At 46.1% G+C, this 144,179-nt stretch overlaps 2 protein-coding genes across 4 annotated transcripts; one reads left to right on the plus strand and one right to left on the minus strand.

Annotated features, from left to right (window-relative positions):
• Window positions 1–11,449: 11,449 nt before the first annotated feature.
• CASQ2 (calsequestrin 2) lies at window positions 11,450–73,869 on the plus strand (the record flags this gene model as incomplete). Its single annotated transcript, XM_082832360.1, has 11 exons — window positions 11,450–11,984; window positions 32,855–32,939; window positions 36,394–36,494; window positions 37,946–38,057; window positions 45,242–45,315; window positions 51,437–51,567; window positions 52,967–53,012; window positions 59,726–59,780; window positions 70,237–70,337; window positions 72,607–72,681; window positions 73,660–73,869. Exons 1-11 carry the CDS (start codon window positions 11,751–11,753, stop codon window positions 73,867–73,869), a joined length of 1,224 nt encoding a protein of 407 aa, XP_082688486.1. The 5' UTR covers window positions 11,450–11,750.
• A 19,755-nt stretch (window positions 73,870–93,624) lies between these two features.
• On the minus strand, window positions 93,625–131,753 carry VANGL1 (VANGL planar cell polarity protein 1; the record flags this gene model as incomplete). Of its 3 annotated transcripts, XM_082832356.1 has the most annotated exons (8): window positions 93,625–94,211; window positions 98,207–98,441; window positions 99,634–99,766; window positions 100,086–100,124; window positions 101,211–101,344; window positions 119,050–119,657; window positions 123,605–123,737; window positions 131,683–131,753. In XM_082832356.1, 8 exons carry the CDS (start codon window positions 131,751–131,753, stop codon window positions 93,951–93,953), a joined length of 1,614 nt encoding a protein of 537 aa, XP_082688482.1. In that variant the 3' UTR covers window positions 93,625–93,950. The 3 variants fall into 3 exon arrangements, with proteins under 3 accessions (XP_082688482.1, XP_082688483.1, XP_082688481.1); XM_082832357.1 differs by lacking the exon at window positions 100,086–100,124 and having other exon boundaries at window positions 123,611–123,737; XM_082832355.1 differs by lacking the exon at window positions 100,086–100,124.
• Window positions 131,754–144,179: the final 12,426 nt, after the last annotated feature.

Consider the following 144,179-nt stretch of genomic DNA (forward strand, 5'->3'; position numbering starts at 1 on the left):
TCACAAACCCAGACCACCCATTGCCAGATAGAGCAGCTATTCCTGGAACATTGCTGACATGATGGTCTAGAGGGGATCATCCCTGCTGTAAAGCCCCCATGTCTCAGGGTGTCACTGATCTGCCCCTGCCCTAGTTTGGTCGTGTGTCCATGCCTCGTTAGGCCTGAGAACTCTGCCACAGGACACAATCCCACAGGACCTTGAGTACCTCCACTCCATCAGGCTGGTCATGTGCTGAGGATGGACAATCAGGGTGTTGCAGGCAGTGGGTAGCTACCATCACAGGACTCAGCAAACAGGACGGGCAGAAAGAGTAATCAGAGGACCATATTAAAGGATAACCCCGGGAAGAGCAAAAGAATCACGTAGGCTGTGGTGACTCATCTTGGAACAGCTAAGAATAGAGTGTCCTTCCCAATCGAAACCTATCCTGTGGCCCAGGAGGCAAAGAGACAGAGCTGTGAACAGCAACAAGCTCTATAGCCGGGGCTAGAGATGCAGGCAAAGCCAGTGCCCTTGCACAAACAAAGAATGAGTGTGTCACATCCTCTTCAGATCACTGCTACACAAGTCACAAAGATCAAAACACGAGGGAGGGTCCGCAGAGGAGACTGTCAACCAGCCCATCGTGGTCTCCATGTCAGGTTCCACCCCAACACTAGTGGCATTTGGGGATCAGACAATTCCTTGCTGTGAGGAGATGTCTTGTGCATTGCAAGTTTAGTGCACCGCTGGCTTCTAGCCACTAGGTACCAGTAACACCCCAAAGCCCTCCGCCAGAGTAGCGACAACTGAAAATGTTTCCTGGCATTGCCAAATGTCTCCCGGGTCTTCAAATCATCTTTGGCTGAGAATCACTGATTGGGCCGTCTGGACTTAAGCCTCAGAAGAACTGCTAGCGCTTGCAATAATATTTCCTGAGACAAGAGCTTGGTGTGAAATACAGGGACCTCTTATGTTGGTTTACTTATAGCTGTGAAGCCAACAGCCATTATTTGTATAAAAATTTGCCCCAAGCACTTCACAGAGGCTTACAGTGTAGTGGTTAATTATACATACTCTACAGCAAGAATCCCAGCTGCTCCGATCCCAGCTTCACCACTTATTGTTGGGTGGCATTGGGCAAGGGACTTTCATCGCTTTGTGCCTCAGTTTCTTTATCTGTAAACTGTGGATAACCAGAGGAACAACCTCACAGGGTATCTGAGACTATGTATTTGCAGTTACGTGTAAAGTGCTCCCACAGTACTTGGCATGTGGTGAGCCCTAGAGGTGACCTATGCTAGCACTTCTCAGCTGGGGGCTATGACACTCTTCAAAGTGCTCGTGATATGATGGCATTAAGACTGCTTTTTCAATTTTGTTCTTTTACGTACCTAAAATACTAAATTAAAATCTTGCCACCTAAAATAAAACTGCTTGGGAGCCTCCAATTACATATCAGTGTACATGCCCCTTAGCGGGGTCAGATAAGCCAGCTCCTGACTCAGGCACTCAGAGTATCCCTCAGCTGCCACTGTGGTCTTGGCGATTGTAGAGCTTTCAGTAATCTTTAGTCTTAGTCATCGCCTTCAAATTTGTGCCTATAATGCACTATTGTACAAAGACAAGAAATACAAGGGACGTTGGTGCTGAAACACACATTAAGAGGAAGCATATAAGTATTCATTAATTCTGTGAATGCATCTGGAGGTGATCTATATATATAACTCCCCATTAATTTATCTGACCCAAATCCTAATTTACATATCCAGACATATCCAAAATTTCTAAAGTTGGAATCCAAAAAATACTATCATAATTATAATGAATTGGGGTTTTTATTTATTAGGAATAGACTACTCATACCTATGCTGTATTATTTGTTCCAGAGTACTTATAAATAACCTGCCGCCTACCCAGGTGGACACTGTGATGGCTTCCCCTCATCCCTCTGACGCTGAGTGTTGTTTGGGTATCCCACCCCTTCCTGGCAGCCCAGGGCTTTGAGGGAAGCTGACCCCACCCGTGTCCCAGTGATTCACTGTAAGCGAACCCCCTGGGCTCTAGTTTTCAGAGGTGGGCCTGTGACCTACTCTTAGCTCAGGAGGCTAGAGAAGATGGTTGCTGGTGGTTTCTGGGAAAAATACCCACACTGTCTTCCTGGAAGTGGAAGAGAAAGCATGAAGCCCAAGAGTGGTTTGCAGTCAGCAAACAACAACCAGGCACAGCCAATCATACGATGAGGATTTAAGACAAGAGAAGGCAGAGCAGAGAGATGAAACCAGAAAAGATTCCGATGACACCGTCAAGCAGATGAATCAAACCAACCCTACAGCCTTCCCTGCCTCCAGTAATACACGCTAAGCCAGCTCGCTTGGGCTTTTTGTTACTTGCATCCTAGCATAATCTCACTGCTATGCCTTTAGCTTTTATAAGTCTTTAGAAATAAACTAAAAAAATTATAAAAATGAATTTGTTGAGATAAGTGCAATCTACAAGAATGACCGACATCTTTATAATAAAAGCAGTTGTTGTCTAGTTTTGCTTGTATAATCCATAGTTAATTTTAATTTTCAAAGATTTCTGCTTCTAGCCAATACTCTCCCATCTGAAACAAGCAAAAAAAAAAAAACCTAGAAAAACATTTGAAATAACAGTTTTTAAGACACCGCACATTAGGCAGCAAAAGAGCATGATCCCTGAGAGAGAGGAAACAAAGGATTTAAGCCCTACAGTTGCCCCAGCATACTGCCTGGAGGGAGCCTCTAGGTAGTAGAACAGAAAGTGGTAACCAAGACAGAGTCCCTGTGTTGAGCAGAAGGAGCTGAGGGTCTAGGGAGACCAAAAAGCTAAAGTTCACAGGCCATAGAACCAGAGTAGAGAGCTGCACAAGGGTATTCTCTGCTCATATAGAGCCACTAAGAGGGCCTGTTTCCACCAGCTGGACTGAAAAACCTCATAATTCATGGGACACTGGGTAGACTGCTCAGAAGGGTCTTGTCTCAGCCATGGAGAATAATCAGTCTTAGACTAATTGCTGCTCTGGTCCTGCCAAAAAAAAAAAAAAAAAACAAAAACTTAAAATTAAGACCAGAATGGATTAAACTGTTTCCAAAAAATTAACTTCATCACAGAACAAAGTTGAAGAAGACTTATACGAAATTTAAAAATAAAGCACTTTATGCATAAATGAAGATTTATAAAAATTTTAAAAATAATTCACGAAGTCTGGCAGCCACTCAAATATTATCAAGCATTCAAAGAAGCAAGAAAATATAACCCATAATGACGAGAATAATAATAATTGAAACTGACCCAGAATCGACACAGATGTTAGAATTAGCAGACCAGGATCTTAAGAGAGTTATTATAATTATATTCCATATCTTCAAAAATTTAACTCAAGGAAGATATAGAAAGACCTAATCAGACTTTTAGAGATGAAAACTATCATGTCTGAGATGAAAAGTACACTGGCTGGGATTAACAGAAGATTGTATGTTGAAGAAGAAAAAACTAGTGAACCTGAAAACTTAGCCATAGAAACTATGCAAAATGAAACACAGAGAGGGAAAAAGAATGTTAGAAAATGAAAAGAGCATCAGTGAGCTGTGAGGCAACCCCAAGTGACGCATTATACGTGTAGTTGGAGTTCTTAAGAGGGAGAGGAGACAGATAAAACATTTGAAAAGATAATGGTCAGACATTTAACAAATTGAATGAAAACTATAAACCCGTAGTTCCAAGGAGCACAACAAACCCCAAGCACAAGAAACATGAAGAAAACCAAGTACTAAGCCAAGGCTAAGAATCAGACTGCTAAAAATCTATGAATGAAAAGAACATCTGTTTTATTCAACCACAGGGAAAAAGAACATTTACATACAATGCAACAAAGATAAGGATGACAGCAATTGCTTGTAAGGAACAATGCAAGCAAGATGACAGTAGAACAACGAGTTTAAGAGGAAAAAAAAAAAAAACAACTGTTAGCCTGGAACTTGTATCCAGTGAAAATATTTTTCAAAAACAAAAGCAAAATGAAAACATTTTAAGACAAACAAAAGCTACAAGAATCGTCAACAGACCTGCACCACAAGCAATGTTAAAGCAAGTCCTCTGGGTGGAAGGAAAATACCGGATGGCAATCTGGAGCTTCACAAGGCACTACAGACCAATATCTTTCATGAACAAAGGTACAAATTTTAAACAAAATTTTAGTAAATTTAATCCAAAATTTCTGAAAAGGATAACATATCATGACCAAATGGGCTTTATCTTAGAAATCCAAAGTTGAATTACCTTTCAAAAGTCAATCAGGGGCTTCCCTGGTGGCGCGGTGGTTGAGAGTCCCCCTGCCGATGCAGGGGACACGGGTTCGTGCCCTGGTCCGAGAAGATCCCACATGCCGCGGAGCGCCTAGGCCCGTGAGCCATGGCCGCTGAGCCTGCGCGTCCGGAGCCTGTGCGTCCGGAGCCTGTGCGTCCGGAGCCTGTGCTCTGCAATGGGAGAGGACACAACAGTGAGAGGACCCGCGTACCACAAAAAAAAAAGAAAAAAAAGAAAACTCAATCAGCCAATCAATCTGGTAATTCACCAAATCAACAAAGTAAAAAGAGAAACCATATGGTCATCTCAATAGATGTAGAAAAAGTATTTTCAACACCCATTCTCAAAAGTAAATTCAATACCCATTTCTGATCAAAATTCTCAGCCAACTAGGAAAGGAAGTGAACTTTCCTCAACCTCATAAAGGGCATCCATAAAAAACCTACAGCTACTATCATACCTAGTAGTGAAAGCCTGAATCCTGTCCTAAGATCAGAGACAAGGCAAGGATGTTCACCCTTCCCACGACCATCAACAATGTGCAGAAGGTCCTAGTCAGCGCAGTAAGGCAAGCGAAAGAAACGAAAGGTGTCCTAATTTCAAATGAAGAAAGAAAATCTTCGATCTTTGTTTGCAGATGACATAACTACCTATGCAGAAAATCCAGTGGAATCTCCAAAAATCTTCTAGAATAAGTGCATTTAGCAAGTTTACAGGATACAAGATCAACATATAACAATCAGTTGTATCTCTATACACTATCAACAAACAAATGGAAATCAAAAATTAAAAAACCTATCATTTTAATACCATCAAAAATATGAAATGGGGCTTCCCTGGTGGCGCAGTGGTTAAGAATCCGCCTGCCAATGCAGGGGACACGGGTTCGAGCCCTGGTCTGGGAAGATCCCACATGCCGCGGAACAACTAAGCCCGTGAGCCACAACTACTGAGCCTGCGCGTCTGGAGCCTGTGCTCCGCAGCAAGAGAGGCCGCGATAGTGAGAGGCCCGCGCACCGCAATGAGGAGTGGCCCCCGCTCGCCGCAACTGGAGAAAGTCCTCGCACAGAAACGGAGACCCAACACAGCAAAAATCAATCAATCAACCCATCAATCAATCAATTAATTAATTTTAAAAAATGAAATGCTATCAGATAAATCTGACAAAAGATATTATGAGACCTGGATACTGAAAACTACAAAAAACTGCCAGAAGAAATCAAAAAAGACATCAATCTGTGGAGAGGTATATGCCTTTTGATGTTTGAGAAAGCTCAGTGTTGTAAAGATGTCAATTCTCCCCAAATTGGTTTACATATTAAACACAACCAGAATCTCAATGGACTTTTTTTTTTTTAACTTGATGACCTGATTCTGAAGTTCACATGGAAATGTGAGGAACTGGACATCTTGGGGAGTGGATCGAGGGGGCAGTATTCTGCCCGTCACAGTCTCCATTTGGACACTGACGTAACCTCTCTAACCAGGTGATTTTGGGTTTGGGTTTTGGTTTTCTGTTCTTTTACTGCTTTCTCTGAGAAGTCTATATTTCCTTGTAGTTCCAGGACAAATAAACCGTAAGCTTTCCTTGCATCTGCTCTCATGTACATTTTTTTCTGAACTAAATTTCTCATTTTCTTTCTTCTCTTTTTTCCAATTGTTCCTCTTTTCTCTCTTGTAAAAAAAAAAAAAAGCTGGTTTCTTTTTATTTTCTTGTCCTTTAAATTTTCTCTAAGTTTTTCTATTTTTGTTTTTTCCTGAAGGAGACAGAGAAGGGTCCCCCTCCTTATGCAGAATAGCCTGGGATCATGACAAGCCAGACAGAACAGGGTCCAAATCCAGTCTCTGCTACTTATCAGCTGTATTAATTTGGTAGAGTACTTGATCTTGAATCCCAGTCTCCTCATCTGTGAAATAGAAGGAATAATACTTAGCTTGATAGAATTTTAAATGAGATGATGTATAAGGTGTAATGAGCCCAATGACCGACTCATAGCAAGCACTGAAAACATTAGTTCCCTTCTTGCTTTTCCTCTTGTACACACAAGAAAGCACAGGAGGTGACTCAGTACAGGGCCAAAACCCAGAACATGTCCACAAATGAGCAGTCTCACATTGTTCTGAAGCAATTTCTGGCTTGTCCAAGTGACTTCATGAGCCCCCCGTGAGAGGCATCTAGCTGTGGTTGCAAGTGGTAGAGAAAACAGAAACAAAGCACAAAGTCCACCTTCTGGGTTCAAACCCCAGCTCTGCTATGACTAGCCACGTGACCCTGTGCAAGTTAGTTAACCTCTCTGTACCTCTGCTTACCCATCTGGGAATACTAAAACTATCAACCTCCTGGGTTTTTAAGAATAAGTTAAATTTTGTAAAGTACTTAAAATAAGACCTGGTACAAAGTTAGTGCTTCACATTTATTTAATAAATATTTAATGAGAACTACTATTGGCAAGGCCGGTTTCAAGGAATACTTTGAACAGATGCTGTGCCGGCTCCTATAAGGCTCAGTCTAGCTGGGGAAAAAAGAATCCCCAATGGGAGGAATGTTCCCAAGGAGAAGTATGGTTGGTACCTAAGGGGAGTGAATGTCAGAGGAAGTGACATTCGTTAAGATCTGGACGGTTTTACAACCTTGCTCTTTTTTATGCGGGCCTCTCACTGTTGTGGCCTCTCCCACTGCGGAGCACAGGCTCCAGACGCGCAGGCTCAGTGGCCATGGCTCACGGGCCCAGCCACTCCGCGGCATGTGGGATCCTCCCGGACCGGGGCACGAACCCGTGTCACCTGCATCGGCAGGCGGACTCCCAACCACTGCACCACCAGGGAAGCCCCCAACCTTGCTCTTTTTAAACCTAGCATTGATCTTTCTCTGCTCGGCTCTATTTAGGAGTTTTCTGGTGCTGGGGACCAGGGAAGGCTCCTGGGGCTGCCTGATATTCAGAGTCAAGAGGAAAAGGAAGGCCCTGGGGTTGTGGACAGGACTGTTCTGATTTGACCAGAGGAAGCCTCGAGCACCTGGCTGTAGACCCAGGCATTTCTGGGACTTTCTCTTCCAGGCCAGCATGCTGACTCCCCTGGCCCGTGGCGCAGCGGAATGGGCTCAAAGAAAGAAAGTTGCCATACTCCACTTTGTCCACTGGGTGGAGTATTTTAGCCAAAGAAGGGGCTTTTGGAGGCAGTGAAGTCCTAGACCTCTGCCTTGGAGGAGAGGCAAGCTTGGACTTGTGAGAGTCACGCCCATGAAACCCCCTTCCGCGGGTAACAGTCAACGAACTTCCTCAAACCTGTGGCCTGTGCCAGGGCCTATCCTGGGAAAGAAAATATTCTATGGGCAGAACAAATTCTAGAAGTTTAGAGCCAGAAAGCGGCCATGGGAGACCAGTGAGTCTGACCCTCTTTTCCACAAATTAGAAATGTGAGGGCCGAGAGGTGAGGAGACTCACCAAGGTCACACAGCTGGGTTGAGCTGTGTCACACCAGCCCAGAATCCAGGTGTCCTGGCTTCCGGGTCACAGCTCTCTCTGAGCTGCCTCCGAGTCGTTCAGATAGGTTCCCTACCCTGTGGACCCACCCATGTAGGTGTGAGCCCATATGTCTTATAAACAGACAAAAAAGTCTGAGAGAGAAAACTGATGCTTCCATCGGAGGTGGATGCAACGCGCCCTAGTGGTGGAATCCCCGTAGGTCTCAGTGCGGAGGCACCTACCTCTTCTCCCTGGAAGCATGCTTTCTGCCTCAGCCCTGCCCTCCCTGCTGCTCCTAGGTTCCCTCCTTGAAGATGCTTTCCTTCACCCCCGGTCCAAAAGGGCCACCTCCCACCCACTGTCGCAGGCTCTCCCTTGTCCTTCTCAGCTGCTCTTTAGAGCACGTGCCTCTATTTGAAGTCCTATTTTACACGGGTGCACACACATATACCCCTTAAGTACATTGATTATTTACTGCTCATCTCCCCTCTCGGATGTAAACTCAGTGAGTTCAGATGAATAACGTGTCCAACCCCAGTACCCAGTAGAGTGTCTGGTACATAGAAGGTGCCCCATAAAAATGTATTTAATTAACAAATAAATGAAAGATCATGGCTTGAAATCCTGATTCATCTGTAAAACGAGTTATCGTGAAGATCCAGTTAAATAATATATGCAAAATGGTCCTGCCACCTGTCAAGGGTAAACAAGTGAAAGGGGGAGGTTAGAATATGGGATTCTAGGGAGTGGCCACTGGAGTGAGGGACTGGAAATTGTTAGCAAAAACAAGGGGCCTATGTCATATATTGTGACAATAGTTAACGTACATTTATACTGATTTCCTTCCTTTGTTTTATCCTTTCTTGTTTAAAAACAAAGACAAAAAATACCTGCTAATGGCACATAAAGACACACGTACAATTCAGCACAGTCACATAAACCAGGCATGTGCAGGTGACACCCTGACCTGGGTAGCTGCTAAAACTGGAATGAAAAGCTGATTTGCTAGATGCCAAATCGACTCAGACATGTCAGAAGCATCCCTTGTTTACAAAATAAATACATTGGGAGGGAGGGAGACGCAAGAGGGAAGAGATATGGGAACATATGTATATGTATAACTGATTCACTTTGTTATAAAGCAGAAACTAACACACACAAAAATAATAAAAAATAAATACATTAAGGTTGGTGGGCAAGAAAGCAAAGGAAAAAAAAACAATAAAAAGCAGTCAGAAAAAAATGGCTGGGACATAAAAAGTCGATCATGCAAACCTAACCTTCCTAAGAGGGGGACACGCATTTCACCCCCCATGTCTCGGTGTGGGTGGACAGTGGGAAACCTGATCACCACAACACGTGTGAGTAGCCATGCCATCCTCAGGGCTGGGCTTTGAGGCCCCAAATTGAGCCAGGATTTAGGGACAGGAACTTTCCACACTGGAGCTTTTTTTCTGTTAATACACAGTTGGTCATAAGCCAGACTTGAGGGCTAAACTGAATTTTTTTAAATTATCCCTTTACCCTGGTACTTTTCATCAGTTGCAAGTCAGTGGGAAATTCAAAGACTCTGACTTTAAACATCTCTCAGTTTTTTGGTAACATTAAAAAAAAGCATATATTAAGAGAAGTGGAGCAAATTCTAAATAAAGATAAGCCAGTGAGATTGAGACAACTGGGAACAGTTTTGGGAAGCTGACATTGAAAAGACAAGACATACATTGTTTCACTCAAAAATCATTTTCCCCTTAAATTTTCTAAAGAAAGCAGAGATCTTGCACACTTGCAAGTGACCTGAAAAGCTAACCACATCTTAGAACAACTATTCTTGGCTCTATCTTTTTTTTTTTTTTTTTTTTGCGTTACGTGGGCCTCTCACTGCTGTGGCCTCTCCCGTTGCGGAGCATAGGCTCCGGACGCGCAGGCTCAGTGACTATGGCTCATGGGCCCAGCCGCTCGGCGGCATGTGGGATCTTCCCGGACCAGGGCACGAACCCGTGTCCCCTGCATCAGCAGGCAGACTCTCAACCACTGCGCCACCAGGGAAGCCCTCTTGGCCCTATCTTTAAAAGCCTAGAGAATTCACCATCAGAAAGAACTGAATGCTGTCATGGGTTTCAGCGAGGGGTTCCCCAAGGTCCTGGCTTCCTGGACATGAACCTGTCCTGAAGACAACTCCCGTCAGCCTGACTGTCAGCATCAGGACCTCTGGCTGCAGTGGAGGGGCCTGCTTTCACTCATGTAGGCCACTGAACTTCTTTTCTCCTTCTGTTCCCTGCAAAGTTTGTATGGGACAGAGTCCTTGCTATTTCCAAAGCTGATTTTCCAACCAGAAGAAGAAAAAATTTTGGCCTAAATCATGAGAGCCATTAGACTACTCTAAACAGCGGAAAGACAGGGGTGGACTGTTGTTTGACCAGAAGAGGTGGAGCCACTTAAGAAGTGTCTGTGGGGGAATTGCCCCATCAGAGTGAAAGCACCCAGGAGCACCAGCCTCCAAGGCAGAGCTGAACCCTCACTCAGGCAGTTGATGACGCGATCTCTGCCAGGGTGCTGAGCTCCCCTGTGCAATGAGCCCTAATCACGTCTGCCCCAGTTGCCTGCTGGATTCAAGAAGGCAGAGAGAAAAGGTTCACAAACCATTACTATTAGAAACTGAGAAGTAATTATTACAATAACCTACGTTCCACCATCTCCAGGAAGAATGAAGTAACTATAATAGCTGCCGTGTTTGGGTAACTGTTTTGTACCATGCTTTCCCATCTCTGTGTTCCAAGCCTTACAATATAGTCGTAATTATCCCCATTTTACATGGTGGGCGTGGTGATGGGGGGGAGAGATTGAGAATCAGAGAGGGTGAGTGACCCTCCAAAGTCTATTCAGCCATTAAGAGGCAGAGCACGGCTTTGAACTTGGATCTGTCCGGCTCCTGGACTCTCTACAGCAGTCTGTCTCTCATGAAGAGGAAAAGGGCAAAAATGATACATTGGGGGTTAATGTTAAAAAAGAAAGATGACGGGGATGATAGCGAAAAACCTAAGAGGGCTTCTGAGGAAGACCGTTGAACTTTTATTTTATTTAATTTTATAATGGGGCAGGATCTCCTGGTGTCAGCAGCGTTCAGCGGTGAGCCGGGGCAGAAGGAGAGGAACTGTGACCCCGGGTGGGCTGGACTCCTGGAAAACTCCACGCTTTCTGTGGAGAAAGGGTGACCCTACATTCCTCGCCCAGTGACCGGCAGAGCCACGGGGACACGGCGCAATGGCCAGCCAGGGAAAAGGCAGGTGCAGAACATCAAGTCCACCTGGGGGTCCGGCTGGTCCCCAGGTCAGCAGTGAGTAGGTAGGGGATGAGCAGCCTGCCAGGAAGGAACAGACTGAAATAGTTCCCTGGGGTAATAGACCGATTCAACAGCGTCTGAGTGGCCCTGTGCACATCCAAGTGCCACGTCTCTCTCCTCTCCTTTTCTCCTCCTCCCTCTTGAGTGAACTTCTCTCCTCTGACCTTCCCGCCCTCCCTACTTCATGTGCACACGTTCCCCCCCGCCATCTCCCTCCCACCTCCTCCTCCACCGGCCTGACAAACTGTATCAGCGAATCCCTCAACAGTGCCATATCTAACTTTTTAATTCATTGCATGATTTATTTTTAGCCTGAAACAACTGCATCCTAAAAATGGAGTTCCTGATGAGACAGGGGCTGGGCAGAGCTATGCGAGGTATCTGGGGCTGGGCCGCCTAGCCTGGCTCTGGTTCTACACATGCATGGGTGTGAGCCTCTGCACGCTTCGTCCCAAGCCCACGATTACAGTCAGCAGCCGGAGAAGGTGAAGAGGGGGTTCTCGGGCCCAGGAAGGGCCAAGGAGAGAGACGAGATCGGCCTCTCTGCTCCCCACTGCTCCCAGCAAGTCCTCTAAGGCACCAGCCTCTTTCCTACACACGGTGTCTCTGGGAAAGAAAAACAAAACTTCGCCCAGATGAAGAGAACCCACCTGTTTGTGGTGGCGGTCTACCTGCTGTCCTCCTGCAGGGCAGAGGAGGGGCTGAACTTCCCCACCTATGACGGCAAGGACCGCGTGGTCAGTCTAACCGAGAAGAACTTCAAGCAGGTTTTGAAGAAATACGACCTGCTCTGTCTCTACTACCATGAGCCCGTGTCTTCAGATAAAGTCGCGCAGAAACAGTTCCAACTGAAAGAAATTGTGCTGGAGGTGAGTGGGGGGCCCCCAGACCACGTGGCCCAAGGGAGCGGGAGGTGGCCAGTGGTCGGCATCGGAGGACCTGAGGACGCTGAGAGTATATCCTCAAGTCTTGCCGCATTTCAGTCTCAGGCAAATCTGAAGATATTCTTGTTGCAAAGCCGGGATGTGTGAAAAACAGGGGTGGGTCCAGACTCTTAGGACGGGACAATTGAACGTGCTGCATGGTGCATAATAGTCTGTAAAGACGTAAAGTCTGTCATCTGATGGTCCTCTTGATTTCTCAAGGGCAATAGTTCCAGCTACTCTTTTTCTCAGAGAATGTTAAAGCTCCTGTTAAAAAGCCTGACTGAAATGAAATCCAGGGTTATTTGCAGGTTTCATTCAGCGTGCTCATTTCCTACTCTTTGTTCCCTTAAGTCTCCCCATGATCCTGATGAAGCAGGAGTCATTTGACCTTGCCTGTCCTCGTGGGTCAGATGGGGAATATCACTAAGCGATGAGCCTCTCCTGCGACGCGGTTTCAGTCAACATTGCACAGTGTAGATGTGGGAAGATTTAAGCTGCGCGTTCATTAATGGGAATATTTCTCTTTCTCAGAAAGTTCTTGGTGTGAGTTCAGGGAAGATGCTGAAGTCAGTTCTTATTTCATCTGCATTACATGGCCTGTCCGTAAACCTGGCGGCTGGGACCCGTTCTCTAATCCTGTGTGAGTGCCCCAGGAACTCCTCCCACAGTTCCTCCTGGGCAGTTTCAGATCGCTTACACTCAGGAACACCTGTGAGTGCCAAGAATTCTAATAGGCACCAAGATCCCTTATCAGTCCCCAGGTCGGGCTCAGCCCAGGCACAAATCTGTGAAAAGGACTCCTGGAGAACTACAGCAGTTTATTAACCGGCGCAGCCAGAAAGCTCAGCTCGATCAGATGCCTTTTTCTCTTTCTTGTTTTCCAGTGTTATTGAGACATAACTGACATACTTTATAATCAAAGACTCTGATGCACAGAAGTACCATGTAAAACCCACGTGGATTTTAACTCTCAAGAAAAAGTGGCTGTAATAAAATCCAGGAAAACCACCCCAAACACATCAAAATATCTTTGATAATTAAAAAAGTATTGCAGAATCCTGTGTGTCCCGATCATCACACACATATCTATTTTCAGAGGATTTATATACGGCAGTGTGGTCATTACAGGGAGCTCTGGTGGACAAGAAACCTCTGTGGGTTACGAGTGAGGAAAAAACAGGGACCGTTATTAGGTCTCTGTACTATATATACGGGAAAATTACAGGCTGGAAAAAACCAGGACATACAGCACAGCTGCTGCTCAGCCCATGAACTCCTCACTCACATGATTATCTCCATCTCAAACTGCCCTACTCAATTACAGAGACATATTTATGAAAAGTTAATTGAAGGCATAAGGATTCTACCATATCTGCTCGTATCTGTCCACTTAGCCTAGAACTCAAAAAGAATGCCAGTGCAAGCAGTGACCCCATTTCTGATTCCCTGTAATATTAACACACATGCACACACACACGCACACACTCACACACAAACTCCCCCAAGAATCTGTCTCTCCCAAAGATGAATTCTGTACTCCCAAGGAAAATCCTGAGAAGGAGCTTTGCCCTGGACTTACCATCCTTCCAGCCACCTTTGATCCAAGAGTGCCCAGCAGAGACTGACAAGGAGGAAGTTGAGCACAGGAGGTAGTCTGATGCCCCACGGACTCCTAAATCACTAAGGGAAAGAGATCACAGAACTTGGAGTCAGGAGTTCCTGATTTATATTCTGGCTTTGCCTCTACTGGACGCATGACTTGGGCAGGTTACTTAATTTCTCTGAGCCTCATTTTCTTATCTATAAATGAAAAAAATAACTATCATACAGGCTTATGAGATGATTAAATAATAATAATCAACATTTATTGAATGCTTCCTGCGTGCAGGGATTGTATGTGGTAGCTGGTTTGATCGTTACAGTACTTCTCTGATGTAGATACAGTTACTATCCCCCTTTTACAGATGGGGAAACTGAGGCACAGAGAGGCTAAGTTGCCCAAGATCACTCTACTCGTGCGGGTGAAGGCAGCTTTAGCCCCTATACTGCGTTACTGCTGGAATCAGATGAGACGATGTACAAGGAGTTGGTGGATACCCTGTTCAGTATTATTTCAAGAGTCTTCCTTAAATAGAGTACTCAGCCTGTGAGGCTGGGCCTGGTGATGCCAGCTGTATCATCTGTATCAGCTGAGAGGCACGGAGCCCCAGAGGCGCTGCTCATGCAAATGTCCAAACCCTGGGGGAGGTAGGGCTCCCTCCGCGGGGGTCGGGGAGGGGAGGGGTGGGCCTTTGTTGAGATACCTGTCAGGTGCCAGCTGTTCCTCAGAATCCAGGACAAGACTGGTTCCAGGAATCCCATGACTGATACGAGAGGGTAGATGTGAACCTCTAAATTATTTTTGTGGTCAGAAAAGCCTATTTTGTCCTCTTAATTCCCTGGACTCCAAACCTACACTAAGGAAAATATCCTGCCCATCCCAGAGCTGTGTCTGTTTGGGACAGAAGGAAGGGAGGAGACAGTGAAATCTCAGCCCTGGGCAGACAGCACAGGAAGGGGCGGGCTCCTTCCCTCCCAATCGTTTGGGAAGGTGGCTTTCTTTCTTCTTTTTGAATTTTATTTTATTTACTTTTTATACAGCTGGTTCTTATTAGTTATCTGTTTTATACATATTAGTGTATATATATGTCAATCCCAATCTCCCAGTTCATCCCACCACCACCCACCCGGGGAAGGTGGCTGTCCATGTTTTTTATCATAACTCACTATGACGTAATGTGTACAGACACATACACAGGTGAAACAAAAGTTTCATAGGACAACACATTATTATTTGGGGAATACTTGGAATTAAAATACTTTTGTCTTCTATTTTATTGTTATTTTCTATTCTTCTATTGTATTTCATTAAAAAAATACTAATCCCAACCTATTAAATTGATTTCCCTCTCCGGTGATGAGTTGCCATCCTCAGGTTGAAAACCCGGGGAATTTCTAAGGGTTAGAAAGTTAGGAATTAGAAGTTCAAAACTCATCACATAAAGGCCATCCCATTCTGATAAAAAAAATCCAAAGGTACTATGGTCAATGTTTTGTCTGCTGCTGTAAGGACTGACGTTGAAACACCCAGAAACAGTCCCATCCACAGGGTAAGGAGGTCACTGCCCGACTTGGGGCCTTGAAATGCGTATCATTTAGTCATACATCTGTCACTTACTCTAGGTTGGGCCTTGGGGTGCGCGCCGTGGATACCGGGAACGTGAGGCACTCAGGTGGCTCATAGCCTGATGTGGAAATTACAGTGCAATACAAATGAAAAGCCCCAGTGCAACGGGGTCACTGTAACAGTAGGGCAACATAAGGTCCTCTGGGAGTGCAGAGGAAAGAGGAAGCACCCCGCCCTCTGGGAGAGATGTGGAAGGCATGACAAGGAAGAACTGATGTGTGAAAATGAGTAGAATTTACCAGACAAATAAGCGAGGGTCGGGGAGGGAACCGCAAGAGCTAAGGTTCTGAGAGCTCCCAAATCTTTTTCTACCCCACTAGCTTTTTCCTAAAATTTGGCCACGAGGGCCTTGTTCCTTTAGGTAAAATTTTTATCCCTACTTAGTCAAGCCCCTCTGGGAGAAGCCATCTTTTAAGACATTGCTATCCATTTACACTTCCATCGGATCAAGTTTGAGTTTTATGTTGAGAGCAGGATTTGATAAGGGGAAGAGGAGAAAGGGAAGAATATGAGGCCATTAAAAGCTTAGGCAGAAAAAGGCTAAGTCAAATGGCACCGGGAGGCGTCACATTCAAACTTTGCTTTGCGTTTGGTTGGGGTCTAATTCTGGGGGACCCCAGTGTTGGTGCATTGTACGTAGCTCTATATAGATGTTCTGTAAATGCTTGTTGAATGAATGAGTGAAGTGTTAGAGCTCAGAAGAACCTTGTGAACCATCTAGATTTTTCTGAACCTCTCACGTCATACATGCGGCCTTACAGTGTTGTGACTTACACAGCTGGTAATCCTGATTCTTGGTTGGGCATTTCATCCACAAAGTAACAACACACTAGTGTAAGAATATGTTAGACTATGTGGAAAAGACAAAGCAGGCAATAAGAACTGCCACCCAGAGCTAAACATGGTTAATGTTCTGATAGAGTTCTTTCCAGTATTTTTTTCTATGCATAAAATCATGTTTTCTAATTAGGTTTATACCTTTTTTTTTTTTTTTTTTGCGGTACGCGGGCCTCTCACTGTTGTGGCCTCTCCCGCTGTGGAGCACAGGCTCCGGACGCGCAGGCTCAGCGGCCATGGCTCATGGGCCCAGCCATTCCGCGGCATGTGGGGGTCTTCCCGGACCGGGGCACGAACCCGTGTCTCCTGCATCGGCAGGCGGACTCTCAACCACCGCGCCACCAGGAAAGCCCATATACCATTTTTATAGTTTTGTTTCCTGCTTACTTCGTTTCAGTATATTGTGAGTGTTCCTATGTCACTAAATAGCTTTAAATTCTTGACAAACATAATGTTAATGCTGGCATAGTATTCCATTGTATGATCATACATATTTTTAAGATAATTTCTCTGTTTTTTTTCCTTCTAATTTTTAAAAAAAATTTTATTGGAGTATAGTTGATTTACAATGTTGTGTTAGTTTCAGGTGTACAGCATAGTGAATCAGTTATATGTATACATATATTCACTCTTTTTAAGATTCTTTTCCCATATAGGCCATTACAGAATTTCTCTCTTTTTGGACACTGACACAATTTTCAGGGTTTTAAAAACCTTTGTCTATTTATATTTTTATTGTTGTTTTAATGGACATTCTTTGATTTCTAGCTAGGCTGAATTTTTCATAAAATTATTTGCCATTTACATTTTTTCTTATTTTTCTATGTCTTTTCCCCATTTTTTCTATTGAGGTGTCAACTCAGATTTTAAAGGGAGTTGCAGTTTTGTATACTATTTCCTTCAGCTTTGGCCAAGTCAGCAAATGTAGTCATACCACAATGGCTGAATCCTGTTAGTACCGCAAGACTCAGAGACACAAGAGGAGGATACGGGCACTGAATTTGATTCTTCCTTACTCCCTTGTTGCCTGCTTCCACCTTTGCCTTGGAACTGCAGTGCAAGTGCTATGCCTATCATGTTCTATAAATATTGCCAGAGAAAGTCCTCCCACATTCGACATCACTGACCTCTCTCAGGTTGAAATGCTTGAGAGGTGGTGTGCTCTAATGTGGGCTTCCAAATCAGACAGACCTGGGTTTAATTCCCAAGGAAGTCTGTCTGTGTTCAGGTTCCTTACTTGTGATGTGAGATGCTGGAGATGGCGTGAGGATTCAGTGAGGCAGGATGGCAAGAGCTCAGCTTCTGGCACACAGAAGGTACTGGAAAAATGCTGACTCCTTTCAGCCCTCACCCCCTTTCAGTCGGGATTTTAGATACAGCCCAGCCTAACCCGTCACTTTAGAGACTGAGGACCCCAGGCCACTTTCAGAGAGCTCAGGACTGGTGATGTGATGCCATGTTGCTTATTCACAGCCAGCCACGCCCAGAAAGGTGGAGTGACTTTCCCTGATCACAGACCCTCTCCCTCTGATCGCCAAGGCTTACGGAGCCTGTGTCTAATAGATTCCACAACATCATCAGCGTCAGTTCTTAAATTAGGCCCCTTCCACATTTTCAGTCACACTGCAGCCTCCTTGCATTTAAGAAGTTCTTCCATTCCCTTCAGGCTCCTTCTAACTCACTCTTTCTCTCCTTGGAGACATATGTTGGAGTTCTCCCCCTAGATTGGAAGCTTCCTGAAGGCAACTGAATTCAAAGCAAACTTGGTGAGGGGGGAAAGTTTAAAAAAAAAAAAAGAGATGGAATCAAGTTCCTATGGACAAGGACAAAAAAACTGCTTGTGAACCAAAAACACAACTGAATGAATGACCTGGTCATGTGACAGAGGATGCCTTGATGTCAGAAGGAACCCCAGCAGTATGGTGTCCACATTGTGAGTTCCTGAGCTCGCTGGAAATGGTGTCATGGTCCTGCCAAATGCCTAGGCCAGATTTGGGGAACCATTTACTTCTTCCTCTTCCCCTCCTACCGTCACACAGATCTTATCCCCCAGTCCAAGGCCCATTTCCTTTCCTCTACACCACTCCACCTCTAGGAAACCAGCATTCCAACCTGAAAAAGAAGGAAGGAAAAGGTGAAAACTTTTCCTAGTGAGCTTCATGTGTACGGAGAAATGATTTCATGGCCACTTAAGCATCTCTAGAGGGAAAGGAGAAAGGAGGCCTCAGTGTTGGAATTGCTGGGGTCTCTGATCACATTCATCTCCAGAGCTGAGGCTGTGCACTGTGTATGTATGTCCTATGGGAGCAACTAAACACACCAACCTGTAACCAATATACATTTACAGGATTAGGAAAAACTACAGGGGATTTTTCTCAGGCAAGTTAGTGAGTGTTTCAGAACATGAAAATACGTACTGTGAATCCTTGAATAGAAACATTCATTCGTCAAATATCTTTTGCTCTTAGTGGGACTCTCAGGAATCATAGCATGAATGAATGAGTCACTGAATAGGTGGTGAACAAGCAATGCTTTCCACACTGTGAACAGTAAATATCACTTCATTTGTTTAGGGTGACTGGTCCCTGGGATTGGCAGGCAACCTGGGGTCCTGGCACAGAAATAGCCACATCACTCCGGTAGTTGCCCGCCAGGTTGACCAGCTGCACCTGTTGTTTCTCGGGAGGTCTGAGGCTGCTTCCCCTCTGCATCCCCTCTGATGCTTCCCCAGAGGATCCCCTCTGCAGGGCCTTCTGCTCTTCCTGCTTAAGGATGTCCCACTTCGCTCACCACAAAAAAGCCACTGCCATCCCCACACATGACCTGCCCAGGGGCTCTCTCCCGAGCCCTCTTGGATATCAAATGGCAAGATCACTACCTAAAAATTATTGGAAATGGCCTGTCCACCAGCAGGGAGGGTTATTGTTTTGACTGATTGTCCAGGGCTGGTAAGCAGGTTATTTCCCAATACTTTTTAGACGGTGATTCCAGAACAGATCATCCATTAGACCCTACAGGGGAGGAGGAGGCTTGTTCCATCATCTATGGCAGAACTAAGAATCTGAATCCCGTGCATTGCAGGCTTCTGGGTTCTGCTAAGTGTCCTAATGTCGCTGCTCTCAGTCTGCCAAAGCCCACAACAGACCGAGCTCCCTTCTATATTCAGGTCTCAGTTTCCTAATCAATCTATATATCAGTGAGAAATCTTTGGTGGGGTGACTGCAGCCTCTTTAGGTTCTGCCATATGCCCAGTGTCGTCGACATGACTTTTGTGCACAGCCATCCTCGTGTATCCAACTTCAGGTGAGGTCTCAGTGCTTGGGCAAAACAGACAGCTGCGGGTCAGAGAAACTGAATTTCTCTTTCATCTACTATTTGATCCTGGGCAAGTCACAAATATGCATCGCATTTTATTCATCTAAAACATCAACTGTGTGCTTTCTACCTCAGTGAATTAAGAGAATTCAGTGAAAATAGATGAATAAAAATTTCTCATACGATTATAAGAAGCTGGACAAGTGTCAGGTATTATTACTTTGTTACGTTGTTTACTACTTAGGAACTATGTAGCCTGCTGAGTGCCTGAAATACAGCTGGTGCTTATCCAATGCTAATTCCCTTCACCTGTCACTTGAAAGGTAGCCCCTGTTCTTGGCCAGTTGCAGTAGTTCTCAACCTTGGCTGCACGTGGGACTCACCTATGGAGTTTTAAAAAACATCTATGCCTGGGTCTTTCCCATCCCCCCACCCCTCACCAGCACTGATTTAACTGGTCGTAGGGGAAGGGATGAGATCCAGGTGCTACAGTTTTTCAAAGCTCCCTGGGTGATTCTAACGTGCAGCCAAGTTTGGGGACCACTTGAGGCTTGATGCTCAAAATGTGGACGGCAAACCACACCAGGGGCAACGGTATAACCAGGGTGTTTGTTCCATTTAAACAGGATCCACAGGTGATTCGTAGGCATGTTAAAGTTTGCAAAGCACTATACTGGTCTGTTGGGTTGGAGAAATTTTCCAGATGACCATAATCATGTTGCACCTGCTTGACCTTTCGTCTGTTGACTCTCCTGAATGACAATGGACCTGTCAACATTCCTCTGATTTGGAAAACTGCTGAGACGTGAAGTTGGTTTGGGGGCTGCAGGGATTCAGGTCTGCTCTAGGGACTCTGCCAGGTCTCCCAGTCTTCTCCCACGGTCCCCTCGCTCACACAGTCAGTGATGAATACTTTGGACCTCCTAAGAAAGGGAAGATCTGGGCCCATGGGAAGCCTCCCCCTCCTTGAGAGGTTTCCAGTGGAATTACAGGGGTTTCTAAGGCCAGATCAGAAGGTGCCTTAAAGAATCTTAGTTCAGGGTCCAGGATTTACCTTCAGAAAGGGAGGAAAAGCATCTATTTGGTTGCCATGGCACACTTCCCTTTTCTCCAAAAGAGATGACAAAAATCTGAGAACCCTGGGAGTATATGAATATGGGATACTAACATGTTAGCATGTTTAACAGAAAAGTACGGAGAAGCTGCGCAGAGAAAACTGGTGAGCGTTCTATACGTGGAACTAAGACTTGTGAACACCCAAATAGAAATATTCATTCTTTCATTTATTTGTCAAATATTCATGCACTGCTTACTTAGAAAATGCAGATGACATGGTCCCTGGTAGCTAAGGAGTTGGTCTTCTTTTGTTGGTGATGAGAACTCACTTCCTTTAGGTCTATGCTGAAGTGTCATCTCATGAAAGAAGTCATCTTGACCACCTATATAAATCACCCTCTCCAAGCACCCCCTTATCCCTTCAACCTTACTTTATGCTTCTCCATAGCCCTTGGCTGACGTAGTGCATATCGTGCTACACTGCTGTAGAGTGTAAAACCCACAGGGACAAGGACTTTGTTCTCTTCATTGCTGTACTCCAGCACCTAGATCAGTGTCTGATTCCCAGTGGGCTCTCAATGGTGTTTGCTGAATGAATGTTAAATGAACAGATGAGGATGGAGGGATATGGAAATGGCACTTATTATGAACTTACCATGCAACATGTCCAATATGGGTGCTTTGCATATGTCATTCTGTTGAACTCTAACAACGTAGTCTCACATTATGTACAAAGAAATGATTCCATAGAGGTGAGTAGAAATTGCCCAAAGTCACAAAGCTACAGAATGGCACAGCATGAAGCAGGATTTGAACCCACGTCCACTTGTTTCCAAACACCATGTTCCTTCCACTACACCAAGGAACTGGGATTGCTGAATTGGATCGCTTCCTGTTTGTAAGCAGGACCAACTTACAAAAGGACAAGCGTCTCTAGTTTGAATTCTGGATTTTCACCCACACTTAAGCAGTGTTTAATTTCACAACTGGACTATGTGTGGAACTGAAGTGACTGGTGTGAGTAGAGGGACTAATGCTTAGCACCACCTACTTGGTATTTAATAAATGTTGGGTGGATGGGTAGAAGGATGGATGGAGAGAAAAGAAAAAAGCATGGAATTACAGATTCATTGCCTACATTGGAAATATATTTCTCCTTGATAGCTTTTAAAAATTAAATCAGTTTTTAAAAAAGAATTGAGTGGAAATGTGAAAAATTAAACTGAATCTGTCAGATTCAGGGAACTGTTTGTCATCCCTGCTTAATCCTGCTGAAATATGGGTAAAACAGATTTTATTTTTAACCATGGGACTCTCAGTCCAAAATACATACACAGTATGGGCAGAAACCTCTGGGTTCTCTAAGGCTGATGCTGTCTTCAAACCTATTTAGCACTGGAAAATGTCCCAGTGGTTGCATTTCCAAACCTCAAGAGAGGAAGGCAAAATGAAATTTTGGGAGGCAAGTGAATCCACAGATGGGATGATGTGGGAACACTGGGCAGAGAATCGCAACACACACAGGATTCAGGTATTTCTTCCAACTGCTCACTGCCCAAAGATGGGATTCTCCAAACTCGCACCTGCTGCACTCGGAATACTCAGATGAGGTCAGGCTTATTTTGTCTTGGCTTTGAGACTAAATCCTCGCGTAGAGCCAGTGCTCTCGGATGATGAGTGCCCAGGCTCACTCTTCAGTTGCACTTCTCCTTAGAGCCCACGTGCCACTGAACTGTTGGATGCGTGTTTGCTCTGCACTTCTCAGTAATAAAACTAGAGCCTGGGGTGAGATGGTGAAAAGACAAGAAGTGCTATGGTAAGAGTGTGGATTGAGTTGATTACAGTTAAATGTTCTCTTCCATACACAGAATTAATACGGAAATAGAGATTTTACAAAATGGCAAATACAGTGTTGATTCAGAAGCTTTTAGACCATTGGAACCTTCTTTTCTCACTCCTCCCACCCGCAAAAGCCCTCGATAATATTCAAGCCCAAATAGGATATCTAGTCATCGTATCCTTGAGGCAGACCTCCTCCCAAAGTTATACATTTCTAAATGGAGATATGAGAGACCAAAAAAGTCACTGTGATAAAAGTATTATAAGGATAATTGTAGTGTAAAGTAGCAAAATAGAAACAAACAAAATCTGTTTCAGAATCACAAGATTTTTCTTTAAAAGCAGCAGCCCTATTGCAGTTTGAGCTTCACTGGTTGGTGTGGAGTATTTTTGCATAATTATCAGCTCAGCCTTAGCATCTAAAATGACTGGTTCCAAAGAATCTGAAAAAGGATATAAATACATAATATATATATGTTATATATATTATATATCATATACCTGTACAACTGAATCACTTTCCTGTACACCTGAAACTAATACAACACTGTAAATCAATTCTACTTCAATTTTAAAAAATAAAAATAGGATGTATTGCAAAAAAAAAAAAAAAAAACTTGTTCCATTAAAAAAGCCAGTCCCCACAAAGTACTGCATCTGTCCAATGGAGCCTCTGAGGTTCCCTCGTCTGTAGACTGAATGTGGTTTGATCCAGATAAGCCCTTTCTGTTTGGAAAGACATGCAGGAACATGGCCAGAGCACCATCTTGCCGTGTGATGGGCTGGGCAGGCCAGAGCCACTTCTCAGTGCCCAGGGAGCCTGTTCCAGGAGCGCCCGCCTGCTGACCGGTGCCCCAAGCCACGCAGAGCTCTCCTCACCATCTGCCGTGTGCTGGGCAGGGAGACGGGCCAGCAGATACTCCTTCACACGCTCACCTGCCTCTACCTTACACTGCCCTGGCTCAGTACCCCAAGCCATTCCTTAGCCTGGCCACACACACCCAGCTTCCCTGTGAAGGAACTCAGAGCATTTCCTGAAGCCAAAGGAAGGAGTGAATACAACCCATGAACAGCAGCCCCGCACCGTGGCCCAGCAATGCAAGAAGCGTACACTTAGGAGGGAGACCCCGTGGGTCTGAGTCCTTACACTGTCCAGACAGTTGGCAGGTCACTGAGTTGCTCAAGGCTAAGCCCCTTCCTTTGTAAAAGACAGACCACCAACCCCTTGTCCCAGGGTTCCTCTGAAGAGAAGAGAGGGGTGTGTGTAACGTGAACGGCCCACGTCTGGTGCTCAGGAAAGGACTATTCTCGAATAGTACATTGAAAACTAACTCTCAGGTTAGTTATACGTGGCATTTGTTGTCTTTAGCAGATGTTATCAAAATAAGCACTAGTCAGACATTTTTTTGAGGAAGTGCACCAACCTATGGAAAGTCTCGTTAGAAAAGGGAGAGTCTCTCTCTGGCTGCAGGAATGTGGTGGATAATGTGTGGGACTCTTCCCAGGAAGGGGGTTACCAAGGGGTGTCGGCATTTGGGCTACCAGACTGCATTTTCGCAGGCTCTCGGGAACAGAACTCTGCTGAGAAAAAATTGGAAAAGGGCATGGCCTCACCCCCATGTCAGTCAAATCCATTTCCCCCCCCCCAAATCCCATTGCAATAATATTTTTAGTATGAAAAACAGAAAACAAAAAAAAACCCTGGACTCCAGGAACAGCCTCCCTCAGTCAGTCATTTTGGACATTACAAAATGCTACCCAGGGAGATCGTGTTTATACGTTAGAGACAGTTGTAAGGCGGTGGTTCTCAGGGTGTGGACCCAGGACCCGCAGCATGAACGTCTCCTGAGACCTAGTCAGACATGCACACTCGTAGGTCCCATCCCAGGCCTGCCGAATTAGGAATTCTGGGTTGGACCCAGCAATCTGGGTTTTTACAAGGCTTCCCTCCAGGTAATGCTGACACGGGCTCAGATTCAAGAACCACCGGCTTGGGTAATGAGGTTGCCCTATAGTGAATTTCTAGGGAACAAACATTCATAAGCACTTGCATACATGTTACTCCTGCAAGAATTAGATCTCGCATTTTCAGATTAGAAAATTGAAATCAGAGAAGTTGTGACCTGCCCAGAGTCTCATACCTGATAAGTGGCAGAGCCAGGATTCGGGCCCAGGTCCCTCTGAGGCCCAGATGAAGGGAATGTAATGTAATGGATGAAAGCTTGGGCCCTGGAGCCAGAGTGTCAGGGTTGGAATCCCAGCTGTGTCACTTAACCGCTGTGTGGCTGTGTGCCCAGGCAAGTTGGTTAACCTCTCTGTGCCTCTATTTCCTCATCTCAAACTTCTACTTCATGTGGGTTTTGTGAAGATTCGATAAGATAATTCATGTAAGGTGTTGGAGCAGTATCTGGCATACAGCAAGCACTCAATAGACGCTATTTTTATTGTTGTTGTTATACTGCTTCTCAATGTGGTGGAGTGGAAAGAACACATAGCAATGACCTCTGGGTCTTTTCCTTGGCCTTGACCAAGGTGATAGCCCCAAAGTGCTAATAAAAACAATCAACAGCCTCCCTTTCCCTCAAGGCTCTTTTAGAAGCCTCCCAGTCCAGCCCCAAGAGGCCCCAATGTTCACTTGAATCTCATAAAATAGCTGTTCCATTCCCTTGCCTGCCTCTAGCATGGACACATCATGTGCCAACCCCCAGCTATACATAGCCCGGGCCTCATCTGAGGGCGGTGGAAAGTGACAGATTACGAGAGATGAACGTCAGCTCTCCGGTTTCAGGGGAGGACACAAACAGTAGTTGAATTGCTTGACGTGTGGCCAGATGGTATCAGGGACAGTGGGTGAAAAGAGCTGTTTGGCTCTTGGCGTACGTGGAAAGACCAGGGTTGCAGCCAGGGTATTTTTAATGACTGGCCTGAGGGACATTCACTTGGAGCAAAGATCTGTGACATTTTCCCCCAAATTTTTCAGCCCTTGATTTTTTTCAGATTCTTGACCCTGCAGAAAGTAACCCCCCCTCAGCTCCCTTTAATAAGTAAACACTCTCTTGTCTCTGCTACCGCGTGCCTCCCCAGCTTCCTCTGACCATGAAACAAATCAGTCTTTCTCCTCCAGGAAGACCATTCTTGGGAAGTGGTACAAATGTATCTTTCTTCCTGTCCGTCCTTGGTTTAGGGCTGAGATGTCCCACAAAGGGACTGGACTTGGAGGAACACACATAGACAGAGAGGGCATCTTTCATGTCCTGTCCTCTGAGGCCAAAGGGAACGTGTCCCCTGGCGCTGCTGTGTTAGTATCCCCTTCCCTTCGTGGCAAACTTTTTGACCAAGTGATCCACATCTGCTCTAATGTGTCCTTGCCACCCACTCGTCGGCCACACTCTCACTGCTTTGGCTTCTGTCCCAGCTCCTCGCTAAAGGTCACCCATGTCTTACTATCCTGAAAGGAGAGACCTCACAGTGGTCCCATCTCTGTGACTCCCTGCAACACTTGATCTGACCACCTGCTCGTTCTCAAGCTTCTCATGACTTTGGAGTCATGAGACTGTGTTCCTTGGTCTCCTACTTCTCCCACAGACCTCTCGGCCTCCACACAGCCTCCTTCTCTCACCTCCTACAAGGCGGCCAGTCCTGGACCCTGTGGTTTTCTCGTACACTCTCCTCACTCCTTCACCCCTCACTTGCACAGTGCCTTCAGGAGCTCTCCCCCAAGCTCCAGGTTGGCACCTCCAGCTCTCGGCTGGATTTCCATGGCTGTGAACTCATTGCATCTAAATCCAAGCTGAGAAGCTGGCTCGTGGTTCTGGCATGCCCTCCTGACATCTCTGTTTGCCCTTCACTCTGTTCCCTGGCTGGAGACCCTGGAATCATCTTGCCTCCTTCTCTCCTTGGTTCCCCGCAGCTTCTCCAAAGTCATGAAATAGTTACCAGGTCTGAATGATTCTCAACCTCTAACATTTTCTCACAAGTTACTTCATGTGCTGCCTTAGCTGGAGACCAGTCTTCTCCCACTCAGTCTCCCAACTGGTCACCTTCGATTCTACTCTCCTTTCTATCTGTCTGGTCTACGCCCTTAGATCAACCCTCTCCGAACTCAAATTAGCCATATTGTTCTTCTACTCAAACATCTCCCAAATCGGAACCGTTAGTCCTAGTATTCCAAGTCCTATGTGCTCTTTTTCTAACATGCCTTAAATACACTACGCCTTTCAGCTCCCCTGAGAAGCCCTCTGCTCGAGAACAGAAGCCTCTTCTCTTACACTCACACTGTGCATTTGCCCCTCCAAACCTTCACCTATTTCTGCTGCTTTTTCTTCCTTGGATGTCTTTGCTGCTCTCCTCTGCTTATCCAGACACTCCTCCTGTTTCAAGGTCTAGCTGGTCTCCCCTCTTTCTTCCATTCATTTATTTAATAAACTAATATTTTTGAGCTCTCCTCTGCTCAGGTACTGTACTGGGTGCTGGAGATAGTATATGGAGAAAAGCAGACAGGGACATGGAGCTTACAGGCTCGCATGTGGACAGTTGATAGACAAATGATCGTATAAGTGAACGTGTACTTACAAACTGAGAAAGGGCTGTGAAGGGAAAGCACAGGGCACTATGGACAAGTGTAGAAAGGGCACCCAATTCAGACTGGGAGTCAGGAAATGCCTTTTGAGCAACTGACATTATGTGCAGACTTCAAGGAGAAATAGGAGTTGGCAAAGAGTGGAGGGAAAGATCTTTTAGGAAGAGGGAAGGGCATGCACAGAAGCAGAGCATGTTGAGTGTCTTTGTGTGAATACAACCAGGCATCCCTGTGGGCAGCTGCGGCCCATGTCTTGGTCTAGGACATGGGAGCTGAACGAGGTGATCCTGTGCAAAGACCTCCTGATTCAGGAAAGAATTTGCTGTTTTGAGCAGCCGAAGACGAGTGTGTTTAAGTAAGAGGCAGAGTGGCCCCAAATGAGGCTGGAGAGGCAGGCAGGCCAAACCGTGCAGGGCATTGCTGGCTATGTTAGGGATTTTGGATTTCATCTTGAGTGCATAGAAATTAAATCTATACTCCTTATCATAGCTTATGAAGCTCTGTATGATTTGACCTCCCTGCCCACGAGCTCTCTTGCTCTGTCTCCATAGCCCTTATTTTCTGTCCTAGTCCTTTAACACTTACCAGCTAATTTTTCATTAGCTTCCTCCCTAATGAAATCACAAGGTCCTTGACTCTGGAATGTGTCTTACACTTTTGTTTAGCATGGAACCTTGATCACGGTAGGTCCTCAATTAATAATTACTGTTCTTTTTCCATCCCAATATGTTAGGCTTTGGTATTTCTGAATTAGTACAAGGTTCAGAACTCTATCCAGCTGTCAGAATAGTAAGAAGAAAATATAACACTTATTAAGCACTTACTGCATGCCAAAAACTGTGTCAAGAACTTTACACATTATCTCATTTAATCTTCTTCAAAACAGCCTTATGAAATAGATATTGGTATTGTCCATATGTTACAGAAGAGTGAGCACTTATGACCAAGTCAGGAATCCAGGTCTCTGATGCCAAGCTGTGTACTCTTAACCACTAGGATTCCTGGGTCATTTATTCATTTAAAGCTGAGATCTATTTCTACCACACCATTACAGAGGTAACAATGGTACAATAAATACCTATACAATGCAAAATTTAAAAAGAGAAAGGACAGGGGGCTTCCCTGGTGGCACAGTGGTTGAGAATCCACCTGCCAATGCAGGGGACACGGGTTCGAGCCCTGGTCCCGGAAGATCCCACATGCCGCGGAGCAGCTAAGCCCGGGTGCCACAACTACTGAGCCTGCACTCTACAGCCCGCGAGCCACAACTACTGAAGCCCGCATGCCTAGAGCCCGTGCTCCACAACAAGAGAAGCCACCACAATGAGAAGCCTGTGAGCCGCAGCAAAGAGTAGTCCCTGCTCGCTGCAACTAGAGAAAGCCCATGCACAACAAAGAAGACCCAACACAGCCAAAAAATAATAAATAAATAAATAAATTTATTAAAAAGAAGAGAAAGGACATACTATGAATATCCACATTTTTACTACTGAGGTATGCATATTATTTAATATAACTTTTTTATATAAAGTTATTTTTGTACTCAAAAGAATCAGCAATGGTCAAAGCAAATCCTAATGTTCTTGGAAAGAATGAGCACGGCACCAATGCCCAGCGGCTGCAGGTACCAACTGATGAGACAACCCCATTCTCTAGGATGGACAAGAAGCAAGACCATCCGAGAAGTAACCAACCAACCAACCAAACAGACAAAACCAGCAGGGGAAAGATTATAAGTCAACAGGAGAAAACTGGAGTCTGATCTGAAAAGAGTATTCCAGTTTTCTGGGAATTTAGGAAACATATTGACTCTATCTTTTCTCCTCCTCATGGTTGTAAATTTTAATCACTGTCATTGGTAACAATTTCCTCTTTGCCCTTTGGCTCAAAAGCCTCTTAAACTTTTGAAGTACTTGGGCCAGTCCATTCATTCATCCAAAGTATGCTGAGTGTCTCTAAGGAACGATATGAGATACAAAAGAAGCACAAAATGGGCTTTTTCTCCTTAGGGAGGAAAGATGCACAATACAGAACCCTAGTGATTGCAAAATAAGAGCCAGAGTGCTGTGTCCCTGTAATGGGCTATTGGAATTCACAAAAACGAGGCTGGACTCAAAGATGAGTCTGGAGCTGGGCTTTGCAACCAAGGCCAGGCTGGCAGCAACTGGAGTGAGCCCGGTGGGATTGTGGTGCAAGAGAATGGAAACTATGAGCTGGAAATCTAGGACCAGAGCAAAGGTGGAGATGAAGCCAAGGGGGAGAGGCAGACAGTGTCTGGCCAGCCCCATCAGCCCAGCAGGGGTTCTTGGTCCTGGAGAGAATGGTCATGTTAGGAGTCAGCCCAGAAGTTCCCAGTCTTTCGCCACAGCCCTTCTCCCCCATCCATCTCACTGCTCTCTCTTGGGTGGCTGCCAGCCCTGGCCACCCTTGACCTAGGCCCAAGAAGGGTGCTTGCTAGGGCTGATGGAAGTGATGACAGAGCTCAAGTGGGCAGACTTTGGGCCTAATCGCCGTGGGAGGCGAGAGTGACAGGACGCTGCAGGGATTGTGTGTAAGGGTACCAAGGAGAAGGTGGGCAGGTGTCAGCTAGCACAGGTTCCTGGGCCATCTGCGACTGCCAGCTCTGTCTATCCATCCGTGCCTAGGACGATAATTGGCTGTGCTTAAACAGAAAAGCAGAAAAACAGAACTGAGTTTGCCTGAGCTAGCACCTTCCACTCATATATCTTCAAATGTCACATATAAATACCAATAAGGTAAGAGAAGGGCATGCTTTACAAGCCTAGGAAAGGCACACATTGGCATCTACCTAAGAAACCAATAAAACATGGTGATGTATGTCTAGGAGAGGTCAGAGTTAAATTCTCTGTTTAATTCTCAGTTAATCTCTAATATTCTTACTACTATTAATATTTCTCTCCTACACTTAAGGTGAAGTGGCCAACAGGGCTAAGCATGGCCCGTGGGTCACAGCTGGAAAATATTATGCCAAGCACTTTTGGATGAACAGACAAGCATTTATAGCAGTTTTCCAGAGTGCGGTACAGGATCTGCTGCGTCAGAATCATGGGGCTTGGTAGTGTGGTTTATGAAAATGTAGATACTTGAGCTCCACCCCAGCTCTATTCTCTACTTTCCGGTGCTGAAGCCCAGGAAGCCCCATTTTAACCAGTGCTCCAGGTGATTCTTATGCACACAGAAGTTTAAGAACCACTGTTAGAGGCTCATGCTTTAGGAGTTGGGAAACTTACTAATATCACAAAGCCATCAGGTCTCATCATCATTAATTTTTAATGATAGAAAGGGAGCATTTAAGTTAATGTTTTGATAGCACTAAATAGGACAGAGTGGCTTACACTGAAAACCAGAAAACTCATTCAAAAATAACCTTGTCTAGTAAATTGAATGCAATAGACTAAAGCCAAGTGACTTCGCAGAAAGACCTGTTTAAGCATTACAGGGACGCTCAAGATGAGTCATAATCTAAACACTGATGATACGTTTCATCCTAAGCCTTTCCTAGTCTCAGTCAAAATCTAAGAAAGAAGAGAAAACCGCCTGAGGGGTGCGGGTGTCATTTGTTATCTGTGTCGTGTCCACCGCCCCCCCCCGCCCCGCCCCGCACCCCCCCCCCCCCCGCCACCCCGCCATCACCAGAGGCACTCCACAGAGCAGCTGTCTGCGCTTCCGCCCAATATCCTTAGCCTTAGAGGAACTTAAAACTCTAAAACTTTTAGGGAGTTCCCTGGAAGGCTAGTGGTTAGGACTCAGCACTTTCACTGTCATGGCCCAGGTTCAATCCCTGGTCAGGGAACTAAAATCCTGAAAGTTCTTAGTTTCTTAGTTCTTAGTTTGGGAAACAAAACAAAACAAACAAACAAACAAAAAACTCTAAAACTTTTAGGAAAAAATTAGAAAAAAATTTCAGGATACGGGATTAGGCAAAGAGTTCTTAGACTTAACACCAAAAGCACAATCCATAAATGGAAAAACTGATAAACATGACTTCATCAAAATTAAAAACTTTTGTTCTGTGAAAGACCCTATTAGGAGGGTGAAAAGATAAGCTACAGAGTCGGAGAAAATATTTGTAAACCACATATCCAACAAAGGACTAATATTTAAAGAGCTCTCAAAACTCAACTACCAAAAGTAATCTATTTGGAAAATAGACAAGAGACGTGAACAGGTATTTCATGGAAGACAGTTTACTGATGGCAAATAAGTTCATCATCATTAGCCATTAGCAAAATGCATTAAAACTGTAACGAGATATCACCACACATCTATTAGAACAGCTAAAATAAAAATTAGTGACAATACCAAATGTTGGTAAGGATGCAGAAAAACTGGATCTCTCATCACTACATTGCTGTTGGGAGTGTAAAGTGGTACAGCCACTCAGGAAAACAATCAGCAGTTTCTTTAAAAACGATGCAATTATGATACACCCCAGTAATTTCACTCCTGAGTATTTATCGTAAAAAAATTAATACTAACCTTCACACAAAAAACTGTACATGAATGTTTATAGCAGCTTTATGCATAATAGCCAAAAACTTGAAACAGCCCAGATGTCCTCCAATGGGTGAATAATTGAAGAAATCGTGGTACCTCCGTACCACGGAAATACTGCTCAGTAATACAAAAGAATGATCTATTAATAGACACAAGAATCTGGATGAATCTCCAGAGCAATATGATGAGTAAAAAAAGACCAACACAAAAGGTTACATATTATATGATTCAACTTATATAACATTCTTGAAATGAAAAGAAATGGGGAACAGATTAGTGGTTGCCAAAGGTGAGGGAAGAGATGAAGGTGTGGTTGCCAAGGGTTAGGGAAGGGATGAAGGTGGAAGCAAGTGGATGTGACTATGAAAGGACAACATGAGGGATCCTCTTGGTTACGTTCTGCATCTTTACTATATAAATGCCAATATCCAGTTTTGATATTGTATGATAGTTTTCCAAGACGTTACTTTGGAGCAAACTGGGTATAATGTACGAGGGATCTCTCTGTATTATTTCTTACAACTGCATGTTAATCTACAATTATTTTTTTTAAATTGCAAATAAAGAAATGTAATATTAGTATTACATGATCTTTTTGGTAGCTTCTTCACTCTATTCTATTTTAAGCTTCCATTCAGCCAGATGGCAGGAATTAGATCTCAGGCAACTGAGGGTCTCCCTACTTCCTTATATCTAAGTTTCAGGGAGCTTAACACGATGTCAGTCTTGTGCTTGGTGTCATCATCTAGGCTGGTGTCCACCCAGAGTAGTTTACGGCCATCTGTCCACCTGACACTGTTGTATCCTCTTCACCTTCGGGGCTATACTTCCACCCAGGTACTCTGATAGTTCTTCCTCTCAACTGGAAGCAGGAAAACTTCAGAGGCTGCCTCTGGTCTTTTTACCAGATACACTCAATGGGCATTCTTACTCCTCAAGCCCACGGGGTGGAGGGCCTTGAGGATTATCTTGGGTACTGGGGTCACAGGTCTCCTTTGTCCTAAGGTCCCTCAGCCTATCTGGCATCTTTTGAGACCCCACCGAACCCAAGGTTCATTTGGTAGCTGTGATGGGCTCCAGGCCCCATGTTAGGTATCTGTGGGTATCTAGTACTTTTTGCTTCCTTTCTGATCCTGTTGTCTCCCAATTCAAATTTTATCTACCCTGAGGGCAGAGAACGGTGTGCGACAAGGTCTTCCAAATCTTATATCTTAGATCTGGTCCTTACACTTTTCTCTCCTTCCTTCTCAGAATTCTACTGAATCATCCTTCTCCTGAGGGCATAAGCATAGAACCCCTACATTGCTGCTTGAACTGGTCACAGAGTAACAGGAAGTATGGAGGAAAATCCTCTTGTCAACATATCAACATAGTATCCCGTGGTATTTTCTACAGTCTTTCTGATCTTGATTCACTTACTCTCCTACTTGTCTCTCCCTTCAGCTTGTGGCCCAAGTCCTGGAACATAAAGATATAGGCTTTGTGATGGTGGATGCCAAGAAAGAAGCCAAGCTTGCCAAGAAACTGGGTAAGTGTGATTTTCTTTGAGATATATCATGAAGAAACAAATGTGTCTTGCAAAAAAAAAAAAGTATGGTCATTTTTTCTTGCATGATAACTAGACTATTTTTGAATAGATTTAAAAAGATCCTGCATACCTTAGTCTTGGCTTGGGGAAGAGTCTCACAAAAGTAAATACAGGTCTGAATTAAATAATTTCACATTAGTCATCTAATATATCTTTGTATCAGTACAAGGAAGAGGGTTTCTTCCTGAAGAAATGGACACTAAAGATTCAAACCTTGGGCTTCCCTGGTGGCGCAGTGCTTGAGAGTCCGCCTGCCGATGCAGGGGACACGGGTTCGTGCCCCGGTCCGGGAGGATCCCACATGCCGCGGAGCGGCTGGGCCCGCGAGCCATGGCCGCTGAGCCTGCGCGTCTGGAGCCTGTGCTCCGCAACGGGAGAGGCCACAGCAGTGAGAGACCCGCGTACCACACACAAAAAAAAAAAAGATTCAAACCTTTATTTCCAGCTTCTAGATCATGTTAAAAGGCTAGCTTCTCGATGGCGGGTGGGAAGTATAAGTTAGGAATTTGGAAGTAACATATGCACATTACTATAAATAAAATAGATAAACAACAAGAACCTACTGTATAGCACAGGGAACTATACTCAATATTCTGTAATAACCTATATGGGAAAAGAATCTAAAAAAACCAAATATATATGCATGTATAACTGAATCACTTTGCTGTACATATGAAACTAACACAACATTGTAAATCAACTATACGTCAATTAAAAAAAAAAGCCTAACCTCTCTATCTCCCTGACATGGTGATCTCTTTGAGGGAGATCAAATCTCTTTTTCCAACACCTATTATTTCCTGACCTCTTGGCTGAAGCAGCCAACAAAGAATGTCATTAATAGTAGTGACTCTAGGGTCCCAGTGGTTTCTAAATTTAAGTCCAAAGCCCAGCTGGGCATTGTCACCAAGGATGAAAGGGAGGATTTAGATGAGGTATGGTTAAGCAAGCGACTGCACAGCGCAAGTTGTAATCTCTTGTGTCAATATGTCATGGTTAAGTGCAAGTGCACTTTAAGATTCTTACACCTCTAATCCCAAGGAGAGAGAATATAGGTTACTCTGCTGGGTGGAAACACCCCCAGATGTGTATTGCCCATTTCACTTTTTCTGCATGACCAGTGAAGGATGGCTATTAAAAGAGAGCAGGAGGTTATAAAACAGGACCTTTGAAGAAAGGTTAATTGGATTTGGAGTAGTAAGCACAGGATAAAAAAGATAAGTGGTGGTTCAGTAAATACGTTCAGGCACACGAAAGTGCATTATCTTAGAGAATTTCAAACAACTGTTTTCTATTTTATGTTCAAGAATAGCTTTTTTTAAAGAAAGATTTAAATTGTAAGAAACAATATTTTAAAAAAAAGAAACAATATTTAGGGTTAGCTACAAGGAAGAACTCATGACTATAAAATAATAATGAATTATTAAGAATGCCTGGGGTATCTCTTTCCCTGGAGATAAATTAAGAAGTTTTTTTCCCTTGAGCAGGGGAACAAAGCATGTTCAACTCTTTCACTAGTCAAAAGCAAGTTGATGAGCTGTCCAGCGCCTCTTGATACCCTAGTCTTCTCCCTTCCCACTGTTTTTGTTTGTTTGTTTGTTTGTTTTTTGTGGTATGCGGGCCTCTCACTGTTGTGGCCTCTCCCGTTGCGGAGCACAGGCTCTGGACGCGCAGGCTCAGCGGCCATGGCTCACGGGCCCAGCCGCTCCGCGGCATGTGAGATCTTCCCAGACCGGGGCACGAACCCGTATCCCCTGCATCAGCAGGCGGACTCTCAAGCACTGCACCACCAGGGAAGCCCTCCCTTCCCACTGTTTTAATGAGAAGTTGAATTTGGGAGAATTTCCAGTAAATTTAGTTAGAGGAAAACGCTGGTGTTCCAGAAATCTAAAAATTCACGGAGGACAAGCAGGGTAAATATTCATAAGAATGGACTGGTGGATATCCTCCCCATGGAGGATGTGATGGGGGTTTAAATGTCTAAATGAACCTCTAAATGAAATGGGGCGGGTTCTTTCTGACTATTCGATCCTCGGAGTTTACAGGACAGTTGTATTTTGTGAACCTGCTCCGTGATCTCCATCCCCATTTCCATGTGCCTGAGTTTGGTCTCTGGACTGGTGCAACAACCTCCTAACTGGTTTCACTCAGAGAAAAATCTAACAGCGGGACACTGGCTGAGGTTCCCCATGGCACCCTTTGTGATCAGTCACTGCCTGCTTCAGGGATACCTGGCCCATTGCTCCTTTAGGTTTACAGACGGTGCTCCACGGTGTGCCACGGGTTCTTCAGAAGTGCCCTGGGACACGGTGGGCAGCCTCCCTTTCCTAGAGGTTCTGCAGAAGAGTTCGTCTGGAGAAGGCATCCTTCAGCTAATCCGAGAGTTTGAAAGCAATTAATCTAAGGAATTAAGGATGCCATGCCGTTGGACTTAAGGCCAGCCTCAGCTATTTAGCATCCCCGGGGGGAAATGCAGTTCTCCAGCAAGCATCTGTGAAAGTACACAGCATTACGCTGAGAGTGATGGAGGGTAGGAAAGAAGATGCAGAACCTGCCCTTGCAGTGTTATCAGCAGACTGGGAAAAGATGTGCAGAATTCAGTTACAATAGAAAAGCAAGCTGTTCATTCTGGCTGCAAACATCTATGGGGAGCCCAGTGTGTCCAGACTCCATTCAAGGCGCTGGGATCCCAAGACGACAGCAGCCCTACCCTTATAGAGGGCTCGCTGTTATAGCGAATACCTCTAAATGGAGCTGAGAGCAGACCCATAATGGCAAGGGAGATTGGAGCGGCCTTCTCTGGAAAAATGGGTCATAAGCTGAGACCCAAAGGAGTTGACCGAGATGGGCAAGGGGGTGGTGGTGGTGGTGAAGGTCACTCTAGGCCCAAGGAGAACATCTGTGCAGAGAATCATGCGCTGTGATTTTTCCTTCATGTCCCCTTTCACAGCAGCTCTTGGGCAAAAAGCCAAGGGAGTTGCACAGGGATGAGGAGTGCAGTTCTCAAGGGAGCACGGGTCCACCCAAGGGAGGATGTAAAGGATAGGGCTGGCACTAGGTTGTGGAAGGGCTTGAATGCCAGGCTAAAAAGCCAGGTAGGCAGTGGGCATGAAAATTTTTGATAAGAGAATGGGGTCAGCAATACTTTTGGAAAATTAAAGCAGTGATGGAGTGGAGATTAGATTTTTGGTTCTTGACTAGTTCATTTTGAGTTTCCACTCTGGGAGCCCTTCAGAGGTGTGGCTGCAAGGGAACCGATCCTAGGGTTCATGCTAGTTCCACTGAGCCTGACCCCATGTCACCCAGGGACCCTGAGCCAGACCGTGGCCAGTAGGATGGCTCTTCCTACATCGGAATGACTTTATTTGGGGAACTCTTTGTTTTTTTTTTTTAGGTTTTGATGAAGAAGGAAGTCTGTATGTTCTTAAGGGTGATCGCACAATTGAGTTCGATGGCGAGTTTGCAGCTGATGTCTTGGTGGAGTTTCTCTTGGACGTAAGCATTTATGCATAGTGGCCCTGCATGGCGCTGTTTGGGTTCAAATACAGGGGGAAGTAAAAGCCCAAAGTAAGAACAGAGAAGGTGAATAACCTGACCTGGTCTAAGAAAGATATCTCAAGCTTCACAAAAAACTAAAGCATGTCTATATCACGGCAATCCGTCTACTGGGAAGCTGGCCCTTCCATCACCTCAGAAACTATTTTATTAGCGACCAGAGGGTCACAAATCGGGACTGTGTAGTAGTAAGATGTTAATTCTCTTAGCAATTATACACAAACATCCCCAGAATCCCCTTGGCTTTGTTCCAGGGCTCCTGAAGAAAAGTGTAGGAGAGAGAGTTGGATAGTCCCTGGAAGATGGGGTAGGGAGAGGGGTAACAGTCTGCTGAGTGACCCCTCAGGCAGGATGAAAAGAGGCAGGGCTAATGAGACACCCAATATCACACTCCCTCTCAGCCATGGAGGTCCAACACCCTGGGGTCCACGTGCTCAGGCAAACAGAGCAGCAAACATTATAAAAATATTTTCCCATAGATAAACTCACACTTTCAATAACAGCTGTGAAGTCAAGTTCTTTTGAACACAGGTGCCTGTGCAGATATAGAACACCCATAATGGTGGTTCCTTATCTACCAGCTGGAATACAGTGGCCTATTGCCTTTTCCCCACTGCCTCAGAAACCCAGAGAGAGGGTCGGAAGTAAGTTGGAGGTTACTTCCTACAAAAAAGTGCTCATAGGCTCTGCTTGGCCCCCTCGCTAACCCATACCTATAAGCGCTCAAAAAGGCTGAGGGAGGCAACAGGATAACTGTGGGCCCCATGGCCCTGCTCTGGCTCTGTCAACCAGGAGGGGGCTTTTAGATGCAAGTACCTTAAAGAAGAAGCAGCGTCATTGACCCACACAAATGGAAGACCAGGGCGAGGGCAGATTTTAGGCTTGATCAGTCAGGGCTGCAGCTCCGTTTTTCTCTGTAAATCACAGATAATGCTCTTTTCGGGGTGTTGGCTTTGTCCTCAGGCTGCCTATTCTCAAGTTGGTTATAAGATAGCCAGAAGCAGGAGCTGATATATCACATTTCCTCATTCATATCCACTGAGCGGGGGAGGGAACTCCGGCCTCCCATTGCTCTCTTAAAAGGAAAGTAGAACTTTCCCCAGGCCCTGGAGAGTCATTGGCCAGGATTGGGTCACATGCCATTCCTGAATCAATAACCGGCAAGAGAAATGGAGTTGCCCCCAGACCGATCAGCCTACCCCTTGAGGTAAGGTCGGTTCCTCTAAGAAGAGAACTGTGCTCACGGGGGAAGGTGGGGTGGCGATGGAAGCACCAGGACCCTGTCCACAACTTCCCTCCGAAGCCCTCTATACATGTTCCTGATTTCCCCTCTGGGGAGGGAAAAGTTCTCTTATCTGAACAGCTTTTGTGGCGCGTGTGTGGCATTCCAGCTCATTGAAGACCCCGTGGAGATCATCAACAGCAAACTGGAAGTCCAAGCCTTTGAGCGCATTGAGGACCATATCAAACTCATCGGCTTTTTCAAGAGTGAGGACTCAGAGTGTAAGTTGTCTGTCAGCCCCAGCCTGTCACTCTAAAGGCTCTTTTCCCAACAAGGTGTGTTAGATTATCCAGAAAGAAGATGAGCCATTAGCACATCACGTGCTAGGTAGCATAGAGGGAGAATCTTCCTTGCACCCTATGGAATGGGACAAATGAGCAGAAATTATGCAAAACAGGCAGGGGAGCTGAAAGAACATTAAGGTTGGGTCTTGTTTGCTGACCTTGAAGGGGGCCGAGTATTTGACAGAAGAGAGAAAAGCCCTTCCTCCACCTTTTCCACCTGCCCACCAACCCCAGATGGGGCAGAGAGTGGGCTGTCACTCTGACATCGGCAGCTCCTGTGGTCAGCAGTTGGAGAGCTTCTCAGTTACTTGGACAGCATTAGAGGAAAATCTGGGTAGGGATGGGCTTGGGAGCTACAGCACAATGTGGAAGACTGCTGGCCAGCCCCCCTTGACCACCAAGGCTGCCTGCAACGGCACAGCCACGCCCTTTGGTACACTCCCTTTGAAAGCTTTGTGGCCAGCTTTGGGGTGGGCAGAGGAACATATCAGACATCACCACAACCCACACAGGGGTGATCGGCGTAGCGAGTGGGAGTCAGGAAGAGTCAGGAAGAGAAGGAACCAGGAAGGCCAACTACTTGGGGACACTTTTTTAAACTGCTTTGGCAACAAGGGCCCTATATGACTTAAGGCTTTTTCTGGTGTCTGAGCCTTGGAGAGAGGGACAGTGTTAGAAGGAGTGGGCATAACTATGAAAGAGAATCTGGTAGCATTCGTACGTGTGGGAGGTGCAAATAAGAGCTGCTCGTGACTATTTCTGGAAACTTCAAAATATTTTGAAATTATTTGTAAAGCCATTTCTGCACCCCATCGGCCAACTGGCATCCTTAGTCGTCTCATCAACAACCCACCTATTTTCTCTCTCTCATGACCCAGCTGTCTTCTCATTTACTTCATAAAAGCCTCTATTCACCCTCCTTAAGGGTGTGTTTGTGGGAAGGAGCCTAGCCAGGGAGTTTCAGCCAAGTTCTTTAGGTGACTTTATTTCAATGTTCACATTCCTATATAGATGCTGACTACTCCGGGGTGCTTCTCCTGACCCCTTCTACTTTCTGCTCTTTATTTCACTTCCTTCTATTTCCCTTAATCTTTTTCTGCCTTCCCCGACCCCCTCAATTGTTTCTATCCATTTCCATCCTTCTGTTTCTCTCTCTTCCTCCATTAAGCTCAGGATAGCATATAGGGAGGGAGACGAGGCCAAGATTGGGATAAGAAACACATCTTCCAGGGAATTCCCTGGTGGTTCAGTGATTAGAACTCTGCGCTCTCACTGCCGAGGGCCAGGATTCGATCCCTGGTGTGGGAACTAAGATCCCACAGGCCGCACAGTGTGGCAAAAAACAAAACAAAACACATCTTCCAGTTTATACCTTCCCCCACCCTAGATGAATAACAATAATAGCTCCATTTAACTAACATATATCCTATGCCAGGGCCCATGCAAGGAGCTTGCTGTAGACGCCTTAGTTTCATTCTCACAACTAGCCTGTAAGGCAGTTACCATCATTATCAGCATTTTAATGATGAGGAAATGAAGGAACAGAAGGGTTGAGTGAACTCACCCAGTATCACACAGCTAGCAAATAAATGGTAAAGCCAAGGTTTACACCCCAGACATCTGACTTTAATGCTCATACACTGAACCACTGGGCTGCACTTTCAAGACTTCACAGCTTTGTCGGGTCATGGCACACATGAAATGTGACCATGTTTGTAAGACACATAGTGGTAAACTGGAAGAGATTTACTTGGGCTTAGCAAAAAAAAAAAATTTACCTTCTTAATATAATAATATACAAAATAATAGGAAAGATATCAAATATTACATTGTATAAAACTTCCAAGTAAAATATTTTTAGATTTTGAATGAAAATCTTGTGCTTGTTTCTAAGAATATAGCTTTTGATATTAGGTTTTATGCTTGAAATAGCAACATACAGTTCCTGATCAAGGTGTGTTTTTTTTTTTTTTTTTTGCGGTATGCGGGCCTCTCACTGTTGTGGCCTCTCCCGTTGCGGAGCACAGGCTCCAGACGTGCAGGCTCAGCGGCCATGGCTCACGGGCCCAGCCGCTCCGCGGCATGTGGGATCTTCCCAGACCGGGGCACGAACCCGTGTCCCCTGCATCAGCAGGCGGACACTCAACCACTGTGCCACCAGGGAAACCCCTGATCAAGGTTTTAAATGATCTCTTTGAATTCTGGATAGTCACCCTTGACCAGAGACTTTGCTGGCACATGTGGATGGTGGCAAATGACAGGACAACATTCACTGCTTTTTCTTTGATTGGTGAACCATCTTTTCTTGCCATTGAACAGAATTTAGATAATCTAATCTCTAAATTGTCCTTCAGGAATGTGAGCATTCTTTCCATCTAACAGCTATTACTTTCCTTTTCAATGACAAACGTAGTGTTAATATTTCTTATGATCATTTGAATAGATTTCAAATCCAACAGAGCTCTTTTTTTTTTTTTTTGCGGTACGCGGGCCTCTCACTGTTGTGGCCTCTCCCGTTGCGGAGCACAGGCTCCGGACGCGCAGGCTCAGCGGCCATGGCTCACGGGCCCAGCTGCTCCGCGGCATGTGGGATCTTCCCGGACCGGGGCACGAACCCGTGTCCCCTGCATCGGCAGGCGGACTCTCAACCACTGCGCCACCAGGGAAGCCCGGCTCTTTCATATTATATATTTCAAAATAATAATGAAGCATTTCCTTAGGAATATGCAATTATCGCTCTACTGGTCTTACACTTTTTCTTAAGATTTAAATAATAAAATTACTAGTGAGCCATTTTAACCTCCTTTTTAAGGTTAAATTTTTGCTTTTGAATTGACAAACTTTGTCAGTACACTGTGTATTTCACACGGTCCTTGGAATTTTCAGTTAACTTCATTCAGGATCTCAGCAAGGTCCGGCATGTTTTGAAGCCAATAATTTATCCTTTGAAGAGTTTTTAACATAATTCAGTTTTTTCAATTCACCTCTTAGCTCGTAAACTCTTAGTAAAATTCCCCTGGGACAGTTAGACTGCTTTAGTGTGAAACAGCAGAGACAGGTCTTCTGAATCCATTTCTTCACCTAGAGCTAAGAAGAGAAGGGGCTATCAAGATTTGGATGTTACCAGGATCACCTGTTTAATAACAATCTTATATGTAGAATTCAGACCAACAGGTAAAGTTTATATAACAAAGAATTTCTGTGAATAAATACTGCTTGAATATCAAGATTTTCAGAATGAACTTGACAACACAGTCTTTACACCTTCTTGTCATTACAGCCTCACTATCAGTTCTGAAGCCAAAGGCCTACAGTCCTCTTTAATGAATCAATTAATTATATTATGTCCAATTATTATTTTTGAAAGAAATATTTTTAATTTACAAAGACAAACAATAATACATTATGAAAACTCCATCTAGAATTAGATTGGCTAATTGTTAATATTTACAGGCATTAGAAAAAAGAAAGAAGGCGGCTTCCCTGGTGGCGCAGTAGCTGAGAGTCCGCCTGCCGATGCAGGGGACACAGGTTCGTGCCCCGGTCTGGGAAGATCCCACATGCTGCGGAGCGGCTGGACCCGTGATGGCCCCTGAGCCTGCGCGTCTGAAGCCTGTGCTCCACAACGGGAGAGGCCACAACAGTGAGAGGCCCACGTACCGCAAAAACAAAACAAAACAAAAAAAGAAAGAAGGAAGGTAGGAAGAAAGGATGGTAGGAAGGAAGGGATAAATTGAATAATTCAGAAAATTAAGAAAATCAGTTTTGTCCTCTTTAGGAATACCTAATGCCATATTTTGTTGATAATACTGATTGCGATGATTACTAACCTAATAAACAGATAGCAATCATGCATTCCATTGGTGTTAGTAGAAAAATATGAACATTAGAGTAAATTAAATCAAAAGAAAAAAATTAAATACTTTAGAGTCTCACAAACCAAAAAACTTCACTGATGATAAACAAACTTGGACTAAAGTAACAATCACACCGAGAAGATCCAGTGGGGAAGACAGGGGAGCAGCCTCTCTCTAGCTGTGATGCTCGCTAGTCTTAGGCACAAAATAATTGTTATTGAAACAGAACATTTATAGAGGGAGCCATTGTTTTCAAATATAATATTAACTACCGTAAAGTCTGAATGGCTGTAGAAAACATCTAGAAAGATTTATCGCCAAAAAAATTTATGTCTGTCAAGCTCCTTGTAACATAGCCGTGGCCATCACACACTGGCTGAAAGCATCAGGATGTTCTACTTGGCATTCCCATCTCTCTGTCTGTTTCTTCTTGCCTTTCAAAAGAGGCCACGGTCAGTGGGTGGGGAAGCTAGGAGTGGATAAGGCACCCAGGGAAGCGGTTGTTGAGAGTCCTATACTTCTGCTGTAGTTTGAGGGTGATTGGTCAGGAAAGTTTAATGGAACGGAAGGCATTGGCTTTGCAAATGGTCCCAAGCTTTTCTATAGAACAAGAACAATGGAGGCAGTGGAGAAACTGGAAGGATTTAAAACATAAGTAGACTGGAATAGTCTTAGCAGAAAAGGATGCCTAAGAGATTTGGTACCGGATTAGAAAGGACCTGGAAGAACCGGGAGGCTACATCTTCCAGGGAGGTTGGGCATGAAAGTCCATCTCCAGCTTGAGCGTGTAGCTATGGATGCTAGCGTTGAGCGAGCGTGACAAGAACTTCCTAGGGGAACTCAGCTGATGGTGAAGAATGCCAACCTGGGGGAAATGTGGAGCTAAAGGGTCAATACCCAGTACGGAAAACCCGGAGGGATGGGCAAGAAAGGTGAGAAAATGCTAAGACACGTCTGCAATAAGCTGGAGGTTGAAGGCTGGATGTTCAGGAGCCCATTCCAGAGGGGAATGAGGAAACAAACAAACAAAAACAGGACACGAGGGCAGGAAAAATCTAGGGAATCACATGAGATCAATAGAGCAGAAGACTAGACCGGGTTTCCTGGAAGACAGCTGTTGTTCGGGCAAGGCTAAAGGCTCAACCACAGTTTGAAGCACCAACTTGGGGAATTACCTTTCTCTACCCTTCTTCATCTTGAAAGGGATGTAGATTGGCTCCTCAAGTGAAGAAGAGAGATCTCTGGACACAGATCAGGGCCATTCTTTCTATGACGATAGGGGGTCATGGAGGTGGGGAGAGGTTCACCCGGAAGAGGGGGTCTGGGAAGAGGGGACAGAGGATTCTCATGGAGCCCACTGCTGCCTTAGAGAGACGTAAATAACAGGTACGGCTATAACCACTCCACTTTCTATACTCTCCCACTGTCTCTCTATTCATTCTCCACATCTCTCACCCATCTTCTTCCCCTCCACCTAATCCTCTATCCCAACTCTCAGGTTTTGTGATATATTTTCTTTTTTTTTTTTGCGGTACGCGGGCCTCTCATTGTTGTGGCCTCTCCTGTTGCGGAGCACAGGCTCCGGACGCGCAGGCTCAGCGGCCATGGCTCACGGGCCCAGCCGCTCCGCGGCATGTGGGATCTTCCCGGACCGGGGCACGAACCCGTGTCCCCTGCATCAGCAGGCGGACTCTCAACCACTGCGCCACCAGGGAAGCCCTATGATATATTTTCTGATGACACAACTACTTTTATGAGGAATGAGTTTGTGTAAACGTGTATCAGTTTGTACAGCTGTTCTTGTAAATTTTTCAACCCCTGTCTCGCCTGTGTTTATTGTGCTTTCCTCTATTCCAGCAGCTATCACTTGCATTGTGGTTCTTTAAGGGCCCATAACCCTCCTTGGCTGTGAGCCTTTGAGATCAGTGTCCTTGTCTTACTCGTCTTGGTGTCCCCTGAGTCAGCATGACTCTTGAAATGTTTTTCATTGAATATTAGAAAATTCTGCCTGCTTCTGGGATTCTAGCTAAAGTTTATGCCTCTGATGATTAAGAGAGATGAAATTCCATGAAATGGAAAAAAGGTAATCTTGTTAAGAATGAATCGTAGGATCATTGACTCTCAGGATTATAGACTTTATGCAGAACAACCACCAACACCAACACCATTACCATCACCCTCACATATCAGACAGGAATACGAATGTCTTTACCAAACAATAACTATCTAGGTGTAGTGAGGCACAGCATGGCCACACTCATGTGGTCTCATGCTTATCTTGACCAGTTTAGATTCAAGTTTGGGGCCAGAATCAAGCAAGGGCTTGGTTAATTTTTTTTTTTTTTTTTTGTCTGCATCGTACCTTAGTTGCGGTACGCAGGATCTTTGTTGTGGCACTCGGGCTCTTCGTTGTGGTACACGGGCTTCTCTCTAGCTGTGGCGTGCAGGTTTTCTCTTCTCTAGTTGTGGCACGCAGGCTCCAGGACATGTGGGCTCTGTAGTTGCGGTGTGTGGGTTCCGGAGTGCGTGGGATCTGTAGTTTGGGGCATGAGGTCTCTAGCTGAGGTGTGCGAGCTCAGTAGTTGTGGCGAGCGAGCTTAGTTGCCCCGCGTCACGTGGGATCTTAGTCCCCTGAACAGGGATTGAACCCGTGTCCCCTACATTGCGATGTGGAGTCTTTACCACTGGACCACCAGGGAAGTCCCTGGGCTTGGTTAATTTTAAGTCATCTTCAGGAGATCAGAATGAAAAAAGAAAACTTAAAAAGAGGGAAAGAAAAACTAGGAGTTACCCAAAGAAGTACTCCTGTTAAGAAGTTTAAAATTCTTCTGTGATGTCATTTTTGATTGAGTTGCTTTGCATACTAAGTGGGTTTTCTTCTTACTCAGTGCTCACTTACACAGCAGTACTCTTTAGAGAGCACACGTAACTAGCAGTGAGTTTGAGTGAAAAAATTTCTTTTGGTTTTTCTCTCCCTTGTCCTCTCTTTGTTTCTTCTGTTTTCTCCTTTCTGTCACCCAATTTCCTAAAACACAGAAAAGTGTGATAAAGAGTTCCTCTTTTGGGTGATAGAATGCCAGTCAGTTCAAATTCCTTGGGGTTTAAAATAGTATCAAATAATTATCTCTCTAAATAATGGCTACTAAATAACTATCCAATCAGAATTAATTGGTTTCCCACTTTCTCTACGTTATTTAAAAAGAGAAATTTCTGATGCAGTGTGTATCTTGAAAATGTCTCTCCATTTTATCTTCTTCCTCTTAGATTACAAGGCTTTTGAAGAGGCAGCTGAACATTTCCAGCCGTACGTCAAATTTTTTGCTACTTTCGACAAAGGGGTAAGTACCTATGAAACCCCACTTTAACCGCTTTAAAGATTGAACTTCCCACCACTTTTCTTTTGGCCACATTAACCATCCTCTATCCATTAACACTTTCTCCAGAAGCGTTAGAAATATGACAGTAAATATGGCAGTGAATAAGAGATGAGTATGAAGATGATTAATTCAGAATCTCTATAAGCGTATTTCTGAAAGCATCCAATAAAGAGAGATGAACCACTCTTTATCACCTTCAACACTAAGAATGGGAAGTGTGTGAGCCCAGAGTGTGCCAGGACACTGGTCACTGCTTCCTTTTTGTTTAGGGCCATCCTCTGCCTTCCTGGGGTTGCATACTTCCCCCTCTACTGGGTCAGGATGGGGGATGAAGTGGAGAGGAGCGCGGACCATCTGAAGCCCTGGTGCTTCAGAAAGTTACTTTCATCCTCAGGAGAAGCTATTGATGTACTTGTCTGTAATTCAATGGATCTATATTTTCTGGATGTGGCAAGTTCTTTTTTAAGCCAAAGAACAGCAGAGATAGAGGGATCTTGAATCAATGGGTAATTTATCTGGGGTCTACTAAGGTTGCAGTACTCCATTCTGGCTCCAGTTACTACTAAAATGGCTACTTATTGAATATTTTCTGTGTGTTGGGCACAATTTGATATATTGCATCTATACTATTTCTAATCCTTTAAACAACTCCAAAACAGCTCTGAAAAGTAAAATACCCTGTTTCCCAGATAAGAAAAACGATTTAGAAAGGTTAAGTAGTATCCAAGTTCTCCAGCAAATTAGTAGTAGTGCTGAGATCACAATTTAGGACAATCTTTACCTAAAACTCATGCCATTTCTTCCGTACCACACCATTAAGCAGAAAACTCTGTATCTGCCCCTGAGATTCAGGGTGCACACCCACACACCCACATTCATACTCACATCCACACAACACACACAGAACACACAACACCCATATAACCACACACAGTACACACACTCACACAACATACAAGCATAACACATACCTCCTCACACAATCACACTCACACCCACACATATATAACACTCCCAGTGCACATACATTCAAACTTACATCCACGCCCTCCTACACATACGTACCCCAACTAAAGCCCTAAATCACAACGTTTACTAGAACAAATAAATCTAGGACAAACTAAACCCTGATCAAATCCAAGTGGTAAAAGTTGAAAGTAAAAAAGGTAAAAGTTACTCCTACTGAGGAGTAAGGCATTGAAGAACAGTGCTCATTGGCCTTGCTACTTGGAGGAGTTCAAGTTTTCTGTGAAAAATAAGAGGCAGCCTGTAGGTGCTGGAGCAGGGAAGGAGTATGGTGAAAAGAGATTGCATTAAATATATAGACATAACCACTTCTATGGGTCTGACCCCAGTCTACAAGCCTATAATCCAGAAGGGAGCTCTATAATCTAAGTAATGTAATCTAAACTTGAAGAAAGTTTACCCTAATGGTTTGGATTAGAGTTGGGAGAGAGCTTGAACAAGAATATCAAAAGGAATAATAACTATCATTTATTAAGTACCTTTTATGTGTCAGGCTGTGTGCTAAGAGCTTTACACAGGTTTTCTCATTTAATCCTCTCAACACCCCTGTATAAGAGGATTAGGATTCTCAGCCTACAGAAGCTGAAACCGAGGCACCAAGAGATGAAGTGATCTGTGATTTGCTCAGGGTCACACAGTGAGTAGGTTAGGCTGACTTCAAAGTCAACTGCTCTGTACTGCTGCACCCCAGAGAGAGAAACACTATGTGTCAAATGATTAGCTGCCTCCTGGCACGTAGTAAGCACTCAGTAAATGTTAGCCAGTACTATTGCTAAGAAGAGGCAGTCCTCTAAGCCCAGGAGGATGGAGGTTGGGAGGGGATATTAGTAGAGAAGGGGAGGTCCAGAGGAGTCTAAAGGAAATTCATCGCTGGCATTTGGTTACGCTGGGCCAGGAGTGAATAAGGTGGCTTCTGGGTAAGAACTCATCTGAGGAAAGAGAGAGTCAGGTGGGCAAGCCAGGCCAAGCAAGAAAGCCTCAGTTCTTAGAAGGCTGGTCCAATGCTGAGTTCAGGGTAGTTTCTGTTTTTAGGTGTGCCTCCTGGCCCGACCATACGGCTTCATATCTGTGGACCACGAAGAAGGTGAGGTCGGGCTATAATCAAAAACTCAGAAGGTTCTTCACTAAAAACTCTGTAAGACACTGAGTCATAAGTGCCCTTGTTCATAGAGACTTGTGGGATTTTAGAACATTTATAAAGAGAAAGATGCACTCTCTACCTCTGTAGAGAACACAGAAGGAAGAGCTGTTTCACTGAGCGGACCGGATCGTGCCCTTTGGGACTTGAGAACTTGCACTCATCAGTTGCGGGGTGGGGGAAACGGTGGTGTCCAGAAGCCATGGCTGTCCCCAGTCCAAGCCTCAGTGGTGTCCAGCAGGGGGCGCTAGAGCAGAAGCGGTGGGTGGAAGGACCTGGTTGTGAGACACATCCTAGGGAATCCCAGAGGGACCTGGGGAAGGGGAGGTGCTTTCTAGACGTTTGAAGTCAGGAGAGGCAAGGGCCCGGGAAGCCCTAATACAGTCCCAAAGATGACAAACTAACTGGCAGAGGTTGAGATGACTAGAGGACCTGGCCTCTGTTGACATGAAGGAGAGAAAGACGAGAGAAGACACACCAATAACTTAAGATCGCAAGTCTCTGCTTCAAGACAGCAAAGATTGTAAAGCTACTGAAAACATTAGGAAATCTAGGAAGAAGAATCTATATATAGGAACATAAGATGGGGTGATGAGCTCTAATCTCTACAAGCTGGGAAGACATTCAACTGGAAGGATCTTTCATTTATTGATTCATTCACTCACTTAGCAAGCATTTATTGAGTGTCTGTTATGTGCCAGGCACTCTTCCAGATGCCAGGGACACAACGTTGAGCAAAACAGATTCCTATCCTTGTAGAATTTAGAGTTTAGTCTATGGGATTGGTGGGTAAGGTCTGGGAAAGGAAAAGACGGGAAGACAGAAAGTAAGTAAACAACCCAATAAATATATGATATTAAATGTATTATATGAGTTGGAGAACTGTCAAGAGGACGAGATATCAGGGCCGCTGATGTAGATTTGGGAGTTTAGTAGTTTCCAACCACTGTCCATATTGGTGTGCCCCAAGGAGCTTTTAAAAGCAAGGATTCTTGAGTCCCATCTTGGAAATTTGGATTTTTCTAGCATTGCGGCCAGGCCCAGAAATATGCATTTTTCTAAAAGCTCCCTGAGAGATTTTACCTGACACACAGGTTTGGGACCAGCACTGATCTGTGGATCTTGATCCTACATCAAGCCACACAAGGGCCTAACCTCCCTGAAGCAAATGGAGCAACAGTGAGAGGGCTAAGGATGGTGTCCACTCTGTGGCACCTCACAGCCTGAAAAATGTCAGTTCTAATCATCTCATGCTATCTCCCACCGGCCTGTTCTTTTCTTGGAGTGAACAGTGAGAAGCAAAATCAGTTTTTGAACCATATTGGTCCAAAAGAAGCTGTGATTCTCTAAACAAAGTTGATGGGCAAGACAGAGGTTGAGAAAACCTAAATTCATTGAGTTGTTTTCATCTGCAACAACCAAAATGGCTTGCTAACTTGTAGAAAAACATCTGTTATCAAAATTCATACACATGCAAATGTCAAAAAAAATTGTACTTTGTAACTTTCTTGTCTTTGGCATACTCCATTCCAACTATTTTTTTTTAAGTACAAAAGAATTAATTATACGGACCTCTTGAGTTTTTAATAGTAAAATCCATTCTTACCATCCATGAAACAGGTCTCCTCCCAGAACAGAACCTTGGATATAGTAGACCCCACTAAATATTTATTGAAGGAATGAAAGAATCAATGCCTCAATCAATCAAATCTCCTTCAGTCTTTACCATCCAAGATACAATTAAAAGAATGGAATTCTCTGAGATTCAAAAGAAGGAAAATCTATGGTAGTGATGGGGATATAGTGAACAGGTCTCTGGAAAATTTTGCTCAGGGTTCCAAAGACTTAAACTTACAAACATCATAATCCAACTTTACATTCATGGTCTTAACACTACAGACCCTAACATACACACACATAAACACATGCACACTCAAGTGCATAGGTGCGTCTCCACTGCTTACCTCAATGGAGGGCCTGATGAGCTCCTTTTCACCTTCAGGAAGCCTTCGTTCTAGCAGACTGTGCTAGGGATGAACTGATGAGAGCATGTTACAAGAGGTAGAAGGAAACCTCTCCCTGTGACATGCGCAGTGTCAAGGCAATATTTAAAGACATAAATTCCTTTCTGTACAGTGTCAAGAAGAAGGTAATTTTCAGATGAGAGGAAAGTTGGAATGGAGGCAAATTGTTAGTTGAGAACAATTTGAGAACTCAAATTGTGCCTCAGGTCTGTCATTTGTAAAATAAGTATAATAATAGTTCTTACCTCATACAGTCAAAGTGGGGATTCATAAAGTAATCAACTGAAAACACTGCAGCGGTGCCTGGCACATGGTAAGCACTCCATATGTTTGCTATTATTAGTTTTTGCTCTTCTGCTCACTTCCTACTTCATATAAACACAGTTTCCTGGTTCCTAGAATATGTAGTATGTGAACTCAGAAAACCAGAATCCAATGTCATTTTCAAGCCCATTCTATGATGGGCCCAGCTTTGTGAAGAACTGTGCGTAAACCCAAACAGTGGTTGTAGAGTTGCTCTTTCCTCCCTTCCTCCAACCACACTCCTCACCCCCACCCCACTGAAGAGGGAAGAAAGTAAGAAAAAAAACCCACACCTTCTTGTCCTTTAAAACCAAATCAGCATGACCATTAAATCTCTTTGACTGCGGCTCTTAACACAGCTTGTTTTCGTTAGCTCTGAGTAGGGTGTTGGTATTTCTTTCCCTTAAGTCCTTAAGAAATGTCTTTTGGAATAGAGTGACCTGGATGAATAGCAATTGATGACAAAAGCCATAGGGATACCAGTGTGTGCTCAGAATGGACCTCCTTGTGTAACAGCTTATGTAATACCCAGTTCCTCCCCGTCACCAATTAGTCACGGCTGCCCTGGGCCTCCACACTGTTGGTTACCACCACAGGGCGTCAGCTCTTAGGCAATTCCTCTTTATTTTCAAGGGAACCACTGTTCATCCCTGTGCTTTCTTGGACCACAGCTTTGAACTAGAAAAGAATGGCATTTGGTTTTCTACAGAGCGTTGCACATTCCAGGCCTCTCAAATCATTTCACAAAAGGAGATGAGAGTTCAGCAGCTCTGCAGGCGAACACAGCAACCATTCTGCCCTGACCAGACCGCGTGGCCACGTTAATGAAGAGCGCAGATGGCTCCCAGGCTATGGGCTGGCTCCCCATGCTTTTTATTTGGTACAGCATGAGCAACTCATCCCAGCTTGCTGGGTACTAACCCAGTGTTAGCACTGAAAGTCTGAATCCTGGGAAACCCCTCCACTCTGGACAAACCAGGATGGTGGGTCACCTTCTGACATGTAACTAACCAGACAGTTCCCAGAGCCTGAGAAACCATAAAACAAGCCCAGGACTGAGAGACAACCCTTGGGCCAATGCTTCAACCAAAATAGCAATTAGGGTTTATGAGCTGATCGAGGACAGATTCCCGAGTTGGCCTCTGATTCTGAGTACCTGTATGATTTAAATGGTTTCTGTCAATTGCCTGTTCTATCAAAACTGATTCAATTAAATCCATACATCCCAGGACACTGAACATGATCTGTTGACATTTGCTTCCTCCTCCAGCCCCTGGCAAATACAGTAGAGTGGTGGTGATAATGGAATTAAATTTCCCACCTTTCATTCTGACTGCTCTCTGGCCCTGATTGGATCTCATTTGCCAGAGAAGTTTTTTTCTATCTGTCCTTTGATCACAAAAGTAGATCGGTCCAGCCAGGTGGACCGATGAGTTAGGTGATGAGTTCCTATCATTTCAATGTTTAAGTAAAAACCATGCATACACTTTCATGTCTTTTGCAGAGAACACACACACTTGTAGCCGGACAACCCATTGCTACTCTAGACTAGTGTTCAAGGAAACTATTGTCTTACTTCTAACTGTTACAGGTTGCAAAGAAATTGTCCTTGAAGATGAATGAGGTTGACTTCTATGAGCCATTTATGGACGAGCCCATTGCCATCCCTGACAAACCCTACACAGAAGAGGAGCTTGTGGAGTTTGTGAAGGAGCACCAAAGGTGTCCCAGATGGCATGCAGGGGTGGGGGCAGGGGGGATCCAGGGCCTGGGAGATGGAGAAAAGCCTCTCAGTCCTACCATTTCAGACCCCCAAGGGCAACAACCTGGAGTTAGTAACCGAGCAGAACTGAACTCAGTAGTGTGGCTTTGTTGGTCATTGATCAGCGGCAGGGATGTTGCTATATTTTCTGAATATGGGTCTACACTTGCAAACAAGGTTAGACCACCTCCCTGCAGTGAGGAAATCACCTCATACAGTAGGATGTAAGTAAATTCTACAATGATGATGATAGTGATTTAGTGACAGCTTCCTAAAGTACTATGTTAGGTGCTTTTGGAAACTATATTACCGACTCTTCAACATTATGGGGTAATTATTATCATCCTAATTTTACAGATCAAGGAATTGGGCTCAGGGTAGTTGAGTAACTTAGTCAAGGATGAACATTTTATGCCTAGAACTTCTGGGAGAGGAATCGTTGATACCACCAGCTCTAGCATGGATCAGCAAGCTTTTTCTACAAAGGGCCAGATAATAAATATTTCAGGCTCTATGAGCCAGATGGTCTCTGTTGCAAACACTCAATTCTGCCGTTAGAGTGTGCAAGCAGTCGCGGGCCATATGTAAACAAATGGGTGTGGCTGTGTCCCAAAGGAAATTTATTTATAAAAACAGGAGGCATTGGCTGGATTTGACCCACCAGCTGTAGTTTGCTGACCCCAGCTCTTAAGGGAGGGACAATACTGGAACATGGAATATGGTGGTGGTTCACCCTCTCACCCACCCACCCTCCCCTCCACATGCTCACATAGGTTCGTTGAACCTGGAGCATCATGATTCCATCACCCAGTCAGCTTGGTCCCTCCAGGGATGCAGCACCTGGAGGAACAAATATCAACATGTCTAACAGTATTTGTCAACATTCAAAAAGAAATGAAACCATGAGCAAAAGATAGATCCGACCTGCTCCTCCCTAAAGGGCTTTTGATGGATGACACTGGTGATAAAACAACCGTAGTTCTGGGCTGTTTCCTCTCCTGGGTCTCCTCGTTCTGGGCCTGCTCTGGGTTCTCAGGAGTGGCAGCTGTATGTGAGGAGGGAAATGGCTTCTTGGCCTGGGAGTGAGTTAACTCCGTGCCCTCTGACCTATTATTTGTAATAGATTTTATAATCCTTGGATCAAATGGGCCCATGAAAAGGTTGAGAGCTTTAGGCCCAGCTCTGTGTGTGACACAACAGGGTCAATCTGCTCTGTCTCCTTAGGGGAGACAACAGGTACGTAGACACTCTTGAAAATGGACTAACATCTCATTCTACATTTCACTGTGCTGAGGCTTTGGGTGTCAGCCAAGGTAATCCCTACTCAACAAAGCTCATCTTTTTTTTTTTTTTTTTCAGACCCACTCTACGTCGCTTGCGCCCAGAAGATATGTTTGAAACATGGGTAAGAAAGTGACAAACTCTTTCTGCTTTGTAGAGATGGGTATATTCCCCAGGAGGAATACCCCTTTGAGTTCCAAAACTCAAACCAAGTCTTATTTGCCTGGAGTGGATGTCTGGATGGTGGAGAATTTGAAATGTGGACAATATCACACTGAGTTACAACCCAGTTCTTCTGGGCTGGCCAGTAGGCAAAATTACTCTATCTCTGAGTTCATTTCCTAGAGTTTCTACTGGCTTTCATTCACTGGCCACCAGAGACCCAAGGTCACGTGGTAGAAGGAGCTCAGACCATGAGTTACGTACAGACTTGAGCTGAAGCCCACAGCCTGCCACCTAGTAGCTTTGCATCGTAGATCAAGTCACGTGGTCTTTCTGAGCTTTAATTTCTGTATCTAAAATCAGGCTTTTTGTAAGTATGAAAGGTGTGAAGAACCCAGACATAGGGGGCACTCCATTAATGCATGGTAGCTGTTTTTGTAAATATCAACTCAAGGCACTGGAAAATGCTGAGTCAGACTGTCCCCTATGTCTGTGTCACAGACAAGACGTAAGGTGGGTCAAATTGCATTAGAAAGAGGGCCTTGGAGATACACTCCCCCCACCCCACCCCCCAGCTTTATACAAAATTCTGTAAACAGTAACAACCAAAGTCTATGGAGCATTTTTCAAAGCATTTCATGCATCTTTTTACTTGGATCTCTCAACAGTTCTAGAAAGTGATATAGAACAAGTATTATTTTAGCTTCCTGGGGAAACTGACAATCATACAGATTAGATTAATTACTCACGGATACATAACTAATAAGCATTAGATCTTGGGACTTAAATTTAGACCACCTGGGGCCAAATCTCATTTCTCCAGTATACCTCCTAGAGTGGGCCATGTCCCCATAAGGCAACATTCTGGCAGGGAGGGGGCGGAAAGGGATTAACATGGAAGCATATATTTACTCTCTAACTCAGAGTCTAAAGTGACAGATGAACAGAACCGTGGAGTAACTTGACACCCTCTGTTTTACTGGCACGTAACTTCTTTGGATGTCTGAAGGTAGAACAAACATTTCACACCGAAGGCAAATGATCTGGTCCAGAGGAGAGAACTATAGAAGAGCAACACAGCACAATAGAAACATCTTTTCCTAACATTTAAACCTTTCAAAAACCTTTCAAACATTTAAACCTTTCAAAAACCTTTAGGAGGTCTCATTATTAGATTTAAAAATAACAAAAAGCATATAACAGTGCTTTGAAAATAATATTCCTTTTTAAATTATTTTTGCTTTTCACCTAAAACAATTTCAGACTTATAAAAAATAGTGCAAAGAATTCCATGATCCCTTTACCCAGATTCCCCAAATGTTAACATTTTACTCCTTTTGCTTCATCACACACTCTCTTGATAGATATACAGATTTTTTCCTGAACTGTCTGAGACTAAGTAGCAGACCCAATTCCCCTTTGCTCCTATAGACTTCAGAAGTTGTCTAAAAACAAGAACTTTCTCTTATATAATCATAGTATGCTTATCAAAATCAGGAAATTAATACTAATACAATTCCACGTTTAAATTGACCAGTTGTCACTAATATCCTTTATAGCAAGAGAAAACATTTGTTTTTTCCTGGCCCAGGATCCAATCCTGGATCACAGGCTTATGTTTGGTTGTTATGTTACTTCAGTTGCCTTTAATCTGGAAGAGGTCATTGGTTTTTGTCTCTCATGACACAAGGTACCATTTTAAATCGAGAGTGATTATTACTGTTCCGTTCTGCTATGCCTTTATCTTTACTTCTTCTTCTTACTTTGTTCAGTCTTAAGAGATAAGTCTCTAGGCTCCTGGAAGGGAGACACTGCAAAACTGTAGAGCCCTTCTCTCAGGCCTTTCCTCACTGACATAGCAGTATCCCATCCCGCACCACCACACCATAGCGGGAGAGGTCCTGTCCCCTCCTTCACAGACACCCCTAATCCTCCACACTGCCCTGAAGAAATGCTCTCTCTCCCATATCGGAGGTAGATGTTCAGAAAGAAAGTTCGCTGCCTGGCTTCCCTGGAACCCATCCTCTGCTTTCTTTTCACTTAGTAAGGTACAGCTTTTGCTATACTATAAGATAACAGTGATGGCTCACATTATTATATATTCAATTGTTTTCTAGTTGGGAAAGGGCTGTGTATTGAAGTTAACCAGTTAGAGAAAAGGGCAACCAGATTGGCTTACTCCTTTCCAACACCCCATCATGGAATACCCACGTGATTCCCCAGAAGCCCTAGCCAGACCTAGTCAGCCCCTCATCCAAGTCTCCAACTAGGGAGGGAGGGCAAGACAGGCCATCCAGGGTTATCTTCACATCCTGAAAAAGGAGGAGCAGAAATCAGTCTGTCAGAAGGCTCTTTGGGGAACCCCTCTGCCTATCCCCAAGCCATCCACATGTGCCCACCCCCAAAGCAGCATCTTCCTGGGCTACTTGGCCATAGCAACTTAAACCCCACATGTTGGGGAAAGTGACCAGCTCATGAACTTTAAAGTCTTTATCTTCAATACCCACTTCCTTAGACATTGCAAGATATTTAAATAAAATAGTAAAACTAGGTAGAGCTAAAGCAACTATTGACCTTCTTCTCTCCCAAACTCTATAGGTTTTTAAAGCAGCAAATGATAGAAAACACATAACTTATTATTCCTAAAAACATTATGCCTAGTAATATTTGCTGTGTGAAAATCAGACAGCTATTTTTTTTTTTTTTTTTGTGGTATGCGGGCCTCTCACTGCTGTGGCCTCTTCCGTTGCAGAGCACAGGCTCCGGACGCGCAGGCTCAGCGGCCATGGCTCACGGGCCCAGCCGCTCCGCGGCATGTGGGATCTTCCCGGACCGGGGCACGAACCCGTGTCCCCTGCATCGGCAGGCAGACTGTCAACCACTGCGCCACCAGGGAAGCCCCAGACAGCTATTTATTTATTTATTTAGAATATTCAAAGAATGTCGAGGTAGAGCAGGGCGGTCCAGACCCAATGCTGACCTGTCCTTCCTCTTTGAGACTCCACCTTCCCACCAGCTCTCCATCCTAGCAAGTGGCCAGCCAGAGTCCTTAGCAAAAGCCCACAGAAATGGGAGTCAGCAGTTCTTTCTAAAAGAATCTTCCCTTGGTTGCAATAGGCAAGTAATTCCCAGAGGGGGGCAGAGAGGTCCTCCAGATGAGCCCCTGCACCACTTCACTGCCCCTTAGTTAGGGAGTCTGACAGTTTTAACTGCTTCTTTTTTTCCTTTGCATCTCTTCATTCAACATGAAGCAAACATTCAACCAAGACTGGAAAGGAAGAGAGTTAAATATGAACAATGGTAATTGATTGGTGGGTAATTGATGTTTCATTTCTCCTTGGTATCTCTAATATTTGCTAATTTTCTTCAAGCGGTATGTAAGATTTTTATCACTATATTCTTTTTTTTTAAGTCAATAAACATTAAGAAGAACCTATTACATTGTGCTAAGTACGGAGGTTATAAAAATAAGCCTTGCTGTCCTGTCCTTAGGAATTCGAGGTTAAGTAGATGAAACAGTTGCAATAATGCAACACCAGCCCAGTATGCTTGCCGCTATGACAAAGGGACATACAAAGTGCTAGGGAATCTAGAGTAAGGTATTCACCAAAGTAACTCCCAAATTTCCACTTCTTTGGGGGATCTGGTGCTCAGCCACTCTGTATAAAAGCCCCTTCTTGGCCTCTTTCAACTTAAGTAAGAGCCACTGACCAGAGTTTGCAACATCTTCTGCAAAGCCCGTGGAGAGACAATAGATTTAAGGAGCCCATTCTGCTGTTGTTCATAATGTCAGGGAGGAAAATCTTTCCTCTACCCTCTTAGGTTCATTTCTTACGGCCTACAAATTAACCTGACAAAAGACAGATTGGCAAGAGAGAAAAAAAAAAAAGATTTAATTAGCTATTTATGCATGCGAGTTCACAAACGTGATTCAAGGAAGGGCTTATATACCATCTTAATGGGGAATGGGGTGGGTAGGGGCAGAGGAGCACTTCTGGGAGAACGAAATGACTTTTTGGAAAGGTAAATGGGCCCTTAGGAGAAGAGATGGCAGATATGATAGTTTTGTGATAATGTCTATCTGAGAAAAGAAAATTAGAGTGATGACAAGTTCTTTGGGGAGGCTCTACTTTTAGGCAGATAAAAGATTTCAGGAATTCAAATGCCTTCAGTCAAAATAGTTTTTATGCCACCGTGGCTTATTCTGGACCCCTTCAGTGAGAAGGAGCATGGGCTTTGGGGCCAGACAGAACTGGCTTGAATCCCAGTTATGTCACGTACCATCTCATGCCTTAAGGTAAGTCACTTAATTCTTGAAGCATTGAATAGGAATGAGACTTGATTTGAGATTTAGAAACAATGTATTTACAGAGTACTGATACAGAGGGTGGCAAATATTATTGTCTCCATTTTCATCATCATTACCATTTTAAGCCATAATGCCTTCCCTCAGAGAGCTTGCCATCTGGTTGAGAAGAGATTTGTGCAATTAAAAAGGTTATTTCTGGGCTTCCCTGGTGGCGCAGTGGTTGAGAGTCTGCCTGCCGATGCAGGGGACATGGGTTCGTGCCCCGGTCCGGGAAGATGGCCTCTGAGCCTGCGCGTTTGGAGCCTGTGCTCTACAACGGGAGAGGCCACAACAGTGAGAGGCCCGCGTATCACACACACAAAAAAAGGTTATTTCCAAGGCAAGGCGATGACTAAATGGGTGATCTGGGCAGCAAAGGCTGTGGGGTTCAGAGAAAGCCCCTGGGGTATTCTCAGGCCCGTGGGTGGTCAGCTCGGCTCTTCCTCCCCCCATGCACATTGGATTCTCATCGAGTAACCCTGACTTACTGGCTTGTCCGTGGATTCTTGCTCTGTGAGTTTATTACTGAAAATACTGAAAACACTTGGCACTGAGCAGCGCCTGCCTCGTTGCAGGTGTTCAATACAGGTCTGTGGACTGAATCTTTGAGACCCACAAAGAGAGAGGCTCTTTCTTTGGGTTACGTATGGCTCTCCATCCAGGGACCAACTCAGGCGTGGGGAGTGACAGCTGTATTATAAGCAGCCTCTTAGCAAACGAATATGGATTCTTAATTCTAAAACCAATTTCCAAATGCATTCTAGAAGGGCACACAGAAATGAACAGAATTAACACTGCTTACTTCCAACTGATGGCAGGAGACAGAGACACGGGGCAGCCTAATGAGAACTGATCAAGATATTCTGTCTGGCGATAATAGCAAATGTAAAATAGTGAAACCTCAGACTCCCCTTCTGGTTGCTGTCGGATTTGTGTAATAAACCTGCACTCATGCACACGCGCACGCACACACACACGTTCTCTGTAAAATTCAATTCCCCAGAGAGTCTGACCATGGCAGTGCCTACTCTCTTGTTTTTAATAATAATATTTTCCATTTAATCTCTCTTAGACTATTTGGAGGTTTTTGTCCATTCCAAACTCAAAGGGGAAAAATTAGCATTTAGATAGGATTGCACCAGCATTAAAATCAATTGAAATGGAAACAGAGATCATGGGAGGGTTGAGATGCCTGGAGTTTTTTTTTTCCCTAGGATGATTCTGATATGACACATTCAGGGCATCCAGTGAATCCCTCTGCTGGTGTCAGTGATAATCATATTCACTTGGGTTTGTCCCCGGTGCCTCGTTCTCACACAACTTCCTCTCCAGGTCTTCTGAGGATCACATTGCCCAAAGAGGGGTCCCTCTAAGCTCTTGCTTCTCCTTCTGCAGGAATAATCAATGCAGAGGAGACACAAGGCACATATATATGGTCCTTTCTGCCCAGGACATAGAAACATGGAATGCCACTTGCTTGTCCATGGATTTGAAATACTCTCTCTAGATTCTTTACCTCGTCCCAGCCTTCACATCCACACACGCTTTTACTGTCACACCCTCAACCTTCCCTAACTCCAAATTCCAGACTCTCCCTGTAGCCTCCCACTTTCATGACATGTTTTAGAGGCCTATCCTGCTTTGGCAAGCTTGGGTTCCAGAGCAGAAAGGACCCCAAGGAAACAGCCTGGAGGTCACAGTCAGCAAGGCGTCCCCTACTGACCACACAGGTTCTGCTTCTTCAATAAGAGGTGTCTTAACAGGGAAGCACTACACTTGCATATGATCCTCGTGTGACCAAAACAGACTCACATCCTAATTTACCGCATAGAGTCCTGTCTGCTGCCTGTTTGGGGACAGCTTCAGGATCTGTCAGCAGCATCCGGAAGTTTCCATAATCTGGTATATCGCCGATTATATTTGCTGGAGGTGAATTCTTGAGAACACAGACGGACGTGCGCACTCACTGAGCTGTGTCCAGAATGCTTGTTACCCTCAGAGCTCCTGATAAACCAGACTCACATTCTTCCTCATTTTGCCTTTTACTGCTGCTCTCCTGGACCCACCAGCCCACCGGGGTGAGGCCCCTTTAGTGCTAATGTCTGTGTGCAGTTGGTGTTTTCCTGTCTTGCAAACCCACTGATCAAACTCCACACATTCCTCCCAGGGGCTCATCAGTATTCCTGTCCTGAATGCATGCCCTGCTCGGCTCTTCTGTGCCCCTGCGTCCACCCCCCCCCACCACCTCCCATTTCCATTCCAGTCTCTGAGTCTGTCCTTGGTACCTCTCTACCCAGGAGAGTAACTTTGATTCTTTTCTCCCATAGGAAGATGATTTGAACGGGATCCACATTGTGGCCTTTGCGGAGAGGAGTGATCCAGGTAGGAAGCCCCCTGTCTGCTCCTGTACACCTTAAGCCTGACTGACCTCTCACCTTTGTCAGCCCTCATCCTCTCTTCCGTCACTTCCGGTTTTTCGCAACCGCAAGGTATCGGGCGCCCCCTGGTGGTCGCCTGTTAGGGACGACCCCACCTTCAAATGTGCACACAGCGTTGAACCTCATTCTGCCTACCTGTCCAACTAGGAAGAAGCACCAAGTACTGAGGTTGAGGATATTAAAACGGCCTAGCTTTAAGGATGTGTGTGTGTGTGTGTGTGTGTGTGAACGTCTGTTCACATTTAAAGTTCATTTACCAATGTTGTGACTTAGCCTATGTGAATCACAATCTTACCTTAAAATAACAATCATGTACCCTTTGGTCTGAAAAATATTGTCTGTGCTTAGGAGACTTCATAGAACATATTCCCCCAAATAATCAGAACCGGGCAAAACGAGCAGCTTATTTCTAAAGTACAAAATGACCCTATAAATGGATGTGTAATTTTGTTTTATTTTGGAACTTTTTCCTGGTTTCACTCTTTTTAACACCAGTGGAAGGTGAAGTGCAGGAAAAATTAATTTTGCAGGTGGTAAAATGCCGGGTCCCTTCAGCAGTGCTCTGTGAATAAAGGGTCCCCAAAGGGAGGTGTCAGTGGTGATTCTGAAGTGTGTTTTGGAAGACCTGGGGCAATCCAGAATGTAACCAGAGAAGGCAGGGAACTTCCTTTGGGATGGCTAAGCAGTCAGGCTTTGGACTATGAGGTGCCTGGGCAGGGATTCCCAACCTGATAGTGCCACAAAGCCACCTGGGGCTGACTGAAACAGGACCTTCAGACACCTGTCAGTTCACGGGGCTCTGAGGCAAGTGCTGATGCACCGTGGGGTTGGGAACCACTGTTCCAGGTAAGATACAATTGTGTCGTATTTTCCTAGGACCTCAGCCTCTTATACATTCATAGGGACAGATGAGGAAACAGAGGGTCAGAGAAGTTCAACGAACTGCCCAAGAGGGCACAATGAGCTAGAGGGAGGCCATGAAGGAGGGACAGATAGTCTCATTCATCAATATATACCTGGTTCTCGCCCATGCCTTGACACATAGAAAGTGCTCAATAAATGCCTGTGGGCAGTTGATTAGATAGGCAGATGACTGACTGAGACTGAGCCCGATTCTTCACTGTCTGACCAGTAGTTTTTTGGGTTTTGTTTTGATTTTTGATAACACACTATCAGCCTCCATAGTTTCTTACAGGCTGAAACCCAAATGTTTTATCACGCAATTTTTAAAATTGAGATATAATCCACATACCATAAGATTCACCTTTTTAAAGTGTGCAATTCAGCAGTTTCAGTATGTTCAGAAAATTGTGCAAACATCACCACTCTCTAATTCCAGAACATTTTCATCACCTCAGAAAAATCCCATACCCATTAGCAGCCTTTCCTATTCCCTTCTCCCCCACCCCCTGGCAACCACTTAATATACTTTCTGTTGCTATGGATTGGACTGTTCTAGATCTTTCATATAAATAGAACCATGTAATACGTGGCCTTTTGTGCTTGGCGTCTTTCACTCAGCATAATGTTTTCAGTATTCATCTGTATGTAGTATGTATCAATAATTCATTCCTTTTTAGGGCCAAATAATATTCCATTGTATGAAAAACAAATTTATGCTGCAAATTATCTGAAAGCTTCCTTCCCCCTTTTTTTTTCATTAATTTTTTTGAATGTCCATTGATATCCCAGTTTTCCTATCATTGACTTGCAGATTTGGAAAAACTCTTCAAGAAAATCTAGTCTGCGTCCAAAAAAAAATATGCCAGTATGCTTGCAGCTTTTTCCCACAGATTCTGGCCACCCCTCAGCCCCTGGAGAAGAAAATAGCAAAGAAAGCCAGTTGCCCAAGGTTTACAAGCTATAATCAAACAGAATGGGATCCCCTGGTGTTGTGTGAACAGAGATGAGATCGCCATCCGCAGCAGCCTTCTGGCCAGACTCCAGGGGGCTTCCTCCCCCGCCCTCTCCCCCTCCCCTCCCCCTCCCAGGATTACGGGGAGGCCTGTCTGGCTTTCGGGAACAATGGAACAAAGAGGCCTCCGAGAGGTTGCAGGAACCTGTTTGACCGAGATTGCCGCTGTAATGAATCAGGCTCCAGAAAATACTTCCACCTCCTCCCTGCACAAACACCCCTGGGCCCGAAGCTGCGTCTCGCCCCAAAGGAGCCCAAGCTGGGGCTTGTTACCGGGAAGCTGGAAGAAATGCGCTGGGGGTGGGGGGCGGGGGAGGAGCTCACAGCATCTTTCCTTGGTGGGGGGGCGGGGGCGGGGGCGGGGTGGCGGGGGGTGCCTGGCCTGCTCAGGGCTGGGAAAGGGAAAGGCTTTTCTGTGAAAGTTCCTGAGTCTGCGACAAGTCAGTCATTACTCTCAGGTCACTGATGTGTAACCGGGCCAGAGGGGCCTGGCTGCAGGACTAGGAATTTCATTCCTACCCAGACAGTACTTCCTCATATACCTTGCTTTTGCTAAGAAGCTATATGTGGCCCACCGCGCCAACCAAACCCCTCGCCAAAGAAAACGGGTCATACATCCGGAAAATAATACAGCTCTCGTTAAAGAGCTCACAGTCTGGAGGAACTGTGCTGTGAGCTTTATGGAGGTGGTCCTATTTGGTCCCTAAAGCCACCCTGTGATATATGCATAATAATTATCATCCCAGCGTCAGATGAGAAAAGAGATTCTTAAGGGTTAAATGACTCGCCCAGATCACTCGATGTATCCGAGCCAAGATTCAGATTCTATCAGGCTTTCCTGACCTCTGAATTCATTCTGAGTCTGAGGAAGAAGGTGATGATGATGGGGACTTACTGTATGCTTCGGTGACAGAGCAACCCCACGTGGGAGGTGCTACTTTTATTCCCACTTTACAACTGATGAAGCTGAGGCCCAGAGCAGCTGACTTGCTGGGAAGCAGTGGAGCGGGAATTAAGCTCAGCGCTGTCTGGCTCCCCAGCCGCACCCTGAACCACAAGGCCCCGCCTTGTGCCTGCCGGCCCTTCGGAGTTACTACCCCTGAGGACGTCTGGGTGACCATTTAGCCCGCCCTCCTTCCTCTCTGCTGTCCTTTACCACCCCCTGCACCTGCAACATTTGAAAGACCCAGAGACGTTCAACGACGCGCTTGAGATCACACGGTTAGAGGCACAGCGGACACAGAAGCTTAGATTTCTGGTTGGCTCCTCTGGTCACTGTCCATCTGACCACACTACCGTCTCCAGGACTTCCCAGCCAGCTGCAGGCTCTGGGCATGCGCAAAGCAGCTGCAAGGAATGGGGGCGGAGGGAGCCGAGAGCGCAGGAGAAAGAAGAGGGAGTGAGGAGAGCGAGCGGAGCCATCTGGAAGCTTGAGCGCCCGATCAATGAAGAAAAGTCAAACTTCCTCCCTACTGATGTTTCCAAATTTGGAATCTACGATTTTTCAGCAGCAGCAATAACAAAGGTCTGAGTGACCCGGGTCTCCCAGGGACTCTCACAGCGGTTCTGACATTCGCAGCCGAGAGCTTGTGTTCAGGGATTGCAGTGACTGCTCTCCGGCCCCGAGCGTAATCGCTAGGTCTCTTCTGCGGTGAGCTCTCATTCTCGTTGCCCCTGCAGGCAGGCCTGGCTGGGAAGGACATTTCCGGCTCTCTGGTCTTGCGCGGTGCCCTGTGGTGCGGCCCGGCTTCCTCTTTCACAGCCTCCTCTCAGCTCCTGCGCTCAGAATGCCGCCAGAGCTACTGTGTGACAGGTTTGAAAATGAACTAGTCTCCCCGGCCGCCCCCAGATGTCTCTGCATCAGGCTGACATCTTCTTTAGAACAGTCGATGAACGGTTCACAAAGCGGCGTTTCTACGTGAGCGCATGCTGGATGGATATCCTCCAAGGGCACTGGCAATATTAGCACTAACAAGCTGGAAATGCGCGAACCGGCTGCCGTCTGCGCCTGCGGAACACAACCAGTGAGGGGCCCCGAATCAAAGTCTCCAAGCCCTTGTTCCAACCGAGTTTCAACAGCCTCGGTTTCGTTTTTGACACCTGTTGCCTCAGATAGGCAACTGCTTAACTGAGCTTCTAAATTTAAATTTGATTTGTCAAATTTAAAATTTGGTTCTGCTAAATGCTAAATGTAGTTCCGGCCCTTAAATATCAACACATTTAATCTTCACAGCAGCCCTATTGTACGCAGTAGGTACCGTCGCTATCATCTTCCCCGATATGCGGATAGGGAAACAAAGGCATGGAGGAGTTAAGTAGCATCCCCAGGTCACGTGACTAATCAGCGGTAGAACTGGGATTCCAGCCCAGGCAGTCCAGCCCCAAGCCCAAGCTCTATAACTACCACCTACGCTCCTCTGTATTGCAAAGGTGTACCGCTGGACTTTTCCACCAATGCTGGGCCCCGAGAGCTAGGAGACAGAGCAGAGAAGGAGGGCTGTAGTAAGGAGTGTCAGGGTGTTCTGATGTCGCAGGTGCCATCTCGGAACCATGGGGCCCACACGATGTCCCCCGGTTCTGAGCGGATGTCTCACTCTAACAGGTGACTGGGCGACTCGCCTTGTCTGGGAGGTGCTCTCAACCTTGTCCTCCCTAGGCTCCCAAAGGGCCCAGCTTCAGATGCCCTGCCGCAGCTTTCTGAGACTTCCACACTTCCTGAGTGGGCCTTTCTGCGAGGGGACCGCTCAGGTGACTGCCCTCCACACCTGTGTGTCCCAGCACCTGGCCCTGGGTCTAATACATGTGGGCACTCAGAACATACCTGCCCGATGAAAAAATGAATCCCTCCCATTAACACTTGAAATGAATTAAATGTTGATGGAGTGGGAAAGAAAGACAGAAAATCTTTGCAGTTCCTTCTGCAAATGCCACACATGATAACAGCGGTATCATTATTATCAATGAGCCCCCAAGGTAATAAGGGAGCTGTTCTCGCCATCTTCAGACGATAAGATGGAAGCCCCAGAGAGGTTAATGACCCGTGCAGGGTCTTCAAACTCCAGACACAACCTCCAAGCTGCGTGATGCCTGCTTATCTGTGTCGTCTGCTGTAGAAGCAATAGCCACAGGATTGGGCCAAACAGCCCGGCTTCCCAAGCCTAGGCCTGTCTCCAGGGGCGAGACCCCGAGTCCCGTAACTGCACATGGTGTGGCGGCAGGGAGGGTCTTTCAGTGCCTTTATGGAATGAGCACCGCCAGTCCCCGAGGTCGGGTCCAGAGGATGGTGTGAGAGCCGGGTGGGCAGCACGCTGAGGGCCTGGGCCTGTTACTTTGGGGCCACTGCTTGGTCTGAGACACACGTGTCTCTGCCAGACAGGCCTTGGTTCCTGACATGGCTGCGACTGGCCTGGAACTGGTCCCCCAGGGCTTGTGCAGCCCCATTCCCACCAGACTCTCTCTGCCTGGAAAGGAGGAGAGCATAATCACCGGCTTCCCCTCCCACAGGATGTGATTCCCAGAGGTCTCTGGCTCGCCGTGGGAAACCTGGCCCATCCTGAGCCCTCGACCCCGGGTCGTGGGATCTCAGGGTCCAGGCCTGTGTGGCAGGGACAGAGTCACAGCTTTCACAGCACCGGGCCCCTCTTCTTTAGTTAGCGCCACCTCTGAGATTCCAGGCGCACTCAGGGAAATCGCTGAGACAGCCAACCAAACAGGCTGTAGCTGGGGAGTGTGTGGTTTAGCGGCAGGTTAGAAGGAGGGGAAGGAACCCTGATTACTCCGGGGGAGGGCAGGGGCCGGCCACCAGCCCCCCTCTCCACCCAGGTGTCTCCTCATGCCCCTGCCCTTGCTTCCCTCACATTGAAGCTTTTACACTGGGCACTGGGCTCTCAAGCACAAATTCGAGCAAGAAGATGCAGCAGTTTTGGTAGGAATGTGGAGACCACAGGTGGATTGTGGAAACGGCTCTCGACCTGCAGACCAAAGACCTAAGTTAGAATCCTGGCTCTGCCACTTGCTGGCGTGTCGTGCTGGGCAAGTCAGGTACTCTCCCTGTGTCTCAACTTCATCCTCTTTAAAATGGAGATAAAAACATCTTCCTAACCTCCATCAGGACTAGATGTGAAGATTAAATACAAAAGGACTCAGTAGCCAGTAAATGCTCAAGAAATACTCATAAAGTTAAAGTTGGGCTACATGATCGCAGACTTCCTGCATGTAAAGAACAATGTCCTGTGTTCATAAAGGAAGAAGTTGGGAGATGAACTTCTTGAGAAAAAAGGAGATTTCAGCTGGATGCAAGAAAATGACTCTTGTCTGTCTGGGTTATTGACTCTATAGTGGACCTCTAGGGAGGTCCGAGGGGCTCAGCCCTGGAAACATTCAAGAGAGAAGACAGACAAACGTTCTGGGTGGGGCTATACACCTGCCTGAATCTGTGGGATGTTTGGGAGTTCCTTCTGGCTTTGAAAATGCCTGCTTCTCTAACTAATGACCGCAGAGAATTGTCCTCTAGTTTCAATGGTGAAATAACTGCTAGCCTACAAATTTCAAAATAATATTTCCTCTTTTTTCTTAACCTACCTCTGAAAAAAAATATGGGCTACTCCTTTTGAGAGCTACATGGCCACAATCTTAAAAGGCCTCTTAGCTGGGTATATCACTGATAAAGGAAACAGTCATTAATTTCAAACTCATTCATTCATTCATATAATTGCAACTGTGAGCTGTCTTCTGCTTCACATTGAATTACAAAAGCGAAATGTGGCTTCCTACACCTGCCTTCCTGGTCAAAAAGGGAGGGTCCACAGTGGACGCGTCCCTTTTCCAGCTCACCTGTTTTACAAAGAAATAGTTACTGTCCCTAAGAGGAAACTGAACTTCTAACTTAAAATGTTAGCGACTGAATCCCTGCGAGGCCAGTGTGACTGCCTTAATTCCGCTTTCCCAGATGAATGAGAATCCATTCCAACAGGTCTATATTCAAGGCTGGGGAATAATGGTGGAAAGGTATGGGGCTTGTGAGCCTTGGATCAGGAATATCCAAATTAGCTTAATGACTTTAAAACAAAGTAATTAAACCGTGCTTTAACCACGTACTGAGGCGAGGTACTCATAGTCATACCGCCTGGTACAGCCACCCCTGCAGACTTCAGTCACTGAGTCAGCAACAGGGCCCGGAAGGAATAGCTCCATGATACACCACCTCCTGGTGTAACTGCTTGGGAGTATGTCTCCTCTGACACACGGGGCCGAGACTGTGTCTAACCGCCCCCTTGTGCCCAGATCATTGCACTTAAGACATATGCATTGAACGAACAGATGAGTGGCCAGGTTCCTTGTATTCAAGCAGAAGATTGTCAGAGCATTTCAGAAGAATAATGGCTAAACCTTACTATGTGCCAGGCACCGTCTAAGTACCACAGAGACACTAACACATTTAACTAACAGTCATTCTATGAAATAGGTACTATTATTATCATCCCCGTTTTACAGTTGAGAAACCGAGACATTAAATAACTTGCCCTAAGTCACACTCTAAATGGCAGACCCAGGATTTGGACTGTTTGCCCCAAGTGTCCTTTGTGTTGAAACATCATGCTGGGCTCCCTCCCTAAAGAACAGGTTCTGTTCTGTTCTTGGAAATATTCAGGGATGCAGAAGGATGATGCCCATTATAAAATCCATCATCCTGAACGCCAAAAAGCTGCCCTTGACTCCGGAAGAAACTTCCCCAGCTTTTGTCAACTCAATTATTAATTTATTCTGGGCATGTCTTTTGAGCTTTGCTCCTCCATAGACACAAAGAACATCCTCCTCACAAAAACTTTTTGTGTTCTTGAACATAGGCATTAAGCCACAATTTTGACTTCTCTTGTTTATGTAAAAACTCCAATCCATTTGATTTTTCTTGCAGGACCCAGTTTCTGTTCCTTCAATCTCTCTCTTTTTATCTCCAAACCTGCTCTAAAACATAGAAACGATCCCTGTATGTACATTCTTATTCATAAATCCCGTTATGTGGGTTTTTCCATCAGAAAACCACAGTGCCATCTTGTGTGTTCGGCTTCCGTTCAGATCTTCTCCCTCTGCAACGCTGTGCCTAGACAGTTTCTGCCTGCCCTTTATGTGAGTTAGTCTTTTGCCCTTCAAGTTTACTTTCTACCTGAATTCGGGTCTGTGTGGTTGAGTTTCATCCTCTTTGTGAATTTCTGATTTGTCACATGTGGTTCTCCTCTTCCAGAGTACTGGCAACATCACCTTATTTATTGCCATCCATCTCTTCTCGGCTGCTGAAAGCAGTCACTGAAGCTGTCGAGGAGAAATCCCCTGTTGCAGTCTGTGTATAATGATACTTATACATCCACAGATAACCCAGGTGGCAGCCATAGTCCCCGTCCTGTGACACGGAGACACACCCAGAGAAGGAAGATCCGTAGTGTCCAAGTAGCAGCAGCCAGTGGCACTCTGGAGGGATTTGACTTTCTCGGCCACACATCAGGCAGCAAGAAGAGTATCCCTACCTCCACCCCCATCTCCACCCCAACCCCTACAGTAATAGATAATGAGCGCTGAAACACAAGGCCCCATCCATCCCAAGTGTCTGTCATACGATCTAATTTGTCATAGAGTTCACAGCATAGATGGAAAAATCACCTCGGCCACCCGGATCTCTGCTGGAGAGGGCGGCGGGCCATAACGACCCTCTTCTCTACTAGCAGGGCAGCTCTGCCTTCCAGGTAACAAGGCCTAAGGGGGCCGAGTCGGAATCTTTAGTGTGATCTAGCTACAGTTAAAGAGACTACACCCACTCAAAGCAAAGCTCCTAAGAAGAGTGTGCATTTTGCCTAGAATATGTTAACTATGAGGAAGTGCAGAGAAAAACCTTTCCCGAGAGGCCCCAGGTAGCCAAACAAAGGCTAGGGTGCCGGAGAGAGGAGAGGTGTGTTCAACAGAGGCCACAGAGAGGGGCTTACAATGGCTGGGGCCCCCAACAGAAGAAGGAAGCTTTTACAAAGAAAGAGCAGTGGCCGTACTGAATTTCTAAGTAGTGGGTGAGTTAGTTGCTTATACAGAAGGTAAATTTCAGGCCACAAATTCATCTATGCAAGAGACACAACTTTATTTTCTAGAACTGAACCTAGATTTTACCACTGGATGGTGGAAACTGGGTCTGACAATGAATGGTCTCCCCTCCCCCCCCCCACCGTCCCTCGGGATCCGGCGTCTTGCTGGTTCTCAGGTATGATGTGTGAAGTGTGCATCTGGTCAGAGTTATCCTCATCACCTATCCATGCTGGCATCTGCAGAGAAGTCCGTCATTCTGTCTGGACCCTAGCTTTATGCCAGGGTCACCACTGGTCCCCTTCATCCCAACTGCTGGACTTCTTCAGATCTGCCCCCTCCACTAGCCTTGTCCGTGTTCCTCAAAACCACAGAGAACTCGGCGGGGCCTCCTCACACTCTTCTCTGCCCTAGTCTTCCTGCACCAGAGGATTCGCCAAGAGAATCTGAGGTCTTTCCATTTTCATGAGTTTTAGAACAAAGCACGAATCCCCTATACTCTGGGACTCCCTGAAACTGTGGCGTTTCTCTACATGGGCTTGCTTTCGCGCACGTGCACGTGTACACACAAACACATACATACAGGCACAGAGCTTATTCTCAGGGGCTTGCCAGAAGCTAAACTCTTTGCTTCTACCTGGGAGTGGGGCAGAGACGCTGAGGGTTTAGGCTGTCCTTTCTCTTACTAGACATTCTTCCAAAATTTTTGTCTATGATATAAAGTTCGTCTTTCTCATTTCTTCAAGATTTAGGCTTTCTGTGCTCTTGAAGCTATGAGTTTGTCCTTTGAGGCTTGTCTCTGCTTTTCTTATGAATCATCCCTCCCCTGGGGGGCAATGAATGCTTCAAATTGAATAAAGGGAAGGCAGAGCATGCAGGGAAATGGTGACGAGGGGAGGGAACCCTATTTACTATCTCAAAGCTTTGAAACCAACTGTCAGTCAGAAGCCCACTTAGTCTGAAGGTTGTGGGAACTCCAGGTTGTAGAAAACTAAGGATCCAGGCTAAACAGTCTTGCTCCAGAGAGCAAATGCTATGGGGAACTCTCAGGGATAGTATCAATAAATTATCAGTTTTAAGAGATGGCACAGAGCCCTGAGGACCAGACAGGAGTTTCTCTGTTCTGAGGTTGCACTTTCTGACACAAGGCTGGTCAATTTTCATATGCAATTTCGCTTTCTGTTACAACCAGACACTTCCCTGGGAAACTTTCAATTTCTTTATTCAAAATGTTTATTGTTTCCTTTGAAGAAGCTGCTTTGTGGCTGGAGTTCTCATCTGACTCATTTTATAGAATAATCCTGTAATTGAGGGTATGCACCAAATGGCCTAAGAAACACTTGTGGAGTAACGGCACTCTGCTCTCCACATTAGAAGCCATATATGCACAGGGCTTACTCACCCTCCTTGAATCCCGCTTCAGATGGCTATGAGTTCCTGGAGATCCTGAAGCAGGTTGCTCGGGACAACACGGACAACCCTGACCTGAGCATCGTGTGGATCGACCCAGACGACTTTCCTCTGGTGAGTGGCTCAGACTGGGGCCCCGTCCCTGGCCACCTTCACAGCCTCATGTTTGTGTTTAGTGTGAGACCTGGATGCACGAAGGAGGATGTGAAATAGGAGGGGCACTTGCAGAAGCTCAGTGGCTGTCCCCACCCACTGTGGGAGATCTTAGCCCCTGGGGCAACATTGAACTTAGGGCCTGGTGCCTACCCGACATGGTTATTATTATTATTGTTAATAATATTATTAATTATTAATAATTATTATTATTATCATTGTTAATATAATAATAATATTATTATTGTTATTATAATAATAATTATTATTGTTATTATTATTATTGTTCTCATCCCCTAGAGGCCAGAAGTCCTTCTGCAGGGCCCACTCAGGGGTGTTGGGTGAAATTCTTCTGCCAGCAGCTCCACAGCTGCCCTTCACCCCACCACCACACCACCCCTTACTATAACCTCTTTCATTTTCTGGCTGGAGACCATCGCTGTGAGGCAACCTGAGTTACTAAGTAATAAATGTGCAGAGATGAACATTTTGCATAGAGTTAAGAACAACCTCCGCTAGAAATTCCCTGGCAGTCCAGCGGTTAGGACTCTGCACTTCCTCTGCAGGGTGCACGAGTTCAATCCCTGGTGGGGGAACTAAGACCCCGCAAGTCTCGCAGCCAAGAAAAAAAAAAAAAAACCCTCAGGGAGGGCAGAGACCCTGCCTGTCTTGTTCAGCATGTTCTCCCAGGTCCTTAAAGCCCAAACTCTTGCTGGGTCAGTGATCAATGGCCAGAAAGCCTTGGTTATGCTTTGTTTTAAAGAGAATAAACAGAATTTGTACAATACATGAGCCCAGTGGTAATGATAGTGAGGGTGGCTAATAGACTATCTGCCTAGAACTATGGTAAATTCTTTCCATGCATCATCTCATCCAATCCTCCAAACAACCCTGTGAAGTACAGACTATTATAATGCCTATCTTTCTTTTTTTTTTTTTTTTTTTGTGGTACGTGGGCCTCTGACTGTCGTGGCCTCTCCCGTTGCGGAGCACAGGCTCCGGATGCGCAGGCTCAGCGGCCATGGCTCACGGGCCCAGCCGCTCCGCGGCATGTGGGATCTTCCCGGACCGGGGCACGAACCCGTGTCCCCTGCATCGGCAGGCAGACTCTCAACCACTGCACCACCAGGGAAGCCCTATAATCCCTATCTTACAGGTGAAAAGAATGACAGCTGGAGAGGTTAAAGCTGTAAGTGGTAGATATACCCTTCCAGTCCCCATGAGACCATATATTTGTTTGGGAGACTTTTTTTTCTTTCTTTCTTTCTTTCTTTTTTTTTTTTGGTGTGTTGGGTCTTAGTTGCAGCATGCAGGATCTACACTGAGGCATGCGGGATCTTTTCCTTGCAGTCTGTGGGCTTCTCTACAGTTGCGGCACACGGGCTTCTTCTCTAGTGGGCTTCTCTCTAGTTGTGGTGTGCAGGTTTTTCTCTCTCTAGTTGTGGCGCACGAGCTCCAGAGCGCGAGGGCTCTGCAGTTTTGTGGCACGCGGGCTCTCTCGTTGAGGCGTGAGAGCTCAGTAGTTGTGGCACGAGGGCCCAGTTGCCCTGCAGCATGTGGGATCTTAGTTCCCCGACCAGGGATTGAACCTGCGCCCTCTGCATTGGAAGGCGGATTCTTCACCACTGGACCCCCAGGGAAGTCCCATGTTTGGGAGACTTTCTACCACTGAATATCTCCATTTTCTTAGCCCCATGGCCCCTTACTTTTTTAGTCCTGCCCTAGTCAGAGATTAGTCCTCATGGAACCCAAGTCTGGCTGAATGAAGAAGCCCTCTTCTTACTCGTGTGCCCACTTACAGCACATCACTGCTTTCCCGGGCATCTCACGAACAGAGTGGTGCAAGGTAAGGGATTTTTAAGTGAGACATTGAAAGAGAGGTGGAGGGAAATGGCTCATTCACCACACATAAACTGTAAAAAAGCCACAAGTGACTTGGGAATCAGCTTTGGACTATCTCTGTAATATTCTTCCTTACAGCTGTAGAAGCTTTTATATTACATGCTTTCACAGTTTGTGTTATGACTTTTTTTTTTTTTCGTGTTTATTTAAAGTGCTGAACGCTGGGGGCAGTCTTCAATTTCCTCAGTGCCCACAGCTGTTTTGGAGACCTGTAACCAATGGTGACCTAATTACTGTGATGGGATGGCAGGTGGGTCCAGCCACAAAAAGTGGCTTTAACAGGGAATGCCTTCTGCCTGCTGTCTAATTTTATTTTTTGTGGATACAGCTTGTTGCCTATTGGGAAAAGACTTTCAAGATTGACCTATTCAAGCCACAGATTGGAGTGGTGAATGTTACAGATGTGAGTATACCTTATGAAAGTTTGCTCGGATGCCCTCAGCCTGCCCTGGTTTCTGCCATGCAGCCCAGACTATGAGATCACATATAGGAGCCTGGCCCCATGTGAAATGAGCAGGACCCTTGGCCTTGCCAAAGCTCAGGAGACTTGCCAGTGTGGCCCAATCCTAGTCTGAGCCAGTCCCAGCCTATTGTTCCATGGTTCTCTTCCATGGGCACATTTCCTTGCTTTGGGAGCCAGCCTAACCTGGTTCACTGACTATTTAGAACTTTCCACACAAGTAAACTCTCCTATATTTTCTTCCAAAGCCCAACAAGGTCTCTTTGCACAAGGGAACCCACACCGGGAGTTGTTATTGCTCAATGGGTGATGGGGAAGCTGTGGCCCAGAAGCCCGTGGAGACAATCACCATTGTGTGTGTGTGTGTGTGTGTGTGTGTATGTTCATGAATATATGGATATATATGATATATAGGATCTATATGAAACTTCTGGTAGGACAGCCATGAAACTACCACCAATGAGACTAGGGATGGGGTCAGGGCAGCCAGAAATACTTTTGCTTTTTACCTTGTATCCTACCGTTCTGTTTTAAAATGTTTTAACTTAAGCAGAATTTTAAATTATTATTATTTATTATTATTATTAATCTTAAAAGTAGTTTACAAAATAAAGAAATGTAGAATTTCCCAGGTGACTGAACATCTACCAACAGGATAAAAGGACATTGCTAACTGGCCATATATACATACAATAGAAAAAAATATATCTATATGCAATGGAATACACCTTTCCTTTTAGGTTGCACAAACAGGATACTACACACGCCATTCTGCAGCTAAGCATTTCCATTGAACAGTGTGCACATACTCCTGACAAGTGTAAGTGACCTGGAGCCCACTCAGCACAGCTGCTTGGAGGCCCCTGGCCTTGCTGACCCTTCGTGCACTCACTCGCTCACTCATTCTGTCTCTGGCTGCAGGCTGACAGTGTCTGGATGGAGATTCCAGATGGTGATGACCTGCCCACAGCTGAGGAGCTGGAAGACTGGATTGAGGATGTGCTTTCTGGGAAGATAAACACTGAGGATGATGACGGCGAAGATGAAGAGGATGAAGAGGATGACGACGACGATGAAGACAATGACAATTCTGACGAAGAGGATGATGACAGTGATGACGATGATGACTAGCCCCCAACTCCAGCTGATTTTCACGAAAACAGAAGCACAGCTACCCACCCCCATGCAGACAGCACAAGGTAGCCGCGAGCAGCCCTGGCCCACGTTCAGCCAGCTCCTTTCCCTTTTCCAACATCTCTTTTCCCACTTCCTTCTCACCAGGAGATGTGCAACTCAGCAAATGCCTTTCTAAATCCAGCAATCCCACTCAGCAAGAACAGTGGGGAATTGTTCCCTTGTCGACGGTCTTGATTGTCATGAAAAAACTCTCGTTCTTTGCCAGATCACCAGTGGCCATGGCAGTGCCCGAATCTGGCAGTCTGGGGAGAGCAATCCCCAAACACCTTGACTCAAGTTTACCTGTTGCCTTTGACTATGGCGGTAACAGAATTCACAGCTTGCTAACTCACAAGCACGGTGTGACCTTATAACCAGAGCCCGGGGAAGACACACGATCCACGTAGCCCCCATGCCTCCAACGTCAGTTAGGATCCCTCCTAAAGCCAAGAGGGTCCCTCTTAGGGAAGGCTCAGCCTTGGAAACAAGTTTATAAATCAGCTTCTCTTGCTTCTGTTAAACTTATTTTAAGTGTAGGTCAGACCATTATGAACTCACATCCAAACCTTTGGATGGCTGTTGAGAGGCAGGTCTTGAAAAACATGTGTACTGATGTCACCATCATTTCTAGTATATTAGGATACTGGGACGGGAGGTTGATTTGCTCTCTGAACTTCCCTCTAGGTGACCGTCTTGCATAAACACACAAGGGTTTGTTTTAATTCTTCCTGATGGCTTTAGGTCTCTGATTGGGTCAGCTGGCATCCTAGCCTGAGCTGGGATCCTGATAACCCCCCTCTTTTTTTTTTTTTTGTGGTACGCGGGCCTCTCACTGTTGTGGCCTCTCCCGCTGCGGAGCACAGGCTCCAGACGCGCAGGCTCAGCGGCCATGGCTCATGGGCCCAGCCGCTCCGCGGCATGTGGGATCTTCCCGGACCGGGGCACGAACCCGCGTCCCCTGCATCGGCAGGCGGACTCTCAACCACTGCGCCACCAGGGAAGCCCCCATATCCCCTCTTTTGCTCCTAGTCAGCCTTCCCATTCAGAGTCAAAGTTGGTTTAACCAGAGGGCAATTAACTCTCCATCTATCAGTGCTCCCACAGTTGAACAGAACAATAATAATTAGAGTTCATAATGATACCCTGAGGCACTGAAAAAAATCCCTCAGTGCCTTCCGAACTATCTAAAAGTTATATTGTGCTCGGTAGTTTTAGTGTTAAGTGTGCATTATAATGTTCTAATTTATTTTCTCAATCTTTTAACACACGTGTAAGACACTGCAAATTCTTTGAAAATAGGGCAATCCTTTATGGAATAGTAGCTAACTAACTCTGTCATTAAAGTTATATTTTGGAAATACTGAGACTACCTTGAACATCCTCTCCTGAGTTTTTGTTTCTGCTCATTATCTCTGGGCGCCTGTTCTTCCTCTCTATTCTTTCTTCGTTTTCCTTTCTGGCCCCTCTTCCTCTGCCTGCCCTTGAAATGTTAGTCTTCCACAGGATCACTCAGCTCTAACATTCTTCCAAGACAGTTTATCATCCATGCCCGTCAGCTAATAACTTCCAAGTCTGGGTCTCTAACCTTGACCTCTCTCCTTAGCTTTAGACTCACTCATTCAACTGCTTCTGGACATCTTGGTTGGGACGTTGCACAAGGGCTTCAGACAACATCACAAAAGCCAAACTCATTACCTTCTCCCCTAAACGTCTCCTCCTCCTCTTCTTGGAGCCCCGGTTCAAATGATTAATATCACCATCTGTCCAATTGCCTGGGTGGTCCGAAGGGGTCCCCTTCCCCTCTGCTCCCATGGCATTTTGTGTATACCCCCAATCCTGGCACTCGTCATTTAAATGGTAGCACATATTTGTGTGTCTGTCCTTTCACTAAAACACAGGCTCCTTGGAGACAAGGAATTTATTTACTGTTGTATCCCCAACACCTAGCACTTTGCTCAGCATGAAGTAGATACTCATTTATTGAACTGATCGGTGAATAATTGTTTGATCAGCACTGTTGGATCACAGTGCTTCCAAGGCCTCCTTAGTTTTATCCCTTCGCCTCACAAAACAAGGCAGACACTTCCCAAGCTGGGCTATGTTGCCATCCAGACAGGCCCAAATAAGTTCCTGGCGAGGTGAGTTTTCAAAGTGATCTTTGAAGCTAACCTTTCAAAGAGCCAAGGAATGTGCTCTGTCATGAAAGTGGCCTATTTCCCAGCCCAGGAAAATTCCCTGGTTCTTACAGGCCTGAGTAATACGCATGAAGTTTAAATCATGCTATGCTGCTCCTGTGCTGGAAGCACTGAGTGTTAAACTAGTACTATCTGTAAGTAGTAGTGCTGTTTAGTTATTGGTCTAAAACTTTTTCAGCTGTTATTTATTGAATGTTTGGTATGTGCCCAGTGCACTATGCTAGATGCTTTACGTGTATTGTCTCGTTTAATCCTTCCAGAGATCTTATGAGATGAGTTTTGTTATTTTCCCCATTTTACGGATGAGGAAACTGAAGGAGGCACAGAGGCCTCGAGTAATTTTCCCAGGGTCACACAAATACTTTAAAGGAGTGTAAATATAACCCCATTTTTATAGCTAAATCAAGGATTTAAACTATATTTAATTCCTTAAATTAAGCAATCAAAGGATTCCATTTCTTTTCTTCAGATGGTGTCCCAAGATGGACTCAAGTGAATTTCTCATAATCCTTTTCACCGCTTAAGCCAAGATGCCCTTTCCCCTTTCATTCTGGAGGCAAGTAATCAATTATACAGTACTAGAAATGTAGGCTAATTAGAAGTGTGAGATCTGGCCATCCTGCTAGAAAACAAAATAAAACAAAAAATCATTGTGTTATCAAGAATGCTCAATCATAAATATATTTCTTTAGAACATCATCTCATAGTTGAAATGAGCTTGTCTCTTCTGTAACAAGGTTGTGTACTGTCCAGGCCCTAGTTTGTATTGCCCAGGAAGCCCTTTCTGTTAATGATGTCACCAGTCACAGGTCATTATCGAATAGCTTTTGATCAATAATCCCTGCTACACCCAGACACACACATCCCTTGAGTGGGTCCTATGGCCTGTCATCAAACTTCCCACTCTCACCAGGGCTCCTCAACCCTGCTCACTGAGCATCAGAATCATGTCTGAGCTTATTTTAGAAAACACAGACTCCTGTCACCAGCCCAGACTTACTGATATACTGTCTCCAGAGTTGGGGCCTGACCCTCTCCATTTTTTTTTTTTTTTTGCGGTACGCGGGCCTCTCACTGTTGTGGCCTCTCCCATTGTGGAGCACAGGCTCCGGACGCACAGGCTCAGCGGCCATGGCTCACGGGCCCAGCCGCTCCGCGGCATGTGGGATCTTCCCGGACCGGGGCACGAACCCGTGTCCCCTGCATCGGCAGGCGGACACTCAACCACTGCGCCACCAGGGAAGCCCGACCCTCTCCATTTTAACAAGAGTCACTGGGGATGGATGCAAGTCAGCACTGACCACTGCTCTTGCCACTCCCCCCAGTCATCTCATCCAGCCTACAGCTTCCAACTCTGTCTCTAGGCAGGCCTCTCCTGAGTTCCAAACCCCTCGTTCCAGCCGTCTCCCCTGGACAGCATCACCTGGATGTCCCATAGGCACCTTAGACCAACACAGCTTTGGGGCTTTAAGGGGGGAGTGCCCTTAAAAAGTATCGATAGCTCTCTTTTCCTGACTGAGATCTGAACCAACTGAGACATTAGCTCCAAACGTCAGCAGTCCAAAATATCGCCCTGATTACAGAGAAGCAGTAATTTGGAGACTAGAGATTAGGAGAATGGGCTTGCCCGCTTCCAGCCTTCAAGTGCCGGTCGTCCAGGTGTGCAGAGAGGACCAGTGCTCTCAGCGCTCGAGGATGGAGAGGCGGGAGAAAAGGAGTGGAGCCCTCACACTAACTGCACCCTAAGCACTTCACGCTAAGAAACATGGACAAATGGCTACTGCCCATTAACCAGGTAACTTATGCCATCTCAGGACGGGAACAAGGCCTGGACAAAAGGCCGGCAGTGTTTTGGGGAAAGTCCTTCACAGAAGCAGAGGAGTGGGGAAGAGGCATCCCCCTCCGACAACGTCCCAGCCAGAAACCTTAGAGCCATTTTTTGTCTCCCACTTTCGCATCCAATAGGGAGCAAGTCCAGTCCTCTTCTCTTCACTCGCTCTTACTGTGTAGTTGAAGCTTTACAATCTCTCAGCTGGGTGACCACAAGTTTCTGACTGTACTTCCATCTCCAGCCGTGCACACTGCAATCAAACGATCTTTTAAAAATGAAAAACTGATCATGTCACACACATGCTTAAAATTCTTCAGAGGGTCTCTATTCCCAATAGGTGCTTAAAATTTGTTGTTGTTGTTGTTGTTTTTAAAGATGATGAGGCCAAAGAGCAAGTAATGAATGGAAAGTTTTCTGACGGCCAAACGTGGAGTCTAGACTGTGGGGCATGAGGTTGGGGAGGAACAATGAGGTAGGGCTTGTAAAACTAAAAGTCCTTGAAGAGTCTCTCCTCCACAAGAGGAAAGCGAAGTCTGAGTAGTGTTGACGCTGGGGATATCTGGGCTCAGGGATGAGAAGAGCACTGGCCTAGCTGGGGTGATCCATGCTGCAAGTGGGGAGCGCCATCTTGGAATGATGGCGTCCAAATGCCTCATCTGGATTATAGCACCCAGTTGTTATTGAAGCAGAAGTGGGGTCAGTACCACTGCCAACGAGCTAAGGGGCCAGGACCAGCTTTGTCATGGGGTAAAAACTGATTTCCTTTACAGGACACCGGTGGTCTATGTGAAGTGTCTCTCATCTACCTTACCATCCTCATGTCTCATGACACCTCCCAACCATCTGCCCCTTTGCCGCTCTACCCTTAGAACCTGAAGTTGGCCGAAGCTGCGTGGCTGTTTAACACCTCCAAGCCTTGGCTTATGCTGTTCCACCTACTGGAAAGCCTGTCCTTCCCCATCTGTGCCTGCCTGGCAAACTCCTATAGAGATACACTCTGTGACACTTCCAGTCACGCCCCAGGCAAAAGGACCACCTCCTCTGCTGAGGCCTAGCTGCACCCCGTGGAGGCCTCTTACAGAACCTGCAATGTATTGTACTATTAAGTGTGTGTCTCCCCACCCCCACCCCCCGGCCATTAGTCTGAAAGCAACCTTAGGGAAAAGACTTTGGCTGATTCTGTTCTATCCTCAGTGCCTAAACTCGGATTGGTACTTAATCTTTTTTTTTTAATTTTTTTTTTTTCATACAGCAGGTTCTTATTAGTCATCCACTTTATACACATCAGTGTATACATGTCAATCCCAATCTCCCAATTCACCACACCCACCCCCTGCCGCTTCCCCCCCTTGGTGTCCATAGGTTTGTTCCCTACATCTGTGTCTCAATTTCTTCCCTGCAAATCTGTTCATCTGTACCATTTTTGTAGGTTCCATATATATGTGTTAATATGCGATATTTGTTTTTCTCTTTCTGACTTACTTCACTCTGTATGACAGTCTCTAGATTCATCCACGTCTCTGCAAATGACCCAGTTTCATTCCTTTTCGTGGCTGAGTAATATTCCATTGTATATATGTACCACATCTTCTTTATCCATTTCTCTGTTGATGGGCATTTAGGTTGCTTCCATGACCTGGCTATTGTAAATAGTGCTGCAATGAACATTGGGGTGCATGTGTCTTTTTGAATTATGGTTTTCTCTGGGTATATGCCCAGTAGTGGGATTGCTGGGTCATATGGTAATTCTCTTTTTAGTTCTTTAAGGAACCTCCATACTGTTCTCCATAGTGGCTGTATCAATTTACATTCCCACCAACAGTGCAAGAGGGTTCCCTTTTCTCCACACCCTCTCCAGCATTTGTTGTTTGTAGATTTTCTGATGATGCCCATTCTAACTGGTGTGAGGTGATACCTCATTGTAGTTTTGATTTGCATTTCGCTAATAATTAGTGATGTTGAGCAGCTTTTCATGTACTTCTTGGCCATGTGTACGTCCTCTTTGGAGAAATGTCTATTTAGGTCTTCTGCCCATTTTTTTTATTGGGTTGCTTGTTTTTTTAATAATGAGCTGCATGAGCTGCTTCTATATTTTGGAGATTAATCCTTTGCCTGTTGATTCATTTGCAAATATCTTCCCCCATTCTGAGGGTTGTCTTTTTGTCTTCTTTCCTTTGCTGTGCAAAAGCTTTTAAGTTTCATTAGGTCCCATTCATTTATTTTTGTTTTTATTTCCATTACTCTAGGAGGTGGATCAGAAAAGTTCTTGCTGTGATTTATGTCAAACAGTGTTATTCCTATGTTTTCCTCTAAGAGTTTCATAGTGTCCAGTCTTACATTTAGGTCTTTAATCCATTTTGAGTTTATTTTTGTGTATGGTGTTAGGGAGTGTTCTAATTTCATTCTTTTACATGTAGCTGTCCAGTTTTCCCACCACCACTTATTGAAGAGACTGTCTTTTCTCTGTTGTGTATCCTTGCCTTCTTTGTCATACATTAGTTGACCATAGGTGCTTGGGTTTATCTCTGGGCTTTCTATCTTGTTCCATTGATCTATATTTCTGTTTTTGTGCCAGTACCATATTGTCTTGATTACTGTAGCTTTGTAGTATAGTCTGAAGTCAGGGAGTCTCATTCCTCCAGCTCTATTTTTTTCCCTCAAGACTGCTTTGGCTATTTGGGGTCTTTTGTGTCTCCATACAAACTTTAAGATTTTTTGTTCTAGTTCTGTAAAAAATGCCATTGGTAATTTGATAGGGATTGCATTGAATCTGTAGATTGCTTTGGGTAGTATAGTCATTTTCACAGGATTGATTCTTCCAATCCAAGAACATGGTATATCTCTCCATCTGTTGGTATCATCTTTCATTTCTTTCAACAGTGTCTTATAGTTTTCTGCATACAGGTCTTCTGTCTCCCTAGGAAGGTTTATTCCTAGGTATTTTATTCTTTTTGTTGCAATGGTAAATAGGAGTGTTTCCTTAATTTCTCTTTCAGATTTTTCATCATTAGTGTATAGGAATGCAAGAGGTTTCTGTGCATTAATTCTGTATCCTGCAACTTTACCAAATTCATTGATTAGCTCTAGTAGTTTTCTGATGGCATCTTTAGGATTCTCTATGTATAGTATCATGTCATCTGCAAACAGTGACAGTTTTATTTCTTCTTTTCCAATTTGTATTCCTTTTATTTCTTTTTCTTCTCTCATTGCCGTGGCTAGGACTTCTAAAACTATGTTGAACAATAGTGGCGAGACTGGACATCCTTGTCTTGTTCCTGATCTTAGAGGAAATGCTTTCAGTTTTTCACCGTTGAGAATGATGTTTGTTGTGGGTTGTTGTATATGGCCTTTATTATGTTGAGGTAGGTTCCCTCTATGCCCACTTTCTGGAGAGTTTTTTTCATAAATAGGTGTTGAATTTTGTCAAAAGATTTTTCTGCATCTATTGAGATGATCATATGGTTTTTCTTCTTCAGTTTGTTAATATGGTGTATCATATTGATTGATTTGTGTATATTGAAGAATGCTTGCATCCCTGGGATAAATCCCACTGGATCATGGTGTATGATCCTTTTAATGTGTTGTTGGATTCTGTTTGCTAGTATTCTGTTGAGGATTTTTGCATCTATATTCATCAGTGATATTTGTCTGTAATTTTCTTTTTTTGTAGTATCTTTGTCTGCTTTTGCTATCAGGGTGATGGTGGCCTCATAGAATGTGTTTGGGAGTGTTTCTTCCTCTGCAATTTTTTGGAAGAGTTTGAGAAGGATGGGTGCTAGCTCTTCTCTAAATGTGGATAGAATTCACCTGTGAAGCCATCTGGTCTTGGACTTTTGTTTGTTGGAAGATGTTTAATCACAGTTTCAATTTCATTACTTGTGATTGGTCTGTTCATGTTTTCTATTTCTTCCTGGTTCAGTCTTGGAAGGTTATACTTTTCTAAGAATTTGTCCATTTCTTCCAGGTTGTCCTTTTTATTGGCATAGAGTTGCTTGTGGTAGTCTCTTAGGATGCTTCGTATTTCTGCGGTGTCTGTTGTAACTTCTCCTATTTCATTTCTAATTTTATTGATTTGAGTCCTCTCCCTCTTTTTCTTGATGAGTCTGGCTAATGATTTATCAATTTTGTTTATCTTCTCAAAGAACCACCTTTTAGTTTTATTGATCTTTGCTATTGTTTTCTTTGTTTCTATTTCATTTATTTCTGCTCTGACCTTTATGATTTCTTTCATTCTGTTAACTTAGGGTTTGTTTGTTTTTCTTTCTCTAGTTCCCTTTGGTGTAAGGTTAGAATGTTTATTTGAGATTTTTCTTGTTTCTTGAGGTAGGCTTGTATAGCTATAAACTTCCCTCTTAGAACTGCTTTGCTGCATCCCATAGGTTTTAGATTGTGGTGTTTTCATTGTCATTTGCCTCTAGGTATTTTTTCGATTTCCTCTTTGATTTCTTCAGTGATCTCTTGGTTATTTAGTAACGTATTGTTTAGTCTCCATGTGTTTGTGTTTTTTATGTTTTTTTCCCTGTAATTGATTTCTAATCTCATAGCGTTGTGGTCAGAAAAGATGCTTGATATGATTTCAATTTTCTTAAATTACTGAAGCTTGATTTGTGACCCAAGATGTGATCTATCCTGGAGAATGTTCCATGTGCACTTCAGAAGAAAGTGTAATCTACTGTTTTTGGATGGAATGTCGATAAATATCAGTCAAATCTATCTGGTCTATTGTGTCATTTAAAGCTTGTGTTTCCTTATTAATTTTCTGTCTGAATGATCTGTCTATTGGTGTAAGTGAGGTGTTAAAGTCCCCCACTATTATTGTGTTACTGTCAATTCTTTCTTTTATACATGTTAGCATTTGCCTTATGTATTGAGGTGCTCCTATGTTGGGTCCATATATATTTATAATTGTTACATCTTCTTCTTGGATTGATCCCTTGATCATTATGTAGTGTCCTTCTTTGTCTCTTGTAATAGTCTTTATTTTAAAGTCTATTTTATCTGATATGAGTATTGCTACTCCAGCTTTCTTTTGATTCCCATTTGCATGGAATATCTTTTTCCATCCCCTCACTTTCAGTCTGAATGTGTCCATACATCTGAAGTGGGTCTCTTGTAGACAGCATATATATGGGTCTTGTTTTTGTATCCATTCAGCAAGCCTGTGTCTTTTGGTTGGAACATTTAATTCATTCACGTTTAAGGTAATTATCAGTATGTATGTTCCTATGACCATTTTCTTAATTGTTTTGGGGTTTTTTTTGTAGGTCCTTTCCTTCTCTTGTGTTTCCCACTTAGAGAAGTTCCTTTAGCATTTGCTGTAGAGCTGGTTTGGTGGTGCTGAATTCTCTTAGTTTTTGTTTTCTGTAAAGCTTTTGATTTCTCCATCAAATCTGAATAAGATCCTTGCCAGGTAGAGTAATCTTGTTTGTAGGTTCTTCCCTTTCATCACTTTAAGTATTTCATGCTACTCCCTTCTGGCTTGTATAGTTTCTGCTGAGAAATTAGCTGTTAACCTTATAGGAGTTCCCTTGTATGTTATTTGTCATTTATCCCTTGCTGCTTTCAACAATTTTTCTTTGTCTTTAATTTTTGCCAATTTGATTACTATGTGTCTCCACATGTTTCTCCTTGGGTTTATCCTGTATGGGACTCTCCGCACTTCCTGGACTTGGGTGGCTATTACCTTTCCCTTGTTAGGCAAGTTTTCGACTATAGTCTCTTCAAATATTTTCTTGGGTGATTTCTCTCTCTTTTCTCCTTCTGAGACCTGTATAATACGAATGTTGTTGCATTTAATGTTGTCCAAGAGGTCTCCTAGGCTGGTTCATTTCTTTTCATTCTTTTTTCTTTATTGTGTTCTGCAGCAGTGAATCCCACCATTCTGTCTTCCAGGTCACTTATCCATTCTTCTGCATCAGTTATTCTGCTATTGATTCCTTCTAGTGTAGTTTTCATTTCAGTTATTTTGTTGTTCATCTCTGTTTATTTGTTCTTTAATTCTTCTAGATCTTTGTTAAACATTTCCTGCATCTTCTCAATCTTTGCCTCCATTCTTTTTCTGATGTCCTGGATCACCTTCACTATCATTATTCTGACTTTTTTTTCTGGACGGTTGCCTCTCTCCACTTCATTTAGTTGTTTTTCTGGGGTTTTATCTTGTTCCTTCATCTTGTACATAGTTGTCTGCCTTTTCATTTTGTCTGTCTTTCTGTGAATGTGGTTTTTGTTTCACAGGCTGCAGGATTGTAGTTCTTCTTGCTTCTGCTGTGTGCCCTCTGGTGGATGAGGTTATCTAAGAGGCTTCTGCAAGTTTCCTGATGGGAGGGACTCGCGGTGGGTAGTGCTGGCTGTTGCTTTGGTTGGCAGAGCTCAGTAAAACTTTAATCTGCTTGTCTGCTGATGGGTGGGGCTGGCTTCCCTCCCTGTTGGTTGTGTGCCCTGAGGTGACCCAGCACTGGAGTCTACCTGGCTCTTTGTTGAGGCTAATGGTGTACTCTGGGAGGGCTCATGCCAAGGAGTACTTCCCAGAACTTCTGCTGTCAGTGTCCTTGACCTCACAGTGAGACACAGCCACCCCCCAACTCTGCAGGAGACCCTCCAACAATAGCACATAGGTCTGGTTCAGTCTCCTATGGGGTCACTGCTCTCTCCCTCTGGGTCCTGATGTGCACACTACTTTGTGTGTGCCCTCCAAGATTGGAGTCTCTGTTTCCCCCAGTCCTGTCAAAGTCCTGCAAACAAATCCCACTAGCCTTCAAAGTCTTATTCTCTAAGAATTCCTCCTCCCATTGCCAGACCCCCAGATTTGGAAGACTTACATGGGGCTTAGAACCTTCACTCCAGTGGGTGGACTTCTGTGGTATAAGTGTTCTCCAGTTTGTGAGTCACCCACCCAGCAGTTATGGGATTTGATTTTATTGTGGTTGTGTCCCTCGTACCATCTCATTGTGGCTTCTCCTTTGTCTTTGGATGTGGGGTATCATTTTGGTGAGTTCCAGTGTCTTCCTGTCAATGATTTTTCAGCAGTTAGTTGTGATCCTGGTGTTCTTGCAAGAGAGAGTGAGAGCACGTCCTTCTACTCTGCCATCTTGAACCAATCTCAGTGATCTTGGTACTTAATCTTGTTTGACTAAATATTCTCTAAGCCCCAATGCAAAGCTAATTTAACAACTATTAGCACCATTAAGAATGTGCTATTGATTCTCGAAAGTCTATCTTATCCCAAGAAGTTTTTGGCAACACGGTGTCATCTGTTCAGGTTTGCTGAGGATAGCCAATTGCTGAAGAAATAGGAAAACTATCTCCTTGGCTCAATAAGAAGGTTTCCAATGGGGGATGTTCTCTTTCCTCAGGTTAGCAAAGTCCCCCAGCAATATAGCCATCATGTTGGGAAGCAAAGCAGCATGGGGATGATAGCAGTGGTCCCAGGCCCCATTCTCTGGGCATGGAATGCCCACAGCCACCTAAGTGTCCATGCATTTATTTTAATGCACCTTCAGACCCAAATGGTTGCAAGGTGAATTAAGGACCTTTTTCAAATTAACCTGGTATTTCATTGATCAGAACTCTTTGGAGCAGTGATGACCAGAATTCTTAATGATCACCCTAGTCACTGATGATTAGGTTACACCCAGTAGTTTTAGCATTGAGTGTGCTGCCATGTTCTCATTCATTCATTCACTCATTCCAATATTCATTCAATGGACCCATAAAGCTGGTTACCACATGTGGATCACAGAAGGCAAAACTGAGTGGGTAAGATGGGAGAGTTGAGCAAGGAAACATGTTTAAAGCCCCCGTGTCAGTTCTACAAATGCACCATCATTTTGTCTGAGACATTATGAATTCTCAGAACCGCAGAAACACGTTCAGATGTAAATATAGAAAACACATCCCGAAGGCAAATACAGTTTTGATTTTCCATGTCAGCATTAGCCTGCATAACTAGAAGATGCTGCATGACACCAGTAGGGAATTACCAAGTCTCTCTTGTGCAGGGATACTGCCCATTCCCACACTACTACTGGTGGGTCTTGTCTCTTGCACTGGGCAAGCAGGCAGTGGCTGTAGCTGATGCCATCCTGATATCCCTCATTCCACTTCCATAATCTCAGTTTATCATCTGACATTCTCGAAACTCTTCCAAAATTCTATATCTGTATTATGGGTAATGAATGAAAAAGAGAAGTCTTTGGTTTATGTTTGCATACACTTTTAATCTTTTCTTTAGTAGGTTTTGCTTGTGCAGGTGTAAATTGTGCCATCTTGGCCCAGAGAAACAGAGTTTATCAATAATCTATACAATGAATATCATCAAATCAATTACTTTCTCTGATCCTTATCCATGCAACAGGTAAGAATCTGACTGTGTGCTACCAGCATTCAGTAAGGATAGCTGAGAGTAGCAGAAGGCAAGCTCCAATATTTCTTTCAAATAATCAAGTTCCCTTTAAATAGACCTATCGAAAATAAGTCAATAATTTAAACTGAATTAGCAAGCCATTTCAAAAACAATCCCACATTCATTCACCCTCCTCACAATTCCAGGGTCTGACATTTTCCTCCCTCCTTACTTGACTCAAAGATCTTTTTTCACTTGCTGATTTACTCAAAAGGCCTGTTTCACCTCCAAGTTTTAGAGCCTAAGGATTTAATTTTCAGTAATCTATTCATTTAAAACATTCTCTTGACCATAAAATGATTGCAACCTGTAGTTTTTCTTACAATGGCAATTCCACTTTCCCGTTCAATCTATCATTACAATTATCTTGGTTTTCAGAGAAACTTGACAGGTTATATTTAAGAAGGTATCAAAATTATTCAAGAGTGAAAGTGTTCCTTAAAAAGTAGAAAACACTTATGGTTACCAAAGGGGAAGGGGGGAGGGATAAATTAGGAGTTTGGGATTAACATATATACACTACTATATATGAAATATATAGATAGCCAACAAGGACCTACTGTATAGCACAGGGCACTATACTCAGTATTATGTAATAACCTATAAGGGAAAATAACCTGAAAAAAAAATATGTATAACTGAATCACTTTGCTGTACACCTGAAACTAACACAACATTGTACATCAACTATACCTCAATAAAAAAAAATAAATAAAATAAAACTTTTTAGATTGAAGTAATCACGTGAAAAAAAAGTAACAAAATGTAATTTGGGATTTCAGTTTATTTTCCGAGTTTTACAGTATAAAAAATGTAACATGTAAAATGTTTTACAATTAATTGGAATAGGGGACCCAAAAGAGAACAAAATAACTTGGATGCCAGGTACACTATGCCCCTCATAGACTCTAACATTGTTACTGATGTTACAATGAAAAGAGGCTTCACTGCATACATCTTATGAATAGATGTAAATGTACTTGGGCAGATGGTTGCTGGTAGCGTAATTCATTCATTCAAATGTTTGCAATGTCTCAATAAAGCCCACCACCCAGTTTATGCAGGAAGTCACACTCAGACTTTGTCATACATATCTAGTGATTGTGCATTTTGCTAACCAGCAAAACTTCCCCTTCTGGTTACAAAGTGCAGTATTAACTAATAAGGGAGAATGAAAAAGACCCCTGGCCACATCTTTGCACAAACAGTTATGGCCCCATCAGATAGACAGATGGTTTTGTCACTGAAGTTGCTGGGTTGATACTGGATTCTAAATCCAGAAATGTGAAGTCCTTTCAACACAAAAGCGATGGTCAAATAAACTTCCCTTGAGTAAGACCTGGCCCCAGCCTCTCTGGTCTTCTCCCAAGCATCTTTGCTGAGGAAGTGGTCATCACAACATGAGTTAATTCACCACCTCAGTGAGCCAGTATCCACCACTGCCCTCATCCTGGCTGGTGTCCTGCACTCTATGCAATAGTTGTCATAAACAACTGCTTGGAAATCAAGTTTTTTAAACATGTCATAATTTAGGAGTCCCAGAGGACTTTGCTATTTAGTGAAAGCCTACCGTGAATCCATTATAAAAATAAGGACTTATCAGCAAAGTTTGGAATTTGTTTTAGAATGATGATCAACACTAAGTGAATATTCCATTATTTCTATAACTGAGGGGCGCTGGCCAATGGAAAGCGACCGCCACCTCTCTCCACCTGGCCCCTGGAATGGTGATGGTGTATTAACTGTTTAAATTCGCTACAACGTGAATTGAACTAGACTTGACACCCGCAGATCAGATGCCCGGGTCCTACTACTAATTCCCTGAGTAAGAGTCTCTGGCCTCAGACATGAAGCTTTCCCAAGGTGAGGGCTTTGGGGGTTTAAAAACTCCTAAAGGATGACCTCCTTCAGAATGAAAGCTCATGTGCACAAGGGAAAGCTGAGATAAATACAAGCAAATACAAAACCAGACACTGCACAAATATTTTTATCCAAGTATTATTTCAGTGCCAAAAGAAATGCCAAAGACACTCAAGATAAAAGCCTGGGAATTGGTCACATTTGCCCCCAAGGCTTAAGAGTGTTTTTATCCCACTAAAACAAGGACAAAACACTGATGTTTTCAAGCTGAGAGACATATCAATTGTAGATTCCTGGTACCATATTGGGAGTAACTTTTCACTGTGCTGCTTCAGGTGTCGGAAACCTGTTGTTGTGTTGGGGAGACTCTAAAACAACCCATTGAAGAGATTTATGTTACAGGCGAAACAAAACAAATTGGGTTATCTAAGTAGAAATGGGACAGGCCTGGTAAGAGGGACACAGAGTACTAAAATCTAATTTTATTCAGTAGTTATACATTCCCTATTTACCCTCTGAAAATGTGTCCTACTCGTTCCTAATAAGCAGCAATGCTGAGAGGTGTGTTATCTTTCCTTTCCTATCCTCTACTGAAAGCAAACAGCAGGAGAGAAGGTAGTTTATGCACAACTAAACCAAAACCTCAGGACATTGGACTAGAGAAAGACAGTGTGCTCAGAGTCCTGTTTTATGTCTAGTGATTAAAACTGTAGAGGGCAAATGTGGGGAAAACAGTGGGATGCAAAGTGCTTGCTGAGAACATGAAGTCAAGGATGGAGGCCAGGGGCTCCAGTCCCAAACCTCCCTAGGCTGGGCTGCAGGCAGTCCCTCTCCCACCCCAACCAGTGGAAGCTGTTGGGGCATAATGTTGACAAAGCACCAGGAAGAGGCCTCCTCAGATCAGAGGGAGGCCAGGTCAGCCCCTGCACACTTCCCCAAGGTGCACACCTGCCCAAGCCAGCAGGCTGGGAGCAGAGGGGGAGGGGACAGAAGCAAAGGGTGGCTACCAGAACAATAGCACCTGAGTCCTACAGCAGGTGCAGCGCTAGCAGGGCTGGTTTTCCTAAGGGAAGGAGGATCCTCAATTTCCTTCCATCAAAATTCCTGAGAAATCTGCTAGCACGGCAGAGCAGCCTTCCCTGGAGCCACAGCTCTGGTGCAAACCCGAGGTCAAAGAACAGATGTGATTCCACCTCCAACGAACCCCCAATCCCAGCTTTTGATTCAAGGTTAAGTATCCTCAGGTCTCTCCTCCACATCCAGAAGATGCCAGATTATTTAGGTAATACTTCAAGGTAGTGACTGAGGGATTGGAATCAAACATTAGATTTGAAATTTCATTTATTAGCCATGAGACTTGAAGCAAGTTCCTCCCTCTCTGCTCATCCCTTTTCTTACCTGTAAAATTCAGATAGCGCCTACCTTAAAGGAATTCACATTCTAAGACAACGCCTAACATTTGATACCTGATAGATACATCTTATTACCCTTCTCTTCCTTCTTTGACCAAAATATATTTTGTCAAAAATGTGACCCCAAATCTAATTTTCTAGGCATCCACTTGGTTAAAGCTCAATATGGAGATTTCAATGTAGTGCCTAAGGTACCTTAGTCACTACTGCACTGAATACCATTCAAAAACTGTGCTATGGGCTTAAGAATAACGCTTATTTTATTTATAATGGATTATGACCACAAGGTTACATAGCAGTAAATTCACAGTAGTGATTTATTTTTTGTAAAACAAGACTCGCAAAGCACAAACACTACCCAGAAATACTTACACCACTTTACAACTGCAGGGTCTGTGCTGGACTCTTTGAATATCATGGCACCATTTCTGTGCTGCTTTTAGTAATCAATCTTTTTTTTTAAAATGAAGCTCAATTTTTAAGTTATATTGAGAAATCTATGGTAAGGCTTCCGGGGTAGTGAAGTTGGAGCAGTCATTATCATGGAGCTTGACCTTTCTTTCTTTGTTTCTTGCTGTTTTCAGGTCATAAAGTCCTGAGGCAAGAAAGTCTAATGGACTTGCCTACAGGACAGCAGGCTCTCCAGAAGACACTGCTGTGCTAAAGCCATTTACTCCTGGGGAGAAGCCAGTGTAACCTAGGGGAAGGAGTAAAGGAGAGGAGGGAGAAGTATCTGGCTTTAGAGTAACCTCCCAGAAGATGGGTGCTGTTAGGGTATCTCTCAAACACAGGGCATACGTAGAAACACATGGACTTTCACACACTCATCTATATAAACACATCCACAAGTTATTTGCTGAGATACACACCCATCTGTTACGGATAACACAGATGTTCAGATGGCTAACATAAACATGCCGTCCATCTGGTAATTACACTCAGAGAAATGCTCACATATATAGAAACACACACCCACAAACAAATGTGCATCCCAGCGTAGGGAGCCTTCCATAGCAGGGTTCACAGAGACGAGAGTAAACAAGGACTTGATTTTGCTGATTTCATTGAGCGGCTGCTACACTCACTCTCCCGGGAAAAAGTAAGGAGGGGCAGGGTCATCAGTTTCTGTCAGCCTAACAGGCTCATGGCTTCCCACAGGGCTAGAGCCTTATCTATATACATGCACACCAAAGTGACCAGGAGACACGAGAGTACTCGACTACCACCAACTATGGTGAAGACAGCGGAGCACCTCATGCCCACCCAACACACACCCGAACAGCCACCATCTCCCCACTGCAAAGGAGGTCCGAGCTCTGGCAATGAGCCGCAGCACAGCACACACATACACATACACTACGGCCACTTTCCTCTATCCATTGGCTGTACAGAATTTGTCCTGTGCGTAGACAGAGGACAGAGAGGAAGGAAGGGAGATGATGACAGCTGGGCAAAAAATGGTCAAGCATTTTCTCCAGGGCTTACTTTAAAAACTTTCGCAAAACCGTTACACGTTTTGACTTAACTGATAATGCAAAGGATGGATCGATCACAAAACCTTAAAATCCCTTCCAGCTCTAAGAATGCAGACTTCAATGTTTAGTTCATGGACGATTAAAAATGGTCATTATCTTCAAAAGCACACACTTAAGAATAGAAACTATCTACTGGTTAAAACATCACCAGGGAAGAGAACAACCTCAGACATATACTCCTCATTAAGTTTTTCTACTCCTTACTGTTTAACGTTCACATTTTAATAACAGGTTGAAAGTTATAGAACATCTATAAACATTTCAGGCAAACAAAATCTTGTATCCTGTAATGTGAACTTATCTTCTAATTCTACTAGCCCAGGGCACAGTTTACTCCTTTTCAACAGAAGAGCTTATTGACTGCAAGAACTGAAAAGGACTGTGTTCGATTGTATGATACAGCTTTTCTGAAAACTTACATTTTTAAAAAAATGCCACTTACATTGTTCCCACTGCACCAGTAACTCAAGCTATTCAGAGTTTGCAAGTGCAAAGCCTTGATACAAAGATCCTGCATTTTATTACGTTGTTCTTTCGAAAAGGACTCAATACAAAGTCAGTGTAAAAAAATCAATATTCAATTTAAAACAGAAACAATAATTTCACAAAGTCTGACATTCTCCTATGCAAAGACTGGGAGAGAGAGAAAAGAAATTCCTTAATTTAAACCTTTCTTCACCCTGCTGGGAAGGCAGGCACCAAAGCCGTGAATCCAACTTAACCCCTTCTGGACTGGTAATTGAAGACAGGGTTGTAAGCACAGTTTTTTAGAATGCTGATGGATAGTGTCATGATTAACCATATGAATATACACGTGTGGTACTTCTGTTGCTGGGTTTCTGATGCAGCGGCCTCTGATACATTTAGTCTGGGACAGTATAACCTTTATGCAGCCAAAGTCTCTTATACATTCACCATCCCTTGCCCAGTCTCCCAAAATATATTCCTGAGAAAGACATCAAAAGGAATGTCCGGCTTAAAGGGACCTAAAGGCAAAAACTAAGAAGAACAAAAGCACCATGGTTACATGGTATGTGTTTTTCATAAACGGAAACCATGTAGTTAAATAGTATGTCTTGGCTTCACACCATACCGACTGGTTTCTCCTTCCTGCTTTTCCAACACATCTTCTTGTTGACCTGAAGGCTGTGGATTCAAGGACGCTGTTTACTTTTTCAGGTACAGGTGTGTGACAAACATCAAAAGCCAATTTTGGTTTAAGACAGTAATAACAAACACTGCACCACGTGTGGAATGCATAAACCAGAAAGGGTACATGCGAACACATACACGAAGAGCATTTGACAGTGTCATCCTTGGCTATAGCAAGATGACTGGTTACCCTAAACACTGGGGAAAAGCGAGAGTGAACACTTTGCAAAGGTTTGCTGTGGATACAGGAAGGCAGATGGAGGAACTGAAGGCCGCTGCAGGGCTCTGCCCGTTGGCGCCTCCGCTCGCCCGGCCTGACTGCTCCCCTGGGCCCGGGCCCAGGCAAGCCCACTGAAACCATCTAAGAAACAGACCAGGCTGGCATCATTCTGGATCGCAAGCTCGGCTCCCTCCTTTCCTTTCCCCAGATGCTGCAGCTTGCCCATTCCCTCTCCTCACTTTACTGCCAGCTACGAGTGATTTAGCACCAGGGCCTAAAGGAGCCCCTGCACGGGTGGTAAGGGGCGGAGGTGATGAGCGCACAGTGACGGTGGTCAGAGTCAGGGGCTGGACGCCGCAGTTGTCCCTTGGCAGGACAGCTTGCTATAGAGCTTTGTGAGGACGTACCTCCAGGGAAATAGAGGCTCCGAGCTGAACTTGCCAGTCCCTGAGTCACAGCGTGGGTCTCCCCCTGGTGGGTGCGGAGCAGTGGGGGGAGGGGCTCCTGCTGCAGCCTGAAAGGGACATCCTAGCTGGCATGCCCTCCCTGGGACCTCCCTGGGGGGTACTTCACCCTTCCCTACGTAAACAAACAATCCGTGGGGCGGACCTGAGGCTGTGCATGGAGCCCGAGGGCACATGTGAAGAGCCAGGTCCTGGGCGGCTCTGAAGGCTGGGCTCCCTGGCTGGGGCTGCCAGCCAGGTAGGGTGTGGTGTGTTTTGGGAGGGTGGGGGTGGGATGGAGCGGGGTCAGGTAGGCCATCACTGGGTTAGGAAAGAGTTACCTGCTCAAGCTGGTAGGCAAGCAGGTCAAAACCGGGGCAGGTAGATTCTCTCTTTGGGGAAAAAAATAAAATCATTAAGAGCTGTAAACTGACAGTGCACGTTTGTCGTTGTGATCTTTCTCTGCAGAACCTAAGGCAACAGAGAACAAAGACGAAGGCAGGCGTTTCGTGAATGGCCCGTGGCTCCCATGGTGCTGGATGTTTACATATACAAACACGTTTGGACATGTCCTGTCTGGTTCCCTGAAACAGGACAAAGACGTGTCCCCAGAGGCCCACGAGTGGGATGGCCAAAAGCCAGGGCAGGGCTGGGTGCTGGACGAAAGGCAGGGACGAGTCGTAAGGCGAGGTTCCCAAGAACCTCCAGCTCCGCTTTGGTTTGCAGCTGTCACAGAAACGCCAGGGAACAGCTTCTCGAGAGACGTCCCATCCCCAAGTCAGATGTCATCAGTCACTTTTTTCCAGGACGGACATCTTCTGCTTCCTTCCAAATAAAGTGCAGATGGTCAAAGGACCCTGGTCTCTCATCTGCCAGTTCAGTCAGCAATGAAGAATAATAAAAACAAAGATGCCCCTCTGGTATACATATATATCTCTCTATATATTCTTTTTTTTTTTTTTTAATAAAGCCACAAATATAGAACTTTTAAACTGACGTCTCAGACTGTAAGCGAAGGACAAATTTGTGAGACTTGGGGTCTATGAACTCTTCCGAGAGCATGATGAACGGAATTTTCTTCACATTGACTACGAGGCTGAAGTCCAAGCATTTGAGGACAAAAACGAGTCCATCCCGCAGCCCGCTGGTCACGGCCTCATCACTGACGAGCCGCCACTGCATGGCGAGCCAGCGCTCCCGGTCATACTGCAGCGTGGGACCCGTGCTGAGGTACCGCTCGAGGAAGGCCTGCAAGGACAAGCGGAGATGCTATTAGGGAGGGAGCACCCGCTCCAGGCGGTGCTGCTGGGGGCTGCCTGCTCTCACTCCTGGGAAAACATGTCCTCCCAACAAACCAGGACGGGCCCGCAGATCACACCCAATTCCATCAGGACTGCCCCACGGAGTCCCTGCTGGGGAGGGAAGGCTCCCCTACTTTCTCACTCTCCAACCAGAGGGTGCCAACGGTGGTAAGCAGAGAGGCGAGGAAGGCAGGGTGGCTGGTACCCACGTCTGCCCAGAAGCCGTGGCTGAGGCACCAGCCGCCTCTAAGGGCCTGGGTCCCATGGCCCAGGCCACGGCTTGTACCTGTTCATAGGTCGGCCTCCTCCCATCCCGAGAGCTCCTCGGGGCAAGTGCCAAGCATGGAAAAGCACTCTGGGAATGTGAGCAGAAGAAATACAGGGATATACCTGCACACACAAAAACGCATGCTCTGCCCTTACTGCTGTGTGCCTCTGGATGAGCCGCTTAACCTCTCTGCGGGTGGAGGAGATGACAGCGCTAATGCACAGGGCTGCTGTGAGGACGAAGTGGTTGACTCTAACCGTCTCACGGTGCAAGGCTGTTTTATGGGGGATGGGGTGTGCGCGTGGCAAGTCCGGGGGATAGCCGGGCCCCACGTCCACCTCCCTCTCTCTCGGCTCTAGCAGGGCTGAGCTCCGTGGGTTCCTCGACATTCCCCTTGACATGTGCTGTTCCTCCTGCTGGATGTCGTCCTTCAGCAAACTCCTCCTGGCCCTTTAAATCTTCTCACACCACTCCCTGAACCTCTCAGACAGGCGAACATGTCCTCCTTTAAGGGCCTCTAATCATGGCATGACTCCCGTGTGACATTTTACTTTCTGAACAATTACTGCCAACTTGCTTGTCTGAGGCCTATAGTAAACTATACTCTCCTGGAAGGCAGGAACTATTTTATTTTATTTTTTGCGGTACGCGGGCCTCTCACTGTTGTGGCCTCTCCCGTTGCGGAGCACAGGCTCCGGATGCGCAGGCCCAGCAGCCATGGCTCACGGGCCCAGCCGCTCCGCGGCATGTGGGATCCTCCCGGACCGGGGTACAAACCCGTGTCCCCTGCATCGGCAGGCGGACTCTCAATCACTGCGCCACCAGGGGAGCCCAGGAACTATTTTTTAAATTCGGATTTTCCATGTGCCTGGCATATGCTGGGGGGCTCAACAGCGTGTGTGTTACATCAATAAATACATCGATTTAGCTTTGAGAAAGAAGAAGAAAGAATGAACCAGGGATCCAGATAGAAAATATTAGGATAAAACATTCTGGTCCTAAACACAGGTCACAGATGGTTTCTAAGTGGTATCCTCCAACCACACCTCACTGCTGCTGCCAGGTACATTATTTCTCATCTATAAGCATATATTCTAAGGCAGAAGGGAGAGTTGTGCCTCTATCACAACACTCGCTCATATAAAAATAACTCCTATGTGGGCAATTCCTGGCGGCCCAATGGTTAGGACTCAGCGCTTTCACTTTTGGGGCCGAGGTTCAATCCCTGATTGGGGAATTAAGACCCTGCAAGCCACGAGGCATGGCCAAAAAAAAAAAAAAAAAAATACAACTCTTATGAATCATAAGGAAAAGAAACAGCTCAATAGTTAGATAAATGAAATTAATAAGACAATTTATAAAAGAATAGAAAATTAAGATATGAAAAGATGTTCTATCACATTAATAGTTAAATATGACTTCAAATAATAAAAATCTATTTCCCTCCTCTTAGATGGGCAATGATCAAAAAGAATGATAACACCCAATGCTGGCAAGGGTAAGGGAGAAATAAACGGTCTCATATCCTAAAGGCAAAAGTGTAAAACAGTAACATCCCTTAGAAGGACAATTTGGCAGGATCTGTACCTTTGATCCAGCTGTTCCTCTACTAGAAATTTATCCTTCAGAAATACTTGCATAAACGTACAAACACATATGTAAAAAAGAGATATTCACTGCAACACTGTTTAGACCAGGGATTGGCAAACTTTTCTTTAAATATAAATAGTTTTGGTGTTGCAAAGGCACACACTGTCACAACTACTCAACTCTGCTGTAGTAGAGAGAAAGCAGCCGTAGACAATCTGTAAACAAAAGGGTGTAGCTGTGTCCCAATAAAACTCGATTAACAAAAACCACCAACCCCTGGTTTAGACTAATGAAAGATCTTAATCTAAATGTGCATCAGTAGGCAATCCATTAAACAAACCATGGTATTCAGTGGAATAAGACGCAGCTATTACAGGGAATGAGTCAGATCTGTATAACGGAGATTGCGAAGTACTGACATGGAAATATAGCCAAGAGACAGCTTTAAGTGAAAAAAGCAAGTGTCCAAACTTTACTTATATGATATGGTATGAGATCCCATTTCTGTTTTTCTTTTTTTTCTTTTTTTTAATCCATTTCTGCTTTAAAAACACACACACACAAACACCTGAAAGAATATACCCCTACTCTTTATATCAGTAAGAACTGTCTGGGTTAGGGGAATGAAAACTTCGCTTTGTACATTATACTTTTCTTTAATGTTCGGATTTTTATACAAAGATTATTAGTTTTAATTCAGAAAAGTATACTTTTTTTAAATGAAAAAGAAAGCAACCAGGAAACTTAAAAAAAAAGAAAGAAACCTTGAAAAAGGAAAACCACCACTTCCATTCTATGTGGTATGAGCTATTACTTTGCACATGCAGACATATTGTACTCACTTGTAACCACAGTGTTCAAAGCTTTTTGCATTCTGTTTTTTGTAACTTAATATTCTAACAAGGATTCTTCCATGTTTTAACAGGTGAAATACTGTACTATGTAAGCCACTATTCTATTTTTAACTCCAGTCTGGAGTTAATACAGATTATTTTGCAAAAATCACGTGCATATATATTCATGAGTATAGCTGACTGTGCTGAGTACTTTTTCTAGGAGAGGGATTAGTGAGTCAAAGAATATGGGAAACATTATGGCTTCTTAATGAATATTTCCATATTGCTTTTCTAAGGATCGTTACTGGTTAGTGACAATGCAACCAGCAGTTGTATATTACAAGGCAATGTATGAACACAGGTCCTTATGCTAATAATATCACTACCATGTGTTATATGTGTACTATATGCAAGCTCATTTACTTTCTACCTCATGATTTACATGTCATGCTGCCATATTTAATATAATTCTCATACAACAATCCTATCAGGTAGATACTATTATTATCCCCATTTTATAAAAGAGGAAACAAGTGAAGAGTAACTTAGGCAAAGTCACAAACCAATTAGGTGGTGGAGCCAGGATCTGAACCCACTTCTGTTTGAAGAGAGGTCCTTTGCTGAACCCTTCCTCTACTTTGCCTCCTTGGCCACAGCCCTCTATTAGATGCATGGTTGTTTCTTGTAACAGCCCCAAAAGTGTGCTCATGTCATAATCCCAGAGAGCATTCAGTAAAACTAACCCCCTAAGAGCCAAAACACCAAAGTGATGGCACGTTTTCTATGGTTGATAATAATGGCTATTTATTTGGTCCTTATATTATGACAGACGCTGTTTTAAGCACTTCATAAGAATGGACTCTCTTAGTTCTCATGACAACCCAATGAGGTAGATATTAGTATTATCCCCAATTTACAGACTAGCAAACTGAGGCACAGAGCCATTAGGCTCTTGGCCCAAGGTTTCCCACTAGTTGGTGGAGGTGCCAGGTTAGAGTGAGTCAGCTTGGCCCCAGAATCCGCAGAGTAACCTGAACTACTACCTGGACTGTCTCTAAGTGAAAGTCTTTCCTCTGCTTGAATCTAGAGGCCTTCAAAGGCACATTTTAAAAACGACGGTATCAAAACAACATAAAATAAGTGAGAATCATTAATTCTTATTAGTTGGTGCTTTAGAGAAGCCTTTGATTTTATCATTCCTGGTAATACCCTAAAATGGGACTTTCCAAGCTCGGTGACAAGTCGCACCTTTGGGGTCATGCTGTTGGTGATGCAGAAGGCCAGGTGCTGCAGGATGCTCTCCATGCTGTGGTAGTGCTGCTGCCGGGTGGTGCGCAGGTACTTCTGCAGAGCCCGGGCCATGGAGGGGAAGATGGCCTGGGCGGCCTCCCTGGGGTCCATCACCTCCCCTGGGGCTTTCTGCTGCTCCTCAGCCTGGAGACGCTGGATGTGGACGAAGGCCTCCTCCACTGCAACCACCAGCCTGCAGGCGATGAAACGCAGCAGTCAGGACCGTGGTGCAGGGCTTGAGAACAGAGTCACACCGAATGTGGGATGACTCCTCCCAGTCTGCCACCAGCTCACCCAAGGCTCCAGTCCTTAGCTGACACTCCAGATGGTTGGGAGAGGAGGGAAGGGGAAAGGAAAGCAAAGGCAAAAATAATACGTGGAATAGGGGCTCCAGGGTGAGGAGGAAGGAGGCTGGGGGTCGGAGATGACTTCTGTTCTCAATTCTGCCACTAATTTACTCGGGAGACTCAGTTCAGTCCCTTTCATCTTTACAATGAAGGGTTAGATGAAAAGAGTTTTAAGGCCCCTCAGACTCTGGCTACAAAAGGCTCTGCTTGCACTGAGAGGTGGCTGGTGGTGCGGAAGCAGCCTTACAGAGAGCCAGAGCTGTATCCCCGGATCCAGCCGCCCATACCAGCAGCCCCTGGGAGAAAAGAAGGAAGGGGCGCAGCACACATGATGAAAACCATCTCTGTCCACTTCGGCTAATGTGATCCGATTTTGAAAATCAGCAAGAGCCTGGGGATATAGGGCGGGCCACTCAAAGTGCGGGCTGCCGGCCAGCAGCTTCATCATCAGTTGGGAATTTTAAAGAAATGCAAATTCTTGGGTGGGCCCCACTCTAGACCTTCTGAAAAGTTAAGTATCCCTTGCCGGTAGGGCCCAGAAGCTGAGATCTGTGTTTTAACGAGTCCTCCTGGTGATGCTTTTGAATGCTAAAGTTTGAGAAACACTGGAGCAAGATTCCCTCCAAAGGCCCAAGCAGGTCATGTTTATAAACTGAAATTTCATTCTGGTTAAAAAAAAAAGTCTTACAGAGAACAGACTGTGGGTTGCCAAGGGGGAGGGGGTTGGGGGAGGGAAGGAGTGGGAGTTTGGGATTAGCAGATGCAAGCTGTTATATACGTAAGATGGATAAACAACAAGATCCTACTGTATAGCACAGGGAACTGTATTCAATATCCTGTAATAAACCATAATGGAAAAGAATACGAAAAAGAATGTATGTATATGTATAACTGAGTCACTTTGCTGTATAGTAGAAATGAACACATTGTAAATCGACTACACTTCGATAAAATAAATTTTTGAAAAAGAGTGTTAGTATGCCATTCAAAAGAAAAGTGTGTTACAGGCATGCTAGTTTTGGGGGGTGGGCAGTGTACCTTGCTCTCCGCTTCTTCACCCGCCGTTCATGTTCCGCCTCCTCATAATACAACTCATTGTGGCTCGAGTCCCTGCGCCGAGCAGCTGCGGCGATCATTGCCCGGGACTGACCAGTGGCGTTATTACTGGGGCCTTTGGGGGAAAGGACGATGGAGGAAGGACAGTTTTAATGCCTTGGGGCTGCGAAACAGAGCAGAAAACTAGTCCACAGTCTGTCAGTACCGTCTGCCCATCCCCTGTGAAGCACATACACAAATCCCAAAAGTAACTTCCCAGAAGGGTGAACAGGACCCCTGCTCTGCGTTCAAAATGCTCTCAAGAAGAGGGAAATCTCCCAAAACCCCAACTTGATGAGTGGAAATGGAAAAAGAACTCCGGAGGAGATGAAGAATGCTTGACAATTAAAATGCTGGCCAAAAATAGCACAGACCGTGCTGAAGATGTTACTTACCATCTGTTACATAAAGTTCCATTTTGGCCATAAGGGCAGCTGGAACATTCATTTCAGCGACAAGACAATGGGCGAGAATGAGAGGGATGGGGGTAACAGGACAGAGGAAAAAGGGAGTCAATGGCCACGGAGACATTAACCACACACGTGCTGGAGGGTCATGGTAGCCACAAGTTTTACAGAAAATACCCATGCTTGGGGTCTTGCAAAATGTCATGTTTATTAATACACACCTAGAACTCCTGGTCTCGTTCCCCTGACCACGACTGCCTTAACTTTTTAGAAGGACGAGGCAGACTGTACGCTTTCTTACGTAGCATCTACTTAATGGTCTGGCTTGCTAGTGGGATTCTGCACTAGGTTTATGAAATTTACCAACCCTTTAGGATTCACAAGTGACTGCACATCTCATAGAGCCAAAAACAAAAAAAGGGGGAGGATATTGTCACTAAAACTGACACCGCCTATAAATCACTCGACTTGTTAACAATATGATCCTCTTCTAGGCTTTGCAAAGCTCTTGCCCTGACCCCAGGTACCTGGCAAGAAATGACACCGTGTCCTGTTTCTTGCACTTAACCATCTGATAGCCCGAAACACAGCTCTGATGTCCCCAGCCTGGCCTCCGGCCTCCAGCCACCCACTCAACTCTGGTTCTCAGCCAGGACTGACAAATGCCTGTAAGAATCTCACCAGGGGCCTGAATTATAGACTTAATGGATTGGGGTAGCTGAATCTTTGGTAATTTATCCAAATTTTGAAAAGCAGCCTTTTCCTATGAGCTTTCAATGTAAGATGTTCACAACAGGAGGCAGGAAACCCACATCACTCCTGTTTCATGTAGTTTTCATAAAATCCTCAAATGAATGAGTCTCCCACATATGCAGACGATCAATCAACATTTCTCTAAAAATATCTTTGTCAGAAAAAAAAAAAAAGGAAAGGAAAGAAAGGAAGAAAAGACAAAAGAAAAAGAAAAAAGGAAAAATTGTTCTGCAATGAGAATGTACCATAAAGGCAGACCCTGAGAGGGGCAGAACCAAATGGAACATACAGTTTAATCTAAGTACTGGGTTGGCCAACTGCTCCCTGCACCCACCAGAGACACCACGTCAAGGCACGTACCATCTACGTTGTAGACTTTCAGCCCGGCCATGTGCTTGGCTGCTCGGAATTTGGAGGCTGTTAGGAGGTTGGGGTTATAGATGGTGAAATCTTTATAGTAATTTTCCAGAACCACCAATGCTGCTCGCTGGATACTGAGAAAAGAAGGCAAAATTAATGCAGTTTTTCCAAGCGGGTTCCATGTGAAAAAAATCCTCTTTTGGAGTCAGGTAAAATAACGGATCACCAAGGATAACCGCACATAGAAGGCTCCTGGGTTTCACCACATCTTTTGTCTCCAGGACAAGAATTTAAAGATGAAACTTAGGTCCCGTCGTTCCGTGGCTTCTGTGCCTTCTCCCAGGCTACATCATTAGCCACATCCCATCTAGCCAATACGCGAGAAAGGAATGTTATACCTTCTAATTTAGATTTGCTTAGGCTACACAGAACGTTCCTCGTTTTCTCAGTTTACAGAAGAGCAAATTGAGGACCCCCAAAAGGTCAAGGACTTACAGATGGCTGCAGAGCTACTGAGTGAAACAACGAGGTGTAGAGTCAAGTTTGTCAGGTCCTAGAGCAGCGTTTCTACCTACACCTCATTGCCCCTGATGGAAGGAATGTAGGGTTTTCAGTTTTCTGTAGGTCACAACAACACCCACACAGGGCAAAGTGCACTGGAAAAATACTGGCTGCAAACACTAGTTAATCCTGATTCCTACTCTTCATCCCATCCATCCCAGGCCAGCGAGAGCTCCCTCTTTCAGACGAAACAAGATCCTTTTCCCTGAGTCCCCTGAGGCCTCAGTTGAGACCTCACTCTTTCTCGGTCTACAAGGCCTCCTGCTCTGTGGGTTGGTTTCCAGTCCTCCGCAGGGGTGTGTGAAGAGGACTCCACTTGCCAGTGTCCTACGATCTTTAACCTGTCACCAGCTTGGCCCCTCTGAGAGCAGCAGAGGAGCAGAGAAGAGGTAGCTGGGTGGGTGAAGGGGGCACCCATACTCAGTACTGGTTGCAAAAGAACATGCTCTTGGGCACAGATACGGGACACTCACCACTTCAAAGAGTGACCTGTCATAACACAGCCAGGGATCTTACATACCTCATCTCATCTGACCCTCACAATTGTTCAAGGGAAGAAAACCAAGGCTCAAAAATCTATGACCTGCAAACAGGACACATCTACCAAACAGCAGAGCTGGAACTCCAATCTGTTCCTCCTCCCAGATGTGTGGCCACTGTAGGACAGTGTACGTATGCACCGACCTCTCCAGGTCTCTTAGATGTTCACCAACCACCAGTGGGCTAAACTCCACATAGTTATTTGGATCTTGCCCTTTATATTTTTCTTCCTGTTTCCCTGCTAAGTAGGTGAGCTTATAAGGATTATTTACAATAGCCTGGGCACCAGGATAGGGCTGCCTTCGATTCCTGGATGACCACACTGCCTTCTACAGCTCTCCGAGTGGCTCAGGGTTCTTCACACCGAGACAAGACAGCCCCTAACCCATCAGCTTGACACTCTGCCAACCCAGTCCTCAGCTCCCCTTGCAGCTGTGCCCCCAGAGTTTAACATGGAGTCAAAAAACAATCTAGAAGTCAATCAGCTAACCTCCTTGAGAGCAGAGTCATGGCAATGCTTTCTTACTAATATCCCCACAGTGCCTCGATCCGTGATCCGCATTCAGCTGGGGCTTAGTATCAACCTAGATATGCACACTCATGCGGGGCTGGGGAAATCTGGGAAGACCAACTTCCAATAACAGAAGTATAAGATTCCTAAGAGCAAATTCACATTCAAAAGCCCTAGTCATTTAGTCTTCCAGTCGCCCACTCACCACCCTCATATTTAAGAACCTATGTCAGCCAAGCTCTGGGAATGCAAAGATAGGGTGGGAGGAGCTTCTCCTTGCCGGCGTTATGTGGAACAGAAGCTCTGTGACCACGAACTGGAATACACGGGCTGAGGAAGCGCAGAGGGGGGCTTCTAAGCATCTAGGACTTGGGTAGGCATAAGAGCAGCTTCCTGAGGAAGTGAAGTGGCCCTTGAGTTGAGGTCTGTGTGTCATAGATCTTTGTGCAGAAGTCCTCTTGGCTTCCACAGACACCCTGCCCGGCGGATCCCCGGCTCAGCATGGCCAGCCTCGGCTCTGTCCCTGTGTCCATGACATTCTCCCACGGGCGGGGCACGTGCTGCTTCTCCACCTCCTGCTCCATCCTGAGGCTGACGGCGGCCTCTGCCTGCTCGCTGATCACACACGAACACTCCCTCCTACGCACCTCCACCCGCCTGCCCAGGCACTGCTTTTCCAAAGTCTCTGGGCTTCTTGGAGATGAGAAGCCCCTCTACACAGAAGGAGGTCTGTTCATGTGCACAGACTTGCTGCACGCAGGCTACTTCATCCCAGGCTCCTGTGCTGACATGGACACATCTCAAGGGGCCTGGATTCCAGCAGAGAAGTATTTCCCTGATCAAGATTTAAAACTTAAAAAGGCAACTCAGAGGTTATGCTCAGGCCCATCTTCAAAGCAAACCCTCTTGTGGTTGTGGGGTTTGGCTTTTCTGTTCAGCCAGCCCGCAAGGAGGGGCCCAGGGCACCACACTACCTCGGCCGGGGCCTGCAAGGCAGAGAGGGAACGGCTGGACCGGAGCCTGGCGGCCCTGTTTCCCAACCTCTCTACCCCCAAAGCCACCATGCTGCCCAGAGAAGGGGTGTCTGTCCACACCCAGCTCTGGCAGGAGCCTTGCTCTCCAAACTGGGCAAGTCCATAGTCAGCATTACGCCAGAGCCCTGGGCGGCCTGGGGAGGGCTCAAGGACTGGACAGGAGCCTCCCCAGGCTCGGGAGCCTTTGCTCAGAAAACCAAACAAGGGGCAGGGCTCGGGTGATGTTTTCTTCCTTCAGCCCCGTCTCAACAGAGAGGCACCAGAAAGCCCCAGAATCAGCTGTGGACCTGCCCGCCTCCACAGGCTGACAAGCTAACACAGGAGCTGGAAAAAAAAAAAAAAAAAAAAGTTGAGATTTGGATTAAAATCCAATCTGCCTTTCTTCACCTTTTTTTTTTTTTTGGCGGTACGCGGGCCTCTCACTGTTGTGGCCTCTCCCGTTGCGGAGCACAGGCTCCGGATGCGCAGGCTCAGCGGCCATGGCTCACGGGCCCAGCTGCTCCGCGGCACGTGGGATCCTCCCGGACCGGGGCACGAACCCGCGTCTGCATCGGCAGGCGGACTCTCAACCACTGCGCCACCAGGGAAGCCCCTCTTCACCTTTTGGAAGAGAGCAGACTGTAATATATGACGTAAGTCTTGTTGGTGAGTCAGGGTGATCACCAGCCCCAATGAGGTACTGCGTCAGAGCCCTTAGGCGGCCGGGCTGCCTCCTGGTGCCCATGCTGCAGTCACCTTGAGTACTCACAGCCGTTTCTTCTCATTCTTCACCATGTTCTCTCTCACTACTGGCTACCGAAGTCATTCCTAGCTGCTGTCAACCCCGCTGCCTCAGGCAATGATCCTCTGTTCTTGTACATCTTCAACCTTGGTATAAATAGAGAAAATGGGCTTTGCGGCACCGGAGTGAGGCGCTCTGCTCGGGCTAAGTGATATCCGCTCCCGTACGGCAGTCCGATGTCGATTTCAATCCCAAGTCTAAGGGCTTTCTCATTTCTGTTCTGGCTCCTGATTCATGCTCTGGACTGGCTGAGTTTGTTAGATAACTTCAGGATAAAAGAAATCTACAACTACTATATCATTTGGCATCTACTGAGGGGACCCCATCCTGCAGGGCACCCTAGCATCAGCCTAAGTTATGCCTCCACAATGCCAGGATGCAGGAGCACCCCTGTCCTCAGCCAGTGTTGGGGTTCAGAAGCCCCCTGCCTCTGCTCCTCGGCATCATCCAAATATGGCATCTCACAGGGCCAAAGCAGGGCTGATTTCTTTCAGGAAGCCTTTTCCAACCCTCCGGTCCCCACTGACCTGTCAGGGGAGTCACACCTGTCAGGCGAGGCTCACTCTCTAACAAGCCCCGGGAAAGTCCCCCATGCACGGGGACACCTGCGGTGGTTTCCCCACAGTGCAAGGTACTTGTTGGCTCAACCTGCACATTTAGGAAACCCTAGTAATTGTCACAGGTATAGGATCAGTTCTGAGCATGTATTTCCTAAAAACATGGAGTTTCAGAGGCAGAGGGGTCTCAGAGATGAACAAAAGCAAACCCTTCAACTAGCCCCAGTCTCCGGACCAGACTGCCTCTGGGGAAGGAGGGAGGCAAGAAAAACTGAGCTGGTGAGACATTTGCTGCCTCTCTTATGACTACCACCGTCATAGACAAAAGACAGTAACCTGACTAAACGATCCTCATGCAGAAACCCCGTGTACAGGCAGGCGGAGCCTGATGTCCATACTGATTGTGGACATGGCCACACCAAAAACCCATGCGAGGAGCACTTTCCCAAGATACGGAACTCTGAGCTCAATAATTACACCCTCCCAGGGAAATGCCCCTTTTCACAGACCACATATATTTGTGGAAAACAGCGCATGGATATGCATAGCTCATAACAGAAATTCACTTGAGACCTGCACATAAAAACAGAAGTATAGGAATCCCAGATACGCCTAGAAAAGGACCACATGGATGATGGACTAGCCACGATCAGGACCAGAAGAAGTTGATGCTGTTCCCAGTGGGAAAGTAACCCCCTCAACTCTACTTGGTCCAAACTTGAGCTCGTGGATGAGACAGGGCAGCAATGGATCAGCACAAATGTCTGAGGGAATTCAACAGCCACGGCTGAATCTGAAACGCACCCTTGACCATGTTGCCTTACTGGTCTATTTTCTTTTCAGGACAAAGAGGGTGCAATGTGAAATGCTATGTCTAATCAGCTACAAAACATCTTCCAGGGTCAGTGACAACTGTCACACAAAACTGCCATGGCAATGGAGGAGAGGGCTCACCCTCGTGCTACATTTCTAAAACACATTTGGAGAGAAGCACCTCTGAACACAGTTCAAATTTTAGTTCATAAAACTCTGAAAGACATGTCTTTGAAAAATAAATTCTGAAAAACAAAACCAAACTAATGCCCTACGTATCTGTACCCCCACAGCCTCTCCACTCTCTCTGACTGTGGGTTTAGGATGCACACTGTAAATGGTGCAGGCTCAGGGCTCAGAGAGCATGACCCTTGACTCTTCCATTTATTCTCTGACCTTGAACGAGTTAACTCATTTCTCCAAAGCTCAGATTCTTCATCTGTAAGATGAGAATATAACAACATAGAAAACCCTGCTATAACACAGTAAGTGGGCTTCAAAAGAGCCAACTGTATAAATGTATTACTAAAAGGTTAATGAAGTGACTTGGGCCAGCCCGGTGCAGGTAGCTGGTCAGAAAATCTAGTGACAGACTGCAAGACCCAAATATACAGGTTTGGGCTGAGGTCTGGAGTCACCCGTGGTAGTTGTCTCATGAGCTTAAATGTTAATGGGGACAATTCCAAATTCAATGACTTTCTGAGACTTCAACAGTTGGCACTGAGGCCAGGAAAAATACTGGAGACTCAGGAGTCCACCCTCTACTTCCTATTTCCCAAGGAGAAGCTGCCTGCCTGGTTTAGGTTTTTGTTAAAGATTAAATGAAGTAATATATTTTAAAGTGTCTGACCCAAAGCAAATGGCTTATGAATGGTAGCACCGTGAGCTTACGCATCTGTGTTTGTTGGGGAGGCCAATCTGTCCCCTATGTGTACCTGTACTGCCCTCCCCACCAAGGGCTACCACGAGGGAACTACTACAGGAAATGAGCCAGGATCATTGCTTTCCTTAGGGACTTAGACCATAAAGTCATGCTACTCTCTGTTTTTATGCAGTATTTGCTGCCAACTCTCAGCCTCCTGAAAAATCAAACCTGTAGCTACCGAGAGGCATCTGTGGTACAAAAAGTAGGAAAAGCACTACCTTGGAGTCAGAAGGCCTGGATTCCTGCTACTCTGTAAACCATATAAGTTACTTCCCCTTTCTGGGCCCTGTCTCTTGGCTGATGATAGAGAGGGAATACCAACTACTGCATCTGGTTGTCAAGAAGAGCAAATGAAATACTGCCAGTGAAAGCATTTATAAACTTACAGGATTATACAAATATAAAATAGTATCACATTACTAACGAGTCTGAGCATTTTGTAGCAAGGGATGGGGTTGGTTGTTGGCTAAGATATTCACACAGTTCCTGGACATAGAAGCATGACCCAATCTCCACTTATATATATATATATTTTTTTAAATTAATTTATTTTATTTCTGGCTGCGTTGGGTCTTCGTTGCTGCGCACGGGCTCTCCTCTGGTTGTGGCAAGCAGGGGCTACTCTTCGTTGCGATGTGCAGGCTCCTCACTGGGTGGCTTCTCTTGTTGCAGAGCATGGGCTCTAGGCGTGCAGGCTTCAGTAGTTGTGGCACACAGGCTCAGTAGTTGTGGCTTGCGGGCTCTACAGCGCAGGCTCAGTAGTTGTGGCGCACGGGCTTGGCTGCCCCGCGGCATGTGGGATCTTCCCGGACCAGGGCTCGAACCCGAGTCCCCTGCATCGGCACGCGGATTCTTAACCACTGTGCCACCAGGGAAGTCCCTTCACTTATATTAAATCAGAAAATTCTTGAAATGAAGAGAGTTTTAGTGTTCTCCCAAGCATAGACTCAAGAAGAAATCAGAGTCCATCTAGTCCCAACTTGCAATCCAAGCACCAACTCTTTAAAACACCCCAGAAATCATTCAGCCTCTGCTTGAAAAGAAAATATGCTCTCACTTTGTACTGAAATGACCTTATTTTAAGTTCTACCCATTGGTCCACCCACAGCTTCCTTCCGCACCAAGCCCCTCTTTCTTGTGAAAGCCCATCATATACTTGAAGAAAACAACTGTGGACATAAACCTCCTCCCTTTTAAGCTTCCTATTTTGCAGATAAGGGCCCCGAGGCCTAAAAAAGTATGTGCACGCCCCCCCGCCCCCCCATACAGTTGTTTATTTCCTATTCATTCAGTTTCCTCGGATCCGATTGTGGTTTCTGCAATTAAACTAGCACATGCTATTAAAATCAGAAATATTAAGGCTGTAGGAGCTCACCCAGTCAGAGGCCTCACACTCCGCAGCTTTAAGTTCTCCCAGGGCAGGGAGAAAAGGTGAGATAGGGCCAGGTGGGGAAGCCTTGTTCAGGTTTTAGCCACTTCTTTTCAAATGTTAATTGAGCCCTTGAGCTCTGTCAACAAAAACAGCTTTCCCACTGTGTGAAAAATGAGCGAGCATTTCCTACATACCAAAGCCCCACAGAAACACTAGCTAGCTGCCTTTATTCTGACGGCCTGGGTATGTGCTGACAGGAAAGCTCTGGAGAGACCGTGTGCTGGTCACAGAATGAAATCTGCAAAGGCCCCCCTTCAGGGTTAGTGTTCATCATCCTGCCAGTCAACTAAGGATGCCAACATTCAGAAAGATTCTAATGACCAGCCTTGACCACTCCATCCAAAGGCAAGTAGGAATTAGGAGCACCTGCTAAGTCCCAAGTGCTGGGATGGATGTGAACGACACCTCAAGGGGCTCAGACTCCCGTCGGTGACAACCACCCAAACAGGGAAGTACAGCTGAGTGACCTGGGGGCCAAGACAGAGCATGTGAGTGGGGGTGGGGAACACCCAAAGAGGAGGCAAAGCTGAGTCTCAAAAGATGAATGATGGTCACACCATGTGGACGACAGCCTATAAAGCCAATTCCAGGCAGAGGAAGCAACGTAGGCAGACACAGGCTGGTGTTCAACAATCCACCTAAATGGTTACAACGAGAGCAACGGGGGTCACAGTGCTGAGTCCTAGGACAGCTCTGAGAACCCTGATGGGGTGGGTTGAAGAGCATCTCCCCAAAATCCGCATCTACCCAGAAACTCAGAATGTGACCTTATTGGTCTTTGCAGATGTAATTACAATTAGTTAATAAGATAAGGTCATACTGGTGTCTATATAAGAAGAAAAGAGGACACACAGAGAAGGCCCTGTGATGACGGAGCTGAGACTGGAGGGATGTAGCTACAAGCCAAGGATTGCAGGCAGTGGCCAGAAGCAAGGAGGAGCCAGGGAGGGCTCTTCCCTGGTGCAGAGGGAACATGGCCCTACCAACACCTAGATTTCAGACTTCTTTGCGGTACGCGGGCCTCTCGCTGTTGCGGCCTCTCCCGTTGCGGAGCACAGGCTCTGGACGCGCAGGCTCAGCAGCCATGGCTCACGGGCCCAGCCGCTCCGCGGCATGTGGGATCTTCCCGGACCGGGGCACGAACCCGTGTCCCCTGCATCGGCGGGTGGACTCTCAACCACTGCGCCACCAGGGAAGCCCTAGATTTCGGACTTCTAACCTTCAAAACTCAGAAAATTGGTTCAAGTCACTCAGTTTGTGGTCCTTTGCCAGCAGCTGCAGGAAGAGAATACACTTGTATTTAGGGAAAGCAGGATGGAGGCAGGTAGAGGGCAAGGCTGAGCTAAGGTTAGGTGGCCGAGGCACTGCACGAATGGCAAAGGGGAGAGGGTGAGGAGAGAGGACGAGGGAGGGAAAGGTCGGTGGGGGCATGGGGGGTAGCAGAGAGGGTGAGCCAGCTGAGAAGACCCAGAGGACAATGGCCGTAAAGGAGCCGGGGTACCACGGCCACCGCATCTCTTGCTCTTTAAGGCATGCCTACCCAGTAGGTGAATTTTAGGCTGGAACCCAGGTCTTTGAGACAACTTGAAAATGCAGGATCCAAAATGAAAGTTGACTCAGCTTCTTGGGAAAATTCCCACCCTGGGAGAGAGCTTGATGCCCTAGGTTTCACCTGACTGCTACTTCTCCCCAGGAGAGTCAACAAGGGTTACATCTTCCTGAATGTGTGGGCTTCACTGCTCCCTGGACTTGGAGATAAACTGACTTTGTGACCGAGAGTCAGGAGCATTTGCAGTAACGTTCGTGTGAGTCCCAGAGACGCACATATAATTAGCCCCTGAACGTTGCTGCCACCTCCTCTGCTGAGAACCGGACACACGAGTGTTCATACCTCCTGGCCCTCCTGTCCTTCAATCAAAATGTTTGTCTCACAGCTGCACTGGGGGCAGTAGCTTACACAAGTCCTGCACAGATAACAGGCAGTGATCACCTGGGAACCTGAGGACAGGGAGTGGCAAAAACTGGAATCGGCTCCTGTTTACTGACAGGTCTGGTTAGGATGCAGGAAGATCTGGGAGGAAGGCAGGATGTTCTGGGACCTTCTCCTGACAGACCGGGGAGGGGGGGACACACGTGGCTGCCTGAGATCTTGAGATGCGACGCCCATCCTGAGAGGCGACAGTGGCCAGCGTCCCTGTCCTGCTGGGGAAGCCCTTCTCCAGGCCACATGGATTCTCCAGGGACCCAGGCGTGCCGGCTCCTCAGCTTCAGCGAACAAGTTCTCTGAATCGAGATTCGAAAACTGGCAGGTCTCCCTGGACGAGGCTTTGAACACCAGCTGCAGACAAGCGCTGCAGGGGATCCCCATTGAAAGATAGCAAACTGAGACCAGAAGCCGCATAGTCCTATGAGGGAAGGAGGTGAAATGTGCTGTCTGGCGGGGCACACAGGGCACTTCTCCAAGCCCTTTGCTGTCCCGCTTTAAGTTCCTGCTAAGAAAGTGTAACCTGGGAAACACCCTCTCTAATAAAACAAGCAAAGTCACACTGGGAGGAGACCACGTTGCCAGCACCAGGAGTCTGTGAGCACAGAAGTGGCCAACAGCTACATGCAACGCCCTGGTCCTCCTGGTCGCAGCAACTGAACAACGAGAGGTGTGTCATTCCTCTAGGCTGCGACACGGAGAGACCACTGGGTGGTCCTGAGCGTGCTGATGACACTGATGAGAAAGCCCCCACCTAGGGGATGATCCAGTCATAGCTGGCAGACCCCTTGCACTGGGGGGACCTACGAGATGTGCTTCCCCTCAAGTGGCAGGTTTGGCTATGGCCACATCTGCCCAGAGAGCTCGCAGCCCACTTCCAGGCCAGGGCACAGGCCCCTCCCACAGGATCCAACCTGGGCTGTACCTGCCATGCCTGCAATGGGAAATCGGCCTTCCAAGCTTTAAATCACTGAACTAAATCACACCGGATGAACATCAAAGACGACCACCTGCTCTGGGTGCCTTGAAAAGCAGATTTAGATCAGGACCAAGAGCAGCCCCAGACCCACCCAAGATGCTCGGTTGGCCTGCTCTTATCCAGCCTCACATCCTCCTGACACGGGTACCTCTGGCCCTGGGAGGAACCGCAGGCACCCAAATGGAAAGGTCTGGAGGCCAAGGGCAACCAGTCTGGCCAACGGATCTCTGCTCACAGAGACCAAGTGAGGCCAATACGGGGCAGGACAGGGAAAGGGGACCCTGTTCGCTTGCCCTCTTGAGTGTTAGTGTACCACACACACTGAACCAAATCACACCCATCAATCCGTGCGGGAGCGTGCAGAAAGCCAGGCAGGCTGAAGGGCGAGTCCTTGGGAAAACAGACCCCACACCACTCCAGTGCGGATCCACCACCCGCCCGCCGCCAGGGGCGGGGGTGTGGGGACGGCACCATGGAAACCAGGTTCACGTCCAGGGCTCCGTCCCGTACTCTCCGCCTCAGAGAGAGGATCTGTGGGCAGACGCCGTGCGAGGGCAGCCTTCCCAGCTGTGGCTGCTGCCAGTAGGCAGCTGAGCAAACACAGGCCCGCAGTGTCCGGCACCTTCCACTCTCATTAAAGCCACTTTTAACAGGCACCATGGGGCCAAACCACAAACGGCAGCTCTGAGCCCGCCTTCGAAATTCTCCCACAGGAGAGCAGAGCCTGAGCAAAACTCTGCACACACTCCTCTTTAGCTCTTACTCATTTTCATCCTTTGTTTCCTTAGGGAGTGGGGGTGGGGACTGCTAATATCTTTACTGAAAAGCAGCTATGCAAGAAGGCACATTTCCAAAGCTGAGACTGCATGGGAAACCATGATCATAAAAAACATGAACCGAGACCTTTGGCGGTCATTTTAAAACACGCCCTCACTTCACAGGCGATGGAGCCAGGCCCTCCCACGACAGTTGGTGCCGGTCTTGAACGTGGGAGGGAGGGGCCCACAGCCCAGCGTGACAGCCAAGCCTGATCAGTGGGGTAATCACCAGCTTTGATATCATTTGACCCAGAATCACAGACGCAAGATTTCCAGTGGAGCTGGATATATCCTGGCGTTACTGGAGTAAACTTAACCTCCCCAGGAGACTCTCCTTTTCTCACTTCTAACTAGGAAACCAAAGTGCCATTGAGAGAAACAAGGCCCCCACTCAAGCTGGGAAGGTGCAGGAGAGAGCTGGAGACAGGACAACAGGAGCTCTGTTTCATGGGGTTAAGCTCCGCTCATTGATCCGTGGTTTCCTGGGGCTTCAGGGTCAAAGGTCACCAGGGTGCCTAACGTTCCTGTCTTAGCTCGGGCTGCCATAACAAAATACCAGAGACTGAGTGGTTTTAACAACAGAAGCGACTTTTCCTACAGTTCTGGAGCCTAGAAGTCCAAGCTCAAGGTCTGGCCAACTCAGTTTCTGCTGAGGACTCTCTCCCTGGCTTGCAGACGGCTGCCTTCTCACTGTGCCCTCACGTGGTATTTCCCCAGTGCGTGTGCACCAGGGGAGAGAGCGTGCAGGCAAGCTCTCTGGTGTCTCTCCTTCCAAGGCCACTAATTGTAGAAGATCTATGAACTCCCTTAACCTTAATTACTTCTTTAGAGGTCCTATATCCAAACATCACCACACTGGGGTTTAGAGCTTCAACCAAGGAATTTGGGGGTAACATTCCACCTCTGGTTCCCCCAAAATTCATGTCCTTCCTGCAAAACATAATCCCACCAAGTTCTTTGCCATTTTATTACAAAGGTCACCTTTTCTCCATCATCCAATAACATGTTCCTTGTTTCCTCATTTCTAGCTATGAATTTTTCAGGGAACACATTCAGTCTGTATTAGTTCCTTTTCAACACAATGCTACAATCATACATGATCATAAATTTCCACTGTTTGAAAAGCAATCCAAGAATCATTTCTTCTAAAGCATAGGTGGTTCTGTGATCAGTAATCAGAACTTTGATTAAATGGTCCACAGTCAATGCCAATTTGTAAGATACTTTTAGTCTCTATGAATGAAGCATTGAGTTAAAAATCCTGCTGGCTGAATTAGGTACAGTGGAGCTTCGGCAATATGAATATCTTACAGGATGGGTCACTGTGAATAGACAAGCTTCCCAGAGGACTGAGATGAGAGTTAAATCTGCTTTTGTGGTTTGTGTCCTTGCTGATGACTACCAGCTATCACCCTTCATTGATGTTCATGTACCTCCTCATAGCAGCTCTTTCCCTGACTTGAAATATGTTACTTCTGGACTCTTGGAGATCTCAAAGTCAATAATTAAATTTTTTAGAACTATAAGAATATGCAGGCTCTGAGAATGAGGGCCTGAGGTTGTTGTGGGAGCCTGCCACACAGTGAACCCCAATGAACCAATGCTTCCAATATCCCCCCCCGGTGCAGTCTTTGCCCCTTAAATCTGGGCTGGGGCTCTGACTTGCTCTAAGAAGAGGATGCAGTGCAAGCAGTACTGGGCGAGTTGCAGGCCTAAGCCTTCAAAGAGAGCTTAGAGAGCTCTGCTTGTGTGTTCTTAGGAGTCCTGAGAAGTTGTCTAGCTACACTAATGAAGACACTACTCCCCCAGAGGGAAGGCCCTCTGGGGAAGGAGAGAACCACAGAATACCTTGGACAAGAAAGCAGCGAAATCCCAGTGGATTCACCACATGACTGCACAGGGACCACTGGCCAGACCAGCCAAAGAACCTCCCAGCTGAGCCCAGCCCACAGAACTATGAGAAATGATAATAATGTTGCCCTAACTACTAAGTTTTGGGGTGGCTTTAACAGCCATAGTTAAAAGAGGTCTTCTTTGGCAGGGGCCCCCAACCCCCAGGCGACGGACCAGTAGCGGTCCTTGGCCTGTTAGGAACCGGGCCACACAGCAGGAGGTGAGCAGCGGACGAACGAGCAAAGCTTCATCTGCCGCTCCCCATTGTTCGCATTACCTCCTGACTCCCCCCCCCCCACCACCGCTCACATCCGTGGAAAAACTGTCTTCCATGAAACCGGTCCCTGGTGCCAAAAAGGTTGGGGACCACTATTCTTCAGGACATGTGACAAACAGAAAGTTAAAAAAGTTTGACCAGGGGACTTCCCTGGTGGCACAGTGGTTAAAAATCCGCCTGCCAATGCAGGGGACACAGGTTCAAGCCCTGGTATGGGAAGATCCCACATGCCACAGAGCAACTCAGCCCATGCGCCACAACTACCGAGCCTGCGCTCTAGAGCCCGCGAGCCACAGCTACTAAGCCCGCGCGCCACAACTACTGAAGCCTGTGTGCCTAGAGTCCGTGCTCCACAAGAGAAGCCACCGCAACAGGAAGCCCCTGCACCGCAACAAAGACTAGCCCCCGCTCGCCGCAACTAGAGAAAGCCTGCATGCAGCAATGAAGACCCAACGCAGCCAAAAATAAATTAAGAAAAAAAAAGTTTGACCAGACAAAGGCTCAAACCTACTTACTACTGTGGTTATAAGGCAGAGGCTTTGTTTGCTGAGCGACTGAATAAAAGAGCCAATGGAGCTAAGGAATGACCGTAGAGTGGGAGCCAGCCATCTCTGAAAATCCTCTTCACACACTCCTTTCCAGCCCTGAAGCTATGATTTAAATGAGATAGAATAAAGTGTACAAAAATATCTAGCACCCAGCCTGGTTCATGGTAAGCGCTCAAAAATTGCTTACAAGTCCACTCATGCGTTCTTAAAGCAGTGACATGAACATGAACACATCTGTTCAGGGGCACCATGGTGAAACGGTTAAGATCATTCTGGAACCAGCCTGGGCTCAGATCCTGGCTCCCACAATTACAAACTGTGTGGCCACAGACAACCTACATAACTCCTCCAAGCCTCAGTTTCCTCACCTGGAAATGAGGGTAACAGTGCCTACCTCACAGGATTGCTGTGATGATTCAATGAGTTACATATTAAGAGCTTAGAAGGTGCCTGGCGCATGTTAAGGTCTATGTCAGTGTTAACTGGTAAGGTTTCCATTGTTGTTGCTTTGTTCTGCATCTTGGATTCAGTCAGTCAATTACACTGGCTGCTATGCTCCAATATTTACAGGATTTACCTTTAAAGATTTCAAAACTGAGAAATTATTAATGAGGACCATTAAATGTCATTTTAAGTCTCTTTTTTCTTCTGGGTTTCTCCCCAGATACAGTCAGATCAAAACCTAATGCTTGGTGAAATCCTGGAAAAGTTAGCAACTCATTGCGAGAACTTGGCCAAGAAAAGTGACACGTGAGGTATGTGTGGAGAATTACGAACCCAATGTGCCGAGACTCCAGGATGCTGCGGAGAACGCAGGGACGGAGTGTGATGCACAGGAAGGCGCTGGTTCCTTGCGGTCTCAAGCAGGTCCCTGAACCTATGGCTCGGGGCCCTCAATGGTAAAGGGGCGACACCACTACAGCACCTGCCCCCATCCCTGACAGCAGCGAGGAGGGGAAAGGGAGACATCCCTAAGAGCCCTGGTAATCCCTACGGCACTGGGCAAAGGTTAGGATGTATCTTAATCTACTTTGGGGTCTCACTTTGTACAACTGGAACCTTTTACATTTCTGAAAGTTTTCAAATAAGCCCAAACTCCCATTCCTGCCAACAAGCAAGGTCCCTGCAAGTACCTTTTATGAGAGCTAAGGAGAAACATATTTTAAGACACTAAAGAATAGATATTTTTCTGACTATTCTCAAAAATAGCTCCGTTGACTTTATAAAATCACCTTTGAAAACAAAACAACAAAAGAACTCACCATCGCTCTGCATCTCAGCCCAGTAGGCCGCTGCTCCGGGGAGGGCCTTACATAACGGGAGAGTAGACTGGCCTGATTCTGGGAGGGTCTGGGGATGACCTGCTATTCTGATCCCCGGGACCTGCTTTGTGTCTATTCCAATTTTACAAAGGGGCTTAGAAGTTCTATTTCTGATCCAGTGACTCTTCCAGCCACTGATGGATTTAGACCAGAATTAGCCCAAGGCTCGGCGGGCGACAGGCCCACGGGGGCCAGCAGGGAGAGATGGATCCCGAGCCCGTCCCAGATCTCGCAGCCTGGCTGTCGCATGGGTGGCTGGCCCTGCCCGAGGGCTCTGGGAGTAAAGACACCTCTCCTTCCCTGGCCGTCTTTCCACCCCACAACCGGGGTCTCCATGTGAGGGGCAAGAGGGGCCTTACGAAGGCAGGAGGGGAGGAAAACAAATGGTCCTGCAGAGGGGCTGGAAGGAAGAGATGGGGCCACCCCCGGGCCGCCTTCCGTCTCCCTGGGGAGCTAGGGTGGGTGGCTTCAGGGACAGCAAGTTAAGGACTACGCAGCTGTTTGGTCACGGTGAGGACAACCCCGAGGGGTCCGCGGCAAGCCCTGGGCCACACGGCACTGTGGGCCCTGCGTCTCCTGCCCAGGTCTACCCCTGGCTGGCGCAGCCATGTGGTGAGGAACCGGGACGACCCCCAGTTTTCTGAACATACCGTGGCACACTGCCCTGGGGCTGTTTTGTGTCCCCTGCCCACCTCCACCCTGATCCAGCACGCGGAGCAAGCAGTCCTAGAGGGAGGAGGGACACGGGGGCCCACGGAGGGAGTCGGCCCCACTGCCTGGACTACCTAAAGTGGGAAGACTCCCTTCCCTTTTCCACCTCTGCAGGTGGGATTCACACAACTAGAGCTGAGCCAAAACACAAAACCACGGCAGGCCTCGCTACGGGCCAGCGTATTAACTACTTACATTTACAGAGTCCCAAATGTCACTCATCTCTCTGTGACCAGAGCTGGATTTCTCTCCACCCTCCTGACCTTTAGCAAAACCTGTCCAGTCCTGAGATAGGTGTGTGGCCGGGCTTTATCTCTGTCACTGCCTGAAGTCCACCCCGTCCTCCTGTGTTCCCGTTGCCCATTCCAAGGCCTGTGTCTGCCACTGTGCACTGCACAGTGTGGCAATGGTCCCCCTCCAAGGAGTTCCGGGATACAGCTTTGGAGGCAGCCACCCTGTGTCTGTGGAGCCCCCAGGTCCGGGCTCTGTACGCAGCAGACGTTTAATACAAGTCTGCTGGTCATTCTCCAATGTAAAATATGGGGAAAGAAAGCTGCCTGAGATGAATAAGCAGCAGAGACCTACCTGCCTTCACAGCCCCTCTGGCATCTCTGCAAAGGACTCAATACATCTGATTTCACTGCGTAGAGCCTGTGAATCAGATGCCGATTCCCTCCAAGGATCGGTCAAAGCGGCACAGGCCTTGAATGCTAAACCACCCAGTCCTCAGGCGGTACATCTGAGCCAGAGGAATGAAAGAAGATACGTGCCAACACCGAGATGGTTTGGCAGTATCACTGACTCCAAACCGGGGTTGGGCCACCTCCCCGGGCCCCAGCCAAAAATATGACAAAGCCCACTAAGGTGCCCTTGCCATCCTGGCTGCTTTGCAGTATCACAGCAGTAATAGCTACAACCAACAAAGTGCTTACCATACGCCAAGCAGGTTACACACGTCGACAGACATGTTGATGCACAGGAGGGAGGAGAGCCCTAGGAGAGGACAATGTCACACATCCCATCATTCTCTCATCCGGTAACCATCTGAGTGCCAACCATGTGCTATGCTCTAGGCCAGGCACTGAAGATGCAAAGAAGAGTAAGACACAGCACCTGTCCTCAGGGAGCCCACAGTTTGTGGAAGAAAACACAGAAAAATAGGCCAATGACACCAAATGAGAGATGCCATAGTGGGGGCATTAACTTAGGTCTGGCTTCATGGCATCTAGTGGATCCTGAACAAAGCTAGTCATGTTCTTTTGTATAAATGACTTAAATTCCCTACACCCCCATCTCTTCATCTGTAATATAGGGATTAATAGTACCCACACCAAAGAGTTCTGTGAAGACAAACTATACAAAGTGCTTACCTCGGGGTAAATAAAAACAAAATAAAATAAATAATGATGATCACTCTTTTAGTTAACCACAAAATAATTGATTTTATGCACAGATTTAAAATACGACATCTTAATGTATTTCTAACTTCTTCTCACGCGCATACATTTTTAAGACACTCAACTCTTCCAAATCTGTACTTTGAGTCTTTCCTGGAGGATCACTAAGGTGACCATGTAAGTTATTGCCCAAACCAGGACACTTCTGAGAGTGGGGAGAAAAGGAACGATTAATAATTCCACTGGGACAATGGGGTAAACCAGATGTACCATTATGAACAAAATGGAACCGCTGATGACTCTATCGTTCACAGGCCAATTTCCGGGGCAAGGTCAGCAGCCGTCACTAAGGCTTCCTTTCTCCATCATTTTTAAGAGCTGCCAACAACTTTGGAAATAGGCCCAACAAAACTCCAAGCTGGAAGAGAGCCAGTACCAGGAAAGTCAATGCACACGAACAACCCCACCTCCACCCTGCCATACACACAGACACACAGACACACACAGACACACACAGACACACAGACACACAGACACACAGACACACACACAGACACACACACACAGACACACACACACACACACACACACACACACACACACACACACACACACACACACCTCCCAAAACCTGAAAAAAAGACTCAGAGCCCGGTCCTGGCTCTTGGCACCTGCCGTCACCCCTCACTTGTTGAAGACTAGCTGTCTTCTAGCAAGACATCTGGGGTCCTTCTGCCCCGAGACGATCCCCCTCACCTCAGGTGTCCAAAGCTGTAGAAGCGGGACTCGCCGTCAGTGGAGCGGACCACCTGCAGCGTGAACATGGGCTGCAGCTGTCTGAGCTCCAGCAGGACAACGGCCAGGTAGTGGATGAAGAGGAGGGCGTCCACGAGGGAGACGGCGTATTGCACGATGCCCTGGTAATTTCGGTCCCGAGAGTCCAAAATGCGGACCCCGTAAAAAAGCCAATAGGAGACCACGAAGAGAAAGATGAGGACCAGCAAGAGCGCACGGAACACGAGGATCCGCGGCACGTCGGCTCTCTGCTTGCGGAAGAACAGCGCCCAGGTCCCGATGAGCAGAATCAGGAGCTTGAACGCCATGGAGATGAAGAGTCCCTCGCAGATGGTGCCACAAGGCTCCAGCTCCTCCCGCCACAGGATGGGGGGCAGCAGGATGAAGGCGATGGGGGTGAGGAAGACCAGGAGTCCGAGCACCGTGGCGACGGTGAGGCCCAGGTAGCGCCTGCAGTCCAGCCCCACGCTGTCCTCCATGTCCTTGCTGATGCGGGCGATGTCCTCCTGCGAGATGCTGTGCTCCGACGTGCCTGTGATGGCCGTGGTGGTCTCCCCCCAGTTGTCATCCTGACAGGGAGAGAACAGTGAGGATGAAGAGCCACATGGCAGATCACGTGTAAAAGCCACAAAGCCCGCGGGGGCACGGGGGACAGGGAGGGCCCACCTCCTTCAACCAACCCACATGAGCGGGCTTCCTGGGAAATGGAGGCTTAGCTCTTCAAACAGAGGAATTTTTTAACTTTAACAATTTTCATTGACATTTTTCAAAATGTATTATATATCTACCTTTTCAAACAGAGAAAACATAATTTGACCTGTTTGTGTGTTTGGGTGATTCGTGACTACAACAGTGATTACCTGAGAGGCTCGAGGATAGACAATCCTACTGTTAGACTAACGTGTGCGAGCGCACCTACCACCTAAGGAGAGAACCCTCTGCACTTCCTTCTTGATTCATGGCTGGGCGATAAAGGCTTACTTTAAAGCCCAACCCCTGAGTGGGGAGCATTACTACGCCCTCCAGGAGCTCTGAGGAGGGAAGATCTTGCACAGGAGGGAAACTTACATGGCTACATACATATCAAAAGCCACCTGTAGTTGGTACGCACATTTTGTAAAACTCCATGATGTTTTCCGTAAGTATCAAGCAATCTGACAACATTTCTCATTGAACAAGCTAAGCAGATGCACGTATCTCTGGCCAGGACAGCTCAAACATTCCTCCCTAAACACATGTTCTCATGGCAAACTAAACATCAAGAGCATAAAAATACTGAGATTGGGCTTCCCTGGTGGCACAGTGGTTGAGAGTCCGCCTGCCGATGCAGGGGACACGGGTTCGTGCCCCGGTCCGGGAAGATCCCACGTGCCGCGGAGCGGCTGGGCCCGTGAGCCATGGCCGCTGAGCCTGCGCGTCCGGAGCCTGTGCTCCGCAACGGGAGAGGCCACAACAGTGAGAGGCCCGTGTACCTCAAAAAAAACAAACAAACAAACAAAAAAACACTGAGATTACTAAAATGTGTGCCTTTTACTTTCTTACTTTCACTGTCTCACTTTCTCTTGCTTTTTAAAGTCTGAGGTAGTTTGGAGTGATTGTCTCTTCATTTAACATGATCCGGTTGCCAGTGTTTTAAACAATTTCTCTCCTTCTCTAGCAACTATGGTGTCGTTCCAAAGCAACAACAGACCGAGAAGACAATGAAAAGCCACATTGGGTCCAAAGAGGTTTTTGCCTCAGAAATTTGTGTACATGACTTAACTCGGAAAAAACAGTCAGCCACGGTGGTAAGTTGGGTGCAATTAATGCGTAAGATACCAATTTAGAAAAATCTAAGTTAATAGCTGAATCAGCAAGATAGAGAACTCACAAACGATAACCTCAAATCTAGTAACAATCAAAAAAATTAGGATTCATGAAATGTATAAGCTATGGCAAGAAATAGTGGTGGCGGCAGGGAAGGTCTCGACCTGCGAACAATAGGTCTTCAACTTGGAAAGTTACAAGTATCAAGTACTATGAGGGAAGTTACTAGTTAAGATAACAGCCAGAAGCAACCGCTACTCTCACTGCTGGTAGAAGTTTAAAATGGTACAATCACTCTTGAAAACTGGTCTGGTAGTTTCATATAAATGTAGATTTACACTTAACTGTATGGCCCAGCAATTCTACTCCCAGATTTTTACCCCAAATAAATGAAAACATATGTCCACAAAAAGATTTGAACCAGAATGTTCTTAACATCTTTATTTTCATGCCAAAAACGATGCAACCCAAATGTCTATCCACCGGGAGAATGGATAACAAATTGTGGTATATTCATACACTAGAACACTACTCAGCAAAAATAAAAAAGAATGAATTGCTGAAACACAGCAAAACATGGATGAATCTCAAAGTTGTTATGCTGAGTGAAAGAAAGTCCAAAACAAAAGAATATGATTCCAATTATATTAAATTCTAAAACAGGCAAAACTAATCTACAGTGATAGAAATCAAAGCAGGGCTTGCCTTAGAGGGCAGGGGTTTGGGGGCAGGGATTGACTGGGAAAGCATAAGAGAACTTTCTAGAGTGAAAGAAATATATCTTGATAGGAGTGTGGGTTATATGGGTTTATTCAGCTATTACAACTTTTCAAACTGTACACTTAAGATCTGTTCATTTCTCTGTGTGAATTTACTTCAATTTTGAAAAAGAAAAAAACACAAGCACGAGAAGAAACAGCCACACATTCAAAGATGGACAACTTGCTTTAACATAAGGTGAGTTTACAGATCAGTAAAGTTACTTTGTAACACTCTTAGTGAAGGCAAATATTGGATTCCATGTTTTGTATTGGGCCGAATATTCAGTTGATGATCAGTGTTGAAATAATGATCACTAGTATTATGGTCATTTTGTTATGCAGCTGATTTAGCTACTCACCCGTTTTCCTGCCAAAGAGTTGCTATCTAAATCCCCTGTCCATTTTAAGAATATGTGCACATCTGTGCCTAAAAAATGAAGATGTCCAACAATCTTCCCAAGACTGAGGTTCTTAGAAGAGAAAGGATCTTAGATCCTCTATCTCAATCCCCTGGATTTTCAATGAAGAAACTGAGGCCCACAAAGGTTGTGAATGCCCGAAGTCAAGTCACATAGCCGCTGAGAAGTACAGCCTCCAGATGCCCACTTCAATGCTTTTCCCTGGTGTAAACACCAACAGCTTCCTAATGTAGCTTCCTAGTGAGCTACAAGATGTAGAGAAGATGACAGATGAAATGCCTTCACAGTGGGCCACCAGCACCTCTGAATTCACATCCAGGAGGAAACTGACCCCTGCAGCACTTAAGGGTGGCCCAGTCTTAGGATTGGCCCCATCCATCCAACCATTCCTCTGGCCCTCTGGCTCTCCATCCCTATGACTGCCCCAGAGCCAAGGCAGGCTGTGCAACAGTAAGGACTAAAGGCATTTACTCACCACTGAACAAACCCCACATTCAACCACAACTGCAGCTTTGGCTTCTACGAGCATCTTGCATGCTCTGAGGAATTCCAATTTCAGTCCATACATCTGCTTATAAATGCACATCTGTCTGTACCCATAGGTACACACAGATACATGCTCATCTATATCTTTACAGCTGTGTGGGTGCACATCAGTTTATTTGGGGCTAAGGCTAGACATGCATATACTTCAAGGGGCTGTGCAAACATGTTTCTGAGTATAGCTCAGGTGTTTATTCAAATCAAGTAGACTGTGAGACAGCTGGGACCCAGAGAGAAGAACACACACAATATTTAAAAAAAATGAATAGTCCATATTTTAAAATTGGGTGATTTCACATAAAATCCTAACTTTCAGCTTTTCTTAAATATTGCAAGACCCTGGAACACTTAATTCCTGCATTCCTGTTGCTTCCTTGACAGAGGAAATGCATTCTCCAGGTGCCAGATTCCATCACTCCATGCCACAGCCCTGACACTGACATGCCACACAGATTGCTATTTACTCCCAAGCTAGCCTGATATATTTTTGCCTCTTCTGTGTAACGCAGGGTCTATTTCACTCACCTATGTTTCCCTAGCAGGCATCTAAGTGTACAGCTCCAGGTTTAGTGAGGCTTCGTCTGGGCTGTCCTAACCCCTCAGCTCTTCTTCCCTACATGACTTAGGGTCTCTGGAGAGCGAGTTTCCTTCTCTCTTACACTGTTCTACTTTGGAATGAGTCTCCAGAGCCTGCAGCCTGCAACTTTCCCTTCTCTGCTCTGTCGTCAGCCTCGCCGGCTTCTTTTCAACACCATTCAAAGGAGGCGAACCAATCACACTTCAGAAGAATCCTCAAGCTAGCCAATGGTAGGTCAGGCTGTCCTTAGACCAACAAGAAACCACAGGATATAGATAAACTAATTAACATGCTAGAAAAATAAAGATAAAAACCCAAGAGAACCTATTACAACAAGACTTAGGAAAACATTTACAGAAAAGAGGCTTGATCAAGTACCAGTGTACTTACAGACTGCCTTTGATCCTCACCTGAGCTTCCTCCGTCCGAGTAGAATCATTTGCCAACAAGGGCTCTCCGGTGGGAGCTTGAATGGTGACAGATTTTTCTGACCCTCTGCCATCTTTATTCCGGGGTGATTTGTGCCTCTCTCTATTTCTTTCCCTGAAAAAAAATAATAAAAGATAAATCCGCTAGCACATTTATGCCATGTTAATTAACCCTCATCAAAACATGTTATAGGGCTTCCTTGGTGGTGCAGTGGTTAAGAATCCACCCACCAACACAGGGGACACGGGTTCGAGCCCTGGTCCGGGAAGATCCCACATACCGCTGAGCAACTAAGCCCATGCACCACAACTACTGAGACTACGTGCCACAACTACTGAAGCCCGTGCACCTAGAGCCTGTGCTCTGCAACAAGAGAAGCCACCGCAATGAAAAGCCTGCGCACTGCAACAAAGTGTACCCCTGCTCGCTGCAAGTAGAGAAAGCCCGTGTGCAACAACGAAGACCCAACGCAGCCAAAAATAAATTAATTAAATTAAAAAAAATATTGTTAAAAAAAAACGTTATAAATTTCATTTTGAATTTAAGAAACTTCTACACACACACACACACACACACACACACACACACACACATCCCACCCCCCGGCAAAGAGTAAGCTGATCTTTACTCCCTACTTACTATTTTCTTTCTGCCACTCCAAGACCCAAAAAAAGACTGTCACTTCTTCTCTCTCAACAGTGATCATATTTTTTCAAAGCCTAATACTGTGAACTTTAGAATTTCTGTAGGTAAGGCACATTTCATTGAAAATCACTGACTTGAGTTGATCATAATTCGCCTAAACTTATTTTCTAGGACTTTTTTCTATTGGGACAACACAGCAAAATACTTAAGCTTTGGTCTGTCCAAAAAAATCTGGGACACACTGTCACCCTACACCTTTGGACAAGAAGAGAAGAAAGGAAACCCTAAACCAATACAGAGAATCAGTTACTTCCCATTACTACAAATTCAAAACTAAAAGTCATTCCCATAGATTCTAGATGAACTTAAAGCACCCACAGAAACAGGCAAAAGTTAGAGCAAATGACCCCAAGAGGTACACACATGGGTGTGTGTGTGTGTGCACGTGTGTGCGTTTTCGGGCCCCCTAAGGAAAGCAGGCTGTTGCACCATTTTACCCCAGATGAACTTCCTGGGTGCTCTTCCAGGGTGACGATGAGCACACCCTGCTGTGGGTCAATGCTGAAATTAGGAATCAACCACTGTGCAAAGCCCAGGGGTCATGACCTGGCCATTAACCACCTATGGAGACTGGCACCCCTACCTCCAACTGTGAAGAGTCAACCCAGGAGCCCCTCCAAAGGAGCCCCTCAGTGGCCAAGAATAAGTTCCCTCAAACTCCGTCCCGCAGGCCGCCCTGACATCAGTCCTCCTTCCTTCACCCACGCGCCCTCCTCCCCAAGGTCTCCCAGGCAGGACAGAAGCGTCGCACACACACACTACAGAGACAGACGGTCAGATTTTGGTTCTGCCCCTACCTGCTGTGTGAGCCTGCACACGTTACTGAACCTGCCAATTAAAGAATGTCGCTCACCAGTGGCTCTAAAAGGATGAAGTTGCTAGCCCCTGCTGTTGCTGACCTTCGACACACCCTGAAAGGAGTTCAGGGCAGAGATCAGGAAGGAGGCACTCTGTGCTCTGGGAACACTGGCAGAACAGCCCTTCAGACAGTTAGACATTTTCAGGAGAAAATGTTATGAACCCAACTTCTCGCATCTTCTCACACCTAGAAAAGCACTAAAATCATTAAAGGAGACGTCTGCTCCTCGTGACCAGCAGCAACCTTCTACCAAGATGTGTGCCTACTTGCATGTACCCCTTTCATCAAGTCATATATATGCTGACCTCCCCCACTACCTCTTCAGAGCAGTTCCTCAGAGCCATGTGAGAGGCTGTCTCCCAGGCTTTAGTCTTCAGGAAGCCCCAAATAAAAGTGACCTCACAGCTCTCATGTTGTGTTTTATTTCAGTTGACAAGCCTCTGAAAAACCTCAGTTTCATCATCTATGCAGTGGGGATAACGATCTCACCACATAGACACAGGGATGTGAAATAATAACACTGTGGCTATTATTACTGCTATTACTATCCACACATGGCAAAGAATGGTGGCTTGACCTGGTGAAGCAGAGTACGTGTTCCTCGGAGACAGATGAAAAACAGGCACACAATCAAACCCCCTCCCCCTGCACAGCATCCCTCCTATTAAACCTACTACTTAGCTAACAAAACCACATGCAGACTTTCTGTGGTCAAACTTCTGCTCTATCAATATCTCCCTAGGATAAGCCCTGGTTAATTCCTTCAAAGGGCAGGGAGGCTTCAGTTGTCCCAAAGACGCTTTCAGTGATACCATCTCTAATCCCTGTAGCGTAATTTATCACTACAATCTATTGTTAAATTAGAGTCCAGAAATAGATGTGTTCGGGTCAACTCTGGTGTTTTATTTTAACTGGGCAACTAAGGAAACAGCAAAGAGATGTTGTTTGTTTATCCAGGGGTGTGTCTCACTGCCAATCACTCCACTGCCCACCCCAATTTAAAGAGCACTTTACCAAGTGCTTTCTTATATTAATCTTGTTCAATCCTAACAATAACCCTATGTGGTATTATTGTCTGCATTTTATAAATGAGGAAACGGAGGCTCACAGAGGTTAAGTGACTCCCCAAAGTCATAGCAAGTGGCAGATCAGGATGTGAACCGACTGCCTCGATTCAGACCCGCTCTGCGGCACTGATTTGAAGAGCAACTGGAAGATTTTGTAGCATAAGTATTCCTTATGCTCATTCCCACACCCCGAACTTGATGAACTTACCAGAGCTATGGAATCTGCCTTTGAAGCTACTGCTAGAAGTCATGACTTGACCCTGACCTTGGAGAACACAAAGCAGTGCACCCAGCACTCTGGGCTGCCAAAGACAACCACTTCAAAAGGACTCACTGTGAGAAACAATAAGCAATGGGGGAAAGTTTTCCCATGTGTCTGATCAGTCTTAGCTGTTTAGACTAAGTCTGGAATCACTGTTCCCCAGGACCCCCACCTTGGCCAGGCCAGACCGAGGCACTGCTCCTCTTACTGTGTTTCCACTTTCCCCAACTGCTCTCACATCTATCACTGTCCTGCCATCTGCCAAGTCACGTGCTCCCCTAACCCATCAATCTCTTCACTGGTCCCACGGGTCAAATCCTGTGACAGCACAAATTCCACTGGAAATCAAAATTCTTCCACCGAGTGCCAATTCCTGCAGGCTGAACACTACCAGGGCCGGAGCGGGTAGGGAACCACCCAGGGCTGGAAACAGTCTCTCAGGGGCCAGCCCTTCCTCGACCCGACCCCAACTGGCCCAGCCTGGCCCTTAAAGGGCCCGACAGTCCCCAAAGGAGACGCGATCTCTATAGTTCCCCTGGTAACATCAGAAGTAAACCAGATAAGAGCCCATTACCTGACAACTCCAGGAAGGTTTCTCATCCTCCAAGCCCAAAACCCTAAACCACTGCTTCTCACACGTGAATGTGCAGACAAGCCACCTGGGGTGCAGAAGAAGTACAGATTCACTGGCCCCATCCCCAGAGAAATAGTCTGGAGAGGAGAGACACCAGGAATCCGCCCTTTTCATCAGCACCCCAGGTGATTCGAAGGCAGGTGGTCCAGGAAACTCTGCCCAAGGCTCTCCCACCCAAATGGTCCTGGGGGAGGAGGTTGTTGGAGCGACTACTCAGAAGTTTCCCTGTTTGTAAAACGCCCTGTATACAGTGGGGGCTCGATAATGGGAGCTGTGAGTGCAGCGCTCAGCTACACAATGTTGCAGTGTACAGCGTGGCTTCTATACTAAAACAGCATTAAGTGCATGAGGCTGGGAGCAGGACTCAGGACAGTGTGCATCAGGCCCAGATCTGCCTTTGAAGCTACTGCTAGAAGTCATGACTTGACCCTGACCTTGGAGAACACAAAGCAGTGCACCCAACACTCTGGGCTGCCAAAGACAACCACTTCAAAAGGACTCACTGTGAGAAACAATAAGCAATGGGGGAAAGTTTTCCATTCACTGTCAAGTAAGGGGCCGACGGAAAGCTCACCCTATCAACTCAACGTGGGCTGCATGTCGTGCTGGTCCTTGTCAAGGGAGAAAGACCTGTTGTACAGCTTTTATAAAAATCACTGGTCCTGAATTACTGCTCTGAATTACTGTCTGAGCCCGGACTACATAGAGAAGTCCAACAAAAAAGGCTGCCTTCCAAGTGCTTTCCAGCATGCAGAGCTATGAGCCCAGTATGGCTGTCGCTTCACTGCATCGGTACCCAAACGTTCATCCCCAGAGCTCCAACTGCCGTGATGTCAAGTACGTGCTAAGTACCCTCCAGGAGAGGGCCCGCCAGTGGTGAAGACCACCAGTCCACGGTGTCTAAGAGAAACAGGAGACAGGGAGTAGGCTACCAAACCACTGAAAGGATTTTTCAAACACACGCGCACTTGGTGTTTCTCCAACTCCACCGGAGTCGTCTGGATCACCTACGCATCTTTGCTGGGCAGGTGTGTCAGCCTCAGGAATCCTCGTATCTTTATCTCTGAGCCTGTCTCCATGCATCATGTGCCCGTATGAGTAAAGGTAAGTCAGGGGTCGGGGGCAAGCAGTAACATGCTGGAGGCCTGGGCACGTGTCTGTACCCGCACGTGTGGGAGTGTGTAAATGCTTGTATTCAGGCGATTCCAGAGCTGAGCCCTGGGGGTGCTGCTGTAAAGCCCGTCTCACTCTGACCAGAATCCCCGTCGATTCCTAGACCGTTCCCACTTACAGTCAGCATTTCCTGGGAAGATGATTTTGCCCTCTTTCTGTTGTTCGTCTATTTCTACTTGGGGAAAGCCAGCTCCACCGGTTACTCTTCCCTTTCCTTCTCTGCCACCACCCACTACCTGTCCTTTCTCCACCAACTGCGACTACCGGGGCCTGGCTGCTTCCTCTCGGCACTGCCTCGGGCGCGAGGGCTGGGCACAGGACAAACCGACTTGGAAGCGGCCTCGGAACGAAAGCACAGATCGCCCTACCGCTCAGGCAGCCTCTTGTGGACAATGCATTTTATAGTACATTAGTCACATGGCTTACCCTCCACTCCCTTTCTTCCCTATCAGTTACTCTGCCGCTCTCCACCCAGCACAGCCCGGGGAGGAAAGCATGGCTTCCAGAGGAGGACTAAATGGGGCCTTAAACCTGAGGGTCTCTACCAACCTCATAACTTCAGGCAAAAAGTGCTCTCTCTGAGTCTCAGTTGTATCACCTGTTGAACGGGGGGTCCCACCTCCCACTGTTCTGGGACTGCTGTGAGGATGGGGGATAATGACCAAGGGTCCTAACAGGCACTCTCAAAAAGGTCATGAACAGTACTGGCAGCCGCTGTATTGAACTCGGGGAACTGGTACTCCAAAACCCAAAGGCTAGGCGAGGTCGGCTGGAGTCTGTGCCGTTTTCCCAGCAAGTTAACTGGATACCCTCTGGAGATGGCAGGTATCACAAAACCAGACCACTAACCTCTTTGTTAGAAAAGAGTCACTTGTCATCTGCTTAGAACCCAGCCAGTCCTCCAAAGATGATCTCGGTGTCATCAGGAATATCAAGTTTGCTGCCCTTCATTATTCCCCTCTGACAGTTCTACCAGGATTCCTAAAGACCAAACAAGCTCCCTCTCCTTTCCTACTCTGCCACTCAAATTCCCAACAAATCCCTGAGCAAAGCAGCCCTCACAGGGACACTCCCGGGTGATAGAGACCCTCTGCTGGGTCCAGGGCACCCACCCCGACAAAGGACTCCCGACACCTACTCTCTATGGATTACAACCTCTGCCCCACAGTCACTATGCCCTAGAGGGCTGCCTGTCAGGGAATCCAACTCAGAGGTTGTTGCTTTTCTAAAGATGCCAGGAAGTTCACCTATAAATCTTGAATCTCTCACCCCGAGCTCTTCTGAGTAGGCATTCAGCAACACCCTTGGTTAAATTATTAAAGGTCTCAGCTTGTATTATTTGCCAAGTACTTTCCGCAGGGGTCCAAGAAGGCCCTCAGAGTTCTGCCTGCTGTTTTCATTGAAAGTTACAGTCTCCTAAAGTTACCACGAGAGCACTGCAGTATCAATTTCTCGGGGCCCCAAGGGGCCTGAGGAAACAGCAGTGCAGAGCAATGACAGTCGGGACATGAGTCTAGATAAAGGAGGCCAGAGATGGTTCCTCCTCTGAACACTGCAAGGCGTCCCTCTCTACTCATCTCCAAGCACGAAGAGAACCCCCAAATTCCCACTCCACTCATCACAGTGTAGGATGGGGAAGCTTGCAACACTGACAAGGGAATTGCTTTTTCCAGTTAAGCTCCAAGATTGGACATTTTTACACAGCTGTTTCTAGTATTTTAGAACAAATCTGATATGTTTACCCACTGATTGAAATTTGTGATTAAATGTTTCTCACCAGAGGGTTCCTGACTTTCTCAGGATCTGGGTTCTGGCATGTCACTTTACGCCTCACTCAGCAGCCCTCCTTGCTGTTTCCCATGCTGACTAGAAAGCCTTGCCTGGGCTCCAGCACAAGCTCATTTACCTCTTTCCCCCAGATTGTTATGATTATACGAGCAATACATGAAATTTAGAAAATAAGGAAAGTTACACACACACACACACACACACAACTATAATCCCAATAGTTGCACACCTAGAGATAGGCATGGTCAATCTGTTACCATTCATTGTATCATAAGAATATATAACCACTATAGGTACAAAGTTTTGAATCTTGTTTTTTAGTAACATGGCATCATATGTATTTTCTCATGTCATTAAATAATCTTTGAAAGTCCTTCTTTTACACTCATTCCATTTCTACTTTTAATCACAAAATATACACTTGTAAAAGACTGAACAAGTGCAGAAAGATAAAGCACAAATGAAAGTTCCCATCAGTCACCATCCTGTGTGGACCCCTTCCCGGTGGATGACCGCTCTGGGCAGCTCCGACACTATCCTTCCAGACCCCTTTCTGCGTGTGTACATCCGTACATGCTAACAAACGAATAAATCAATTAGATATCCATATCTTACTGCTGTTTTACTAAACAAAATCCTGCTCTGCATTCAGCTGCTTGTATGGGGAACTGCTCAGTCAGGGAAACACCACTATAATCACCATTCCCAGCCATGGCAGGGCTGTGACCACAGGTGGGCCTTTGAGTGTGGTGCTGAAATGCCAAGGCCATTGATAGCATTAATACAGCCACTGGTTAGTGACCTACTATGTGCTGTGTTAAATGCTTCACAAGCATAATCTCATTTAATCCTCTCAACAGCCCTGCTATACCCATTTTACAAAGGAGGGCTCTAAGGAAGAGGCAGCATTGCAATTTCATCAACTGCACTCTTCACCAGTACAGTACCACCTCTTCATTCATTCATTTCCTCGTTTCTCTCCTCACCGTTCTGCAGGTCTGTAATACTGCAGGCCTTATGAATACCAGTGCAGACCTGTTCATTCCTCACAGAGGAGAGGAAATTTGGCCCCATCACCGAGGTCGGAGTTTTCAAAACCCAGGCCTGCGCACTGGGAAGACTAGTCAGACAGAAATAAATAAGGCACTAGGCCAATCCTGCCACTTCAGTGGATACGCCTCAGGCAAATGCATAATGGATGAGTCAGCAGCTTTGGGTGAGAAGCAACAAATTAACACTTTTTTTATTTTGGAACTTTCACTCGCATTCTTGGTAAAGCTTTGAGAGAACTGTCATCTACGAAAAGTACTTAGAAATGAAAAACATTTCCACTGAAGGGAGAAACTTTAATTTAAAATCAATTGTGAGAACTTAAAAGTCACCAACTGTAATGGTGGCTATAAAATGTAAATTGGTGGTGTAGTTCCTCCCAATGCCTGTTAAATGCTCTTGGACTGAACCTCCGGCGTCAACTGCCCTGCAGGGGTACTGTCTGAAAGTGAGCCCAGGCAGCCTGAGCAACCTGCAAGTTTCCCCCAAAGGAAAAGTGGAACAAGCAGTAGCTTACATACCCTTGTCTGTGAGATTTTTTCGAATGACTAGAATAGTAAGAGTATCCAGAATACGTGGATTCGGTATCCATAGCAACGGAGAGCTTGCTCTTGCTGAAGGAGCAGGTACTGTTTCTCCTTAGAGGTAGAGAATCTCACCTACTGGACTCCTCCTCAGACCTCAAAGGGCCTGGGAATCGAGGAACGAATTCTGGGAAAACAGGAAAAAAAAAGGATATCAACCTTCAAAGCCAAACCCGAGGGGCGAGAAGATAAGTGACAGTAGCAACCTCCTCTCTGGGGTCTCTGATGGAACAAGTGAGCAAGGGTGAGGCTCCTGAGTGCTAGGTGCTCCACTCAGGCAGCAGCCAGCTTGCCCAGGTGTCTGGGAGGGGGACGGGTGGGTGCCGGGCAAAGCCCAACCCCCGCCCCGCAGCAGCGGGGAAACCGGAGGTGGGAGAGACCTGGCCCTTGGCCATCTCCCAGACACAGTCGGCCTTCCTGGCATCCCAGTCCTAGACACCGTGCCCAGCTCCCACTGCCAGTGTGCTGGTTACAAACCAATACCCAGGGAAGCAGCTTTTAAGGGATTTGCTCAGAGTTTCCGAAACCAGTGGGGAAAAAAAAAAAAAGGTTCTCGATCTCTTTAATCCAGGAATCCAAACTCCTGAGAATTTATCTCAGGGAACTAATCTCTTTTTTTAAACGAAAAACTACTATTAGCACATTGTCTAAAATAGTGAAAAGCAAGAAACACTCTCAATGCCCCCCAAACAGAGGACTAGGTCAGGGAAACATGGTTCATTCACCCAAAGAAATATCATAGAGCTGTTTAAAATGATAATTATGAAGAACAGAAATTTGTAGGATAGAGTGATAAATTTAAAAAGCAGGCTACATACAGCATTGCAGATAGACGCTGAAATCTACATTCCAGTTACAATCACATAAAATCACTTACGTGAGGACAAGGATGACAGAACATCAGAAAATGAAAGCAGGTGATTTATTAGCTGCAGGTTCCTGGGTCTCTTCCCACATTTTCATTAAATATTGCTATGCAATAAAAATAAATTGGAAATGTTTCCAAGTACATTCCTGAGCCCCACATGCTAAACCTTTACTTCGAGAGAAAGGAGTTCTGCACCCCTCACCCCGGAGCTGGTCTCCACCCCACAGGGCTCCTCCTTCCAGCGCCCCTGGAAGCTGACACTGCAAACAGAGCCAGGGAGATCAGTGTGAAGAAAAAACAAAGAAGCCGCAAATGCCATACCTCTACCCCCACTGGGAGAAGGCCAAGGCTCCTGAGCAATGAATGACCTGCCAGCCTGGAGGGAATCACCCACAAACCACCACTGGCCAACACAGTCCGAGCCTCAGTACCACCTAGGTTGTTTGCCCTTATCATTCATTCCCTAGGCTCTGTCACCTAGGGCTAGCTGGCCTCCCTTTTCCTGATGTCCTGACTCATTATTTCATGTCTGCTCTCCTGCATGAGCCCAAGGTGAGCAGTGGGGAGACCCGGGGTCTAGGCAGGGCTGCTCACTGTCAAGTACCACCTGGGATAAGTCACCTGCCTTCTTGAGCCTCGATTTCCTCATCTGTCAAATGGGGATAAACCCACCAGCCATGGACTTCACAGGGTTGATCTGGAGATATAAGCTGATACAGTATTAGGAGCTGGCTTCCAATCCCAGGCTTTACTCACCTGTTAGCTATACGACCTCAGTCAAATTATTAAATCTCTCTGAACCCACATCTGTAAAAGGTGAATAAAAGGCTCATGCGAGAAACAAACAAGCTACGACTGTGGCCACTCCCAGCACCGCTCCGATACGCTCGATAAGGGGCATTTGGGGCTATCAAGACTCCCGCGACCAGTCCCCAACCTAGAGGCTCTCCTTGTCTCTCTCAGTAAGAGAAAGACACGGAAAGGAGCAAGACAGAGTGGGTGCCCATGCTCACCTTCCCACCTGAGGCTCACCTGCGGCCAGACAGCGCTGGGCTTGCATCCCAGTGCAGTCCAGGGCTTGCTAACTAGCTGCATCCCCCTCGGAGCCTCCGGTGTCCTCATCCGTAAAATGGAAATAAGGCAGCCTATTTCGTGGGGTGACTGTAAAGCATCAAATGTGGAAAAAAACCCCACTGTGGGCATTTTAAAAACATGTTAGTTTTGCTCTTGGACCTTCCCCCACTTTTCTAGAAGACTTTGAGAACAAGCTCATCTTTTTTTTTTTCTCCCTACTCTTCCTCCCAGCATGTTCACTAGCAATTTCAATGAGCTTTCAGCACCTTAGACCCTCACTTCCTTTCTGCTCTGGGCTATGCTGCTTGTTCTTCTCCATACCTGGCAGACGCCAGCCTCAGGAGATGAGCCAAGATCTCCAGACCTGCCCTGAATGAGCCTCTTTCCCCAAAGGTCCTTCACCCAGCTCTCTGCTGACCTGCAGGTTCCAACACCCGGCTGCCTGGCCCAGAAACCTGACTGCTGTCTTCTACACCCAGAATTGACCATCCACAACATCTATACTTTTTTCTGCCCTCCAACCCATTAACTCTTGATTCTCTTTTCCATCCCAGCTTCTAGCTATTTCCGGCTAAATGCTGCTGGGGTGTCTCAGAGGCAGGTGGCCCAGGCCCCGAAGACCTGGGCTGATTCTACTCACGCTCCCCGGCCGTGACACCGGGGGCAGACACTTACCTCTCTGAGCTTATCTCCCCACCCTCCCACCCCTGCCCCCGACACCTCTGTAAAATGAGGCCATTTAATATGATGTCTTCCTAGGGTTGCTGTTAAGCATTAAAGGAAGCTCCCAAAATAAAGCCTCTGGCATATGCTAATGCAAATTTCATTCCCCTACTGCAAGAGGACCTCATCCTTAGTCCTCATTAAAACCTCCGGCCATCCGTTAAGGCAACTCCAGGCATGCCCCTCAAAGGAAATCATGGGCTCCCAAGTGCTGTTTGGGGGAAAGCTTTACCTCCACTCTACCAGCTGCCCTTGTCTGGTTTCTCTCTCACGATTCCTAACTATATTTATCAAAGGGGTGGTTTGCATATGCTGCCATTCCCTCCCTCTTGTCACCCCAATCCTCCATCTTTGATGCTCCATTGAAACAGCGCTAAGTTGGCCAGAGATTGCCAGGAGCCAAATCCAAAGTTCCCACCCTTGTCCTCCTCCCCTCCAGACCTTCTTAACCCATGTATTCATTCATCCGCCTCCACGTTTAGTGGGGCTATGAGAGACCTGCTAGGCGATGCTAGGTTACAGCAATGACAATGGCACACAGCACACGGCTGCCCTCGCGGAGCTCTCTGCTGTCTGTCCTCCTCCGATTTGATGGTGTTTGTGCTACCCCTCCTCCAACAGTCCTCTCCCTCTCCCCCATCAAGTTATCTTTTAAGACTCAAAACTCACCCATTATTCTCCTCCGTCCATGGATTTACTCTAGGATAAGCTCCATGGAGACAGAAGCTACTGTTTACCTACCCCAGGATACACGGAACATAAGAGGTACCCAACAAATACTTACTGAAAGGATAAATCCCCAATGCACATTTCCTACTCAGATGCCTCTTGCTCCGCTTGGGATTCCCATCACCCCCGCGATGCTCTCCGGTGCCCCGGACTGTTCTTTTCAATTTCCTCCACTGGCGCCATGCAAACATCCTACTGACCCTATAGAGCCAACCCAGCATCATTTTCACAACTCTCTCCCTGCTTCAGCCCACACATTCTACTGTCCCTAAGTGCCCTCTGTCCCCTGTTATCCACCCCTCACTCTCCCAGTTCTCAGGCCACCCACTTCCTCCAGGCTCCACGGACACAGGGCTAAACTATTCCAAAGCCTGCAGGTTTCCTCACAGAATCCAGTCTCTCGAGAGTTCGGGCCCCTTCTGCGTCACACTGTCTCTACCAGAGCTATCAATTCTTGTCCCAGATCTCAGTGAGGATTAAGAAGCAGCAACCAGAGGCAGACGGACAAAATCCAGAGCGAACTCATCTCAAAAGCCAATGGAAGGGTTTCGACATCCTTAACAGAAAAACACATCCTGAAGCTTATCATTGCAGCAGTACATTTACAAGATAGCTCCCTTGTATGCACAAGAAATTAGCAGAACTCAGATAAGGTCAGAGGGAGGCCTTATCAGGAAGATAATAAAGTAAAGAAAAGGAATCAGGTTCTCTGGGTAATAAAGTGATAGGCTGCTGCACTGGCTTGAATAGGATAGGGTCACATAAAGGTGTAAATGTGGATCCTGGAATCTGGAACTATCTGTCTATCACACTGACCCCTGACATGACCCAGACTGTGCCTGGCTCTGGTTGGGCAGCTGCCAGAGTGATCTTTCAAATCACGACGTGGACGTCACTTCCCTGCTTAAAACCCCTCCACGGTGTTCCGCTGCACTTCAAATAAAACTCAAAATCCTTCACTTGGTCTGCCAGGCCCTGCCTACCTCTCCAGCTGGGCTTTCCTTCTCTACCCGAGGTTCTCTAAGGCACCCGGCTCTCTGCAGCCTCAGTACATCTGCTCTACTCACTCTTCACCCACCTCATTTTGCCCAATTCCTACTCATCCATCTCAGCTGAAATACAGCTTCTTTCAAGGGCCTTTCCAGTCCTCCGGCCTCACCTGGCCCTTTCCCACCTCCCTGTACTTCTTGATATCCCAATTTCCAATTACACAGGGACTGGCTCCTGCAGAGACAGTAAGCTCCACAAGGGCAGGGGCCTCTTTCATTACTCTCTCTCCAGCTCCTGGAGCACAACAGGCTCTCTGTAAATGTGTGCTGAATGAAGGAAGGGTTTAGGTGGCACATGTCGGGACGTGGAGCCCATAGGTTCACTGTGGAAGAAACCTTAGAGGTCGTCTATTTTAAATCCTCGGTTTTACAACCGAAGAAAAAGATGCAGAGATTACATTCCACAGTGACATCCGAACCACCAAGAGTGGAGCTGCTCTGCTGCTTGCACAAGTCTTACTCAGCGGCAAAGGTTATACGCCAGACACAGTAAGAACTGGCATCAGTCTCTGCCTCCCCCTGTCCTCCTGTCATTTATCCCTTCCGGGCTGCAAGCAAACACCAGGATAGGGCTAGAGCTTGTCAAATCACATCTCATGAAGGTCAGAGGGCAGTGTTGAGACAGGTTCAAGAGCACTTTTGACTAAGTGGCAGCATCTTAAATCTGGAATTCCCCAACAAAAATGTCAGAGAACCTCCTTCCCCCCCCCACCTTTATTAAAAGCAAAGTGGGGATCAGAGGCCTTGAAGAGAATCCGCCCCTAAAGTCACAATCACTCACAAAATATACCTGACTCCTACTTGAAAGGAAAACACAGTGTTCAGAAAATCATATGAGGGAAATAATATGTTATGGTAATGACAGTGGTAAACATAAGCTAACCTTCTCAGAAAAGGAAATTATAAAAATGTCAACAGCTCTGCCTAGAGCTATTAAGTGAACTTGGGTTGGAGGGTAGAAAGTTACCTTGCAAGGGGTACAGAGACACACGCTGAATTTAAAGAGCCATTCTACTCCTTCTGCAGTGGATATACTTCCAAGGGAAGCAACTGTGTTTATATATACTGTGCACATCACTTTGCATATTTGAGTTTTATCATATATATAATTCTAAAGGGTTTACACCATTTATTATTTTTATTGTTTTCAAGCTAACATTTTTCTCAAGGTACCTGTTTTTAATTACGTGGCACTCAAGGGGAAAAGGATAATTTAGATAATTTTGTTTAGTCAACTTTTCTTCTACAGGGGACAAGCAATGAGCACAGGTTTTGAAGTTAGATTGTCACTGTTCAAATCCTGGCTCTGCTACTTATCAGCTGTGTGACCTCAGATTAATTACTTAACCCTTCTGTGCCTGTTTCCCTAATTATAACAACAGAATTATATTTTACTTACCTTATAGGCTCAAGGTGGGTTAAATGAGATCATTCATAATCATTCAGACTAAAGCCTAGCACATGGTAAGCATTATTACTACTTAGTAAAGTTAAATTCCTTCCATTGGAAAGAATACCTTTGTAAGGCACATGACTTATGTATCATTTTCATTAAACTTATGTACTTTTTTTGGGCTATGTGAGTCTACTTTAATGAATCCCATTAGCTATAGTTAACTAATTTATTGATTTCCATTCTTTTCCTTGCAGGCCTTCTTTTACCGTCCCCAGGTTAGAAGTGAGTATCAGAGAAAGCTCTGTGTGTTTTATTGGGTTTATCTGGAGGACCTCAGGGCTGTAAGGGAGGATGGGAAGAAGTATTTTGCTGAACTTGTGGTCTATAAACCATAACACATCATCCAGGCCACTGATGTGGGGATCAGAAGGATTGTGGCATTTGCAACAAACCCAGTGATTCTTTCAACAGTGCTCTTCTAAATGAGTGATTCCGGGCCACTATTCACAAGAAAAGAAAATGTCAACCTCATTTTACCAATGATTTCAACTCACCTTCCCAGAATATCTCCTCTTGGTTCCAGTCATCAATTACCTCTGAAACACCCTTAACAGCTGGGTATAGATTTCCAAAAGCTGTGAATGGTTAATGTGTCTGGAGTTCTTAGGCTGTATATTTGTTCTCAAGTGACCCCCGCCCCTTGTCCCCTGCCAGATTCTTAAGCTTCGGAAAAGTAATTTCGAAAATACTACCTCCCCTGTAAATTCCATGATGCAGGGTCCAATGACTGCTGTCCAATAAAGTGGTATTCAGAAGGACACCAATGGAGACAGACCTCAGCTGAACATACATGCACCTTTTCATCAGGCTTCAGGTGAGACCAAAGCCACTACTAGAAACATGGTCCAACCCCACGTCCACCTAATCCTGCCTCGTCCACCTTCTGGAAAATGGCACAGCACGATGCCCATACACAGCTAGTCCCCTAGCCACAGCTAGTTCACTTTATAGAGAGAGAAGGACCATAATAATCTTACGGCTCACAGTTAATCGAGTGCTTCATATGTATTAGGAACTGTTTTAAGTCATTTGCATATAATATCTCACTTAATCCTCAGAACACGCCTTATATGGGAGAAAAAATATGAATTTCATGTTACAGTTAAGAAAACCAAGGTGGCATACCTGGTAAGTGCTGGAGCTGGGCCTTGAACTCTGAGAGTCTAATTCCAGAACCTGTGCTCTTGACTATGGAAACTATATAACAATGTAGCAATTACCAAACTCGTTTATTTACAGGGAGGAGGGGAGGCAACCATCACAAATTGTCCCAAACCACACATAACCCACAAAGAATTCTGCAATTTCAACTCCTACTCACAGGTTCAGTGTCCCAAGCATTGTGGGGAGTCCAAAAGAAAAGAAATGAATCTGAAATAGTTCTAACTCCAAGGAGCTCACAGCTTAAAGGTAGAACCTGCCTATTAAAATACAATGTGATAAGTGCCCACTCAACCCAAATGCTGCTGAGGTCTGGGATAACAAACAGGGTGTGTGTTTGTGTGTGTTGGGGGCTGGAGGGGAGAATACCTTCCTCACTCAACATTTGTTTATTCTCCAGTGGACCAGGGTGACCTGGCATTGCTTCTTGGTCAGGAAACCTTCCTTTACGGTTTCATCCTTTTGCTCAAGTACACAAGGCAATGAAAATGTGTTGCCTGGCAAGCAGTCCTTACAAATATGCCATTCTCAAAATTCTCCCATTTTACTTACAAATTAAGTTGCAACCAAGTCACACTGCCAACACTGTAACAGTGAAAATTTCACCCTAGCTGTTTCAGTAATTATATTGAGAGACACCAAAGTCTGGGAATGCTAAATGCTTATGGAGAGGTGAAGAATGTTATTTACTTGAACTGGAGAATAAACAGTTTCCTCCCAGAAATCAAACTCCAACTATATTACATTGATTTAATTCAACTCTAAAAACTCTAATTAGTGGCTACATAAAATGACTAATTACATCTCCCTGGATTCAGACAGTTTCTGCCATCTCACTTAAAGAGCCTAGGAGCTGTGTAATCAAACAACCCACCCACTGGAAGGAGAACGCTAATTAGCATTGTTGATTGGTGACACAAGTTATAATATTTTTCCAGCAACCCTGTAAAATTTATAAACACATCAGTGAAAATGCCAGATTCTTTACAGCTTGCTAGCTTTTGGATTAGATGTCTAAAAATACATGTATTTCCAATCACAGCCCCCCAAAAGGGGTTTAACAAAATGCACGTGCCAGCCACAAAATCATCATAATAAAGAGCTCTAACATCTCTTAACAAGCGGCTAAACGAGCTCACAACACCTTCGCGGGGTGGGCTTTATACCTGGTTTGAAGCTGTGAAAACTGAGCCACAGGTTTCTCGGCTCCAAGTCTCACTAGCTCATCTCCGGGCCGCCAGGCCGCGGCTCCGCCCCACTCCTGCCTCCGCCACCGACGCGTTTAAATTTTTATAAAGCTTCACACTTCCCCGGACACGTTTGCTTGGGGCAGTTTAAAGCCTGCAGGAGGAAATGAGGTCCTGCCCGTGGCGAAGGCTGCCCCGAGGCGGTGAGATTGCCTCCAACCGGGACGCCTCCGGCAGAGACTAGCCGGACGCCTGCTGCTCCACCCCGGCGTTTTTGAAAGTAAACTCCTACCTGCCTGTTGCGCTCTCCGATGCGCAACCGGACTCGCCCCCCGCCCGCCTCCAGGGCCAGCTCCCTTCTGTAAGCGAGGTGGGAACACAGGCCAGCTCTGTGCCGGTTTCTGGCCCAGGGTCGGGCGGGTCCCCGGGCGCGGGCTGTTCCCGGGTCGAGCCCCACGGCGGGGTGGGAACCACGGAGCGCGCCCGGCTCCCGGGGTGCGCAGGGCGGTCCGGCCCCAGCCCCGCAGGGCCGGTGCCTCAGCGCGGGTGCCTGCAGGAACGCTCGGCCACTCCCTGCCGGCCGGGGCGCGCACCCCAAAGTGCAGCCACGGTAGAAGCGAGCGTCCGAGGCGTGGGGAGGAAATGCCCGGACCGAGGAAGTGGGGTGCGCGGGGAGTGGGGCGGGAGGGGCGCACCTCGCGGGGATGGGAGAGGAGTGGGGTCCCGGGAAGCACGGCTCGGGCTATGGACCGCGGGAGGGAAGGAGGCTCCCGGCCAGAGGCGGGAGAAGGGCAGTGAACCGGGGTCTGAGTCCGGGGTGGGGCTGCGGGAGGAGGACCCAGGGGCTCGCGGGGTCGCGGGTCCGGGTGGGGGCGTCTCCCCGCGGGAGGTCTCTACCCCGCGCCCGCCGCCCCGCCGCGCCCGGCCTGCGGCGGGACTCACCTCCGCGCCGGCCGTGCGGGCTCCGCGGCCCGCGGTCTCGGCTCGCAGCGGCCCCGACTCTGCGGCCTGCACTGGGCTCCTGTAGAGGCAGAGCCCCGCCGCCGCCGCCGCTGCACTGCTGCTTTCCGCTTCCTGTCCCGGCGCCGCCCCGCAGCCCGAGCCCAGCCCTGCGAGCCCGGCGCGGCCGCGAGCCAAGAGCAGCGAGCGCGGCCGGCCCAGCCGAGGGCCCGGCCCACCTGCAGCGCAGGGCGGGGCCTGCCGGCGTCTCCCCCCAACCCGCAGGCTCAACGCGCCCCGGACACACACGCACACACACTCAAACACACACACCGACTCACACACCCATTCAGGCACACTCGTACCCACACAGACCCTAGGGGCTGACCACACACACACACACACACACACACACACACTCATCCACACATCACAAACACATGGTCAGGGATTAACCCGCCCAGCACCCCAACATACTTGCACGCTCAAACTTACACACTCATGCACACACAGACTCACAATCATGCACAAAATTTAAGCCTGTCTGCCCCCAATGGAGCCCCAAAACACATTTGCCCAGCAGCCCAGGGACTAACCCCCTACACACACACACACACACACACACACACACACACACTCACACACTCAAATACACATATTCCAAGAACCAGCCCACAAACGTCCATATATACCCATACCTCAACCCACATACACACTCACACTTAAACTCACATGCAGCTCAGGAAATGACCCCACATGTAACCATGCACACCCAGACCCCCTATAGGCCCCCAAAGCCGACCCTACCCCTCCTCCTCCCTTTAACAGCGTGGTCACTGCCCCCCAGCCCCAGTATCCTAGAAGCTACTGGAAGAGCACACCCCTGAAGGCAGGCAGCCCCAGGTTCCAATCCTGATTCAATCAGGTCTGCTTCTAAGTCTTTGTTTCCCCGTCTGAAAAGCAGAGAGGAAGATAAAGCCAGCCTTTGCAGGACAGCGGTGAGGATTATGAAAAGTGGCTGGTGCCCAGTAGACACTGAACAGTGGCCAACTATTCATATGAATATTTACACTCTTCTTACTTAGTTGTCTTGTGTGGGTGAATAGGTTTAGGGATCCATGTGGAGAGTCTGGAGTCTGGCTGGGACCCAAAGCAGCTTACATGGCAGCGCTGCCCAGTAGAGGTGGTGTATAATGAAGTAGTGTGGGCAGTGGGATGGGGAAACATACCCACGCTGAACTAGCCTTAGTTACGGAAGTTTTGCCCCCAAAGCCCTCACTCTTCCCTCACCCCCTCTTCCCCATCCTCCCTAGTCCCCATTCTCTCTCCCATATATATTTCTTGAGGACATTATATGTTCAATGTAGGTGATCTTCATGCAGCCCTATCCCGCCACCAGGCTTACTGCTCACTCTTGACTGTGTAAGGCGTCTGACCCTCCCCCTCGCCAGCCTCTTACCTCTCTCCTGAGGGCAGCCAGCTTCCTAAGGTTAAAGCCCATTGTCTGTCCACCTGAATCAGTGCTCAGGTGCAGAAATGTAGAGTTTTATAAAAACATGTCTCTTTCATCTTTAAAGTGTAGACCCTTCAAAGTTATAACAGGCCAGGGTTTTCCAATTGTAGTTATGATATTACTGAATAGCTCCCATGAGATCTACAGATCCTCAGTGGATTTTCATGAAAAGTGATCTTAGTACACTTCAGTGTATTATGTCTACCTTACCATGTGGTGCTTTTGTGGGAAAGAGAGGTAGTGCAAAATAAACCCTTTTTTAAGATAATCAATTCCATCTACTTTAAATGCCATCTACTGTTTGTTTTTATCCGACAATCTCAAGTATTTGAGTTTAAAAGATGAGTTGGAAAACTTCTCAGGAACTGAATGATGGTATAACCTGGCTCCCGTTACCTGTCACAAAGTGGGTCAGCCTTAACCTAGGGTTCGGTTAGCAGGCTTACCGAACTCTTGCCTAGACTCTGGCTTAACCTTAATCGGTAAAAAGGGTAATATTGGGGGCTCCATCTGCCACTCCTTGGTCTTATCATTTGTGCCAAAGTCAGTTGGGGAAAGGGGGTACTATGTACTGGGTGCTCTCAAGACAACAGCGTGACTGTAATTCCACAAATTCATGCCTATCTCTCTCTCCCTTCCTGCCCATTCTTGCAGATTTCCCAAACCCTGAAATGCTACCCACTAAAGTTCTTCCTGCTACCAAGGTCCGACACAAATGCTGTCTCTATAAAGCCTTCTCCAGTTCTCCCAACGAGAAAACATTCTCTTCTCCTCATTTGAATTCTCTGGATTTTTATGTTCACCTTCTGCCGTGTATTGGTTATTTTGTCTCCTCAATAATGTGTAAATGCTAAATCTTTATCTCTTTTCTATCACAGGTCTTTCCACATAGTAGCCATTTTGAAAACTACTTAGCAAATGAATGAATGGCTATAAAATACCACTTGTCCTGGGAAATTAATAATCTAATCAGGAAATAATCTAATTGGAAAGTAATCTAATTGGCCAGTTATGACGTACACATAAAGATAGTTAACAAAAGAATATATAAAATGCTAAATGCACTATTGGCACACTTTTTACGAAGTCACTTATCCAGCCTCAAGAATTCTGAATACACCTGAAAAACAGGAGTTAAGTGAGAAAGGCCTCTGATCAACTGAATAGATTGCATAAATTTATGCTTTAAAACAGATAGACTTTGGGACTTCCCTGGTGGTGCAGTGGTTAAGAATCCACCTGCCAATGCAGGGCACAGGGGTTCGAACCCGGGAAGATCCCACATGCCGCGGAGCAACTAAGCCCGTGTGCCACATCTACTGAGCCTTCGCTCTAGAGCCCGCGAATCACAACTACTGAGCCCACGTGCCACAGCTACTGAAGCCTGAGCGCCTAGTGCCCGTGCTCCGCAACAAGAGAAGCCACTGCAATGAGAAGCCCATGCACTGCAACGAAGAGTAGCCCCAGCTCGCTGCAACTAGAGAAAGCCTGCGCGCAGCAATGAAGACCCAATGCGGCCAAAAATAAATAAATAAAAATTTTAAAAATCCAAAACAAATAGACTTTATACATAGGAGAATCTCTCATGCCCTCACTTAAGACACTGTTTACATATAGTTTACAAATATTTCTATAAACTTTGTTGTCTGATTCCTAAGCCCACTGTAGGTTAGAAACACATTAAAAGAGAGCAGGAGGTGACTTCAGGAGATCCCAGGGACCACAAAGGGGGAAT

This window comes from Leucopleurus acutus (assembly GCF_964270905.1).
Source record: "Leucopleurus acutus genome assembly, chromosome: 2".
In the NCBI taxonomy this organism is placed as follows: Eukaryota; Metazoa; Chordata; class Mammalia; order Artiodactyla; family Delphinidae; genus Leucopleurus; species Leucopleurus acutus.